General features: G+C 32.6%; 11 protein-coding genes across 24 annotated transcripts; 8 read left to right on the top strand and 3 right to left on the bottom strand.

Annotated features, from left to right (window-relative positions):
- The first annotated feature begins 2748 nt into the window (after positions 1-2748).
- On the top strand, positions 2749-5328 carry LOC108323116 (uncharacterized). Its single transcript, XM_017555463.2, has 6 exons — positions 2749-3008; positions 3154-3228; positions 3319-3407; positions 3647-3731; positions 3844-3925; positions 4858-5328. Exons 1-6 carry the CDS (start codon positions 2838-2840, stop codon positions 4947-4949), a joined length of 594 nt encoding a protein of 197 aa, XP_017410952.1. The 5' UTR covers positions 2749-2837; the 3' UTR covers positions 4950-5328.
- A 1494-nt stretch (positions 5329-6822) lies between these two features.
- Positions 6823-9910, top strand: LOC108323115 (uncharacterized). Of its 2 annotated transcripts, XM_017555461.2 has the most exons (9): positions 6824-7154; positions 7292-7351; positions 7474-7521; positions 7783-7915; positions 8022-8098; positions 8967-9065; positions 9151-9221; positions 9307-9397; positions 9492-9910. In XM_017555461.2, the coding sequence occupies exons 1-9, from the start codon at positions 6930-6932 to the stop codon at positions 9600-9602; spliced, it is 915 nt and encodes a 304-aa protein (XP_017410950.1). In that variant the 5' UTR covers positions 6824-6929; the 3' UTR covers positions 9603-9910. The 2 variants fall into 2 exon arrangements, with proteins under 2 accessions (XP_017410951.1, XP_017410950.1); XM_017555462.2 differs by lacking the exon at positions 7474-7521 and having other exon boundaries at positions 6823-7154.
- A 10498-nt stretch (positions 9911-20408) lies between these two features.
- Positions 20409-22079, top strand: LOC108323113 (ammonium transporter 1 member 2). Its single transcript, XM_017555460.2, has one exon. The coding sequence runs from the start codon at positions 20487-20489 to the stop codon at positions 21999-22001; it is 1515 nt and encodes a 504-aa protein (XP_017410949.1). The 5' UTR covers positions 20409-20486; the 3' UTR covers positions 22002-22079.
- Positions 22080-24815: 2736 nt separating this feature from the next.
- On the bottom strand, positions 24816-28348 carry LOC108323085 (uncharacterized). Its single transcript, XM_017555429.2, has 8 exons — positions 28129-28348; positions 27418-28019; positions 27131-27217; positions 26753-27001; positions 26213-26383; positions 25793-25846; positions 25404-25550; positions 24816-25319 (listed from the first exon to the last, which is right to left on the bottom strand). Exons 2-8 carry the CDS (start codon positions 27640-27642, stop codon positions 24942-24944), a joined length of 1311 nt encoding a protein of 436 aa, XP_017410918.1. The 5' UTR covers positions 27643-28019; positions 28129-28348; the 3' UTR covers positions 24816-24941.
- Positions 28349-42731: 14383 nt separating this feature from the next.
- Positions 42732-44892, top strand: LOC108323097 (GDSL esterase/lipase At5g33370). Of its 2 annotated transcripts, none has more exons than XM_052874999.1 (5): positions 42732-43017; positions 43202-43329; positions 43479-43670; positions 44017-44269; positions 44336-44892. In XM_052874999.1, the coding sequence occupies exons 1-5, from the start codon at positions 42771-42773 to the stop codon at positions 44566-44568; spliced, it is 1053 nt and encodes a 350-aa protein (XP_052730959.1). In that variant the 5' UTR covers positions 42732-42770; the 3' UTR covers positions 44569-44892. The 2 variants fall into 2 exon arrangements, with proteins under 2 accessions (XP_052730959.1, XP_017410932.2); XM_017555443.2 differs by having other exon boundaries at positions 43428-43670.
- A 4068-nt stretch (positions 44893-48960) lies between these two features.
- On the top strand, positions 48961-50648 carry LOC108323096 (GDSL esterase/lipase At5g33370-like). The gene is made up of 5 exons (XM_017555442.2): positions 48961-49216; positions 49303-49430; positions 49525-49767; positions 49914-50166; positions 50294-50648. The coding sequence occupies exons 1-5, from the start codon at positions 48961-48963 to the stop codon at positions 50527-50529; spliced, it is 1116 nt and encodes a 371-aa protein (XP_017410931.1). The 3' UTR covers positions 50530-50648.
- Positions 50649-53499: 2851 nt separating this feature from the next.
- LOC108323117 (uncharacterized) lies at positions 53500-63413 on the top strand. Of its 5 annotated transcripts, none has more exons than XM_052874361.1 (16): positions 53500-54002; positions 54069-54240; positions 54750-54967; positions 56070-56130; positions 56423-56495; positions 56620-56697; positions 57509-57666; positions 58463-58631; positions 59297-59762; positions 59859-60257; positions 60546-60749; positions 61884-62017; positions 62293-62626; positions 62706-62842; positions 63052-63119; positions 63223-63413. In XM_052874361.1, exons 1-13 carry the CDS (start codon positions 53661-53663, stop codon positions 62477-62479), a joined length of 2661 nt encoding a protein of 886 aa, XP_052730321.1. In that variant the 5' UTR covers positions 53500-53660; the 3' UTR covers positions 62480-62626; positions 62706-62842; positions 63052-63119; positions 63223-63413. The 5 variants fall into 5 exon arrangements, with proteins under 5 accessions (XP_052730321.1, XP_052730322.1, XP_052730320.1 ...); XM_052874362.1 differs by having other exon boundaries at positions 62688-62842; XM_052874360.1 differs by having other exon boundaries at positions 62293-62842.
- A 9825-nt stretch (positions 63414-73238) lies between these two features.
- Positions 73239-82138, top strand: LOC108323110 (probable UDP-N-acetylglucosamine--peptide N-acetylglucosaminyltransferase SEC). 2 transcript variants are annotated; one of them, XM_052874204.1, is made up of 28 exons: positions 73239-73629; positions 74096-74241; positions 74373-74471; positions 74582-74632; positions 74969-75085; positions 75218-75274; positions 76023-76142; positions 76459-76521; positions 76637-76715; positions 77272-77381; positions 77467-77520; positions 77614-77681; positions 77769-77871; positions 78044-78246; positions 78566-78662; positions 79219-79290; positions 79379-79455; positions 79550-79666; positions 79757-79841; positions 79931-80098; positions 80235-80345; positions 80435-80521; positions 80632-80759; positions 80891-80973; positions 81060-81165; positions 81247-81393; positions 81572-81692; positions 81780-82138. In XM_052874204.1, exons 1-28 carry the CDS (start codon positions 73461-73463, stop codon positions 81891-81893), a joined length of 2952 nt encoding a protein of 983 aa, XP_052730164.1. In that variant the 5' UTR covers positions 73239-73460; the 3' UTR covers positions 81894-82138. The 2 variants fall into 2 exon arrangements, with proteins under 2 accessions (XP_052730164.1, XP_017410946.1); XM_017555457.2 differs by having other exon boundaries at positions 73239-73647.
- A 1283-nt stretch (positions 82139-83421) lies between these two features.
- Positions 83422-84838, bottom strand: LOC108323092 (germin-like protein subfamily 1 member 13). 2 transcript variants are annotated; one of them, XM_017555436.2, is made up of 2 exons: positions 84341-84838; positions 83422-84199 (listed from the first exon to the last, which is right to left on the bottom strand). In XM_017555436.2, exons 1-2 carry the CDS (start codon positions 84468-84470, stop codon positions 83649-83651), a joined length of 681 nt encoding a protein of 226 aa, XP_017410925.1. In that variant the 5' UTR covers positions 84471-84838; the 3' UTR covers positions 83422-83648. The 2 variants fall into 2 exon arrangements, with proteins under 2 accessions (XP_017410925.1, XP_017410927.1); XM_017555438.2 differs by having other exon boundaries at positions 84353-84836.
- Positions 84839-86811: 1973 nt separating this feature from the next.
- Positions 86812-91107, top strand: LOC108323129 (U11/U12 small nuclear ribonucleoprotein 48 kDa protein). 6 transcript variants are annotated; one of them, XR_008247873.1, is made up of 6 exons: positions 86812-87975; positions 88150-88264; positions 88841-88948; positions 89257-89951; positions 90052-90085; positions 90815-91107. XR_008247873.1 is itself a non-coding variant. In XM_017555491.1 (4 exons), the coding sequence occupies exons 1-4, from the start codon at positions 86867-86869 to the stop codon at positions 89899-89901; spliced, it is 1977 nt and encodes a 658-aa protein (XP_017410980.1). In that variant the 5' UTR covers positions 86812-86866; the 3' UTR covers positions 89902-91107. The 6 variants fall into 6 exon arrangements, 1 of the variants encoding a protein (XP_017410980.1); XR_008247872.1 differs by having other exon boundaries at positions 90724-91107; XR_001831649.1 differs by lacking the exon at positions 90052-90085.
- A 5779-nt stretch (positions 91108-96886) lies between these two features.
- Positions 96887-98735, bottom strand: LOC108323101 (uncharacterized). The gene is made up of 4 exons (XM_017555445.2): positions 98446-98735; positions 98184-98363; positions 97851-98048; positions 96887-97743 (listed from the first exon to the last, which is right to left on the bottom strand). The coding sequence occupies exons 1-4, from the start codon at positions 98449-98451 to the stop codon at positions 97681-97683; spliced, it is 447 nt and encodes a 148-aa protein (XP_017410934.1). The 5' UTR covers positions 98452-98735; the 3' UTR covers positions 96887-97680.
- Between the last annotated feature and the right edge of the window lie 13628 nt (positions 98736-112363).

Genomic DNA, 112363 nt, shown 5'->3' with positions numbered 1-112363 from the left:
TCCTACCTTACACCTCAGAAGAGAACATGTATTATGTTTTAAATGAGGTTAAGGTTGAATTTAAGTTTGGGGAAAGAAAAGATCATATAAAAAAAATAATGATAAAAAGGATGCTCAAATTGAAAAGGAAGGTTGAGTTGTGAAAGAAAATGGTATGTGATGAATGATATATTTTGGGATTTGAGTAATGGATTGGGAATTGAAGTTGTTATCTTCTTAATAAGTGTCTTTGAATCCAAGAAAAACCATGATTCTTTTTCTAGCCAAGACAAGCCTTAACCCGTAAAGACCTTTGGACTTAACCAATAGTGTGTGTAGTGTGTGAATCAATTGAAATGCAAAAGCTGACGAAGTTCTATGACAATTCTATTGTCATGTGAGTAATGATAAATGTTGGTTTGGTTGTTCATATTCTATGCACAGGTGATTTTGTGAGTAATGCACCATGTCATATTTGTTTGAAATCTTTGGCAGTGCATGTGATTTTTTCTGATGTGCAAAGTCATTTTATCAAAATGTCAAATGTTTGTTGTGTTATTCATTTTCTTCTGTGATTTCATGAGGGCATGAAATAGTTCAAGTTTGGGGAAATTGATAAGTATGAAAAAGAGTTGTTTTTACTCTTATAAATGAGCTCAATCTTGTAATTATTCATGTTGTTCCTCAGTAAAAAGTTGTAATAGGAAGTAGATTGTTATGTAAAATATTGTACAGGAAAGGGTGTATTATTTGGACTTTATCAGCCAATTTTCGCTCAGTGCAAGCCAAAATTCGCAGAGCCAGCAGGAAGAAATTCGCATAGCGCACCATCACTTATGCGCTAAGCGAATAGCACCAGTAGTTTGAAAATTTGCAGAGCGCACACATGCTTGTGCATTGAGCGAATTAATTAATTGGCTTAAAAAGACGTGACAGAAAGGTAGAAACGATCTTCTAACACGAAAAACATGAAAAAGCTCTGCAAGACTTCAGGAGACACTCAGAAGACCTTTCAAGACATCAGGGCTTCATTTTCTGCAAGGAATTGCTGAAAAGAGTATGTTTGAGATGTCTAGGATAGGTTAAATGTTTTGTTCATTAGAATTGGATGTATGACGATACATTAATGTAAATTTCCTGTGTAATATATGTTTTTGTTCTTGTTCTTTTCTTGACTTGCTTTTGATTATACGAAAGTATAATTCTCTTTAAAAGTTCTTTTATACTGGGAAGTATTTTTAGAGCCAGAAACGTAAGAAAAGAAACTAAAAGTATCTACGCTAGGAATAGCTTCTGTGCTTTTGGTCATTCTCAACCTCTGAATTAAATGCAAAATTATCTGCTGAATTAATTAAGGAATTAATAATTTAATAGATAATTTTAGAACTTGTTTTAAGGAATTAAACCAAGATACTCTTATGTGAATTCTTGAACAGAGATTGTATGTTGTTGAGGATTTTACTGTAATGTTAGTCAAAGATCAATTCCAGTGATCTTTTATCGTATTTTTCAATCTTAAATTTTTTACGTTGTTAATTTCATGCTAATTTCCAAATTGAAATCACAAATGTTATCATCACTAATTGATCTTGATAAATAATTTTAATTGAGTAACGTGACTCAAATTCCCTTGGGAGAACGATACTCTTAACTTAATTAATTTGCTCAGCACACAAGCATGTGTGCACTCTGCGAATTTTCAAATTGTTGCTTCTTTAACTGGTGCTATTCGCTTAGCGCATATATGATGGTGCGTTATGCAAATTTCTTCCTGTTGGCTCTGCGAATTTTGGCTTGCACTGAGCGAGAATTGGCTTACAGAGTCCAAATAATACATCCTTTCCTGTACAATATTTTACATAACAATCTACTTCCTATTACAACTTTTCACTAAAGAACAACATGAATAATTACAAGATTGAGCTCATTTATAAATATAAAAACAACTATTTTTCACACTTATTAGTCAGTGTTTTACATCAAAACTACTTCGATCATCATCCCTTACTCCTTCTTCTTTTTCATTTAGTTGGGGTTTTCAAACCATTATCTTTTTGTTTTCAAAAGATATGGATGTCTGATCTGGATTGTCATTCCCTCATTAGTGGCTACTGAAATGTCTCTACTTTTAATTGTCCTATGTTAATTTTTGCAAAAGAAATTGCAACATTTTTAAAGTTATTTTGAAAGAATGGAATTTTATTTTTGAAACATACATAGGCGAGTGGTAGATAATTAAAGTCTCATCTATAATATTCAACAACAAATTTTGAATGTTTTTCCATTTGATTTGAATGCTTTTACAATTTATAAGGCTAAGATATAAGATGATTGAAATTCTGTTATAGATCGTCAAGCCATTCATTAAAAACAAAAAACTAAAATAAATGAGTTAAAATAAAGGATAATAATATAATGTTAATAAATTAACTAATTTAGTTTTGATATTTAACATTTTATTTGAACGTATTTATTTAGATTTTCTTATAATAAATATAATTTATTTATGTTTCGTGTAATTTTTATCATTAGATTTATTTTATCCTAATATTATATATTATTTTATTTTTAATAAATTTTTATATAATATGAATTTTGAGGGTCAAATGTTAAAACTTATGATAATACCAAACATAACCTTATTTGAATATAATTTTTTTAGTCAAAAAATAATTATTATATATTTAAAAAAAATCATTTTTACAAACAATATGATTGGAGTTCACGTGTTATCAAGTAAATAAGAAGCACCCCGCCCAAATTGAAAACAATGTTTATTTTTGTTAGAGGGCCGGTTCAAGAAGCGGTGAATTTGTAGCGGCTAGGCCCAAAACTAAGTGGAAGGGTTGGGAGCCGCGATGGAAGAAGAGAAAGAAGCACCGATGGTAACACCGGGAGAAGTGTTGGGAAGAAGCAGCGATGTCAAAGCTGGGAGAGGAGCATACGCAGCGCCTCACAACAACACCGTTTACGCCTCCCTAACCGGCTTCCACCGTACCATTCCTCCGCCGCCGGACTCTCCTGACAAGGTAGGGTTTCGTTTTCCATTGCTCATTCCACGTGATAATCAATCCACCAACAACACATATCTTCTGTTTTTGTTAGTTTAATTTGACGTTGAGCTTAAATTATAGTGTCGTACTGTTTCTGATTGTGATTATTTGTAACATGCAGAGGCCGACTGTTGAAGTAACTGGTCACAAGGCGCATGGACCTGTTCCACAACCTGGATCTGTTGTCATTGTGCGGGTATACATATCTATGGCTAAGGCTATGTATCGTCTAATATACTTTTCATCACGCTCTCTGTTTTCAACTGCGTCTCTTTTGCTTTGATAGGTCACCAAAGTAATGGCGCGGTCCGCTTCTGCTGATATTATGTGTGTTGGATCTAAGTGTGTTCGAGAAAAATTTACCGGCATTATCAGGTATGCTATTCTTACACCATCAAGTTATCTTTTATAGCTTTAGAGACAGTGACTTTAGCACTTTCAGAAAAAAAGGAAGAAAAGGATTAGAGGAATTGTAGTCATCGATTGTAGATATCGTATGCTTAGAGTTTCTTCGTCTTTCGGTTGAACTTACATGTATTATTATCTTTATACCATGAATTTCATTTTGTTTGACTTTGGGGATTGTGATAAGATGAGAGTTGTGTTTAAAACAGACAGCAAGATGTTAGAGCTACTGAAATTGATAAAGTAGACATGCACCTGTCTTTTCATCCCGGTGATATTGTTAAAGCTCTTGTGGTATTATTACTTTCTTTTAAGAGTTTTGATAAGTTCATTTCAATTTTTCCTTAATGTTTTTAAATTTGTTTGTTGCTACTTCAATAGCACCTTAATAACATGTTTTTGTTAGCTTTCTCTTGGAGATGCACGGGCCTACTTTCTGTCTACTGCAAAGAATGAACTTGGTGTTGTTTCTGCTGAAAGCATTGCTGGTGAGATTTGGTTCATATTTAGGACTTTTGTGACTGCTTGCTTATTTAGTTTGTTGTGCATTACTTAAGCCCGGTTTATTGTGTCGCACATATCTGTTGTTTGCCTTTATATGTCTATTTAGGGACTTTAGTTTTTCTTCTGTAAGTTTTTCCTTAGAAAGGGGGTGCAATAATAACATTGAAACTGCATTTGGGTTTGACGGAAGCTCGTCTAGGTCTGATACTTTCTACTTTTACAATTTCTGGCTCATTGACTACTGTGGAATATTATCTATTATCTATTATCTATGAGGATAGGTCAAGTATTGCTGAAGTCCAAGGGAATATATTCATATTTAAATTTTATTAGAATAATATGATTCTTTGAATATTCCCTACAATTACATCAATTTGTCAGTTAGTGTCAACCAGTTAAATACAGCAAAAATTATCATTTAAGTATGTGGGAGTAGTTTAATGATGTGGGTAGACTTGAACCTATTATGGCTGACTTGTGATGATTTTAGCTGGAATCTAAATTATCTATGAATAAATGGACACTACTCGAGATGATATTAAAAATAAAATGTTAGATTCTACTTCAACTTTATTTTGGTGAACACAGCTTGAAGTTTAGCTTTTAATTCATTTTTGTATAAATTGTTTTATCATTTTTTACGTGCCTATTTCTGGTTCATCTTATTTTTAGCAAGCACAGGAGTAAAATCTAATAATTACATTGTAAGTTGTGCACATGCATTGGTTGGACATCATCTATCAGGTAGGGATTAAATCAATGCCTGCCAAATTGAAATAGATTATTTCGTTTAAGCCTATGATTTAATGTGACTGTGCATTGTGGAATGTTGTTTTACATATCAATTTGTCTTTTCCCAGAGAATACTTGGTTGAATCACTTGTGCCTCGATTTGTTGTACATTTTTTCTGTTTAGGTGCAACCATGGTTCCAGTAAGTTGGACTGAGATGCAGTGCCCTGTAACTGGACAAATTGAGCAAAGAAAGGTTGCAAAGGCTGCAAGCTGACTAGAACACTTCATCAAGCAGGAATTTGTTCTCTGTTTTGTAGAAATGTACTAACATGCATTGGTGTTAGGGTGAAAAATTATATATACGTGAACAGTTTTATTTTTAGACATACAGGAATGCAAGCTTGTAGTTTACTTTGCAAGTTGGTCTACTTCTAAAATAGCGAAAACGCGAGATTTTCATTCACTCGTGTTGTGAGCTGGACTTTGTTTCATTGTAAGACATACTTTAATTTTCAAACTGGGAGGGAACTGGAGTCACATTAGATTAGTTAGACTAGTACTTAAATTACAGTTTTTTAGTTAAATGTTGTTGTGTTGCATATGGGCTTCTTTAAGTGTCAAGAAATCGGGCCTTGTTTGTTGGATTGCTGCTACTTCTTGTACATTGTCCTCTTTTTTCCCTATCTTTTGCAAGTAATGTATGATCTAGTCTTCCACCGTAAACCATTTCCCTTCTCCCTATCCCATGTCTGTAGGTCTATCAGGACATTGTTTGAAAGAATAATAGGATCATATTTTTCTAGCATGTTTTGAGACCAAGTGTCTAAAGTAAAATACCTAGTGAAAGATGAAAAGACATTTATCTAAGCTTGTTCGCGCACACAGGGATCGATTGGTTTTGGCACTCCCATTATATACCGTTATCATTTGACATATACATAAATTCCTCTGGATAATTTTCTGGGTAAGTGTATGGATAAATTCATTTTATTATAATTATCCTACACTCCTACTTTTTCTCACTCACTTTCTCCTAGACACTCACATCCATCACTCACCAGCACACATCCTCTCCTCACAATGCACCCGCAACCAACCTTCAAGTAAGTCGTCCAACGAAAATCGAAAAAGGTACACATTTCTTTACTACATTTATAAATTTGTAACGTGCATCGGATTTTGACGGTAATCAACGTTTTCCTTTATTTTGTGAAGTAAAAGGTTGAAAATAATAGATGTCAAAAACCTTTTTTTTATTAGTGATTATAAATAAAGTATTTGTTGATTTCTTAAATTGAATTTTGATATGTAATTAATATTTTTACGAATTAGATTTTTAAATCCAATACATGTAAAATATAATAAAAATAAATATTAAATTTTAAATGAAGAATAAAAATTGTAACAAAAAAAGCTGAATAAAATGTGTACCTGAACGAAGACAAAGTTCCAAACGATACGAGAGATGAAGGAGAATGAAGGAAGCCAAAGAAAAAGCTAAACTCGTTTGAAGAAGAAAGTTGAAGAAGAGAACTTTCACTTGGGAATGCAACATCTTAGTAATACGTAAACAGTAATTAATATTTACCTAATTCATTTAATATATATATATATATATATATATATATATATATATATATATATATATATATATATATATATATATATATTTATTTATTTATTGAAAAACATATTTGTCATTAAAATAAAATTTGGAGGTGTAAAAAGAAAATTGCATGAAGAAAGACCTTAGTTTATCTGTGCAAGCCACTGTCCACTTTCTTCGACCTCCAAGCACACTCACTATTATGTCTATCCTTATGCCACTTTTTTTTCTTTTTCTTTTCGTTTAGGTCTCATTATACTCAAAAAAAGTTGCACTTGCACACAGGTAAAACGAAAAAGATTTAACTTATTATAAAACGTCCCAGTTTCCTTTTAAAAAAATTAAGCTCATTTGTCTACTGCTCAATCCTGTTTGTCGTAAGATATGTCATAATTCTACATTTGTTTTCATTACTTACTTTTATCAAATATTATGAAAATATGAACAGTAGAAAACTAATTAAAAAAAAGAAAATTAATTAAGTACATTAGCATTATTTTTTAAAGAATTTAATTAAATTTAACTGGTGTCTCGTATGAAAAAAGGAAGAACAGATAAGTCTCATGCTAATTTAAAATTTTGTGCCGGAAATTCAGTGGCTGCCACTGAATTGCATTGCTTCAATCCAATCCAACCTGGGAAGAAAAAATGGCTTCAGCTGCGCTTCAATTCTGGTATTGGACAGCTCCTATATCCCACCGTTACCCCAATCAGTTGGCTTCCCTAACCTCCTCACTCAAATTCGCCACTCCTATTTCTGCCACCAATTCCATTTATCTTCCGAAACCTCTTTCTGTGCGTTTTGCTCTGACTGAATCCGACTCGCCCAAATCGATTGAACCTGACCCTCAATCTCTTTTACAAGAAATTGCTGTAAGTCATTCATACTCCATCTTTCTAGTTTAACGTTCTCTTCTGGGTAAGTTAAAAATTTCAACTTCACAACTTCTAAATACTCCTTTCTCAATGTAAATTCGTGATTCAAGATTTCTTGCGTGCTTTCGTTGCAGGGCAGTTTAGATCTTCCTCCTGATTACTTTGCACAGTTTCCCCGCGACCTTCGATTAGACGTAAGTGCCATGAAATCCTTTGCTTTGCCCGTTTCAGCATTATCATGCAATCGTTTCCATTATCAATCGATAGTCATATAAATATGCTCCTTTGCTATGTTTGTGTTTTAAATTTTGTTAAGCTAAACGACGCCGCGTTCGACCTTTCAAACGGGCCTGTTTTAGATGAGGTTGGTACTTTTACTGGCTATAATTCGCAACCCCATTCAGATTCCAATTAAGTTTGAGTGTTACAATGTACAATGCTAATGTTTGACCTTGTCATTGAGCTTTTTATCCATCACTGTCAATACACTCGTGGACGTTATCTTGAAGCACTACATTTGATGCTCTAACACATTAATTACCTCCAAAAGATGTCCGCGTGTGTCTGGTGTATTTCTCGTTATAATGGTTATTTTTGTTTAATGGGAATAAATATAATTCCTCAGTGTGGCCAAGAGTTGGGAGAGACTTTGCTAAACCTCTCTCGAGCTTGGGAACTTGCTGACACATCAATGTCTCACTCTTTAGTGAAAAAGATTCCTTTGATTGAGGCCAAGTTGACAGGTTCTGCCAAATCGGGTAAACCCATGAGAAAGTAATCAATGAGGTTCTGCCAAACACCCCTTTCCCTCAAAACTAGTTAGGATTTACGCTTGAAGATGTGTTTGTTCTTTTTGTTGATTAGCACTTGGAAAGCGTTTAATATCTGCTGGAAGAAGGTTTCAATCAATGGGACAGTATGGCCAAGGTGAACCACAAAAGGTATTGTACTCTACTCCATCTGTGCCAGTGGATCTCTAATCAGAAAATGAATTTCTTCGGGAAATAACTAGCTGGTATCCATTTAGAATGAATGGTTGTGCTCTTTTCGTGTTTGTTGGCTATATTTGGGGCCATTTACCCTCTATATGATATGATTTTAATTTATTTTTGAAGTTATATTCTCCCACTAAAAACATATATAGTAGGCTTAACTATATTTTTATCCCTAAAACTCAATCTTGGTTTTTGTTCCTATCTCAATTTGATTTTGTTAGGTCCCTATACTTATGAAATACATGGATATAATCCTTTTTGCCTAGTGAAGTTAATTGCTTTCTAACGTAACAAATGACAAATCACGTTGGATGTAGTTCGCAAGTTCCCCAAGTTCCCCGTTAATGTCTTAAAAGGTCAATGTGATTCGGTGTTTGTCATGCCAAAAAACAGTTAACATAGTTGGGCGATCATTTCTTAAGTATCAGGACACAAATTACTTCACTTTGATCACTTCTTAGGGGTTGTGTGTATTTCGTAGCTTAAAGTGTGATTACTTAGGGAGCATTTGACATAGCTGATTTCGGACTTTCCTTATAAAAGGTCACGACAAGTAATGTTTTAGAAAAACTCTTAGTAACTTTAATTGAAACTAATTGAAGAAGCTTATACATTTAAGAAGAGAAGACCAAAAGTGCTTGGCTAAACATGACCAAATTTCAGGACATCAGTGGAACACATCGGCTAGGAATCTAGTTTGGTGATTTATTTTCACAAAACCGGTTAAACAACGAAATAAATAGAATCTATGTCAACATAATTAAAGTAGTTATTTTTATCTCAGTAATACTAATATATTGCAATGTTCTCGTAGATTGCAAAAGCAATGATTGCAGCTGGTAGAGCTCTATCTGCTAGTTCAACGTCAGCAGTGACTGTTGAAGAAACGAAAGAGGAGACGAGGGTGCTGAAAGTCTGTAATTATTCTGTCTATGGCACGTTTTATGCAATAAGAAACTATGACTTTGAAAAATTAGTAACCTGATTGCCAACTGCAGTTTGGAGAGTTGCAGGTTGAAATAACACCAGACAAGGCCAATATCGGGGCTGTAATTGGATTTGTTTTTGGGTAAGTTTCGAAGTTCAACTAGACTTTTATAAGACAAAGGATGGAGAGGGGGAAAACTTAGTTGTTGTTTATATTTGGAATGTAGGATTCTTTCGTGGGAAATTGCTCAGGGAATTCAAAACATTCCGGACAGTTCTTTGGAGTATGCAAACGACAATGCTTTGCTGCTTGCTAAGGTGCTTTGAAATAACATCTCACTCGCATCACTTAAACTTGTTTCTGTTAACTACTGACATCTGATTATCAAAATCTCTAAATGTTCGGCTGCAGTCTTTAAAGGGAGCATTGCTTGCTCTTTTCTACTTCTCAACGTTCTTGTCTGCATTTACCTCCGGGGGGCTTGTTCTACTTGGGTTTCAGCTTAAATCAAAGAAAGGTTGAGCTTTAGGTGCGCCTTCCCTCAGGTGTGCTTGTAAGTGGTGTATATGCACGGTCTAAGTTTATGAGTAAAGGTAATATATAATCAAAGTAAAGTACCAAACTCATCACATGGTTGGAAAACAATGTACATAGTAGCAATACTTTTGTTCAACTTGGCGCTAAGCATTCAGATTAGGCTGTTATTCCTTCCTGCCAATTTTCTAACATCACTTCCAAATAAGTTCATACAAGGCATCATTGCCATAACATGAGGTTTATTACTCGGTAAGAAAACAGAGTACCATTTATTACTTTGTCAATTTTTTTTATTTCCTGACTAAAATACTTGTGTTTAGGAGGTTTATGAATTAGTCAGCGTCGACCTTGTAACAAAAAACCATTTTATCTCTAGCCAGAGTATGTTCTTTTGGGAGATTCAAAGTCAGTAACCTTGACTTTGTGAGTGAACCATTCTGCATTCGGTTTGAAAGTCCCATCTACAATTTCAATTGCTCAAAGCAAACTATCTATATTAATCACTTTGATTCGTTACCAACCAACACCCATTGTTTCAATTATTAAGTATACTGGTGTACTGCAATAATCATGCTGACATATATATGAACATGGAACAATAATTGGTTTATGCGGACAGAACTGCTTTGTCGTGTATAGTGGAAATTGTAATGTACTAATGTCTATAATAATGGAAGTTATCGATGTTTAAGAAATACTAATGAATAAATAAATAAAAGTGGAACAGTTAATGCTTGGAGTCATTATGTGGCATTATATGTGGGAACACAATGTTTAGATCCTGTAGAAAAATTGTAGGAAATCATAGATGATAAATTAGATTATTTGAAACAATGTTATCCATTTCCACCCTCCATTTATCTCGCTAGGAATGGAGAATTACTTTGGTTAGGGTCACATTAGAGATATAACAAAATCGTAATATATAAATAAAGTATAATTTTTTTGTGAAATTAAATTATAACTTCAATGACATAATATTAAAATCAAATTAAAAGATCTATCCTGAATAAACTTCATGAGACTATTATATCATTCCTATTGGACTTTTTTTAGATGTCCATATAAACTTATTAGATCACATCAAACTAATACTCAAAGATGGTATGAAATCGATTGGTCCTGAACAAATCCAATTAGTAATTTAATTAAGCTAAACAAATTAGTAATTAGATTTAATAAAATTAGACCGTAATTAGTCTAATCCTAACAAGAAATTTATAGAAAAATCTATAAATAAAAGTTTAAGGTATAATAGTCGTTTTTAATCACTTAATAACTTTAATATCAGAGTATCTTCTGCTATCATTTGAACTATGTTAGACAAAAATGATACAGGACAACTATTCAAAAATTGACTGCACTGCACCAGCCTATACCAAAACAAGAAGTAAAGTGTTATAGATTTTATCTCAATTAATGATATAACAAAATCATTATATATATTATTTATGAAGTTAAATTAAACATAATGTCACTTTAAACCATCATTCATCACGAATTTGGATCCACTTACTAACACTATCCGTCATTCCCTGTAAGCATTAGGTAAGCTGTTTGGACCTTAGTGCATTCTATAAGTATTAGGTGAAGGCTTTTAAGGTGTTACTTCTTAACAATTGAATAATTGTTGATTAACAAACAATATCGTGACTTGCTCGACTTTCACTCTTCCATCAATGAACATTAACTCACGCTCTTTGACATGGCCAAATTGATTTATTTAAAAACTTAAGTAGTTGGCTTCAAAATTAAAATATATTATTATTCGTAGTTGTCAGTCACAAATTGATCTTGGACAAGCTTCTAATTTAAAGATTAGTGTTTAAAATACTCAAAGATTCCTGTTATAGTAATAATTTGGATTTGTATATTGCCTTAATTCCACACTCTCATTTGCGTATGTGATTTCTTTTTTAGTTGGAAGGGGTAGACCTTCAAAAAGGTATAAAATAACACACACTGCACATCAAAATATAAATTCAACCAATCACTCATGCTCGTATTTTCTTGGGCTAATAATCACAATCAATCTACCTAATACAAATTTCCCGTGACGTTTTTTTCTTTTATCTTTTGGGACAATATGTGATTTTTTTTAATTATTAATCTTACAATTTATTATGATAACGTTATTTTAACAGAAATATACCGCCATTCAAGAAAAAAAAAAGATTTTCTTTTCTTACTCCACGTATTTATTTAGTTTATGATAATGAGATTGTTGTTGATCCTACGAGTTTTCACGAACTATATCATTCTCGCATGTATGAGTTGTAATGTATTTAATCATTATAGTAACTGTCACGTTAATTATAAATTGATTCAAGTGGAATCCTAATAAATAAATCTATCACTGCTTTCAATCATTTCTTAGTGCTCTTTACTATAACAGTTTTATTTTTTATTTTCTTAATATCCTTAAAATTTTGATATTTTTTATTTTCTTAATATCCTTAAAAGAAGTATTTTCTTAATATCTCTTATATAAGTTTACTCCAATTTTCCTCTTTAAATAACTCATGATATTAAAATCTTGTTTATATCGATTATCAATTCAAATAAATGTGATATAAATAAGTGAAAAAATTTAAAATTTGAGAATTTCTTATATCTTAAATCTTTTATTTTAAAAAAGAAAACTGTTTCGACTGAGTCGGTGAGGACCTTGTCGAAGACGGGCGGGCGGACGGCGAAGATGCATGGACCGGGCGGACATTGCTGAATCTCACGAACCGAAGCAAGCTGAGCTGGCAGATGGTACAAACATGGATGGACGCTGCTCCATACTCCAAGCCGGGCGGACGCCCTTCCACTCCAGGCGCTGCTCCATACTCCAAGCCAGGGGACCGGGTACCTGCTAAAGGCACTCCGACGCTCAAGTCAGTAATATGACAGAGCAGATGCATGGATGCATCGTAAGGAAAAGTTGGTCTCGAACTCATACCTGAGACCTTTATTTATACTGATTGTAATGGGCTTTTACCTTTAGTGGGCCTGATAACGGCCCTTTTACCTTTAATGGGTCTGATAACGGCCCAACCACGGTCAGTTGGAGAGATGGTCGGCCAGGGACGTTAACCTATATGGGCGGCCATCTGGCTTTGCTGACCGGTCACAGTGGGCGCTCGGTCCTTTTTTGCGAACCTGGGCGGACGTTCGAATCTGGCCGACCTTGGAGGGTCGCTTGGTTTATTGAGCGACCGGGCACCGATAACTTCGACGCTCGTTCATGGTGCTCGACAATGGACGTTCGGTCTTCATTGTGACTAGGGAAAGGGGGGCGACCTTGGACGAACGCTCAGTCTTGTTCGTGACCTGGGGGGCGACCTTGGACGAACGCTCAGTCTTTGATTTTGACCTGGGCGAGCGGCCTTGGACGAACGCGCGGTCTTTGATTGTGACTTGGGCGAACGGCCTTGGACGGACGCTCTGGGATGTCTTTCCATACGACGCCCGGTCCTGCTGGTACAAAAACTCATTATTATTTTTAGGGATTAAGCTGTGGATCATAATTTCTATATGATTTAGCTTATGAATCATTTAGTGGGAATATTTCAATTTTCTCTCTCCTAAAAAAACCTAATAACTCTTTCATTTACACACAATTACTCCTATTTTAAAATAAATGAGGTCATATTAAGTAATGAAACATGAAAGTTACAAAATGATATTCTTCACAAACAACAAAAACACGAATCAAACAATTTAAAAGAGATAAATTATTGTCGACAAGAAGGAAATTAATAAAAAAAATGATCTTGTATATTAACTTAATTTCTTAGAATAGTGTGTCACGACAGTTTTCCTTCGTCTGTATTGAATGCAATGGCCAATTGCTTCACTGAGAAGGCAACTTGTATCAGAGCATTCACCCTACAATAAATTTAATAATCACCAAAGGTTGCAATTCTCTTTCCTACCAAGGTTGTAACATGGAGGCTCGGTACATAATTGTGTATAATGCTATATATATATATATATATATATATATATATATATATATATATATATATATATATATATATATATATATATATATATATATATATATATATATATATATATATTCATAGATCCCTAGTCACTAGATCTGAATCATGGGCTCTGATACCGAATGTTGTGTGGGTTTAATATACACACATATCCATAGATAGATCTTCACACTAGTAAGATATTGTCAACTTTGAGCTAAGCCCTCACGGATTTGCTTTTGATACCACTTCAAAAGGCCTCTTACTAAGGGATGTATCTTATGTGTATATAAACTCATGTTTATATCTTGTTTTATCTGATAAACGACTTTGTTTGTAGCCAACACACACACACACATATATATATATATATATATATATATATATATATATATATATATATATATATATATATGTCTCTACTAAATTGGGATGAAGATGATTCTTGCGTAACACTCCTGAACTAGTCGAATATTTGTTCCTCTCTCTGTTCTGATAACCTATCAGTATGGGGGTGTCCTGCAGTCAGAATTTTTTTTGGAGGTCTAAAATAATGCAAAAGCGCAAAATATTACATCGAAATTAAATATCTATTTATAGAGTTTACAAGAATCTGACCGATTAATTTATCTCTTAATGATCATTAATATCTATCTTAACCAGTCATCAACAGTCATCAACAGTCGTTATTACACTTTAACTCTGTCTAACTATTATCATGACCGAACAACTATGAAGTCATTTTATTTAACTCGACTGAACCTTATTCATTGTGACGCCTTACCGAACGGGTCTCTATATATATATATACTTTACAGATAAAAAAAAACAACTAATTCACATATATTTGTCACAGTCAAGTGTGACGCACAACAAAAGCATTATTTTAAAGATTTCTAAATATAATGCTACATTTTTTTAATAACGGACAGTTGGTCATTACTTAAAATAACTGAATAAGTTAACTGTCAACCTTTTTTTAAGTTAGAAGTTTAAATAGTTAAGTGGTTATCATGGACTAAGCATTAAAGTATAATATGAATGACATGACAAAACAAAATATGCTATAATCGACGGTGATAATTGAGTAGAAAGTAAATTATTCAACATAAGAAATAAATAATGGAAATTAAAGAAAAAATTAATGAAATAAAGTCATTTTTCTATATACCAATATATTTAAAAGTAATTTAATATAAATTTAATTTTCTAAATATAAATTATAATTGAGATCAACTTTAAATTAAAATAATAAATAAATTAAAAGGCCTTTATAGTGGCCGTTAAAAATGTTTTTCTCAGTATATAATGGATTGAATTGTTGTACAAACTTATTTTTTATATAAATTAAAATAAAGTTATTTCACTATGTTGTTATATAAATAAGTTACCCTTACATACTATTTGTGTAGTGACATTGACATAGGATGAGAGTACTTTATACATAAATATATGTAAATACATATTCTAGAACAATAATAAAAAATATTAGAGAGATTATTTGTGTCGTCTTGTGTGTATATATATATATATATTTGGTACGAACTTTTGTTTTAAATCACTATACGAACATTTGTTAGATATGCAATAAAATTGATAGTATTTTGGGCTGTTATATATAAAAGTTATATTTTTAAAATTTATTATGCTTTTATATATAATTTTTTTCATTTATTATATTTTAAAACAATAGTAAGGTGACACCAATTTTATAAAAGAAATATTAAATTAATATAAATAATTTAAGTGTGTGAAAGTGTTATTCTGTATATTTTATATTCTCGACGTACACGTTGAGAAAGGAAATACGGTGGGTATTGTACTTGTTTTCAATACTATACGATATCTTACCTAATGGAAAGTGAGGTTTTAGTATAAATTTTAGGGTCATGATCATTGTACACTCTTTCTTTTTTCAACATCCACTTCATAATTACATAACGTATTATCTTATAATAATGTTTCCTTTATATATATATATATATATATATATATATATATATATATATATATATATATATATATATATATATATATATATATATATATATATTATGTTAATATAATATTTTCTTATCAAATGTATTGTAGGATAGTTGTTTTTGAAAAATGGGGTGTGAATAATTTTTTTCTAAATATTATGACTTTGTATAAAGACTTTGAAGAATAGATATGAGATACAATCATATAGGACTGATTTTAATTTAATAGTCCTTTTTATATGAAAGTGAAGGGAGCGAAGTTTGAATCATATAACCATGAAATTTGGAGTTATGTGATTATTAACCAAGTTTCGTTACTTTTTTTTAAATAACTAGCATAATTTATATATATATATATATATATATATATATATATATATATATATATATATATTAATTATAACTCTAATACCATGGATTCATATAAAAATGCGTACACCATCAAGATGAAACTTTTTGTTTATGTATTTTTTTATATGAATATTTTTTAACATGGTATCAGAGCTATGATTAAAGCCTATCTTAATGATATTTGTTGTTTGTAGAACATATTGTTCTACCCGTTATCAGACCATCATTAATGTCCAGTTTCACACTCGAGATTATATCTATATCTTGACGTTAGAAGGTGGGTTGAAAGTCACACATCAACTAAAAATAAAATTAATTTATAATATATAAGTGGATGTAAATCTCATCATACAAGTTGATTATATGAGATTGAGTTAGACTTAAAATCACATCAGAAATAACTTAAACCGTACACATATAATTGTTTCCTTTATAAAGATATATTTATATCATTCTTTTACGAAGAGTTACGCATGTTTCTCATTTTTAAACTATTGTATTTTATCACTAAATTAAATTATGAAATATTTAATTTCTGTATTTTGTGAAAGGTAATATAAAATCATATCACAATTAATAACATATAAAACTTATATTTTATTTTACTGTAAAATTTTGTTTCTCACATACTAATAATATGTCACGTTACTTATTAGAAGAATATTTTACATTAATTTTTGCAGAACACAAACACTAAATATTTTATAATTTAATTTAAAAATAAAATATAATTTTTTAAATTAATTTAGAAACAAAAGAATATTTAACCATTTTATAAAACATCACTTTAAATTGATTTATGTTAATTAAAAAGTGAAAATCATGTCACATAACAGCGGCAAGCTTGATAAAAAATATTTGGAGAATAAAAATTAAAAAATTACATTACTATTTCAAAAAAAATCGGATATCTATAATTTAAAAAAAAAGAAGAAAAAGTGGAGTTGTCGTGTCTTATTCTTTGACAAATTTAGTGCACCCGTTCCGCTGAACTTAACAGTGATAAATAGTTGATTTAGGTTCATCCATCATTGTCAGTCAGTTATATATATATATATATATATATATATATATATATATATATATATATATATATATATATATTAATTTGTAAACAGCTATCATTAATTCCCAATCTAGAAATTTTTCTCAATAGAAAATATCTCGAAGATTTCAGGAAAAGAGAAATATAAAATTCTTTAGTTTGATATTACAAAGTCAAATCAATCTAACTCACTGGACTCTTCATTTTAGATTTAATTAAAAATAAATTAACTTAATCAGATTCACTCTTTATGAACCAGAAATTGTATAACTCATATTAACTGATTATGATTCAGTAGAATAAATGAGTTTATTCATTTGTTTTTTTAAAATTTATTTTATATATTAATTGCAATCCAATCCATATAGATTAAGATGACCAATCTATTTAGCATAATATAATTATAATATTTACATATTTCATTAAACATTATTATTATAAATATTTAAAATATCAATTTATATAATTAAACAGATAAATAAATTAAAATATTGAACAATATTATAGAGTTTTTAAATTAAATTATTAACATATATAATTAAAAAAAAACTATAATAAAAAATAAGAATTATTAAACAATGATAAAGGTGATTGTTAGTGTCCAGTTCAACTTACTTTTAACTTAACTTAAATATGTTTAACCTACAAATTAAATGATTAATTAGTTTGATAAAATTTAAAAAAAAAATTAAACATAATCTGTTTTGAATTCATAATGAGCTAGGTTGACTAAATTTGAGCCTATTATATTTAAGTTTATGTAATAAGGAAATAAAAAAAAAGTTATGGAATAATTGTCTCCACAATTTATAATGTGCATCCATATAAAGGCACACAGGGTTAATATTCGAGTTGTAAAGTCCATGCACCTATGAATGTGGGTTTGGCTATGAAAATCCCAAATTTAGGGCATGGAATGAGAAATAAAAAGTAAAGCAAAAAGTAAGTGAAGATGAAGAAATTTGAGAAAAAGAGTGGCTAGAAATTACGGCACAAAGATTACACTGCTGTCTCAATTCTGTGCAGTAACATTATTGAGAGAATATCGACAGATAAGGACGGGTGTGTCCTCATCTACTGCTTCATTTTAGTTTTAGAATCACAGTATAAATATCTTTCACCCATCACAAATAATATTTATTTTATAATTGTTACTGAAAATTAAGATTTTTTATACATATTTAATTTAATTTTATTATTTGTTTCTATTGGTAGGGTCAAGTACTAATTATTCCAAATAATCAAGTTTTCCACTTCCTTTTCTCTTATTTTACTATTTTTATTTTAGCCCGTGTGTTAAAAGAATTTGGTTCTTAAAAAATTATTCTGATGATCATTATAAAAGATATTTTGATGTTTAAATTAGAGAGCGTATTCAATTATTAAATGCAGTAATAAATCTTTTATATAAACTATAATGAGTTTTTATTTATTATTGACCTAATTATGTTTCAATCACTCTTTAATTACAAAATAAGAATCATTTGCATAATATGTAAGTATGATTAATCATGATATTTATATGTTCGATCGGTCATTCCATTGACTAGTCAACCTTTTCAGGGATTTGTCCTAGAGGTGTCATAGGTTTTTTTTACTGTCTCAATAAATTGAGCTAGTCTTGCGAAGCTGTAGTTAACTCGACATATTGTTGGATCGGTCAAGCACCTACTATACACAAATTTCTTAAGTTTGAGCATTGGGAGACTCACTGCAACGAGATTAACAACCGAAAGTGACTTGGTAATATTGCTCTAGGTTGATGTTTTACCTAGTAAGCTTTGAAAAAGTGATAGTTGAAGCTTGAAGAGTTGTGATGCCTTGTTTTAAGTATTATCAATTCTGACATCTGATATAAAATGTCATATCTCCTTAATCATTGGATGGGTTTTGATCTAACAATCCAAAAGATGTGACTTCCTTTTTTATAAATAGGCTTGATGTTGTTCTGTCATTTTCACCTTTTCTTCTCACACCTGTGCTCACACCAATTGACTTCTATTATTAAGGTAATAATGTATTGAGCCAACATTTCTTCTTTAAAGGAGTTCTCTAGTTGAGATGATTGGGACTGATGATGCCTCAACGTCGTTAGTCTGATCATCTTTAGGAAATCAGGGATCAATCAAGCAGAGTGTGTCGTTAGTCAACACCAACACTATAATGTAAATAAAAAATTTGAAAATAAGAACCAAACATTGAAGGGGTCTACCTAAATAATGAGAGTCTAAAAATGTTGTGGTAAGAAAGTAAATTTTCTAAAAGTTTATCGCTAGGCAGAAAAATAGACTTTGTGAATTTTTTTAAATCATTTATATAGTATAAGTTTCGGTTCTAAAATAATTGAATTGTTTATACCTAGTCCAGACATATTAAAAAATGCAACCCAATAAAATACTTTAAGTCTCTTCATATGGAACAACTCAAACTTATATATGTTTGGATTATATTTACATATTATAGTTAAATCTCGATAATTTGGTGTGTTGCTGTTATTATATATAATTTTATTATTATTTATTATACTTTTTACTCTCAAAATAAGTATTATTCCAGGAAAAACACAAACATACTACTCAAGTTAATTATATAAATATAATTAGTTTACTCCAAAAAAAATACTTACTCTCACACTCTTTCATAACCACACTAGATTATACAAAGATTTTAATCTTCTTATTTTGCAGGTAGATCTTCTCTTATCAACATCAACGAAGCTCTTTTCAAATAAAAAGAGTAATCAAACCACATTTAGAATTTTTGAACCTATGCAAATTCACATTCAACATCCAAATAATACCAAGAACAATATATTTAAGAGATTTTTTTATTATAAGCTCTTTTAATTAAATCAAAACTTCCTATATGACCTGGACCCAATTTTGAGATCAATGACTTAATGGTATTTTTCAAACTCTCTGACCTAATCAAAGTTTATACCTTACACAATTGGATCAAACTTTAAACATTCTATCCATATTTCACTTCGAAGTCAGTATAAGATGATACAAGTTCGAATACCTCTAATAATAAAATAAAAGTTTTAGACTTGTGGTAAGTGGAATGTGATAATGAACCGAAATGTTATGTAAGATGTATGTATGATAAATTTGATAATTTAAAAATAAGGATTTTAGTACTTTTAAGATAAAATATTATCCTCCATTCAAATTAATTTGATTTTTTGTGAAGACCGGAAGCTAGAAAAAAAAGTTGCAGGGGATGGAGCGTGGGGTTGAGGAGAAGCCAACGAAGACGAAAGTCGATCTGTAGGATTTGAAGATAATATTTGAGAAGGATCTATATTCGCGAACATCATTTATAACTCATTTAATTAAAAGATTCTCTCTGCAGCTCTCAAAACCACCAAACCAACAGAAGCCGATAAAATAACCGCAAGTGGCTCTCCTCAATTCTACCATATAAAATCATTCACAACCATTCATATTTTCCTTATACTACTTCTCTTCTTCACACTTCTTACTGTCTCATTCCAACACTCTCACTTCCATCACCCATGGCTTCTCTCTCATGCTCCTCCGACCTCGCTACACTCATCAACCACACCGCCACCGCCAACTACCTCTGTAACCAATTCGATTCCATTTCCAGAAAGCTCAACGATGCCACCTACGCAGTCGATAATACCTACCTTCTTTTCTCCGCCTATTTGGTATTCGCCATGCAGCTGGGTTTCGCCATGCTCTGCGCTGGATCCGTCCGAGCAAAGAACACCATGAACATCATGCTCACCAACGTCCTCGACGCCGCCGCAGGCGGCCTCTCCTACTACCTCTTCGGCTTCGCTTTCGCTTTCGGCGCCCCTTCTAACGGCTTCATCGGCCGCCACTTCTTCGGCCTTAGAGACTACCCCACTCCCTCCACCGACTACAGCTTCTTCCTCTACCAGTGGGCCTTCGCCATCGCCGCCGCTGGAATCACCAGCGGCTCCATCGCGGAGAGAACGCAATTCGTGGCTTACCTCATTTACTCTTCTTTTCTAACCGGGTTCGTTTACCCCATCGTTTCGCATTGGTTCTGGTCGGGGGACGGTTGGGCCAGCGCCACAAGAATCGACGGGAACGTCTTGTTCGGGTCCGGGGTCATCGACTTTGCTGGCTCCGGAGTGGTTCATATGGTTGGTGGCATAGCGGGCCTGTGGGGGGCTTTAATTGAAGGCCCGAGAATCGGGCGGTTCGACAGGACGGGCCGGTCCGTTGCACTGCGCGGCCACAGCGCGTCTTTGGTTGTGTTAGGCTCGTTTCTATTATGGTTCGGGTGGTACGGGTTCAATCCCGGTTCGTTTTTTACTATAGCGAAGGGATATGGGCGCTTGGGTTATTATGGTCAATGGAGTGCCATAGGGAGGACAGCTGTCACGACGACATTGGCAGGGAGCACAGCGGCTCTGACGACGCTTTTCAGCAAGCGGTTATTGGCGGGCCACTGGAACGTGATCGACGTGTGTAACGGACTACTTGGCGGGTTCGCTGCCATCACCTCAGGCTGTGCGGTTGTGGAGCCGTGGGCCGCGATAGTGTGTGGGTTTGTGGCAGCCTGGGTTTTGATTGGGCTTAACAAGCTGGCAGCGAAAGTGGAGTACGATGACCCGTTGGAGGCGGCGCAGCTTCACGGCGGGTGTGGCGCCTGGGGGGTGTTGTTCACGGGGCTGTTCGCGAAGAGGGAGTACGTGGAAGAGATTTATGGAATTGGGAGGCCGTGCGGGGCGTTGATGGGGGGCGGCGGGAAGTTGCTGGCGGCGCAGTTGATTCAAATAGTGGTGGTGTGTGGGTGGGTTTCGGCGACGATGGGTCCTTTGTTCTACGGGCTTCATAAGTTGAATCTGTTGAGGATATCCAGGGACGATGAAACTGCAGGGATGGATTTGACGAGGCATGGAGGGTTTGCTTATGCGTACCATGACGATGAAGATGGTTCTAGCAGAGGCGTAGGATTTATGATGCGTAAAATAGAACCTGCTAGTACTTCTCCCTCTCCCCCCGTTGCACCTCTATCAATATCTTCTCTTTAGTCTCTGCACATACACCTGTACTCAACACCCATATACTCATATGTCATTCTCAATCAAATCGTTTCTCAGCTTCTCTCACCTTGGATTTACATTTTTAAATATTTGTTGGTTCTCATAACTAGTTTGTTGATAAATCAATAAGAAAATAATACATATACTTTGTTTAAATGTTGTTAAAAAATTATGTTAAAATGAATAATGATACCATGACGTAGTTTTACATTCATTTGACACATGTTACAAGGATAAAATGATCACAAAAGTGTCAATTTTTGTATTGTTTTAAGAAAGAAGAGAATAAAAAATAAGTAAGGATAATGTCAAATAATGTAAAATATTTAGGTGTGTCAAAGAATCTTTACTCGTGTTAAAATATATATTTTTTGCCTCTGGATAATATATGTAGTATTTCGACCTCCTTGCAATTTTCGTTTCTCTACAAATTATAATAATTGAAGCTCATGTTATTGTAAAAATGTGATCTTACCATAAGATTTTTTATTATTTTACTGTATAACCGGACGTCCGGTGTGACTAAAGAAAGATTGTTAGTCATGTATGTTGGAATTTTCGAATTTGGATAAGATAGGACGAAGGTCATTCCAGACAGAATTAGAGATCGAATCGGCAGTTCCAACGGCAAAATATTTCTTAAGAAAGAACAAATCAAGGTTAAGAGTAAATATTAATTCGTGTATAATGGACCGAGATTCAATGATAAAGGATCACATTTATTGTGAATTTAAGACTTTGCTCCAACCTTTGTCCTTATTAATTATTGATTTAAGCATTGAAGTACCTTTGGCTACCCTGATCGATTTGGAGCAACAAAAGAAAACTTAGACCAAGACGATATAGTTACTTGTACGTCTAAGAAATAAAAGTGTGAATATGTATTAGGTAGAATCACTCCTAAAACAATTATAATAATAGAAATATCAATAGACAATAAGTATATATGAGATATATGATACTAAACTAAATCCTTAAAGCACTAAATTATCACTGATACTAATTAGCTTATAATAAAATTTTAATTATCAATAATTGTTGATTTAAAACTCAATCTAAAAATTATAAATATAAATTTGAAGTAAAAAAATAAACTATTGTATTTAATACGATTGACCCAACAAAAATCTAAAACGCATTATAACCAAGACAAACATTCAAATGTTCAAAAGAAATGTTATAATAAGTAATTGATCTCAATCCTATAATTGAAATAACTATAATATAGTGTGTAATTAGTTTGTACAGCAAAATTTCATAGCTAATAGCTATGGAAACTTCATAAGAAATGTAGGTTATTAAAAAACTGATAAAAATAGGAATAAAAATGTTCATAAAAATACTAAGCCAAAACTATTAAGGCTAGTATGCATATTATGCTTTAATAGTACATACTAAATGCGAACATTACTGTACCTCGTTAAATTTCATGATAAATTAAAGCTTTGGACTAAACCGTTTAACAATTCTCATCATACAGTTATAGAGTCAGCACATATGAAATTTTAAGTTTGTCATTGCTGTCAATTATGGTGCAAATATATAATTCTTACCGCCTCTTAAAAGATGTTTTAATAAATTTCAGGCTTGGAAATATTTAACTGGCACATGGAAGCCTAAAATCGTGATTTTATTCTAAATTATTTATGTATATTTCGTTTGAATAATTTTTTCCGTCATGTCTTATTTTCTGTTGCTTCTCATCCATTAGCTCCATCCAACGATTGAGGGGATAAAATAGAAAAGGAGAAATATAAGTTAAAAAAAAAAACGACGCAATTATTTTCTATTTTCGAAAACTTTTACACGAAAAACAAAAGGTTAGATTTTAGTTAAAATATATACAAATATTGTCTCTTACATTATTTCAACTTGTTCAATTATTGTGTTGTGATAGAACATTCTTGAACTGTGGAGGACAACCGATAGGGTGTCTTCATCATTGGTTCCTACACTCTTGTTTTATTTTGGACTAGGAAAGACCAAAAAGGAGAAAAGAGAGGCCTGATCTATGCGTTTATTTCTCAAAAAAAAAAATCAAATATTTGGAAAGAAAGGATTGCGAAAAAAGTAGCAATATAATCAATTATATATGTAATATATTTTATTTATATATTTTCATTATATTAAAAATAAATATATAATCAATTATATAGTAAGTAGTATATTTTAAAAAATTATAAATAAAAAAAATAATAAGTATAATAATACAGAAATAATAAAAAATAAATTAAATACAGTTATAATAAAAATATTTTTTTTCTAATCTAAGAAATTTCATTTATAGTTCCTCTTACATTTTTCTTTGTTTCTCTTTTGCCTTTTCATTTCTATCATTTAATTCATGTTACCTCTAATTTTGTCTATACTTCATCCATCTATTGTTAGTAAGTCAAACATCAATTATTTTATTTAACTGTTAATGTCAAAATCTTGCAAAAACGAATTAGCAATCAACGAAAATATTAACCGACAAAGTTTTCATATATTCAAAATGACTTTTTTTAAGAGCAAGATATATTATCCTCTAAATAGTATATGAATTTTAAATCTTATTATAAATAAAATTTGAATGAAAATAATATTTTAATTAATTTTATATAATTATAATAACAATCCCGAAAGAATTATATTCGTGATAGTGTTCTGTTAAAGTAAAATAACAAACGACGAGAGTGAGTAAAATTTCAGGCATATACTTACATTCCAAACTTGCCAGTTGCCATGGTTGTTTTTTTTTTTTCCTTTCCCGGCCTTGCGGCGATTGAAAGAAAGAAAGGAGTGGAGTGGTAGAAAGAAGAATTGAAAAGACAGAGTATTAATTCTATAATTACGTACAAGTAAAGAATGTAACAGAAAGAGATAAACATATTTTTGAGAGAGATGGAGTAATTTGAAAGTGAAGTGGATGAGAATTGATATGAACTATCATGGGCACTGTGGATTGTTCCCAGGCCCACCATAGTAGAAATAAGTGCCCCATTCGTTGCTGTAGAAGCTCTTGATGTCGTAACAGTTTGAGTTTTCGGCCAAGGTTGAGATGCTCTGCACAGAACTCAGACTGTTATCCATGTCTACGATCTGAAGGTTCCTGAAGTAGCTTGCTTTTCCAAAACCATCCTCTGCAAAATGCCCAGACCCCATTTGGGTGAACGTGTGTTGCCCATTGCTGCGTGAGTTCACCACCTCTCCTCCCCACTCCACCATCGTTGCATGCTCTGCTAAGTGCGTGAATACCTCTGCCGGCCAATACCCCACCAACGTCTTATCACCAAAACTCATCCACCAATTCCCTACTTTTGGATCCTGATTCGTAACAAAACTTCAACATCTCAAAAAAAACATCCTTTTTCGACCAAACATTATAATTTTAACGTTAGATATCCTCACCTTCCAGATGAGAATAGTAATGTCGTACTGGTTGCTACCATAGGAAGAGACAGGAGATATGGCAGCTCCAATGGCTATTCTACTGTTTGTTTGAATAAACCCAGCACAGAGAAGGTTGTAACATCCGGTTGCACGATATGAATCACTCTGCATCACCAAATATTTTCATAAAAATAATACTTAATTCATATTACTTCACATAATAATGTCAGCGAAATAATATTTATATATATATTTTAGATAATTGCTATTAAATACATTAACTGTAGTTCTATAATTTAGTCATACACGCATATTTTTTGGATCAATCTTATGATGAAACTGTTGGAAGATGTGCTGAAGAATGTATATAAAATTTTGGGAATGGGGAAAAAGAAAGAAATGCTAACCGTCCAATAAGTGAACAATCTGGGTCTGCTGTCACCATAGAGCTCCGGACTGACCTGACTAGTACAATGATCAAAGCTTCAGAGATCCAATATTTCATAAAATTACAAAAATAAAATTCCAGACATTAATTGCATTAATGTAATGTGTCGTGTATCACATGCATTCTAATTGATTCACGATATGTTCGGCTGCTTGAAGGAACCAATTGAAAATCAACTTTACAAAATTATAATAATGATTATCACATCTCAGTATAGTATTTTAATAATGAGAATTCATCATTCATCCTCTTTCCTTTTATTTAATACTCACTATTTTCTAGAGATTAAAGAAAATACTTTTCATTCAACTTGTGTTATTGTGTGTTCTTGATGATGAAACAGACAAGGGGACAAGAGTGTTGGAATTGGAACAAGTACCTGCCATCCAGCTTCGATGCTATTAAGATCAGTGCCATCGAAGGATCCTGAAAGAATCCAAAGTTGTGAAAGACTAAATTCGTTAATCACTTGAATTGATGGATCCCATACGTTTATTGTTGCCTTGGCCCCGTACATTTCTTGCGACGACCCCGTATATGCGATCGCATGCTGCGTACCACAAATTTATAATCAATAAAAAAATAATAATAATTACCGATTCTAAGGTCAAAACCCTTTTTTAATTATAATACACGTTGAAATATTAGTACAATAGGTTTGAAGTACAATCAAAGCAATCTTTATAGCTTTCAATCTTCAAATTAGCTAATATTTAAAAGGATTCGATGTTCTCAGACAGCTTGCAACACCTGCTAGATCTATTTCTCAAAAGTTACACTTTTGTAGAGTAAAAAGGTTATACCATTTCGATCTTTGGGACCATGATTGATTCAAATATCATATCCGTTAATCTTTATCGTTTTTAAAAGATGCAGAAAATCATGTCAAAAAATGTATCCCTAGAGTGATATCAGGTACCTCATGGCCATTGGCGCTGAGAACATCGGGGGCATCGCTGCGGCGAGAGAGAGGAACTCGTGCACGTTTCTTCCCAAAATCATACAAAGACTTTGCTCTGAGCACGTCATGCACCGTGCTCCGTCGTACCGGAACCGTTCCCTTTGGACACCGTGTCCCATTCAAGTGCCACGTTTGCCATGCCATGCTTTCTCCTTCATCTTCCTTATTCACTTTCATCATTCCTCTTGGCATCTCCGTTGGCATTTTCTATTACATCCATCAAATAACACCACATTTTAACAGATAACAGTGCTTTTGGGGATCATCACAGGTAGATGAACATGAGTGAAGTGCAAGGAAAGCAAATATAAAGAGAGGTTTCTCGTACACGTATACCTGGATCTTGTGATTCTTTAAAAGGGGATGATCTAAAGCCAGTTGTTTTCTTTTGTGAACACAATCTATAAGATCTCCATCCGGACTCTGCAATACGAACCCACGCCATAATAAGAATACTTAAATGTTACGTAATAAAGAAGGGAAAACCAACATTTATTTGGCCATTAAAACCTCAACCACTGATAAACGTACCCTAAAATATTCTATATTCTATATATATATATATAGATAGATATAGATAGATATAAAGTATAAATATATATAAACAATATTATTATTATTACCTCTATGGTGAGCACAGGAGGCTTGTTGATCTTGTCCAAGTGCCTGGTAATCCTTTCAAGTCTAAGGGTACTGGTTTGCGTGTGTCTGGTGTAATTTAGCGTTCTGGATTCAACCATGGCCCTTTGCAGAAGCATGGCAACAAAGAGAATCCGTAGCAGAAGAAGATGGTCCTTATAAGAAGGAGGTGAACAGGAGCATCTTCCCGTTCTCCCAGTAACACCCATATCTTTTTCAGCGCCGAGAAAAAAGAAATGGGTAAAAGAAAAACGTGAAGCTAGGAAACCATTAGGAGAAAAACAAAGGGTAGAAAGAAAATCTGAGTTTCATGGTTATTTCCAAGCCTAAACAGCGAACCAAGAAAAGAAAGTTGGAAAAGGACGAGTTGAGAGGAAAGAAAGGAGAGAAGAGGCTCCCTGTATCTCTCTGTATTTAATAATATTAATGGCGAGGAAGGGAGTTGTTGAGATCAATTAAGCTGGTGCTGCTCAGAGACCCTTTTGAAGTTTCAGCATCATGATCATGATTGCCTGCTTTTGATTTATGTAGTGAATGATGAAGTAGCACACATGCAGTTTGAAGATGTGTGGTGTTGCACGAAAAACTTGGAAGCAAGGAGAGAATTTGTGAGGTGGTGGTGGAAGAAAGGAAACTTGGTTAGGTCTGAAAGTTGAAAGTTGTTTAATGAAAGCATTATAAAAACTGAGACCTACCCAACTGAAAGAATACACCTTTTTATTGCAGTTGTTCAATGTGCATCTGCCACCATACAGTTTGCCATTAATATTTGGCTTGAAGCACACCTTCCCTCCATCGTTATTGCTTGCTTTCCTTCACAGTCTCTCCATTCCTTTGCTTAACCTTTTTTTAAACTCTGACACTCAATTGGTGGAGAGAGGTGCGCTTTTAACCTTTTGGTTTTTCCACGTGGTGCAGCCCTACTTTTCAATTTCATCACCTACATTTCTGTAGGTGTATCCGAATTTATGTCAACAACACCTATTATACTTTTCAAACCTCAACACTTATCTTCATCCAACAATTTTTAACAAAATAAATATTTCTTTTCTAATATCTAGTTATTTTCAAATAAACATAAATCTTAACTGCCTCAATTACAACGCCATCAACCAGAATTAATAACCTCTAGTTTAAAACATTGATCATGTTTTGAGCCATTCAACAATTAATTTCTCCGCTAATATGGATAGTGCTCTCTGTCTAAATAAAAAGGCTTTAAAATATGATTTTTTACACCTTTTTAGTGAATTTATTTTTACTATTTCCTTGTTAAATAGGATCTCTTTGTAATCACTGTACATGTGATATAGATAAACTGGAATTGAAATTGTTTGATCCACCGATAAATTTTTATGAGAATTTTTGAGTTAACTAAAAGTTGAGTTTTTCAATGTCTGAAAAAGTATCCTTCAATAACTATATCAAATACCAAGAGCATCGTGTTACATAAAATATTTAATTTTTTTCATGGATCTAACTCCTCAATATATCGAAAAGAGTTAAAATTGTTTAAAATAGCTTTCATAAAAAAGAGTGTGAAAAAGAGGTTTTTGCACCATACATGTATGGTTTAAACCTCACAACAAGCTTTCAATTAGAACAAGACCATACGTCCCTCATCCCTCTGTTATTATACCAAAAAAATATGGTGGTATTTAGTTTGTGAGGAATGACAACCTTGCAGTTGACCCATTGCATATAAATAACACATAATCTGATTAACAAATAAACCTTTTCTCTTAAAGCAGTTATAAATGCACTAAAACGACATCAACAAGTCTTCATAGTGTAAAAAATAAATCTTCATTTTATAGGGCTTTAGAGTAAGTCATTGCCATTATGAGAGTGCATCCACAAATTAAAAACATATTTAATCTCTTTTTTTTCATATTATTATTATTATTATTATTATTATTATTATTATTATTATTATTATTATTATTATTATTATTATTATTATTATTATCATTATTATATCTTATCAAATATACATTTGGCCAACTTGCCCTTTGCCTCCTCGAAGAAAAGAAAACACAAAATATTCATTATTTCATGCAGATAACATCGGTCACTCTGTATATAACTTTCCAAACATATAAAGCTTGGTATGACAGGTTTGATTTTTTGAAACATTTAACTTTGACATATGGCTAAAATTATGGAAGCTGAATTAAATTATAAAGGGTCCCTCGGTTAGAAAATATTTACTATATAAAAAAGCAATGCTACTTTCTATACTTTAATATGATAAATGCTTTTATTAAAGACGTAATATATTATTTCTTCAATGAGAAAAAATTATGGAATTATACATGAACTGGCATGAGAATCTAGCTATACCGTCTGCAATTAGATATAGATAACTAAATAGAAAATAATGAAAAGATGTAGTCAACGTCTATTATTTATTGGAGAAGATGGTTAATTTGTCTGCAAGTTGTTTGTGGCTATTAAAATTTGACAGCTCTCTTTCAGGCTATGATACAAAATGCAGAGACACTATGAAATACATGTTTAAAATTTTTGTTTACGAAAGTTTCATTAACTTTTTTCTTATAGATATTATCATAGAAATATTTGCTAAGCAAGATGCCCTGACTATATTAGCATGAATATGTATAATAATGAAAGAATTATATATTGACGCTACAAGATAATAAATCTGAGATAAAATTATTTAACAAAAAAATTCGGTTTAAAGAATTTCTTTTATAGATTTTATGAAAAAGAATTCTGTAGAATTTTTTTCTTCTAAATTTATCTTTTAGGTTGAAAAATATTTTTTCCAGTGTCACCATTTTAAGATCGAGTAAATATTTCATCCTAATTTTGAAAGAAATTATGTATCAAGTTAATGGTCATGTATTAATAGTATATAAAGTTTAATATTACTATCTAATGATAAATATTGTTATGGTTTTAAAGATAATTATTGTAAAAAGTTAATAAACTACTTTTTGTGATTCTTTTTAAATGACTGTATAAAATCACTTAAATTTTTCTACATAATCATATCTTAAATTTTATAACGTATTTTTTATAGTTTTAGGATGAAATTTGTATTTTCACAACTTTAGGAGAAAAAAATATATAAACTCCTAAAATTCTAGGTAGTATAATAACAATATATAACACTATCAAACAAACTATATATATATATATATATATATATATATATATATATATATATATATATATATATATAATTATTGAGTCGAATTTATAAAATGAAATTTGTTTTTAATTTTACAATATTAATATTATATTAGAAGTATTCCGAATTTATCTTAATTTAAATAATTTTCACCCTCAATGTCTTCGTTATAAAAAAAAATGTGTTAAAAGAATTGTTTTGTGAAGTTAAGTTTTACTACTTAACAGTCAGTAAATACATATAAAAAAAAGTTGTTTGATAAATAAAAGACAAAATTAAAATTTATATATTAAGACATGAGTTAATTGTAGAATACTAATGTGTTTTGTAATTAAGTATCTCATCACATAACACACATGCTTACAACTCCTTTGTTGGTGTAAGGAGTTCAAGTTAAATATAAATAATGATGATATAATTTGCTACATTACAATTAAGTGAAATATATGATAGTTTATATTTAGTATCCTTAGAAAGCCCCCAACAACCACAAATGAATTTTTATTTTACAGAAATCAATGTTCATTAAAAAAAATAATTATTAAATTTATAAATATTACAATATAACATATCATGTACTATAATAAAAATTATTTTTTATAATATAGTTTTAATTATCAAAATATTAATTTCTTTATGCAATAAACACAAAAGAATCACAACAACATAAGTCACAAATAATAACTATATATTATTTTTAAATGACTTTTATAAGTTGAAATATATTAGTGATATTTTTAATACATCTAATCTAATTAATCGTTTTTATATTTAAATTATCATAACTTTTTTCTAAAATATAAATATTGCAAAATTAATTAGGGGTTAAGAAGATGAGTGATTTTATGTTAGTAATAATGTTGAATCTTTCTATCATTGTTCTGTTGCTATACAATTATGAGAATGGTTGAAGAAAGTTTTTCAAGATTTGTTGTTAAAAAATGAACTTTAAACCTAGGTCAATCTCAACAAATCAGCTTGTAAGGTGAAGTTTACACTCACTTATATATTTTAAATTAGTCTTATTTTTATTCGATGTAGAACTTCCAACATTTGTAGTTTTCTTCTTTGGATTTTGTTTTTCAATTTATTAAGTTTTCTTTGTAATCATTTACTTAATTGTCTTTATTCCAGCTATTTGGATGATTTGAAGGATGACATATCATAGTAGATTTTAGGATTCAATTGCATTTTATGCTACTTTTAAAATTAAGAATTTAATGCATATGATTGAAAATAAATCCAAAAAGTATGTGAGTATTTTTTTTGTGCTAAAATTTTTCAATACTCAAAACTAGGAAAGGGACGATGATTTCATTTATGAATGTAATATGACAAGTTCCATTTGTCAATTGACTTGAGATAAATACTGGTGCAAGTAGGGGTTTTTTTGGTTTGACTTCATGTGTGGATATTTTTAGAGGAAGTCAGAATGAATGTGTGGAGCGTTTTTCAACTTTTTTTAAGGTAGAGACTTCTATCTATGCTAACTTTATGGGGTCATTTATGCTTTGGAGCATGATTGAAGAGGACTTTTAGAGGTTTTAGTTGGTGTGTGATTCTTCTTTAGTCTGTCATAGTTTTTTGGATCTAGTTTGAAGTATTAGATAAAAATAACGTTGATATATCAAAATTCATAGTAATGTCTAATATCATCTTAAAAATTAGTAAAATCTAATTTTATTTACTATATAACTTTAAATAAACAAGTTATTTTATCATTTCGTTTTAAAAATACACAAACGTTTATGTTTAATACAATTTAAACATTTAAAAAAAACATAAACACCTTGAACCTTTTAGGTAAAAAAAATGTAAATTGATAACTAAATACGTGTTATGCTCGGGTTAAACACTAATTATCTACCAATTTCGCAACCAATGATTTTAAAGCAGGTATGTATGAAGTATTTAATTAGTAATTTATACTTTTGAATATGTATATAATATAAAATAAGGAGTGTGGCTTAAGGTTTTTTTTTTTTTTGGAAGAATTGTTGCTTAAGTTAAGAAATCATTAATAAGGAATCTTTCAACTTACCTATACCTTTAGTCATCCTCTTAACTATTTGGTACGCTCTAATGTTGACTAAATTCCCCATTAATATGTCAAGTGTCCAAATTAATGTAGTGATTATGAATATAAAGCGGGTCATGGTGATTAACATAGGAATTAATTAACGGGTAATGTATTACTCAAACGCTTTCAAAAGGCCTCTTTCTATTCGCATAAACTGTTTTCATCTCACAACACAACATAACACCAACCATCACTCATATACTTTAACGGGGAAGGGAAGCAAATCATGATACTCATTTACCAACAAATTTCTTCAATTCCTACACAATACTAAATACTTCACTCATCTTTTTCTTCTCATTCAAGTTTAAGTGAAATAAGCTTTAAGGTTTCACCAACAACGTTGTCAATAAATGCACTTCATACATGTCATTTTTTATTCTACTTTTCTAGTACATATCAATACAAAGTGAATAATAGTATATCAATATCCAACTTCTAAATTAATTTTCTGGAATTGAATTAAATTAAAAATTATCTTTTTGGTAAAGTTTATTAAACTTATTATATGACCTGTTAATAGACGTTTGAGATGTCTATTCTTTAATATACAAAAGTCACCGACTTTATGAGATTGAGATAAAATTAAAATTTAATTTTTAATACTTTCAGTCTTTTCTTCTCCTTTTTTTCATTTTCGATCTGTTTTTTATTTTTAATTTGGTTGAAAAATGATTTCAGTTTACCGAAAGCACTTGATATTAAGTTGGGCTTGGGCTTGCTGAAAGCCCAATAATTTGAGCGGACTTTTAGGTCCTCGAGGCCTGCGTTATAGGTCTAATTTGTGTTTGAAAATCCCTTAAATTGACGTTGAAGGAAAATTTTATATTTTTCAAAACACTAAACGAAAAAAAAAACGTGAGTAGTATTAATACGGTAGGAGCTGGAACAAAAACCTCCTTGTGCTTGTGATCACAATTTAAGAATAAGTCACCAATTTCATTTTCAAAGTGCTTTTTACGAATTTCTACCGTATTATTTTTTAAATTCTATGATTAGAAAATTATTTTATATTAATATTATTAAATTTTATGTAAACTTTCTAAGATAATAAATATTTTATTCACGATATTGTTATAATTCTTTTTTATAAATAATATTTATTTATATTTTTATTTTAGGACTATTTGGATTTCATTATTTTTCTGTATTTATCTTATTCAATATTTATTTTACTTTTTTATCTCAATTTCTCTTTTTCACATTCTATGATGAAATTGATAATATTGTATATGATTGAGTATCCTTAATCATACTAGTATGAGTCTAAAGACAATGTAATATAGATCACATGATCAAATAGGTTTTAAGTATATGAATCTAAACATGTATAGTCCATATGATACGTAACTACTACTATGTAATTGTTATTAGAGTATATGTAATTGTTATTAGAGTATGATGAAACACTTTTACTTTTTCCTAATTAAGATAAATAGACTACTAGACCCAAACTTAAGCCCATCCTGATAAGAGTACGCAAACATCATAAGAGTGTTTCTCCCTACACCTCATCGATCTCACCCTGCACCTCCCTATTTTTCTATTATTCCAACTGTGTCCCTGTGAGAATCACATAACTTTTCATTGTTGTTTGTATGTGTTGTTTGTATATGGTATTTGTATGTGCTGTTTGTATGTCTTGGGATGCATTTCTGGGTTGGATGCATTTCTGGGTTGAATAAGATGAAGGTCGAGGCCTTAATCGTAGTGGTTGAGAGGTGTCGGTACTGAGTTGGATGCATTTCTGGATTGGATGGGACGAAGGTCTAGATTGGATGCATTTCTGGGTTAGATGGGAGGAAGGTGGAGTCAAGACGTAATGGTTGAGAGCACGCCAGCGGAAAAACAGTTGCAGAGATTGATGCATTTGGAAGTGCGGTTGAATGTCCACCATAACCTCGGTTAGAAATGCGGTTCACATCGCACCGTAATTGGAAGCGCGGTTCGTACCATGCCACAGCTGAAACTGCGATAGCCGCACAACTCATTTGGAATTGGAATTGCGGTGAAGAAATATTTTGAATTTGGAAGTGTGGCTTTTAGTTTGGAATTTGACTCTTTAATTCTTTATTTGTTTTGATTTACTATATTTAATGTTTTTTAGTTTGATTTGTTATTTTTTTTATTAGTTTATTTAAATATTTAATATTTTACGGTTAATATTTTTAATTTATATTTTTTATATTTGATATTTATTTAAGTATTATTTTTAATGTAATTAATTTTTTTTAATTTCCAAATTTAAATTAGTTTGTTAATTTTTTAATCTATAATTATTTATTAATATTTAATTTTTCAATATGAATTATTATTTTATTATTTGTTGTATTTTTTTTAGTTTTTGATTAGTTTATTAATTTAAATTTAATTTATTGTCTTTTTGTGATTTTTAATTAAACCATTATTACATTTTTGTCATATTTTATTATATGAAGAGTATAATTATCAATTGAGAGGTGTAGAGTGAAACAGGTGAGGTGTAGAGAGCATCACTCACATCATAAACATTCCATAAATAACACTTATTACAATAAATATTATTTACGTTTTTCATTAATTATACATTTATTATCTTGTTGACATAAACTAACTTCAGCATTAGTTTTCTGTAGAGACAATCCTCTTACAAATATTTTAGAGAAGAATTAATACTCTCTGAAAATCAAAAGTTAGAATATTTTGGGAAATATTTAAAGTTTTTGTAAAATAGGTCATCAATTATATAAAAACAATAACCTTATTATCAACACTTGTTCACTTTCTTTTAAGTTCTTATAGAAAAGTTAAAAGACTTAAAAGACATAGTATATATTTCTATTTTAATAAGTAAATAATATCCCTCAAAGTAGATTATCCCTCAAAGTCACGCATGTCTTTGTCCTTTGGGTAACTTTGATGACTTTATTTGATAAAAAGTAAATAATATAAGTAATGACAAGTCATCATCCAATGGATATATGAGAGCAGCGTGATGCTCTTGACTGCTGAAGGGGAACAGGATATTGAAAATGGAATAATCGAAAATCACTAATGGATGTCAAAAACCTTCGAATTAATCATATCTTGCCAATCAGACCATAATCGAACACAAAAGAGTGTGGGTTAGATGCAGAGCGATCCCAATATCTCTCCGGGGTTGGGAATGCTTTGAAAAAGTGACAGCAACTGGTACATTGATATCTGTTGACAGAGCAACACAGGAATGGCAGGAAACTGAGTATGCAAGACTAAACATTTGAATGCGAATGAAATTTGGTTCGAATCAAACATAATTCATCTGGAGTTTAAAATCATACTTGGATTTCCGAATCACTCTCTTTATATTTGGATTTTCAAGTGAGTCTCTTTCACATCCTCTCCAGTAGAAGTATTCTCAATCAACCACAATAACGAGTAATCATTTTCAACCATCATTCATCTTTTCTCTAAAAAAACATAATATCAATAAGATATAGACCCAATCACGTAAATAATTAACATCATTCTCTGTCCAAAATCTCAAAATAATTAATTAATTGGTCTTTTACTTTTACTTGGATTTCCAACCTATCTAGGTGGGATTGGAAATGCTTTGAAAAAGTGACAGCAACTATTGGTACATTGATATCTATTGATAGAGCAACACAGGAATGGCAGGAAATTGAGTATGCAAGACTAAACATTTGAATGCCAACTGAAGATGAAGCAAGTGTGAATTTCCAGATTAAACATTTATATTTTTGTTTTTATGTGAAGGATGATTTTAAATAGTCGAGGGTGTCAGTTTTACTTAAAATTAACAACACATTTATATTTTTTTTTATATGACAAACATGTTTTAATAAGAATATTACTTAAAGTTGGATGCGTAAAAAGTATATTTTGGGAGAAGAAAAAAAAATGAGGTGCTTGTAGTTCCAGAACACCACTATGAGCGAAAGTTGGAAGAAAAAAAATCGTTGGATCTATTCATCACATATAATTCTTATTTAATGAAAGGGCACGATAATTGCATCGCAAAGCTGTTGATTATCTCAACCAGCTTTTTAGTAATGTATTTTAGATGTCAATTAAATTTATTAATTTAAATTAGTATGTGAAAAAAATATTTAATTTTAAAAGCAAATCAATCTGTAGTTCACTCTTATTAGACGAGCCCAATGAGACTTTCACAAATAATAAATAAATCAATCAGTTTTTATCAATTTTATTTTACAGAGGGACGATGTGTTTCACATTTTTCTACCATACTCAACTATTTTCTTAGCTGAGACAATACAATATTCAACGTTTTGAGTTTAAAATAAGTTATCACACATTACTCTTGTTTAGGAAAAACATATATAACTTTACCGTTCACTTTTTCTCACAACTACCAAAGTTCATTCACTATTAAGACAAATTAAAAGTAATAATAAGTAACTAAAAACAATTAATTACTATAATAGCCAATTTAAATATTAATTTATAAACTAAAAATATTAGTAACAAAATAATTTTTATTATAAATAAAAAATTATAATTAATTTTTAAATTGATAACTAAAATTATTTTAATTATAAATTAGTATTTAAATTAATCGTCAATCTTAACTACTAAATTTTTTACTACCAAAAAAATTGTTTCTAATTAAAAAATTGATTTCTAACTTAATATCTAAATATATTTTTGTCACTAAAATTAATTATTGTTTAAATATTTTTTTTTTACTGGTTATACTAATATTTTCCTTTTTTTTTACCTTTCTCTTATATATACTATGATTTATTATATCATATGATATTAAAAGTAAGAAAATGATATAGTCTTATCAAGTACTTGAAATGAAGATTTGGCATGTTTTAAATACAGTGCAAATGTTGAAATACATATATTAATTCTCTAATTGTTATGGGTTATATATTATGATTATATTAAATTAAATGTTATAATTGGGTGACATTCAACCCGTAGGACAAGTGGGCACGATTTGCGCTTCTGACTTGAACGGTAATTGGGTGAAAGTAACAAAGTATATTTGCTTTTTAAGCTACGTACTTACCACTCTACTTTTAGTTACAAAATACAAGGGTATTGTTAGTAAATTGTATTTTTTACTATGAAAATTGTTTATTTATAGGTAATTAGGGTTCATTCCTTAGTTCGAATCATCTATGGTTTCTAAGTATTATTTTTAGAGAGATATTAAAATGGTTCCAAACCATAAGTTAATTTGTAGAGAGGTATTATGTAAACTATAAATTTGACTTCATTTATAGTTTGCATAATTCAAACCAGATTAAAAGTAGATTGATAGTTAATTCATTAACAACAATCATTTTTTAGTTTTTATTTTATTTTATTATTTTTTGTAATAATTATTTATTATTTTTAATTATGTTAATTGATGATTTGATATTTTTTAAAATAATAAAATGTTGTTCCATGAATATTTAAATTATTACATTTTAGTTTTCAATTAATATATTTATAATAATATTTGGTAAAATACTTGAACACTTTGATTTTAGTATATAAAAATGAATCAAGTCAATTCACTTTAATTGTACTAATTATTTATTTGGTTATTGCTTTTAAAAAAAATATCAAGTTGAACTTCTTGTTTTTTTTTTTTAATTTGGTCCTGACTTCTTGAAAGGATTTAATTTAGTCTTTTTCGTTAATATCTACACATCATATTAAATTCACTATCACATTTCAATTTATGGTATTTTTGAATTTTTATTGAATTTTTTCATGTTTTTTATTTTAATTTTTTTGGATTTTTTTTTCACATATCACTTCAACTTTGTACCACATGGTACTGGTAGTTTGTTGTGAGAGTAGAAGTGTGATGTGGAAGAGTCTTAGTTTAGTTCCTATATTTAGGCCTTTTCTTTTTAGTTTAATTTTTTGTAAAAATGAAGCAATAATATTCCTTTTTAAATTAGAACAATTTTTTTATTTATAAATCTTATGTTGTTATTTATATTAAAATTATAGCATTTTTATTAAATATTTCTAAAAATATTTTTTAACTAACTTCAAAATCTATATACATTTATTTAATATTATGTTAGTTGGAGTTTGAATGTGATGATTAAATCTAATATGAAACGAAACATACATCGAACAACAAAAAACAATATGAAAAAAAATAAAATTAATAAGTTGAGTATTATAATTTCCTAAGATTCAAGTATTAACTCCACATGCTTTTATGTATATATATTTTAGTTTCAATTTTGTATAATTTTAAAGTTAGTTTAAAATTTTTTTCATAAGTATTTAATAAAATATTAATTTGAATACAAATATTTTTCCAAAGTTGAAAATACAAAATTTAGACTAAATTAAATAAAAAAAACCAAAATATAGAGATTAAATTGAACACTGTCACATTGATAATGTTACATGATACAATTTTGAAAAAGTAACACATAAAAAAAAAACTCCAATAAATAAAATAAAATAAAAATTAAAAGAAATACAAATTGAGACGTGACACCCACTTTATAGTATTAACAAAAGAAACAATTGAATCACTTTTAAAAATATCAAATGTAAATTGAGACAAAGAGAAATTAGGTGACTAACTTAACACTTAGAAAAAAAACAAGGACCAAGCTAGGTTACTTGGTAAATCAACACACTAATCCATTGTGATGGATCAATCTAGATTACAAAATTTCTGACTCAATAAAAAATGAATTGGTTGAGCTTATTAATTTTTAGTTCAACCTTCATACGTCGAGTTGAGTCATTTAATACACCTATTTTTTTTATAAAATCATGTTTTATCTCAATTGTCTTGTAACAAGAACACTTCCAATCAATTGGTTAATAAACAATTATTATATCAAAAATTACAAAAATCATATTTATAATAATGAGTTATTAAATAAAAAGTATTATATAAAAAATTACAAAAATAATATTCTACACTATACAAATAAATAACACAAAAATATTGAAAATAAATAAAAATGAACAAATATGTCCTATAGATACGATTTGATGCATAATCGAACAAAATTGAAAAACCAATATATAAATAAGAATATGGTAAAATAAAAAACACTTCAAAGACTTAAAAAATAATTTTCAAACAGGAAACTATTAACAGACAATGAAAAATTATTTTAACAAATATTCATCAATTGAAACAATGATTAAGTGTCAAATAGAATAAAAAAATATTTTTTTTCAAGAATAAATATGTAAAAAAAATTATGAAATTAAAAACTAATATATATATATATATTTATTTATTTATTTATCTAAGTGACCAATAAATTATAAAATACTAGTGTAGAATTGGTCTTTAACGTCACCCCGTAAGCGTCACACCACAAAATAATCAAGGTAAATTATTGATCGGTGACATTTTCGTAAATAAGTTGGACATATAGACGTATGTTAAGGGGCGTCTATAATATTATAGACGTCAGTGTCCCCCTTAACAGACGTATATATGCCTGATAGGTAGGTGAAAAGTCATTTTTTTTCGCCATATAAACGTCTGATCCCGCCAACTCGACGTCTATAAACGATTATTGACTTCGACCCCCTGTAACAGATGTCTATATGGCTGATAGGGTAGGTGAGAAGTTAACCTAGACGTCGGGCACCCTCCTAACCGCCGTCTATATGCACTGCGAATATTAATTTTTAAATCAGAAAGACGTCATATTAGTGAGGGCCCCGACGTCTATACTATTATAGACGTTGGTCCCTCCCAGCGCCCGACGTCTATAGCCTATTATACAGGAAAACGCGACGCTCACTGTTCATCGTCTTCCTCCTCGCGTTTTCTCTCTACGTCATTGCATTTTCAGGTGCGTTTTCTCTCTTTTGGTCCGTTTAAATTTACCTTTACTCCGATTAAATTACTCTATAATGAAATATTTTTCATTTGAACCGATTAAATTATAAAATTAAAAACTAATATATATATATATATATATATATTTATTTAAGTGACCAATAAATTATAATACTTTTTTTCTTTTATAAACAGATGAAATGAAAACAACAATAAATATGGAAGCGATTAGGAAAAGAGAAACATAATCAATATGTATATATCCACATTCGATTAAAAAAAATAGATATTAAACTCATACCCATATGAAGTAAATAAGAAGATTCCTCACTAAATTAAGAAAAAAATTCGACAATATTCACGTAAAAGAATTTACTTATTATCTCTAATTCATTTATAATTAAATTTTACTGTGAAATATACTAAACATTTATCCTAATTCACCATGAACTTTTTTTTTTTAAATCATGATGTATATATTTTTTAATTTATAGAATAAATTGTTTAAAATATATTAAAAATGAAACGCTTCAATAAAACAACCACGTAAGTTTTACGAAAAAATATTATTAGAAATATATATTTTACCGTAATAACGAAGGAAACGGATAACTATACATAGTATTTTCTTTTCATTTCCTGATAACATGTTGGAAACTAAATACTACGCGAACCTAGGTTAGGTACTTCGTTGGATGGTGTTTTTTTCAAAATAGAGCATTTGGCTAATTTCTATTTTGGTCCTAATGAAAATGAAACCATTTTGATATACCATATCAACACATCATTTATATTTTCTTTTCCCATATTTCACTCTATTTTCTTTCTCCCATAACTATGTTTGTGGTTTGTCTGCAATGCAAGTTAAAGATTCCATTATTAGAAGAAAATAAGTAATTTTTTTTTCATTATATATTCTCTTTAACCAACCTAACAATTAAAAATATATAATATAACATACAAAATAAGTGCACATTATAATTTTAACTTGTAAAAGAAAAAATTAAATTAATTTTTTCTTATATTTAAGTATAATATTTATTTGGCCTTTTTATTATGGTTTTTCTCCTACATTTCCCATCCAAAGGCTTCAGAAAACTATTAATGTAGGCTTTATTATACCCCCCATCGAAAATGTCCCTCCGAGTAATGAATTAGTTAATTAGAATACTGAAATGAATTAAACATGACGCACATGGGTTCAGTTTGAACTTTCGAATGATTTCGCAACAAGCTTCCAGATCTAGCTTCATACAAAAGTTGGCTGAGCATAACTTTTGGACTTTGGCATAATATGGTAGCCATTCTATCACCACACTCTGAATTCAGCAGCATTTAATCTACCCAACTGTATCAACTGTCAGTCATTTATTTGTTTGTTTTTCCATATAGAGACTCCTCCCTTTATAACTTCTATAAAATGATACACTTTTTTATTTTATTTTGTTTTTCTAATTTTACTTTTTAAATTTAAATAATTATTTATTATAATTTTTTTATTTTATAATTTTGATAACTACTTATTCAAATTTAAATAATTTCTTATAATAAAAAAATTATTTATGTAACGTTGAAAAGTCAAATTATAATATACAACACCGACTAAAAGTTTATTTCTAACTTGGTATGAAAGTTATGATTAGAATTTTTCTTAACAAGATTTACATTTACGTGTATATTTTGTTCCATTCGTTCATACAAAATGTGGTGATTCGATCCATTCATGCAAATGTGGTGATTGAAGTGTCACACACCCAAAATTATTGAAGTCGCAACTTGAGTCCAATTCATCACCAACCAAATTCTGTGACTGGAGACGGAGTCCGTAATAAAGAGATGTTCTTGGATTTATTGTTGTTCCTGTCATCTAATATGTAACTTTTTGCAGATAAAAATAAAAAATAAGAATGTAACATAGATATGGCATCGACAAGTGAGGGTAAAAGTAAAAATATTTTAGGTTTCTTGTGGTTTTAATGAGGCATCATTTTTTTACCACGGTTAAGTAATGAGTAGTTGTGGGGGTTGGCGGGCCAATATTTCTGTTCATTTGATACGAAGTGGGACGTGTTTTGGAATCTGAGAAAAAAGTCACACATTTGCTTAAACAAACAACCCTAGCAATTAATTGAGGTACTTTATCTTCTTCATTCGGCGGTAGCTTTTTAACTTTGTAGAGGTGGTAGAAAAACTCATTTATGATTTTCAATGTGCTCTTCATCACTTCACACATCGTTACATCCATCACACCTTATATATATTACCCTTTTCCCAGTCCTCCAGTGTCAGCGACAATTAATATTCACTCATAACCATGTCCATGGCTACTTGTTCAGAGTCCAGCTTTTGTATAATAGTTACAACCTTGCTTTTGTCTATAAGTTTCGCTTCTGCTCAGCAAAGGGCTTTCTTCGTTTTTGGTGATTCACTCGTAGACAGTGGCAACAATGACTTCTTGGCTACCACTGCACGAGCAGATGCTCCCCCCTATGGCATTGACTTTCCAACACACAGACCCACCGGTCGCTTCTCTAATGGCCTAAACATCCCTGACATAATAAGTATGAGTTCTTGTAACATGGTTAATCATACTATAAAAATGAATGGATAGTTATCACATTTAATGATCAAGACTATTCGTTACTAATTTTAATTTATCTAGTAGTTTTTGACCTAATCTCCCATTTGCATGCATGCATGACTGAAAGCTGAGGTTGGGTTCATGTGAGAAATGGTTAATTGCAGGTGAGCAGCTTGGCTTAGAGCCTACACTTCCATATTTGAGCCCTCTACTTATAGGAGAGAAACTCCTAGTTGGTGCCAATTTTGCATCTGCGGGGATTGGAATTCTCAATGATACCGGATTTCAGTTTGTGAGTTCAATTACTTTGTGTTAACTTTACTTATTTATATAACTAAAAGGTATGATAGTAATATATATATATAGTGTGCTGTGTAATTATTCTGGCAGCTTCACATCATTCACATCTACAAACAACTGAAGCTATTCCAACATTACCAGCAAAGGTTAAGTGCGCATATTGGTGCAGAGGAAGCTTGGAGGCATGTAAACCAAGCACTTGTTCTCATCACTCTTGGAGGCAACGATTTTGTGAACAATTATTACCTGGTCCCATATTCAGCAAGATCTCGCCAGTTTTCTCTCCCGGACTACGTCATCTATATCATATCTGAGTATCGTCTAATTCTGAAGGTATCTATATATTTCCAAGTAAATTCTATATATCGTTCAACCATACATGCCCTTTGTTCAATTCATTTGCTGAGAAATTTAACAGCAGAGATATGTACTTCAAAGGCTAATGCTGAACCTATAAAATTAAAACTCGGTTGCCTCAAGTTAGCAAATGAGTGTGACTATGCAGGAGACAAACATTTTGGTTGGTGAGTTGTACTAAAAGTGGTGTTTAACAGCATTCCAGAAAGACTTATTATATATCAGGTTAAATGCAACAAAAATCACCGTGCAGTAGATTTCCAACACAAGCTTTTACTTGTCAAATTTTTGTTCATCCTATGCATTTACATAAAAAGTGCAGAGGCTGTATGATCTGGGAGCTAGGAGGGTTCTTGTCACGGGTACGGGACCAATGGGGTGTGTGCCAGCAGAGTTGGCCTTGAGAAGTGGAAATGGTGAATGCGACGTGGAGCTCCAGAGAGCAGCATCGTTATTTAATCCACAACTTGTTGAAATGGTGAAAGGACTCAACCGAGAGATTGGTGCTCACGTCTTCATTGCTGTAAATGCATATGAAATGAACATGGATTTCGTTAACAACCCTCGAGCTTATGGTACGTTCACTATTACTGCTATAACTTCTCACAAGAGGCTTCTTACGTTTTGTTTGCTTTCCACAGGGTTTGTCACATCAAAGATAGCTTGCTGTGGTCAAGGTCCGTTCAATGGGATGGGACTCTGCTCACCCATTTCTAACTTGTGTCCAAATCGCGATCTTTACGCGTTTTGGGATCCATTTCACCCATCGGAGAAAGCTAACCGAATCATTGTCCAACAGATGATGACTGGGTCGGTTCAGTACATGCACCCCATGAATCTTAGCACCATCATGGCCATAGATTCCAGGGTTTGATTGATACGATTCATGGCTTCATTAAGTGGTCACCACAGGATATATGTGAATGTGAAGCCATATTCTACGTTCTCCTAAGTTCTGTTTTATCTGATGAAGATGATCTCCTTGCTATAGTGTCATTTGTGGTTCAAAGTTTGCTGTTTGCCCTAAACTAAAATGTTGTATTCCTTTTGATTGTGAAGATTTTTGTGTGTAGTGGAGAATGCTGATTGTGATTATGCCTCTCAACTTTGTGTGCTTAATTCCTAAAAATGTAGTACAAATGAGAGTAAAAGTCTCGTGTGTCTTTAATGGTAGATAATGCACGTGATGAACATTTAATGTCCTTGTCATATTGAAGTTTCGGAAAGGCAATTTTACCCTTATTATTTACAGAACTCACTTATTTGTTTCATGTATTTAATTATTCAATATTGACACGTGAATGATTTTTTCCTTAAATTTTTCCCATAGTTTTTAAAAGGAAATTAAATTACTAGTTATCTATTTTTAAAATTTTAACATAATATTGTGTTTTCTTTGTATAGTATCAATTGTGAAAATAATGACGTTTTTTTTCTTTTAGATAAATACATTATTTTATGGCCTTCTTCGTAAACTTAGTTATATATTTTGTTGTACACAAAGTATTTGGAGAGCTATTTATTTGTTTAAGAATTTTCTATTTTACAATTTATTATTATTATTATTTTAAAAACTATGAATGTTTGAAGACAATAGCATACTTTTACATAAAAAAGAATTTCATCCGTGCGACACTACATCTCACTACCTTTTCTTCCCTTTTTTTTTAAAAAAAAAATACAAAAGTTAACATTTGTCAAGATTATTTTATCTTTATAAAATCTTGTCAAATGTGTTGTAAACCCTGTCTAACAAATATGTTTGGTACAGTAAATATGTTAAGTTATATGGTTCAAGAAAGTGTATTCATTTTTACTAACTTAAAGTAATTAAGGAATATTCTAGGTGACCAAATTTGAATAGTTTGATTACATTGTAATATTTCTTAATATCATATATTTACAAAATATTTAATAAATTAGGCAATGTGTTACATTATTGCTATTAATTCGTTGATTATTATATATATGGTAAGTTATTATATTTGTCAATATTACTTGATATTATCAGTTTTATTATTGCATGAGTTACCAAGCCTATAAATCCTATAAGTACATGTGATATTTCACTAAGAAATTCATATTCACTCGTACTCATTCTCCCTTACAAGAAGATTCAAACTATCTTACTAACCTGAACGTCGAAGAGTTTTTTACAGGTGGATCTCCCCCTACATTCCAACCCCTAAGAATACACATCATGATTCCTCAATCCACTCCTGGGGCGTAATTAACCTTTGCCCTCAACACAATGAGCTCCTCATCTTTCTCCTTGAGCCTATTCTCACTTTCGTTCAAGTTGGCTAAGAACTCGACCTTCTTTCTTTTGACCTCCACGAGCCATCCACAGACTCCTTTTGACCATATAGCTTTTGCAATAGCGCATAATGGTCATGCACTGAGTCATCATGACCTCGGCACCATGCAACCTTCTAGAACGACCTTCTCCAACAACTCTAAGTCATAAGGAGTATGAAGAGAATCATTTTTCACAAACTCCATGTGCATCTTTAAATGCCCTAATGAGGGGACATCATACATGATGGTCAAGGTGTCCTTCACTTAGAAAGGTCACCTCGAACCTCGATAAGACAACCTAGGAAGACCCCCAAGGCTCAGGTTGGGAGGTAGGGGAACACCGCTAGAGAAGGTGTCGCCCAGAAGAAGCTTGGTCACCTGCACAAGAGCCCCACTGAGGTCGACACCACCAAGTATCTCCCCCGTAGGCTCCTCAGAGACCTCGCTTACAATCAGGTCCACCACCTCGAGAGGTATATTCTTCTTAACATGCTCTTCACAAGTAGGAGATGTATCAGAGGTCACCACAACCTTTTGTTTCTTAGTATTTGGAGAAGCTACTATGGGAGCAGGCCTGATAGGCTTAGCCTTCTGCTTCTTTAAATGGGCAAGATGTCATGTCTTGTAGTCAAAGTTTTTCGACCACATGATATTTGCAGGGAAAAAAAATTAGAATTCCTACTTCAAAGGAAATAGTACTAAAATCGGTAATTATCATATATACGATAAGTCATTATATATATTGATGTTACTTGATATTCTCTTGATATTACCAGTTTTATCGCATGAGTCATAGGATTTAGAAACCCTATAAATATACATGATAGTTCACTAAGAAATACACACTCACTCATACTCACTCTCCCTTACTAAAAAGATTCAAACTTTTTTACTGACTTGAGTGTTAGAGAATTTTTTGCAGGTGGATCTCCTCCTATGTTCCAATTCCCAATAGTACACATCAAGATTCCTCAATTCACTCAAATCTTATTACTTGTACAAAAATCTACACTCAAAATTAAGATAAGAAGATATGTCAAATAATTATTTTTTTTCATGTTTGAATGGGCAATCAACTAACTTATAAAATATAAAAAAGAAAATAGTAAAGTTCAATAAGTTGACCTAATTGAGTACGTCTCTCTATCCACACATCAACTTATCTACCCGTTTTTTCCTATGTGTATGTGTGTTTTTGGGATTTATTTTCCTTATTTAATCACAAATGTTTGAAAATTAAGTGTTTTTTTTCTTAAACTTTTTGGAACATTAATAAGTGACGAAGCAATTTCGTTTCTTACTTCAAAAAAAGTAGAACGAATTTGAAGTTAATATTCAATAACATAAAATGATCGAAATATTTTATCACGCCAAATGTGAGGGAAAAAAATGGAACTTCTATGCTTACATCCGTTTCAATGAACAAAGACACAAATGATATTGTTTTTAGTTATTCACGTATAAGGTAATGTTTAAGAATATAGTACCTTCTAAAATTACACAATAAGTTTTGACAATGAAATCACTTTAAAAGTCCATGCCTACGTTCTCGTAGGTAAGAAAATACAAGAAAACATGTTTTTACTTTTGAATAGTGCCATAATAAGTTTTTAGAAATATAGTTTCTTTCAAAAAATATTTCATCTTTGGCAATGTTTCAAAAGATGTAGTAAGAAATTCCTTTTAAAATTTACAAACATAAGGTTTTTATGTAATGTTGAAACCACTCTAAACACTATCAATAGTTAGAGAGAGAAGAATTGCAAAGTATTTATATTAGTTTTTCCTACCCTCAAATTATGTTCAATTGTTGGTCCCGATACTTTTCACCAGCAAAAACAGTGTTATATATATATATATATATATATATATATATATATATATATATATATATATATATATATATATATATATATATTCTTTAACCTGTGTGTTTTATGTTTAAATGTGTGTATTTGTTTTCCTAGTTTTTCTAAATAATTAACCAAATATTCTTTGAACATACAGTTTTTTTTTTTCAAGCAAGAAAGTGCTAAGATAAGACACATTGTCTCTACAGTCTTGGTAAGATAATTTTAAGACAAGGATACGAAGTCTTTTTGTCTAGGCACAGTATGAACTACGCCACACAAGTTAATCCAGATTTTGCTCTAAACAATCGTTTGATCTTATTTCTTTTCGTACTTTCAAACAATATTGAAAATATCATAGTAAAACCATTGTGTTTTATAGTCTTCTTGCTTTACAGAATGCAAATATTAAAACACTTTTCCAACATGTTATTATAAGTTAAAACATTTGTAATTCTTCTCTATTTTGCAATCATATCGTGTTAACAAATGGAACTGCCATACCACCTAATTTCCTTCTTATATCATATGTCTAAATTGCAATATATATTATATCATATATTGCAATATTATACTCTCATGTACTAAAATATTTAATATTTCAAAGGACAATAAATCTTAAAATGAGAAAAAATAACGATTTCAAATTCAGAAAATTAGGATAATTTAATAAAAATATACATGATCAAACATTAATCTTATCAGTCATGCATTGAAAAAGTCTTAACGGCTATGGTTAACCGTTACAAGTCAAAAAACTTTAATGCGATTGATTTCTCTTTCACTATTCTCCTGATACAATTTCCATAAGAAGGGCCTATTTTAGTTTGAAGCTATAATTTGCGGCGGTTGAAAAAGGTAAAGAAATAAAGAACATGTATCTAATACCGAAAACTTTGGAGATATCATATATGCAGGTACAAATATTTACACTCATTTAAAATAACCTAACATCATCTACTTCTTACTGAGACTCTGTCCACTAAGCTATGTGAGACAACTAATGAGAGTAGCTAGGTACTAAATATATATATATATATATATGTGTGTGTGTGTGTGTAACAGAGTAGCCTAGCCATCAATCATAGTTAACCCTGTTTCATCTCCAATTCCAGATCATGGCTAGCTTTCCCATTTTCGGGTCTTACGTTGTTTGGAGTCTAGTGACGGCACTAGCATTCACCAGTTTCAATTTGAAGGGGGCAGAGGCAGCACGAGCCTTCTTTGTGTTTGGAGATTCACTTGTTGATAACGGCAACAACAACTACCTAGTCACCACAGCTAGAGCAGATGCTCCACCTTATGGCATTGATTATCCAACTCACACACCCACTGGACGTTTCTCCAATGGCCTCAACATACCTGATTTTATCAGTTCGCTTCATAAACTCTCTAATTTTCATTTCACCACTGTTAAACTTCATCTGTACAGCAAGTTGACCTGTGATTAAATTCTGCAGGTGAAGCACTTGGGTCCGAGCCCACCTTGCCATATTTAAGCCCTGAGCTTGACGGGGAAAAATTGCTGGTTGGTGCCAACTTTGCTTCTGCCGGCATTGGAGTCCTCGTTGACACTGGAATCCAATTTGTATGTGTATATATATATATATAGCAAAACATGGATCACTAGTTTACATATTCGTGCGATTGATTATGTATGATATATGTTGTTGTCATTGCAGGTAAACATTATCAGAATGCCAAGACAACTAGAATACTTCCAACAATACCAACAAAGGGTGAGTGCCCTTATAGGAGAGGAGGAAACAAGGAAATTAGTGAATGGAGCACTAGTTCTTATCACCTGTGGAGGTAACGATTTTGTGAATAACTACTTCTTGGTGCCTAACCCTGCTAGATCCCGCCAATTCGCTATACCAGATTATGTCACCTATGTCATCTCTGAGTACAAGAAGATTCTACAGGTAATAATAAAACCATGATAATCTGCTAATTACTGAATACAGTATTGTTATCTGCACATTCACACATGCACAATGATATTAAGCATTAAAACAAGGCTTAACTAATTAGTATTACATTTGGAATGGAATGCATGGACTTGGATCAGAGGCTGTATGATCTTGGAGCACGTAGGGTTTTGGTGACAGGAACCGGACCGCTGGGTTGTGTTCCGGCGGAATTAGCCATGCGAGGCAGAAATGGCGAATGCTCAGAGGAGCTACAGAGTGCGTCTTCCTTGTACAATCCACAACTTGTTGAGATGATCACGCAACTCAATGACGAACTTGGTTCAGATGTCTTCGTTGCAGCAAACACACATCTCATGCACGATGATTTCGTCACTAATCCTCAAGCATACGGTAATCTATGCGTACATAGAACATCACCAGTTCGTTATATCCGAACATCACTTTCAATGATCAGAATATAAAACTTTCAACTAATACTTCAATTTCTAACAGTTATGGGATGAATTTGTGGATACAGGATTTGTTACCTCAAAAGTTGCGTGTTGCGGTCAAGGACCCTTTAATGGTGTTGGATTGTGCACGGTGGCGTCGAACTTATGTCCAGATCGTGACACACTTGCATTTTGGGACCCATTCCATCCATCGGAAAAGGCTAACAGGTTGATCGTTCAGCAGATTATGACAGGAGCCTCCAACTACATGAAACCTTTCAATCTCTCAACCATTTTGGCCTTGGACTCCAACAAATACTAATCACTAATCAATCATACATCTCCACTACAGAATAAATGATATTTTTTGTGTGACTTTTTGAGGAATGTGATTGTATTTAAGGGAGGGTCAATTCATATTATTTCTATCTTCAATCTTATACAGGGAAAAATATATTTGCTTTTGCTTAAATTCATGTGTAGACCCTCATTATCTGAAAGTGTAGACATATATTTGAATGCCACTCTTCTTTTATCTATAAAGTTTTACTTACCAAGAAAAGGTTCATCTTCATGGGCTACTTTTATGTTTTTTAACTATTCATTCGTATTCTTGTCGCTGTTGGAATAATCATTTAAATTTTGGTTATTCGCAAATAAAGTAAATAAAAATAATAATTTCTAACTATATTTCTTAAACAATAATCCTCATGCTTTATTAAGTTTTATGCCCAAAGTTTTTGGGAATATTTTTGTTGAAGGAATTTTTTAATTATTATTTTAAACTACAAGTATCAATATAATTATGGCTAACATCATTACAATACTACTTAATCATGTTTATATAGAAATAATTGAAGATTACAAAAATATCCATATATATTAATCATGCTTATATTTATTTACGTTTTTTTAATTTTATTTAAATTTTATTTTAAAATTTATAAATTATTTATTTTTAAATATTTGTAGATCTTCGTGAATAGTCACAAGTTTATTAAAACTCACTAATTTTTTTTAAATGAGAATACGATTAATAATAGGTCAGCTTTTTTTTTTGTTGTCCAGTCAAATAGTAGGTAGATGTGTCCGACCTTGTCATCCGTGTAGATAATACTCTTCACAAAGTTTCCTATGTCAAAACTAGTAGAAATAGATCACGTTAATGTTAATTAAAGTTGTTTATGATTTAAGTTTAGATGGCGAATTCTACTAATACATCATTCATCACAATTTTCATAACAATATAAAATTGTGGTAAATTTTTGTGTTATTTATTGAATTGATTACTTACAAATATATTACAAGCTATTTGAATTTAAATACCGTATGTGAAAATAAAAGATATTTATTTTTAACTTTATTAAATATTTTTTTATTTTTTTTCTTTTTTATTAAAAATATTCTTTACTTTACATCACTTTAATAATAATTTAATTTAATTTAAAATTCAAATATTATTTAATATAGTTTTATATTTTAATAATGATAACAATATGATTTATATTATAATAATAGTTATATTAAAAAAATAAAATAATAATAATAATAAATTTGATTTAATATATCCAAATATATTAAATTATATTAAAAAATTAAAATAAATGAAATAATTATTAAATTTTAAATAAAAACCAAAATTTCAAAAACCTTGTTTATGGATATCAAAATCCGTAAAATATGTTACCAGCTTTTTATTTAAAATTTAATAAATATTTAATTTAATTTAAAATTATAATATTATTTTTTATTTTTTATTTTTTATATTTTAATAATTATTAAAATATGATTTATATTTTTATAATAGTTTTATTAAAAATAATTAAAATAATAATAACTGAAATAAAAGTAATAATAATGAATATAAAAGTAATATTTAAAATGAAATTTAATTTATTTAAATATATTAAATTATATTAAAATATTAAATTAAATTATATAAAATAATTATTAAAATTTAAACAAAAATAAAATTTTAAAACTTTTGTTAATTGATATAGAAATCCGTTAACTTAGGCTACGGATATGGATATATGATAAATAAATGTTTTTATTTAAATTTTTATTATTACTTAATTTAATTTAATATTTTAATATAATTTAATTTATTTAAATGTATTAAATATTTTATTTAATATAATTTTATTTCATATCTGATAAATAATTGTTTTAAAAATTTTATTTTTTATTTAAATTTTAATAATTATTTAATTTAATTTAATTTTTTAATGTAATTTAATATATTTAAATAAATTAAATATTTTATTTAATATAATTTTATTTTTATTGTTATTCTTTTTATTTTAATTATTTTATTTTTATATTTTTAATATAACTATTATTATAATATAAAACATATTTTAATAATTATTAAAATATAATATTATATTAAATGATATTTAAATTTTAAATTAAATTAAATTATTATTAAGGTGGTATAGAGTTGTTTTAAAAAGAAAGAAGAGAAAATGAATAGGTATTAAATAAAGTTAAAAATAAAATTTTTAGAAAAGTTAGAGGTGTGAAATGAGATGTTAAAAAATTAAAAATGAAATTTTTGAAAGTAAAAAGTAAGAGGTTGGAGGAGTAGGATGAAACATCCGAATATGTGGGAGCCCATGTTCAAGTGCAAGGCCCAATAAGAATGAGCGTAGGACATTGCGTCCTGCACCTCTGTGTTTTCTCTCTGTACTTCCATAATTTTTAAAATTCCAGTTGTACTCTTGTCGAAAGAGGGATGGCGGAGCGACGACACCAGGATGCGTGATGGTGGCAGGGGCAACGAAGTGGCGGATGCATGGTTGATGTAGGAGGATCGAAGGTAGATGGTGGTGGCAGATGGCAGGTGGCGAAGGAAATGGACGACGTTGAATGGAGAAAGAGACGGTGTTGAATGGAGGAAAGAGATGGGGGGAAATGGACAACATGGATAGGTTGAATGGAGGAAAATGGCCATAATCCATTTATGCCACAAGCATTGGTTTCAAAAGAATTTACATTCTGGACTGTAAGATGTGAAATACATTTCTGAATTTAAAAATATGTTTCGGACGGTGTAATTTATAATATATTTTTTTAATGTACATTTTGAATTATGTAATCAGAAATATAAATTTTAAATTATACAATTTAAAATATATTTAAAAAATATATATTTTAGATCATAGAATATACTAATTTTTTAAATATAAAATATCTTCAGTGCTTCTGTGAGGTGCAGGAAGGAAACATGGTGGTGGGAAAAGAAAAACGGAATAGAGAAGAATAAGGGTCAGATTCGATAGTAGATTTCGTCAACTTCATTTGTTTCGGTTTTGTTTTGTGTCCGTGCGTCACTTTTTCAATTCGCGGTCTGCCTTATCATCAGTGCACCACACACCACGCTATTGCTTCAGTGGCTCGACACTGCCACCAAACCAAAACCCGTTACTGTCAAATTCTTTATATGCATTCATGTCCTCACTCATCTTACCTTACAGCTACACTCACCGTTACTCCAGTTTCCCGTTCAAATTGAACCACTTCTCTCCCCGAACCGTGACGGTTCGCGCGGTGGTTTCAGTTCCGGAAAAGCGGGGCAGGAAGAAGAAGCAGCCGAAGGATGACCAGAGCACGGTCGAGAACGGGCTCCGGTTCAGTTTCATGGAGGAGCTCATGGACCGGGCCCGGAACCGCGACTCAAACGGCGTGTCGGAAGTCATATACGACATGATCGCCGCGGGCCTCAGCCCTGGCCCTCGGTCATTTCATGGATTGGTAGTGTCGCACGCCCTCAACGGCCACGAAGAAGCCGCGGTATGATAATTTCTCTACGACGACGCCGAGAGCCGTTTCAATTCAACTGATTATTGTTTTGCGCAGATGGAATCGTTGAGAAGAGAGTTGGCTGCAGGGCTTCGACCGGTTCACGAGACATTCATGGCATTGGTAAGGTTATTTGGGTCTAAAGGTCGCGCCATTAGAGGTCTCGAAATACTTGGAGATATGCAAGACCTAAATTATGATATTCGCCAAGCTTGGATTGTTCTTATTGGTATATTCATTTTGACTAATTGAATAAACTTCTCTGCTCTTAAAACGTATAGGAGAAAGAGGTGCGAGGATAAAGTGAATTGTGCTTTATTAGTAAACTAAAATCAACTTATGCACTTGAACTTTTGTAGAAGCTAGTTTCTATAAAAGCTAAGTGTCGAAGTTTATTTTAGCTTGAGGGCCTGTATGGACGAGTTTCTTCATAAAAACTTTTAAAAGAGAAATTTAAGAAGAAAAATTGATATTAGTCATTCCATAAGCTAATATGTAGAAGTTCTCTCAAAAAAACTTCTCTAAATTTTCATTTTTAACTTGTGCAATAGCTAATTTTAGCTTATAATTTCGTTTTTATTCGTATTTTCTTTCTCAAGTCTTCGTAGAGAAGCTCGTCCAAACAGAACTAAAAGAATACCATAATTCTGTTTATCTTCTTCTCATGTTGTTGATTACTTATTGTTAATTTGTTTTGGCCTCTCCTTTTTGGTGTGCTTTAATTCTGGTGTTGTATAGATGAGCTTGTTCGGAGCAAGCATTTGGAAGGTGCCAACGAAGTGTTCTTCAAGGGTGCCGATATTGGCCTCAAGGCTACTGATGAGGTTTATGATCTACTGATCCAAGAAGACTGCAAAGCTGGGGACCATTCTAATGCGCTAGACATTGCCTATGAGATGGAGGCAGCAGGAAGGATGGCAACCACATTTCATTTCAATTGCCTCCTCAGTGTGCAGGTTACCTTCCTCAGTCTAGTTTTATCTCAGAATGTTTTGTGCAGTTATAGTCTAGGGGTCAGTTTCATGTTGCCAAAAAAATAGGGGTGGAAACATTTATTGTGACTTTTGGATTGTCTTTGGTTTTCATTACTAGATTATATGTTTTCAGTTAGCATAACTTTAGATCCTCCTACTTCCCTTGTATGTTAAGAGTACTAAATACATTTAATATTTTTCTAAGACTGTTAAACTCGTTTACTTTTTCTATCTAGTACTTTCTTTTTGAGATAGGAGGAGAATTTGTAGGTGGATAGCATCAGTCTTTTGGTTATAATTGTGATATTACACTGTGTCCTGCTTCCAAGAATTTGCTAGGGAAATAGTGAAAGCAAGATCAATTTGATCTTTAGGAATATTAGTGGCTGGTTTTGTACTCCTTAAAAATATGGGTGATTTAGGGGTCCGTATTTTCCTTTTTTAAAAAGATCTTACTTCTATAGCTCGTTCCTTAAATTTTATCTATGCATGAAACTGATTATTGGTGTAAATTAAGGGACTCCCATCCCGTGGCATTGATACATACATAATTAGCTTAATTGCAGTTTTGATCCTCCAAGTATTGCAATTGTGCCATTTTAGTTCTTCAGATTCCAACTATGTTGATCAATGGAGCTATTTTAGTCTCTCCGGAGTTTAATTGTATCAATTGAGTCTCTCGGATTTCAGGACTGACATTGCATATTTTTTATACATGGCAGATTGACACTATTAGAACTTAAACAGCTACAATTGCACAATTACAATACATCAGGACAAAAAAATGTAACTAAACCTATATTATTATATGAATAAATTACCTACTGAAAATAGCTATAAAATCCTTGCCACGTGTTTTTCCATTCTCTTTGAGTAGAAAATATGTAAAGGTAACTGATATGAAATATGACACAATGACACTGAAGTTCTAGATGTTTTAGACAAACAATGCCAATTTTTAATTTTTTATTTTTTTGTAAATTTTCAAATAACAATTGGCTTTGATAAAGCAAAATGTGAGCCTGTTTGATCTTCTGATGTTTTCACTATGTTTTATTAATATTATTTCTTTCAAAATTATAAGGCTACCTGCGGAATACCTGAAATAGCTTTTGCAACGTTTGAGAACATGGAATATGGAGAAGGTGTGCACTCCACGTTTTCTTTCCCTCCCTCTTCTTTTTCTGATGCTTATAGTTGTTTACTTATAAATATTTCATTTACCATTTCAAGGGAAGTTTGTTTCTATTTCTTATACTGTAACTTGTTTCACAATTAATTTTCATTTCTCATGTATTTTATTCTTTTCCGTTCTTTTTTTGTTTCTTTGTTTGTGCTGTTCAAGTTGAGATGGTCTTTTCTTCTAATTTGTTAAAATCCGTTTCTTCATTATTAATTCTATGTACTGTGAATTATTTTTAATTTGTGGCATATCAGATTATATGAAGCCCGATACAGATACATATAATTGGGTTATTCAAGCGTATACTAGAGCTGAATCTTATGACAGGTTAGATGATTTAAATGGCTGTGAAATCTCACATTAGAATTCTTAAATTTAATATTTCATGCATTAAGTTATAGTTGTTCTTATGTGATGGATCATATTAAACTTGTTTCTGTGTGGCTTATAGAGTACAAGATGTTGCTGAGTTACTCGGCATGATGGTTGAAGCTCACAAGCGTATACAGCCAAATGTGAAGACCCATGCGTACGACACATTATTATTTTTCTTTTACAAACCTGACCATTTTACATGTTCAATGTTATATTATTTGAATTCGTTAGTATAAAATTTAGACTTTTATTTTTTTAAAATGGTACTGTTATATATAATAAACAGAAGTTGCAGCAAATTCTGTGACAAAGCAATAGATTTCAAAGAAAATATAAACATGAACCTATAGCATAACAATCTTATGGGCTAGATAAAAGTCCCCTTGGAAACATGGGCATTACTCTCTAATTAAATTCACCAAGGAAGCACAACAAACAACAACTGCACACTACTAATCTAATACTAAATCACAGAACCTAACAAACCAGGAGTATAATTCAGAAGCCTCGGAGTCCTGTTTTAATATGTAGATTTTATTGATACTGCTTACTAGACAGTTTACTTTGCACCAGCAGCTAATAGCATGTATGGATACATGTTATCCTCCATTGATTCATGTTCCAACGCTCATTTTTACCATGAAACAAAAAACTGTAGCTGTAATATGAACATTGGTTTGGGATCATTTCAACGGAAATACAAACATGTTATAAATAGCCTCCACTCAACTAAATGTTAACTCTTTTATTACTTATATGCTATTCTTTAATTTCAAGTTTTCCTTCTATTTCTGAAAGATACTTTGATTATCAGGTAAACTGAGTAATGACCTGTAATTTTTGGGGATCTTATAGCTATGTACTCATTCAGCTGTGTTTGTTTAAATATAATGTAGTGTTTGATTTTGTCATATAGGACTGTGGAATGTTCTCTTGATCTGTTTTGTCCCATATTGTCTCTTCAGCCTGTTAGTGGAGTGTTTTACGAAGTACTGTGTGGTACGAGAAGCTATTAGGCATTTTCGTGCCCTTAAAAACTTTGAAGGGGGTACAAAAGTTCTACATGATGAAGGGAATCATGGAGATCCACTTTCTTTGTACCTTCGAGCATTATGTCGAGAAGGTATAATTCTACTGGCTATGTATTTGTTGTTTTCTCATTCTAAGAGATGTTGTCTCGATTAATAAATAATCTACAATTTTATTCAATTAACCTTAAGGGTTCGCATTTGTTGTGTCACAAGTTTGAACTTTCCCTTATCTCCTTCTGCAAAGTAAGGTAAGTTTTCCATAAGTAGAGAGATATTAGGAACGTACTCTTTAACACACTTTTTTTAATATACTTACTCTCATGGGTTGAATATTATAGGAAATCACAAACAGTGTGGAACTTTAATGATTCCCTCTCTTGATTTTTGTATTTTCCAATAAAGTTTTGCTATTAAGAGTGAGTGTCCGAGAGAGTGTATTAGAGAGTGTGCTCCTATCACTTCTCCCATTAATATTTTTTTAACTCGAGTTTTTCCATTGTTGGATTAGGGCACCAAGTCCTTAACCTAAAGTAGTTGTGCCCAAAAGAGTATCATCTCATCTGTTGTATGAAATGGATGGAGATAATGAGGCATTTATTTTAAAGTTGTGCCTAAATTTCAGCTCAAAGAAGAATTTTCAGGGGGAGTATCCGATGGGAATCCATCTGCCTTGCCATTATATGTAGAATATCTGGTTCCAGAGCACATACTTATTTCCTAAAAAGTTAATTTTTTTTTTATATTTTGTTACCCTTGTTGAGACATTGTAACTAAAGATAGTCATCAGGGATTTGCTCCTTTGTGGTGTTCAATGTATATTTATAAAATTTTATGACCAAAATTATTGAGAATGCTTCGCTTCAACCTAGTTGTCATTTTAAAATTCAGGAAGAATTGTTGAAATGCTTGAAGCTTTAGAAGTTATGGCCAAAGATAACCAGCCAATCCCTTCACGAGCAATGATCTTGAGCAGAAAATACCGGACATTAGTAAGCTCGTGGATTGAACCATTACAAGAAGAGGCTGAACTTGGATATGAGATTGATTATATTGCTAGGTATTGTTTCCTTTTCAACAACAGTTGCTATTATTATTATTATTATTATTATTGCTATTATTATTATTATTATTGCTAGTATTATTATTATTATTATTATTGCTATTATTATTATTATTATTATTATTATTATTGTTATTATTATTATTATTATTATTATTATTATTATTATTTTGATCTAAGTTATTTATTTTATACATGTTTTCATAAATGATTCTTATCTGTTCTCAGCAAGTGAGCTGAAACCCAAATTGAAACTATTATTATGATTTCACTTTTCTTTTATTTATTTAGTTTATTTCGATTGGGTTTTCATTCTAATTGTTTTTCTGCTGTCCAATAATATTGTGCATACCAAATGTATGATATTTTACCTCTTGATAGTAAATTGTTTTTTCTAAGGCTCGTGTTTGTGTCCAGCTTATTTTTCCTAACAGAGGTAACTTTAATATTCTAAAACTACCAGTTGGCGAAATAGGAAAATCAAAATCTAAGTAGTGGTCCTAAGAATCTCTTTTAAGTTTTCTACAAAAAGCTTCTAACATTTTCCTTTTGCTTTTCTTTATTTTTTTAATGCAGGCGTTCTCTTTCACTGATATAGTAAATCTCAGTTAATGGGCTCAATTAAGTAATGCTTATCAATGTGTTTATTGTTAATTGGACAGATATATTGAGGAGGGTGGCCTAACTGGCGAGCGCAAGCGGTGGGTACCTCGAAGAGGTAAAACACCTCTAGATCCTGATGCTCAAGGATTTATATATTCAAACCCAATGGAGACCTCCTTCAAACAAAGATGCCTGGAGGACTTGAGGGATTACAATAAAAAGCTCCTGAAGACCTTGCAGATTGAAGGACTTGCAGTTTTAGGGGATGGTGTATCTGAATATGATTATATTAGAGTGAAGGAAAGACTAAAGAAACTCATAAAGGGGCCTGAACAGAATTCTTTAAAGCCTAAGGCTGCTAGTAAAATGCTTGTGTCTGAATTGAAGGAAGAACTAGAAGCACAAGACTTGCCTACTGATGGAACTAGAAATATTCTTTACCAACGGGTACAGAAAGCAAGGAGAATAAATCGATCTCGTGGTAGGCCCCTTTGGATTCCTCCAGTGGAAGAGGAGGAAGAAGAGGTTGCTTCTTTTTTGTTTTGTTTAAGTATCTTTTTCTTTTATCTCCATCTGACCTGTAATATATAATGCTAAACTTAAATATGATTCATGTTCTAGGTGGATGAAGAGCTGGATGCATTGATTTCACGTATACAGCTACAGGAAGGAAATACAGAGTTCTGGAGACGTCGCTTTTTAGGTGAAGGCTTAACTGTTGATCAAGAAATGACAGTGGATGCAGGTAAATCAGACGTCTCTGAAGTAGCAGATGACATTGATGCAATAGAAGATGCTGCTAAAGATGTTGAAGATGATGAAGTCGACGAGGAGGAGGAGGAAGCAGAACAAGTAGAAGAGGAAGTAGAACCAGCAGAGAACCAAGACGTAGACAGGATAAAAGTCAAGGAAGTTGAAGCTAAGAAGCCTCTTCAAATGATTGGAGTCCAGTTGTTTAAAGATTCTGATCAACCTGTCACTAGATCTAAAAAGTTTAGAAAATCCAGATTGCAGGCAGCGGTACGATAATAATTCTTTGGTATTCTTTTCCTTTGTAAGTTTGGATGGAGAGAGTTGGGTTCTTCTACTTGTTTAGACAGTAGGGCAGGTTTTGTGTACAGAAGATCCCAAAATGTTAGGATGTAAAAACCAACATGATAAAACTGATATTGCAGCCTGAGGTTTTGGGTGAGAATGATTCATGAGAAGCTGAGAGCCATTTATGGACCATCCATTCTCTGTTAACATTACATTCTTTCAATCTCTGTTACAGTTTTGACATTCTGAATCTAACTTGTTTGCTGGCAGGATGATGATGATGATGATTGGTTTCCACTGGACGTATTTGAGGCATTTAAGGAAATGAGGAAGCGAAAAATTTTTGATGTGTCAGACATGTACACATTAGCAGATGCTTGGGGATGGACATGGGAGAGAGAACTGAAGAACAAACCTCCTCGTAGATGGTCACAGGAATGGGAAGTTGAGTTGGCAATCAAAGTTATGCAGAAGGTAAATAACTAAAGCTTGACTTTTTAACTACAAACTTGCTTCTTGTTGAAATGGTTTTAACTGGTTAAATTCTCAGTTTCTTGCAGACATGGAATATGATTACTGCTTCTTCAAATGTACAAAATAAAAACTGTACTCTATAACACTGCACATAAAAGTAAATTAAGATCCAAAATGATGTAGGATGATGACATTAAATTTTGTATCTTGATTTTGGCTGTCTTAATTTTCTTGTGTTCATGATTGACGTGTTTGAGGGATATTGTTACCCGATTTTATCATCTTCTCTTCTTTCTACTTGCGAAGGTCATTCACCTTAAGGTTCAACGGTTTGGGAATTTGGGTGAAGTTGCTTAATCTGTAAATTGTTTTAGTTCCAATTTCTGAGTTTATACATTTAATTACGTGAGGGCTAAAATCGTATAACTAAGGGAATTTCAATGAAATATTTGTGAGAAAGACTCATTGCAGCAACCCTAACATTTATGCAATTAATACTAGCATATTTAGGATATCCCTTTACATTTGTTATTTCTTAAATGTAAGGGATACTCTTGAGATTTATGTTTTCAGGTTATCAGTTCTAAAAATAGTTTACTGGAACATGCTGGCTGGCAGCATTTTGGTGACACGTGTTATTTTTTACTTGGTTCAACTTTCATGGTGATGCATGGATCAGTTACGCTAGTTTGCGAATGCTGTTGATTTAGTTCCTTCAATGGGATATTAAACATTCTTGGTGTGTCGAAAACAATTTTATTATTACTCTGAATGGTGATATTTATATTTGTTTCGTATAGAAGAATTAAAAAAAGAACATTGGTGCCTAGTTGTCTACCTTTCTGCTTGTTGATTCCTGTCCAGGTATTGTGTAATAATTCATTCAATTTTAAAATTTGGCATATATATTAGTTAGAACGTAGTAGAGATATATTCATTATCTCTGTAAATAACGCTGAGATTTCCACTACTTGTTTGAAGTTAGAATTTCCCACTGGATTTAGGAGTTAACACTGAATAATTTTTATTAGTAACTGGCAAAACTACTTTAGTCTTTTGGATATATTTAACCTATCAACATTCTTTGGTATATGCTTGTCTTTGCTGAATGAGATTTTGACCTATATTGTACAGGTCATAGAATTGGGAGGGACACCAACTATCGGGGATTGTGCCATAATCTTGCGTGCAGCTATAAGGGCGCCTCTACCCTCAGCTTTCTTAACAATTTTGCAAACAACTCATGGACTTGGTTATAAGTTTGGGAGGTAATTTATTTTCTTTGTAAAACAAGACCCGTGTTCTTCTGTGGGTTACCCAACCCAGCCAATAAAAATCTAGATATTTTATATGCTCGACCAGGAGGAAAAGAAAGTTAACCCGATATTTCTGAGGAAATAATGAATAACTGTGGGGTTGGATTAGATATTGCAGAATTTTATTCACTATGATAACTGCAAAATGAAGGCAACCTTTGGTTTTCTGCCATCCCATGTCTGTTGCTTTTCATCTTATTGTTTCTTCATTTTCCCCCATGTTACAGTTCTCTTTATGATGAGATAATCTCTCTCTGCATTGATCTCGGGGAACTAGATGCAGCTGTTGCTGTAGTTGCAGATTTGGAAACCACAGGGATCTTGGTCTCGGATCAGACTTTGGATAGGGTGATTTCTGCCAAGCAGAGGATTGACAATACCTCCAATGGTGTCATCACGGATGAAGGATTGTAAAACTATACCTCCATACTGTAATGGTTGTTATGCTTGGGACTGGTATAACTACCCGTTGTGGTTTGATGTATCATCATTGCACAGATGTGCAAATTTTGTGCTTAGCCTAATGTATGCATAGTATCAGGCCTTGAAGATGCTTAACTGGTAAGCATTATTAGTTCTCTCTTTAGTTTTTTATTTCACCACAATCTATTATTTTGAACAGGGTGTTTTGTAAATGAAGCAACGGCAGGCTCCCACCGTTGCAGGGACATTGTCTTTTTATTCCACTAACACGAAATGACGCTGTTGGAAATTTAACGTCACCAACAACCAATAATTCGGGATTCCGCGGGGGATAATGTGTGTTCACAAGATCAGGTTCACTTCATTGGCCGATTCCCCCTTCCATTCAGCAAAAAAACTTCATTGGCATTGGTTTATTGGTACTAGTAGATTTCATGTAAAATAGTATATAAAAATTTTAATATCATTTGTTCAAGAAATTAATGACTTGTATGGGGGCATCAATTATAGTTATTAGTTAGGCACACGAAATAACATTAAATACTTTTATTCTTTTAATCCAGAGGAAGAGATTCTAGTTGGCAATGGAAATTACACCTGCTCAGATTTGCAAATGTAACGGCCAAACGAGGTATAAATGAAATTTTGCAATCTAGTTGACATTCCACGAATAGTTATTCGAATAAGAGGATCTTGTTACTAGCAAGCTTAAGCTATTGTTTCATTGTTACTAGGAGCGAAAGATGGAGATCCGAAGGGTGGTAATAGAGAGCCAGAGTTTTGTATGGTTGAGAGGGCATCTCCTACTTTTACTGTTTTTAGTTTGGGTAAAAAGTAATTGCCCCTGGCGAAGAGCAGGGTTGCTCTGTAACGGTATTTTTTTGTATTTATAATTTTTATAAGAAAAAGAGTAATGTTTCTGGAATTCGAAACAAGCCAAAAAAAAACAGATCTTTGTAATTGTAGAAAATTACAACAAAACAGAAATATTATTAGTCCGCCAAATACCACAGCAAAGCAGAACCTGATAAGGAGAAAGAAAAGTTTTAGAGAAGGAAGAAGAGATTGTATTAGAGGGGAATCTGAGAAATTTTTCAGAAGGATGGTTTATATGAATTAATTATCATATTCATATTTAAATTTCAATTTCTAGAAATGGATGCTTCGAGTATGTTTTGAATTAATAGATGAAGAATAATCATGGCATTGTGTGAACTAAACATAGATTAATCTGAACAGAATTCAGATCCAACACAAGAACACTCAATACACACACATCCATGAATTGAATTTTGATTTTTATTTGATTATCACATAAGCAATTGGCTATGAACAGAATAATCGAATTGACTGCAAACAAGACATAAAAGAAAAAGAATCAAGAAGACTTACTTGGATGTAGAACTTTTGGACGATGGAATGAACGCGGAAGTTGGTACAACGAATGAAATGAGGTGCTGGAGTGCTGGAGTCCACGTCATTTGGATTAGGATGATTCAAGATGAGTGGAAGCAAAGAGTCGCCTCTTGAGTTTACCTCCAAGATAAGACTCACAATGAAGACATTTGGTCTTTTAAAATTCAAAACCAAATTTGTTTGTTTATAATGAAAGATGCACTTTATTTATAGGTGAAGTGTAGTTGTATTAAGACTAACTAATCTAATTTTAACTTTCTAATTATGTGTTTATAATGGAACATGTGCTCCATGTTAAAAGTGCGACTAGTTGGAGTAGCTTGCTGCCCAAGTTATCAATGACAGTTTGAAAAGGCTTGAACTCACTTATATGTTCCCGCTAGACACAGGTTCTCGGTATTGGGGGTCTATCGTTGGATGCTCACACAAAAGCGTTGGTTGTCACTTTTTTTACTTCTTTTTATTTGCAACCTCTAATAATGCTTAATGATACTCCCTTTATTCCATGTAATCTTTGGGCTGATTGGGTTCGCATCATGTTCCCCGAGTTGGAGAGAATTCGCCCATAAATTCAGAAAGACCTACAAAAAGAAAGAAAATCATTATTTCGGAATCATAACAAAATGTGTATTGTTTTTTAGTCGAAAATGAGGATGGTATTGCACATAAGTGATCATCAAAGAGAAGGTGTTGGGGTCCTCTTTGTAATGAAGGTTTTAAGAAGTGCACTAACCCATAAAGAAAGAGACGATAAAACAATGTTGTTCACACGTTTCATTGACAAAGAATTTGAATTTAAGGCTTTGTATCTTAAAGTTTGTATTTGGCATAAAGGATTGTGTTTTGTGATGCCAAATTAGTTTAACAAAGTCCTTATGCTCAAAAACTTTGCAAGAATATAAAGAAAGGTTTATAGTGCTTACCATGGTGTGCCACCCAATGAATTCATGTAAAAGTTAACATATGTAAAGGTGGAACTTCTGAAACATCTTAAAACCCTGGCCTCGACACACAACGGCCTCATGTATGGCACTTGGTGCGTGTTGGGTACCAAAGAAGATTTTATTGTGTGGGAGACAAGGTTGTCTTTGTACCAACAAACATTTATTATATGACAAGTTATTTTTCTCTTGCTTTTATTCTTTTTTGTTTCAATTCTTAGTCGATCGTATTTAATATCTTGTGGAGTCAAAGATTTGAGAGTAATCTTGTGTCCTTAGAAGTCAAATGAAATTTTACTGAAAAAATCATCATAGATAATCTTACAATCATATTGTCATGATTTTCCTAATAATAGATATGTAGCTTTCATTGACACAACATCACATTAGACTTTATCCTTATATTTTTCAATGGCAAAGGTTGCGAGGACTTACTTATTTACTACAATGTTACCTTCGTTACTTAACCATTGTAATTTATAGGACTTTGCACGAAAGATGGTAGATAATTTAAGTTTTTGCACTACTCTTGTGTTAGCCACATTAGCACTACTACTCTCATAACTTATTAATCAACAAGATTGGTTGTTGATAAGACAGGGAGTGTGAAAAATATTTTTTCGCTGTGTTATCAAATTCCTTTTGAACTTGAACCAACATTCGCCTTATCATCAACAAATCACCTTCATTTAGGGCTTCTAACTCATTATCACTGGAACTTGAAAAAGACACAGGGGACTTAGTTATAGGGGATCCCTCAAACTGATGGATAGATCACCAAGTTCATGGCAGATGGAGCAGATTTAATGACAGAAAATAATGGTAAATCTCACAAGGACAGGAATCATAATGCCATGTTTGTTAAAATTTGGCCACACCTGGTATTGCTATATTAGGTCTGATCAAAACTATGCTGGTCCTATTATGGTTCAGTCCTCTAACTCAACACTCTCTGTCAACAATACCTTTGCCGGTTCTGTATTAGCTTAGCTACTCATCCTGCATCATAATCTCACCATGGGCCCAGCCTACGAAAAATCTTATCCCACTATACCACCTATCATCTCACACCATGTGCAGTAAATCATCGGTCAAAACCAACCTCTGATGGTAATGCTCAACCTTCCATAAAAATTTAACTCCTTCAAATTTTCTGACCGGATTTTGCTTAATGGTGAACCTTGTCAAATCATGTTGGAATGTCGTCACGTGTTTCGGTGTGAAAAAGATAAGGCCGCCAAATATCACACATCTTCGTCTGTTCTTCTTGCTTCTGCTTTTTCTCTCCTTCCATTAATGCTTCCACCTCCACTAACCATTATCAACCTCATTTTGCAGCCACCACTACCAGAGCCACTCAAACTCAAACTATGCTCATTTTCTTTATTAGGTTTCTATTTATAATTAAACTCATTTAGTAAAACAATTCAAATTTAGTTTGTTTTATCTTTTATTTCGATGAAATATTCAAACTACCACCAATGTAAAATTTTAGTTTAATACCAAATATTATTTAATAATTCAATAACATTAATTCATATCAGTTTATTTTTAATTCAAGTATCAATATAATTTAAAATTTTATTTGAAACAGCACAAATTAATCTTATTTTACTTCAAAAAATAGTAAGTTTTGACAAATAATTAATTAAATAGGATATTTTACTTAGACCTGTCAAAACAGATAATTCGACCCAACTCATTATGGGTTGGCCACTTAGTGAGTCAACTCAACCCGACTCATTTATTAGCGAGTCAAAAATATTTGAACCTGACCCGACCCACCACGGGTTAGTGGGTTAAACGGGTTGACTCATTAGCTCACTTAATTAACTTTTTTTTCACCCTCTTCTTCTCAGATTCTTATAACATGTTACTTTGATCGATCAAATTGAAACAGTAATAATTGGACCAATTGATATAAAAGAAAATCAAACAAAAGAAATATATTGTTATATATATTCTAAGCTATTAAGCATAAAATTTTGCCAATTTAGTTTAATGAGACATACACAACCGTTAAACTACATATAGTCGTTAACAAAAATATATAGCACAAGATAAAACTGTCATGCTTGTAGATAGGTCTAAAAACAAGATAAAACAAATTATATATTCCTGAATTATCCATTTATTATATTGAGTCCTAAGTGGATAAATCCACAGTGTTATGTTCTCTTGAAGCATCTTCTTCTTTATCTCCATCTATAATATTATCCAATCTATAATCTTAGGGTTTTATTTCCAGAAAGAAACTTTTGAAAAGACAGCAGTGCGAAAGGCTCTATTGCTAAGTAAATGTTGTGCATTTTGAATAATTAATTTGATTTCAATAAAAAAAATTAAAAAAAATAGGTGGTGAGCCAACCCGACCCACCACGGGTTCAACCCGTGTGAGTTGGATTCTTAGTGGGTCGGGTCAAAATTGGCTCGCATAAAAAATTTTGCATTTTTTCTAATCCAACCCGATTCAAACACGTGGTAAACCGGATTGGCTCACGGGTTTCAACTCATTTTAACGGCACTAATTTTACTATATATCACATTTTATAAGTGATTTGATTAATTTGGTTAGAATACCAACAATAATTCAATTATTAGAAAATCGAATTTTAATTTGGATTTTTGATATTTTTTATTTAAAAACGAAGGGAAATTTTTTATATTAAAAAATATTACTCTGAAAAATAAATATTTTAAAAAGTAAGTATTTTAAATAAAATTGTAGAAAATATATATTTTTAAAAATAAAAGTTTAGAAAGGTAATTATAGTGAGGAATGATATTTTAGAAAAATAAATATATTGAAAATTTAGAAAGCTAATTATATAAAAGAAATAACTTTTTTAAATGTTATAATTTTAAAAATTATTACTTAGAAAATTAATTATTTTAAAAAATAATTTATTAGAAAATTTAAAATGTGAAATTTTTATTTGTTAGAAAATTAAAGATATATATAGAGAAGTGATCATTAGTTTTGAATTGATTAGAAAATATAACATTAATAGATGTTCATTTATACAAGAAATACACGAAAAGTAAATGTAAAAGTAAATTATAGGATAGAATCAATATTTTAAGCTAATTTTTTATTTTTTATTTATATAATGTTGAAAATTAGTTTTAATCATACGCATAATTATTAAAATAATTGTGTTCTTTATAAAAAAATATTTGAATAGATTATTTTTTTCTTCAGATAATTATTTGAAAAGCTTATTACATTTAAGATTACTTTAATTATTCTATTTATTATTACAAAAATAATAATTTAAATTGTGTAAAACACTTCCCACAATTTTGTTTTTTTGACTTTTTTTTCTTTATTATTTTTTCAAGAAATTCAAATTGCATCGACATTTACAATTGTTAGCTTTACTGACAATATTTCTTATATTTACATGTTTTAAAATAATTATTTATTTCATTTATTATATTTATATATAATTATTTTTTCAAATAGATGTTTTTTAAATAAAATTTGAGACCAAATGTCTTTTTGTTTTATTACTTAAGATTCTATGAAAAGTTCCACTTGCAACAATCTTTTTGTTAATAATTATTTCACTGACAATCAAATTTGTAATTTTGACTTTAAAATTATAATACTAATAAAAATAATGGTTGAATCAAATATTCTACACTAGATTAAATATAGTTTATAGATATGATGTAATTCTTTTTATTTTATTATTATAATTTGATTGCAATTTAAGTTACTTGATCTACATATATGGATAATTTGTATTATCTATAATAAATTGTTATACTTTTATTATTAACAGGTACATTATTTTTTACTGAACTTTTGGTATTATCTTATGCATTTTTAAAATAAACCAAATTTAATAAATTAATAAAAAATTTAATATGTTTTAAAACATTAAAATCTATATAATTTGGAAAGACAATAGAAACAAAATAATGAAAAAAAATTAAACTAAGTAATTTAAAGTTTGGTGAATAATTCATATTAATATTATTGTTATAAAAAGTAATAGTGGTCATAAAATTTCACAATAAAAAAAATTACGTGTAGAGTATAATGTACACAAATATTTAATTTGAATTTTTAATATAAATAGTTTTAAAGTGTGACTTAACTAGAACATTAATCATTTAATTTTAATGTAAGAACCTGAAAATTAATTAGAAAATTTAATAGAGTATTAAGTTAATGAAACCATAAATTGTTCCTTTAAAAGCTCATTTTTAGACACATTATGGTTCATTAACCCAACTTCATTCTCTCTAGAACTCGGTCTTCTTTTCTCTGCCTTCTCTCTATCACACCTTTGTCTTCTCTCTTCCATTTTCCCTCTCTAAGCCATTGGTTTTCCGTTTAGGTGACGCCAAAACGTCCGCGACGTAAAGAGCTTCAAAACTAACCGATTCATTTCGGGTTCTAAGCTGGTAAGTCCCTCCATGCAACCTCTTCTATGTCCTTGAACTAGCACATGCAATCTCAGTAGTTGCATGTGACTTGTGCCTTCATTTTCTTCAATTTTCCACTCCATTTTAGCTCTAAGAGCTGTTTTCTACCATCAATGTGGTGGTTTGTAGGGTTTAGTCGGGTCCTTGTTGTGTAAGGTACTGTTAGGGCATTCCTGTATTGTTCAACTCCAAGGTAAGGGGAGGTAGACTACTTTCTTATAATTTTTATGTTATGTGTATGGACTGATCTATGAATTATTCTGCTGTTTAGATTGCGTTTTTAAAGTTTTGAGTGCATGTAATGGTACATACTGTCATGTTCATATGTGAATCTATGTAACTGTGTTGTGATGTTTGGAATTGATTTGGATGAGTTTGAATTGTTATAATTGATCAATTGGAAGTGAGTGAAATCTTTTATAACCTTGGTTGGATAGAAAATTTGGAGCTTCTATAATTCTGAGGAAGTGAGGTAGTGACTTTGAGTACTGGAGGTTTTGGACTGTTTGGGTAGCTCAGATAGGTCAATTTTGACTTGTTAGGAATCTCAAAATGGTCTAAAACGAGTTACAAGTATTAGAATTTGATTTGGGTCCCTAAGTTGTTGATTTTTGTGTTCTAGAGTGAAAATTGAGTCTAAATCACTTTAGAGTTGTAATAGGAACGTTTATAATCATCTAGACAGGTTTAATTAGGTGTAATACAGGAATTAAGAGTGTTAGAAGTTGGGGAAAATGACTAGAAATGGTAAAGGGTGTGTGAGTCGCATAATTCTGCAAATTTTGCGTTCTGCAGATTATGCAGACTCGCTATACGAGCTATCTCGCATAGCGAGACCCTGTAGAGAGTACTCACTGTATGAGTCATTCGTTGTGCGAGTTGGTGCGTTGTGCGAATGACCAAAGGGTGCTGCTCTCTGTTTGTGGATTCGCCTGGCGAATCCTGTCGCTATGCGACTGGTGGTTGTCTGGAACCACTGTCCATTTAATTCGAAAGGCGAGTGGGGTGCATAGCGAGAGTTTTAGGGGGGGTTGGTCTCTGTCTAGGCTCTCGCATAGTGACCTGGGTGCGCTATGCGAGAGGTTGAAAGTCTAATGCATGCTGCGAGTTAATTCGCATGGCGAATTAAGGGGGTGCGCTGTGCGAGACCATCATGTCTCGCCTTGCGAATAGGGTACGCTGTGCGAATCCTTTGAGTCCAGTCTTCTCTTTTGCTTTCTTTTCGATTGAATCAATTGTGTGGAATGTATGCAATGCATAATATGATGTGGTAATGTGATTATATTGAAAGTATGCAAGTGTACGAAACATTGTTTGGTGAATAAAAGTATGTGGTTTTAAAAGTATGGTTGATGGACGTAATCCCATGGATCTCTAAGGAGGTTACATGGTGGTGCCTTATGTTATTGAACGTAATTCCATGGATCTCAAAGGGAGGTTACATGGTGGTGCCCTATATTATTGGACGTAATTCCATGATCTTCAAGGAGAAGATTCATGGTGGTGCCTTAGTGTTTAGAATGATTTGCATGGTAGCTCAGTCTTGGGGTTTATCCTGAAACTACAATGGTCAATCATTCTCAGGTAGAGAGGATTGAATCATGTCGTGAGTAGTAGCAGGAAGTCCTAGTCTTGGGTGCTTCCAATACGGCCCAAGGTGAGTGATAACGGACTAACCTCGTGAGTGTGGTAGGTTGAAACCCATTAGCAATGACTTTGCAAAGTTGTAGAGGCCACCATGGGTGCATGACCCGCCATAGCTTGGCAATCATTCTAAGTCCGGACGAGTCAAGTTTAAGTGCAACAAGTCATGTTTGTATAGTCTAATATATCTGTCTTTATTTGCATATGGTGTGTAGATGTTATAACATGATTTTTATATCTAGCTCACCCTTGCTTCTGTGTTTGTGTTTTGCTTGGGTATGCTTTTCTTTTGCAATGATCATCCACTTGGATGTGAGCAAAAGCTGATGAGGTGCCTCTGGAGCAGGCCTTGGAAGAAGATAGCCTTGAAAGAAGATAGCCTTGGAAGAAGATAACATTGCTGCTTAGTTAGTTAGGATTCTCAGTTGTCCTTATAATTTTGAATTACTCTTCAGTATTTAAGTTTTAAATTACGACTCAATTTGGAATGACGGTAAGCTTAATAACTTTATTTACAGTATATTCTAACTGTTCTCTTATATTAAAATATGAACTTACTATATTATATGCTTCTATATAATCTCGGATGTTACATTTAATATCTTGTATAAATATTTTAACTGAAGTACTTATAACCGAGAATAAGATTAATTTTATTGATATGGTATTTTGTCTCCAAATAAAGAAAATATGCAGATTATTTATCCATTGTTAATAAATAATTAGTATAATTACTGACAGTGTCATTTGGAATAGGAAATAATATATAAATACACTAATTTAATCTTATTTACAATAAATATATGTAATCATGAATATTACAATTAAGATTAAACAAGACAATGTCAAATAAAAAGCAACAAAATTATGACACATGCAATTGAGTAATGAGGTGCTTCGAGACGCTTTGGAACGCTACAATACAAGGAAAAATCACTTTTTATGGATCAAAAAGTGTCTTTTATTAAAGAAAAAGTGTGTTATTTAGATGACCCAAAGTATTTAAGTTTAAATTTTTGTTTAATTAGAATTTTTTCTTTATATCTTTAATTTATTTTGGTTTTTATATTTTCTTTACTCAATTAAATTTTAATATTTAGAAAAAATCAATTAAGTCTTTACTTTTTTATTTAAGTATTATTTTCATCTCTATTATCGTGTTTTTAATGTGGTCTTAATGTTTATTTTTCAATTAAATTTTAATTTTATTAATTTTATTTCATTAAATATTTTAATAACGTTTAAATAGTTAATGGTACGTGAATAATGTGTTTTATTTATTTATATTTATTTTTAATTCAATATCTATATTTGTTATTTTTATTTAATTTAGTTATATATATATATATATATTTTTAAATAAAACAATTTCACTTTCTTTTTAAATTAAGATTAAGTTTAATTTAAGATTTAATTTTATAAAAATGACTTAGTGTGGTATCTTAAATTGATGTTAACATTATAAACGAGTTATCTTCTAATTTTTACAATAATGTCATGCATTAAAAATTAGAAAAAAATTAAAATAAAAAATAATTTAAATTTCGACAGGTGATGCAACTAGATTTTAACATATGACATCTATAATAGGTATTAAAGTGAATTTAATAAAAATAGTGTGAAACTTTTTCTTTTACAAAAACAATAACTTAATTGACCCAAATATAAATATTAAAATGAAAACGAATTAAATAATTTTTTTAAATATAAGAACTTAATAACTAATTAATTATTTATTTATTGATAAGAAGATTCACAAAGAAAATAAAATAATGAAAACAAATGTGTTAGGTTATTAAACTTGAGGGTTCATAACATTGTTAATGTACAAATTCTATTTTCTCCCAATACAAACAAATGAGGTGGTGGGTTTGGGAGAAATTGAAGAAAAATGTAAAAAGAAAATAAATATAGAAATCAATGCATGAATCGTATATATTCCATAACATCACATTAGTTTATCATGTCAGAACATAGTAATTTCTTCATACAAAACTTAATAATAAATATTCTTTTCCAATAATAGTATTTCCATTCATACAAAATTAAAGACAAAATCTAATATCTATCTGTAATTAATATTACTTTTTATTTAAAAAAAGCAAGGTAAATGTGTGAAAATGCATCGTGGTATGTCGGAGGAAAAATATAATAGAATTATTAAATAACAGTAAATACGAGCACTTACGTGTCAAAGCATAATGAAATCTGACTTTACCGAACGGTGGTCATCATTTTATGTCTCACATCAACGGCCCAGATCAGTCCACACAGAGATCCTCATCACCTATAAAACTACTTCTCCGTCGTGTCATCATTTCCAGTTTTAATAGAAACGAAGCCCAAAAAGAGAGAAAGAAGAAGAAATACTCGAGAAAATTCTCACATAGGGTTTTGATTTTTCGAGCAATCTTCTTTCTCCGTCACCTAATCTCACGCGATCTCGCTCCGATCCCACTCGCTTACATGATCGTATTCTAGGGCGACCTCTGATTCGCCTGTCGTCGTTTTCGCCGTCCCTCCCCGCCGGAATCATGATCTCCGTGCAGGGCGACCAACACCCGCACAACCGCCACCACTACCACCACCAGCCGCAGCTTCCTGGCTCCGCCGACACTACTCGGCCGCAGTTCACCGGGGATCGCGTCGAGCCCTTCTCCGTTAAGCAGGAACCCGCGTCGCTCACCCTTTTACCGTTACGCGGTCATGATTCTAACGAAGGTTTTTTGGATTTTAATTTTTTATTTAATCTATATTCACTGAACATCCAGCTCTTTATTGATTTTGTGTTGGCGCCTTTTACCCTTTTTTGGACTATGTTTTTGAGTTTTTGTTTTTGCATTCGGGCTTCATTTTCTTTGTTGTTATTGATTTAGTTAATTCAGCTGGAATCGGATTCTTCAGGAGGTTTTACACTTGTACATTATATTTGTTCTTGCTTCATCTACATCATGATTAGGGTTTGACACGAAACTCTTCAATGGGAGTATTTTGTATTGTACTTTTCGGTGTTGTATTTCCTCTGTTGTTGGCTCTTTGTTCTTTAGTTGGTAGTTGCGAGTGCTTGGAGAAAAGTCACGATTTTTACTACTGACCGCTTCCATGCTTCCAGAGGCTTCCATGAAATAATTTTGTCTGATTATTTGGAAAAAATTTGACCTTGACGCAGTCGATGAAGATATGCACTTGTCTCTTGCACATCAAATGTACAAGAGTGGCAATTATAAGCAAGCCCTAGAACACAGCAATACTGTCTACGAGAGAAATCAGCTCCGTACTGACAACTTACTACTCCTGGGTGCAATTTATTATCAGGTTTGTTCTTCTATTATTGTTGTTGCGTTGTCTGTCATTTATTGGATGATTTATTTATAATCGTCTCGTCGGTGCTGATTTCTTTTTCCTTTTCTACTGAACTCTGAACTAATGATACTATTTGCCGGCAGTTACATGATTTTGACATGTGTGTTGCAAAAAATGAAGAAGCACTTAGGATTGAGCCGCACTTTGCTGAGTGTTACGGGAATATGGCTAATGCCTGGAAGGTAAGTAACCTAATCCATGATTTCGGTGATGGAACTCACTATACTACCTCCGTGTGCAGTTGGCAGATTTCATACATTTTTCAGAATAAACAGAGCATTATTTTGTGCAGGAGAAAGGAAACATTGACCTTGCAATTCGCTACTATTTGATTGCAATTGAGGTTTGCATGCAATTCTCTACTAAAAACTATAGTTTGTATTGTTTCTGCTTTATTTTTTATTACGACTTCGAGTGTGGTAGTTCTGTACCCATGTTTCAAAAATATAATAGCCGTCATTTTTGTTCAGCAACTAAAAATCAAATTTTTGGTGTGGCGACATATTTTGTATTAATTTAATTGAATATTTTTGGTTGGCTATCTTAATTTTATATATGTATTTTTAAATGATTTAGTAATTCCCCTTCTCATTTGAGGCCAATTTTACTTTCTTGTATGTTCTTGTGCAATCCTTGATTAGTTTGTTTATCCTGTTGCCTCTTGATTTTGTTGTTGTAGCTCCGTCCCAATTTTGCTGATGCATGGTCAAATCTAGCTAGTGCATACATGCGAAAAGGAAGACTCAATGAAGCAGCCCAGTGCTGTCGTCAAGCACTTGCTATTAATCCTTTAATGGTATTTTTTTCTTGTTTGATGATCAGTAGCTTCTCATGCTATAAGTAGAAAGCATAGAGTTTAACCTTCTACTGTTTCCTTGTGCACTTTTTTATCATGTGGTTTATGTAATTGCTTTCAATTGCACTGCAGGTTGATGCCCATAGCAACTTGGGTAATTTAATGAAAGCTCAAGGCTTGGTCCAAGAAGTAAGTCCTAACATTTGATATTGTTTAAATGGTGTTTTTGATTTTTGAGGTTTTCTACAACCAATTGGTTTATGAACTATTACTTCATATCTCATAGGAGATAAAGTCTTCTCTTAATCTTTCCGCCACACTGGAACATATTTGAAATTGGGTTTGTTGTACCACTTCCTTCCCTTTTGTAGCGAGTGCAGTTTCTCTCTAAAGAGGGATTGGGCTTCCTAGTTTTTGATGATACCCTACTTGATTACAAAGTATCAGTGATTCGCCATCTCGTTGGATTAGTCTTTGGGAGATTTGATTTTTTAAGACCTCTTCTGCCACTGTGCCAGTTACCCAGGTCTAGGTGTACCACATCTTACTGTCAGAGCTACTCTAGTTTCTTTACCCTAACATTGCTTCTTGGGTTAGATGATTATCTAATGGATTCCCTGGGGAGAGTGACAGCGTTAGTTATTCTTTGGGTCATAACCATCTTCCATTTTCTGTCCAGTCAGTTAAAAGTAGTAAAAATAGATGTGTACTGGTCTGGAAGCAATGAACACTCCTTCAATGCTTAGTATTTTGTACCCTAAATCTTTTCTTTCATTTTAGATACTGATTTAAATAATTCGTGCATGGAACTGTGTTCAAATCCACAGTTCGATACAGATGTCAAGTTGTTGTCTTCAAGCCTCGACTCAGATGATGGTTCTAGTTGTAACTTCCATCTCCAAGACTGCAAATAGTCAGAATCTAACATTTTTTGCAGGCCTACAGTTGTTATCTTGAGGCATTGCGCATTCAACCCACCTTTGCTATTGCATGGTCAAATCTTGCTGGTCTGTTCATGGAGTCTGGTGATTTCAACAGAGCCCTTCAGTATTACAAGGCATGTCTCTTTCCTACATTTTGAGTGAACTTCTTGTACTCGTGATAGAAGCTAGTGGCGCATGGCATTGTCTTATTAATTTTTGTTGAGCTTGCTTGTGATGCTTCATTTCTCATTATTAAATGGTGCTTACTGGAAGTTTTTCTATATCATACATATGTTCTATGCTTTTATCATTTTTAAATTAGTGCTTTTTGATTCGTGCTTGTGAGGTTCTGATGTATTTATATTTAGAATTGCCTCTGACGCTGCCCAGACATTTCTGTCACACTATGATTTATATGTTCTCTACATTTTTTCCCGAAAAAAATTTCAGGAAGCAGTTAAATTAAAACCTTCCTTCCCTGATGCATATCTGAACCTTGGGAATGTTTACAAGGTATGATGTTAAGCATGATTGGTTGAATTGGATTAGTACTTGTTGGAAACTTAAATTTTTTTTTTCCCTATGTCAAGCTTCAGGGATGTCTCAATTTTTCTCTCTTTTATATCAGGCTTTAGGGATGTCTCAAGAAGCTATTGCGTGTTATCAGCATGCTCTTCAGACACGACCAAACTATGGCATGGCTTATGGTAGGTTCTGTTTTTTTCTTCTCTACTGTTTGCTGCTAATTTATTTTCTTTGTACAATATCATTGGAAAGACTTTTGGTATAATGAAGATCGAAAACAACTCTCATTCAATTACCTTAAAAGTCTGGTTTTGGTCTTCTGAGTGTTAATATATGATGGCCTTGATTCAAGAGGGTTTGTTTTGGTGCTGCAACCAGTCATGTTATGTCAAATCAATCAATCCTTTAGAAACTTATAATCAGTTTTTTAACCATTGAACAACTGGAATAGTATTACTTAACTGATGGACTATCTATCTATTTCTAAAATCACTATCAATAATTTGTTGTGAAAGATCATTGATATAATGTATGGCATAATTGGTTGATATATTTTTCTGTTTATAGAAAATAACAATTCAAATGTTGTAGGACAGTGAATGGATGATTGTCCCATATGCAGATATCTATTTGCCCAATGGCATATCCAAGTTTCCTTTTTATTTTGTCAAATTATTTGGCTTTACAATTTCGGTTATAAGTACCCTACTTGCACTAATGACTTCAATTGGTGCACAGGAAATTTGGCCAGTATATATTATGAGCAAGGTCAACTGGACATGGCTATTCTACACTACAAGCAAGCCGTTGCATGTGACCCCAGATTTTTGGAAGCTTACAATAACTTGGTTGGTTTCTTCTTTTGTCATAGATAGTTTTGAAATGCTGAATGCGTATATGTATTGCATGATATTTTATTTTATTTTCTTATAGGGTAATGCTCTAAAAGATGTTGGCAGAGTGGAGGAAGCAATCCAGTGCTATAATGTATTTTTTTTCTTATCTTGTTACCTCTTGTTACATTACATATGTAATATATTTCTAAAATCCCTACTAATGTACTTTATTTGTGGGATGAAGCAATGTCTTACATTACAGCCTAACCACCCACAAGCATTGACCAATCTTGGAAATATCTACATGGAATGGTATGTGATCCTCTTGTATCATATTAATGGTAGTAATTTGTATTACATGTTAGAATGATTTTTCTTGGTTAAAATTCTGTGATGCAGGAACATGGTAGCTGCTGCCGCTTCATACTATAAAGCTACACTTAATGTAACAACTGGATTGTCTGCTCCTTATAACAACCTTGCCATAATCTATAAGCAGCAGGTAATGCATATGTGAAACATAGGTCATGCATGCATACTCGTATGAGTAATTATTAACACAGTGGGATTAGATTCATGCTTGATAAAGGGAGAACAGTAAGCTTTTTGCAAAAACATTGTTGATGACTGTACCAGTTCTGGCAGTTTTCTCATTCAACGTCATATTATTGTAGGGGAATTATTTAGATGCCATATCATGCTACAATGAAGTCCTCCGCATTGATCCCTTGGCAGCTGACGGGCTAGTAAATAGAGGCAATACATACAAGGAGATTGGCAGAGTTACTGATGCTATCCAGGATTATATACGTGCCATTGCTGTCAGGCCAACCATGGCTGAAGCCCATGCAAATTTGGCTTCTGCTTATAAAGATAGGTATACTAATTTTTTGGTTTTGCCTTCTTGGGTGGTGAAGCCCGCCATATAGTCTTCAATTGAGAAAATAAGGCAATTTGTTATCTTAGATACTCAGTCACATTAAAATTGAACCTGGAATTTGCATTCTTCGGGGATTATTTTTCTTATTCTCCTTTTACTCTACTTGGATGCATTAGTAGTCATAAGGTTCTTGTGTTGTCTAGGCTCTATATCCTTCCATTGCCCATGGAGAACCTGTCTGTGGCTTGTGTATAGTTGATCCCTAAATATTCGGTCATTGCTTTAAGCTAATCTGAATTATGTCTCCTTATTTCAGTGGACATGTAGAGGCTGCTGTAAAGAGCTACAAGCAGGCTCTGATTCTGCGTCCTGATTTCCCCGAAGCAACTTGCAATCTACTACATACACTTCAGGTTTTGTTCATTCACTATTATAATATGCATTAACTTTGGCAAGTTTCTTAGAGTACCTTTTTGATATAATCCTGTTGCATACAATTAAGTGGCTATTTCATTGACTGGCTATTTCATTGACTGGCTTCTGATAGATTATGTTGGTCCGGTCATGTGGTTGGAATGAATATAATAGGTAGTATTGTCTCCTTTATGTTACCTGATTAGACTCATTTTTTGTTTTGGATGAGCTTTTCAGTATAATTGATTTGACTCATGATTTGAATGATGCACTATATGTTGTAATGCACCAATGTTCTTTCTCATTGTTGTTTAACTTTTTATCTTTAGCATTACCTTGTGATATCACTACCCTTTCTCACATGCCAAAAAGGAACTAAGATGTTTTTCCTCCGTCTGATGGTGTGTATTTACATGCCATTGTTCTGTGGTCTGCTTTTCACAATGCTTTGCTCTTCTAGTTCATGGGCACATGTTGGTAGTAGTATTAAATTTTTTTAATGTAGTATGTAATTTCTTTTGTCATCAATCTGTATAATCTTTTGTCATATTTCAGTGTGTCTGCTGTTGGGAGGATCGTGATAAAATGTTCAAGGAAGTTGAAGGGATAATCAGGAGGCAGATTAATGTCCGTAGTAGTCAATACTCTGTTTTACTTATCTTTACAAGCATACTTGTTTGAGTATCCTTCAATTATCATTCTTTCTGTTCTTCAGATGTCCGTTCTTCCTAGTGTCCAGCCTTTCCATGCAATAGCATATCCACTTGACCCAATGCTTGCTCTGGAAATTAGGTATGAATGTTACTGTTCACCGGAGGCACAACCAATTAAAAAATATCAAGTGCTCTATTCAGTACATATAGTATGTCCTTCCCTTTCTTTGCAGCCGGAAATATGCTGCACACTGCTCTGTAATTGCATCTCGTTTTGCTCTTCCTGCATTCACCCATCCTGCTCCTATTCCAATCAAGCGGGAAGGAGGATATGAAAGACTGAGGCTTGGGTATGTCATCACTTTGTAGCTGAACTTACTGTTCGTGTACCAAAATGTTTTTTGTTTTAATTTTAACTATGGGAAACATGTGGGTTGCAGGTATGTGAGTAGTGACTTCGGTAATCACCCGTTGTCACATCTCATGGGATCTGTTTTTGGTATGCACAACAGGAAGAATGTTGAGGTATTTAATGTGGTTTTCTTTAGCCTATTTGTCTATTAAGTTTTATTCTTTATGCTCTCAATGTACTATCTATCTATCTATCTATACAGGTATTCTGCTATGCATTGAGTGCAAATGATGGTACTGAATGGAGGCAACGTATTCAGTCTGAAGCAGAGCACTTTGTGGATGTGTCTGCCATGTCATCTGATTCAATAGCAAAAATGATCAACGAGGATAAGATACATATTCTTGTCAACCTCAATGGTTATACAAAGGTAGGGACTGACAAAGTTGTAACAAATTGTTGGCTTATACTCTTTTACTACTTGGTGTTGTGACTGACCCTTTTTCCTGTGTTGGAACTGTAATTGGATCCTTGCCTTGCACGATGTTACTCTCGTTATTTTTCAGGGTGCCAGAAATGAGATATTTGCTATGCAACCTGCACCAATTCAAGTTTCATATATGGGATTTCCTGGAACAACTGGGGCTACTTATATAGATTACTTGGTCACTGATGAGGTGAGATACTAGATAAAAAAGAGAAAATGAGTTTTTATCAACTCGCTCATGTTACATGCATCCTTATTTCTTATTAATTTTCTTTGCAGTTTGTTTCTCCACTACGATATGCACACATTTATTCTGAGAAGATTGTCCATCTCCCCCATTGCTACTTTGTAAATGATTATAAACAGGTAAGTTTTTTTTACTAACATTTAATGTAGAGCTTTTGTTTAATTCAGTGTTGTATGTTTTTGTATGCATCGTATTAAGTGTCTTTGTCCTGCATGTTTTGTTTATTCAGAAAAATCAGGATGTGTTAGATCCAAACTGCCCGCACAAACGATCAGATTATGGTCTACCAGAGGACAAATTTATATTTGCATGCTTCAATCAACTTTACAAAATGGATCCTGAAATATTTAATACATGGTAATTTCAGGATGCTCTCTATTGTTTGTTGATATGAAATCTAATGCCCCTCAATTATGTCCCATTCTTGTCTCCTATTTTTCCAAAATTTGGCAGCTTATTCTTTTCATGTTTGACATTGCTTATTTTAGGTGCAATATTCTTAAACGGGTACCCAACAGTGCACTCTGGCTCCTGAGATTTCCAGCAGCTGGAGAAATGAGACTAAGAGCATGTATGTGTTCTCGAACGGGCAGGAGATCTTTTCAAATTTTTTGTTATCTTTTTTGTATGTTTTTCTAATTCATGAACCACTTTCAGATGCTGCTGCACAAGGGGTACAGCCAGATCAAATTATTTTTACAGATGTTGCAATGAAGAACGAACACATTAGACGGAGCTCTTTAGCTGACTTATTCCTTGACACGTAATTATTGGCCCTTACTTGGAGTTGTTTGCTTATGTTGTTCTATTATTCGTCTTATGAGTGTGAACTGTACACTTTTAGGCCTTTATGCAATGCGCATACGACAGGAACAGATATACTGTGGGCGGGTTTGCCGATGGTTACTCTGCCTCTTGAGAAAATGGCTACTAGAGTTGCTGGGTCACTCTGCCTTGCCACTGGACTGGGGGAGGAGATGATTGTGAGCAGGTCAGCACTTTCAAGTTTGTGTTTTTGTTCAGTGTGGTCGTGTCATACTTCCCAGGCTTTTCAAATACCACGTCTTCCTGAACTTTTCAGAAGATCAGGCAGTTCCAATATGCTTATGCCTCTTGACAATTATTTTTGCTAACTTGCTGCTTTTCAACTTTTGTGGAACCGTGTATAGCATGAAAGAGTATGAAGAAAGAGCAGTATCCTTGGCTCTGAATCGACCGAAGCTTCAAGCTCTTACTTCTAAGCTTAAAGCTGCACGCATGACGTGCCCTCTGTTTGACACAACCCGCTGGGTGAGTGGAGATTATATTCAGACTATACAATCTATATGGTCTTTTCATTGTATGTACAGTTCTCTAAGCTGATCTTGAATCTTACAGGTGAGGAATCTTGAGAGATCATATTTTAAAATGTGGAATCTGCATTGCTCTGGTCAACGCCCTCAGCATTTCAAGGTCACTGAAAATGATCTCGAATGCCCTTACGACAGATAGATATAGGAATTAGACGGGAATGTAGATAAGAAAATTTAAGAGAGTCGTATAGAAGCTACCCACATTGTGGAGACGTAGTTCACTCAAATATGTTGTGGGTTTAGTTACTCATTGAAGATGTATTACCTTGTATTAGTAAAAGGAAAATTTGTGACATACTTGGTCTGTTGAGGTATTAAGAGTCTAAAAGAGTAAAACAATGTGACTTATTTTTATTTATAGCAAAATGTTTGCCTTTGGAGGTCTGCCCTTCTCTATCTGGTGGATGAGGAATTTGGTAATTAATTTAATTTCCGAGTAATTTTAGACGTCATTAATAGAGATGTCTTGTTTGGACATGAGATTTATTTAAGTGTTGAAACATAAAAATTCTGAGATTTCTTTTTGAGGTTGACGTATTTAATATATAAAATGAGCTTATTTTATCGGATTCATGTTCGAAATCGAGATTTCATTGGAGCTTTCTAAAAGTGAAGATTACTGTAAAGCACCATATACGGATGAAACGGCCGCAAAATAATTCTCCGCTAAGCGGTTGTAGGGTTGGGCTTTCGTCCCTTTCTTCTTCGAAAGAGAGGTTTCTTTCTGCACCTCCAAGCTTTTTCTTTTCAAACTTTTCTAAATACCTAAATTATCTTTTTAATTTTTTTTCTTTTATAATTTATCTTAACCATCAACGTTTACTGTGATACTTTTCTTTTAGCTGCACTTCCTTCCTCCTTTCTATTGCTTTTGTCTTCACCCTACCCCCTGCACCACCATGATTCTTCGCTACCTTTCTTTTTTAGCTCTCTTCTTTGAAGGTACATTCATTTACATTTCTTTACTTATATTTGTTTGCAATTCTTATTTGTTTGTAAAATGTTTAGTATATTATATTTGTTTACAATTCTTCACTTATATTTGTTTGTAAATGTTTAATATACAGTAGAAGAACCTAAAAAATTAGGAATTTAGGATATAAGGTTATGATGCATTTGAATAAATAGAATTAATCGAATTACGAAATCAAGTTGAAATATTACTGCATTTAGATTGTTAATCATATTTTAAAATTATATATGACGAATTAATATGTAGAATATGTGTATTTTTATTTTTATAATGAACAGACGCCAATAAAGTTTGACAAAAAGAAATATTTATAAATGTTCTGGTTAGGATTTCCAAAAAGGTTAGCTCAATTAACAAAGGGAAAAGATTCGAATAATATTCCTCTTAGAATCTCAAATATGGAAAATCATTTCACTATCCAATGCCATATGGCCATATGTTAAATTGTTGACGTCAAGCAGAGAGACTTTAAACTATGTTAATCCCTGAAGAAAGTGATATGATTTTAGGATTTTGAGGTTGATGGATGCTTCCAGAACATTTATTATTAATTTATTAACAAGAACATGTTCTTTTACATATACAGCCACTACGAATCAAGCAAGTAAATATATACCGACTTCAAATTTAAAAGATCAATATTTTTCAGTTCAAAACCCTCATTTTTTATTTATGAATAAACTTTCATAAAGTGTTAAAAATAAAGAAGAGCAGCGTCGTTACCGTCTTTTATTGGTGTATTAAGGTTGAAATGCACACAAAACAGCTTTGTTACAGACATAATATATAGCTACATGCATTTTATTTAATACTGTTGTAACTGATTGAGAGACTTTTGCATGAAAAGCTACACATTTAGAAAATCATTTATGTAAGGTCCGAGGAAGGTAAGATAACGATAGTGGTTCATTTTCCCACACTCTAGCTATTGTTGTACCAGAATTGCCTCTGAAGGTAGTCGATAATCTTTACGTCAACTTGAAAAGCTTTGGCGAGAACATCATCGGAGATGGGAGGTTTAGATCCAAAGACAGCATTTGCAATAGTGATAACACCCGGGTTTTGGCTACTAAGAGCAGCAATGGCCACAGCATTTCCATAACCAACGTTTTGCTGGAAGTGAATCAGACCGATGGGAAAAACAAACACATCACCTTTGTTCAACACTTTGGTGAATAACCTGTTGTCGTTCTGGTTGGACGCGACAAAGCCAACGTAAAGGGTACCTTCCAAGACTACAAGAATCTCTGTTCCTCGAGGGTGAGTGTGGGGAGGGTTCAAACCCTTGGGTGCAAAATCTATGCGAGCCAACGATATGCCAAGTGTGTTCAAACCTAATATTTCATTAACAGTCACTGCTGTCACCTTTGAACCTAACGGGTTAGCAGTGTCACCGGCTCCCAACCCACGATAGAAGAAATCGTCAGCATTAGCAAGCTTTGGATCCTTGCAAAATTTTCCATTCACGAACACTGCACATTAAACAAAATCACCAAATAACAAACTTTTATACATAGACATGTGCAGATTATTCTTCACACAAAAAAGCTACAAAATTTATGTATGTATGTATATATATATATTATTGTATATTTATATATATATATATATACCGCCATATATACCACCGGTTTTGGTATCATTGATAGCCACACAGAAGTCTTGCAGAGGGCTTGGATCATAAGCAAAGGCAACGGAGGATGCCAAAGCCAATAGAACTACAAGGAACTGAACAACCTTCATTTTTGTTCGTAACTTGTAATTAGTGTGAAATGTAAGAGAGTGTTTGTGAGAGTTGATGATTTTGCAGCATGGGAAGCTAGGTATTTATAGGACGAGGCAATTTATGTGTATTTTACAGATTTCAGGATTAGATAAGTATTTGATTGGTTGAAACATTCTTAATGACTAGTTTGTCAAATATCTTTGATTAGGTCGTGAGCTAAAAAAGATAAAATATTATAGATTAATATGCTCCATGACAAGTTCAGTATGTACGTATCCACTACCTGTGCTTGAAATATTAGTTTTCTAATGGGAGCTGGTGAATCAGAGACTCAGAGTTGTTGGTTTTCAGAGGCGGCTACAATTTTCTCAGTATTTCTATCATTTTCTCAGCATTTATGTAAAAATTGAATATTGATACGATGATACAAGTTTACAAAAATTTGATATACGTATATAATTAAAATAATTATATAAAAAGTAAGCTTTTGTATTTTTAAGAAAAAATAAAAGGTAAAGAAAGATAATATCAAATAAACCTAAAAAATTTGTCAGTATCAAAATACTTTTTTTATAAAACGTGCATAAGACCTTAACTAGTGCTACACCTCATTGGTTTTATTTGTTTTTGTGCCAGAGTCTTTAATTGGTCATTCATGTTACCATTCAGATATGGTCTGGAGTAAGTGGGGGATAATGGAAATTTTTATAAGGCAAAAATTTCATTAATTTATCTGGTCACAAAGTCTCTGATCTCTATCCGTGAAGTAACTAAGTTGCTTCCTTGATTTTTGTTAATTTTCTCACACCACTCAAGGATTTCAAACGCATAAGTGTTTGAAGATGACTTACATAAGTGTTTCAAACGCATAAGATATTTGATTTTGTACAAAGAGTAATTATTACACTTTCGTTTTTCACCAAATCATTTATTATGTATTTATCTGGCTTTTTTTTTCGGACAACTTTTTAACAATAAATTACATGTTATTATTTTGTTGATCAGTTTGTAAAAAAGTTATTAAAAAGATATATTTTTTTCTACCCATATTCATATATTCACATTAAAGAATATGATATGATAGGACTTGCACCGAAAAGAAGAGTTGTTACAAAGCAGGTAATTAAGAAGTTTGATGACAATGACATTAAAACTAATTATGAATCGTAATTTTTAGAAATTTGGAATATCCCCATTGAAAGATTGTGATCGTTCTCCAACCTCCTAATTTCCTATTGAAAAATCACATAAACATAGCGTGTTTTTATTTATCTTTATCCTATTTGACAAATATACGCACTTTCAAGCAGTCGGTAGTTTGACAAACCAAATGTGTTTTTTTTTACTGTATTGGATGCCTTAATGCAAAATGGTCTAATGTATATCTTCTTTAGTATTTTATTTGTACTCAACAACTTATTAATGATAATGTAAGTTAAGTTCTCAAAACATGACGTACATAGTTATCTTTTTGAGAGATTAAGACGGAGATAATGGAGGTAATGATGGTGGCATGGATAGTGGAAATCACGATTCCAAATAACTGTTGTTTTAACGTCTGGCCAGGGAGAATTAGGATTTAAGACGATGAAAAGGTGATGAACGAACGTTGAGGTGTTTTTGGGCCACATACGTGAATGGGCCAGTGCATTTTATGTTTTGGGCCCAAAATCCTTTCTGAGGACCAGTCTCATATCAGGGAATCAGGGAGTTTCTTCCAACATCCCATATTTTTTAAAATTCCAATTATACCTCTGCTTAAATTATAGTTCGGATTGTGTCAGATTATACAGTCTGAAATTCAAAAATTAATTTTATACATTTCGAATTATAAATTTACATTTTACATTATACAATTTGTAATACAAATTTATCTTTAGAATTATACAATTCATAATACAAATTTAAAAACCAATTAATAATGTAAATTTCATTTTGACTTGTATAATCTATAATACAATTTTACAATATAAATTATATAATCAGTAATGTAAATTACATTCTAAATCATATAATATGTAATGTTAATTTAGAATATGAATTGCATAATTCACAATGCTTGTAATGTTGATGGGTACCTACCAAATGAAAACAAAACCAAAAGAGGATGTGGAAGAAGAAGATGGGGGTGGAGGTGAAAGAAGAAGATTGGGTGGAGGTGTAGATGGAGGCAGAAGTATGGAGGTGTGGGAGAGAGAGAAAATGACAAGGGCAAATATGTCATTTTGTTTTACTTATGAAACTGGAGAAATAAAACATGGAGTGCAGGAGAAATTCTGCTCATTTTGAATATATTATGGGCCAGAATTCTAAATAAAAGGCCCAGGTCCTTTAAACTGAACACTCAGTTGAATTTGAAGAAGTCCCTGGAAGGAGAGTGTGAAGGTGAAGATAGTTTTGAGGAAGAAGATCGATGAATAATCCTTCGAATAACAGCCCTAGTCTTTCTTCAACGCTATCATCTCTGAAAAACCTAATCGCTCTCTCAAATCACGTTCTCTCTGTAACACCATCTCCGGCAACCCTAAACACTAACCTAATACAATGCCCTTTCAGTCCACACCATCTGATTCCTCCACACTCGCTCTTCCACCACCACCTTCGTTGCCCTTCCTCCCCGCGCCCTCTTCCCGATCTCACTCACTCTCTCACTTACCCCCATACCCTCCACAACTCTCCCTCTGATCAACTCTCTTTCTACCTCCATTCCCTCTCCAACTTCTTCTACCGCGATTGCCCCGCCGTCGTTTCTTTCTCCCCTGCGGACGCCCTCACCACAACCACCACACTCACGCTTCCCGCCTTTTTATCTCTCGAATGCGCTGATACAGATACCCATTCCAACCTAAACCCACTGTCTCACCACGCGCAAATTCTTCCCTCTCACTACTTCTCCGTCGCGCGTGAACTCGATGCCTGGAACGATTTTCCTACCACCTTCTCCAACTCCGTTCTTCGCGCTATTTTAGGTCTCGGAATAGCCAATGAACATCACTTAACGGATTGGATAATAGCGAATTCACCTAGATACGGCGTCGTTGTTGACACTGCTATGCAGCAGCATATGTTTTTGTTATGCTGTTTGTGTCTCAAGTCGATTATCAGAGAAGCTTCCGTTTCCACGGAACGCCAAAATTCGCACGTAATTTGCCCCGTTTCGAACCAGGCTTTGACGTGGCTGGCGTATCAGGTCTCGATCCTTTACGGTGCAGCGAACGGGAAAGGTTTTGTTCTCAATTTCCTGAAGCAATGTATCACGGTTGGTGCGTCTGTTCTGTTGTTATCTCCTTTAGAAGACCGAGCTGCTTCGAAGCACGAGTCTCAGAATTTAGGTAAAGAGAGTGTGGACACTAAGGATGTCAAACCTGCTGCACCAGGTGGCGAAAAGAAAATTTCCATACTGAATAGGAAGATATTTGTGTCCCAAGTTGCAGCGGCTGTTGCGGCATTGCACGAGCGATCTTTGTTTGAACAGAAAATTAAGGGATTTTGGTTTTCTCAGAAGCCAAGTAACTATCAACTGTATGTTGTATTTCCTCTTCAAAATTTGAGCATTTTTTTCTGTCATAAATGCTTCTTTGGTGTGAAAACTATGAAGTATGAGTTGTGTCTTTTGTATTGTTATGATCATTTACAATAAAAAAATTGGGGATTTTGCGAGCTTATTCTGAATTATATGGAGCTTTATTTGTGCAGGGTCGCTGAGCATTCTTATTTGTCTGAGAAAGCAAACCAAGAGCGTGAAAAACGCCCTGATTATAGACCTATAATTGATCACGATGGCATACATAGGCCTCAATCATCTAACCGGGTACTTTTAATATTGTTGGTAGAAGAAGTTCTGTTTTGGTATTGCGTTCTTTGGTTTGCCTTAATAGACAGGTTTTACTTCTTTTTTCACATTTTAGTACTTAGGGAACTAGATTTCTTATATCTGAAGGCATTACTCCGTGGCTCTTGGTCATGGAATATCCTAGGTTCACCAGGAGAAGAAATAGACTCTGTTCAATCCACATTCTATCTATTTTTCCTACTCATGCGTTTATGAGCATGGGAACAAGTTCTTATAAATTTGTGCCCAAGTTCCTGTTATGTAGAAGACTGTTTCTTTGAGGAAACATTTTTTATCTTTTTGTTGTTTTGCATTTTCAAAACTTTATGTAGGAAATAGTGTAACAGAAAACGTCAATAGGAAATTGTCTTAATTGTTTGCCATTTAATATAAACTTCTTATTAAATCAGGAAAGAAATGAAAATAAGGTGGCATTTTTATAGTTAAACACCTGTACATACAGCCCCTAACCCATCCCAGCCATGGAAGCGGAATATTATATTGTCTTTCATTGTACCTGTTATTGAGCATGATTTCTATTGATATCAATTGTAGGAATCATCTAAAGAAAAGACCCGAGAGGAGTTGCTAGCTGAAGAAAGGGATTACAAACGTCGAAGAATGTCTTATCGTGGCAAGAAGGCAAATCAATCACCTTTACAGGTTAGAAGTACTGCACTAGTTGTTGAAGTTTTCTGCTTATATTGTTGAATCATAGTAATTTCATGTACTTGATCTTGGTTTCATTTTCCAAATGCTCCGTTTCTGTATTGTGGTCTTGTAATCATCCTATAATTATTATATTTGGTAGCTTGGTGAAACTGTTCTATCAGAGTTGTTGCATACTTGTTTTGGCTTATATGTCTTATAACACCAGTTAAGAATAAATTATATGAAGAGAGATTTTCATTTTTTTTAATTTAATTCTTTTATTTTAGCTAATCTACTTAATTTTAAATTCTTTCTGGAAGGTGATGAGGTACATGATAGAGGATTTCATGGAGCAAATCAAGCGGGCTGGGGGTTTTGAGAGCCCTGTGAAGATGGCTGAAGATAGTGGATTGTTTCCATTTAAGCCTCCTGGCGATGACATTTTTATGGAAGCCAATAATTCAAGAAGAGCTAGTTCCGACTCACCTGCAGTGAGAACAAGCAACCCACATTATTCTCAGCAACAATCACAGTCTAGCTGTTGTGATGAAAGCAATAAATTGGACGTTTCATTTTCTAGAGATTACAAACAATTCAAACATGAGCATCATCGAAGTCATTATTACCGAGATGATCAAGGGAATGCTGAACGAGGAAAAGATCATAGAGACCGGCCTTCTTCAAGCCATGAAAGACACTCAAGACATAGTCGATCACCTGAGCATAGTAGTCGTCAGAACGAATATGGTTCCTACTCAAATAGAAAGAAGCATGATCACTCATCTAGATCGAGGGATAGGTGGAAGAATGACACTCACAGGAGTCATATTTCAGATTCTTTCCCAAATAAGACATTTTCAGATCGATATGATCCTTCAGAATCTCTTGATATATGTGATGATGATATATCCTCTGATGCCAAATATATCAAGTCCGATAAATTTTATGATAACGAACATTATTAGGATTGTCTTGGTCAGAACTGTGAAGATACTACACCTCTTGTGGCCTGTGGGTAAGTTATGCTACTTATGTTTCCTCTTTAGATGTTGTATGTATGTAAATTTGAATGTGAATTGCTACTTTTGACGTACTTTTTTTGCATAAATTTGCAGTAATAACTTACCAAGCTTCGGCGATTTTGTCAATGTATCCTCCTTTGTATCCTTAATTCTGAAAGTACATTTATTTAAGCTAGCTTTACTCGGACTGGTTTATTGTTGGTGGTGGTGGCTGTTATCACTGTTGTGTTTTTATTTTTCCTCGATGGAAAAAGCATGAAAATGGAAATTATGTCATCCACATTAGAATTCATTACATAAGATTTTTTTCACTAGTTTTACTTATCTCATGGTTGTTTTTTCAGTACATTGTATTGTGTGCGGCTATGTGGCAGTGCTAGGAAAAATGAACAGTTTGGATAATGCTTTACTTAGGATATTGATTCATTTAACTACTACTAGAGAAACTATATAGTTTATATTATCTAACAGGCATCTGAAATTTTATCTTCTCTTTTTGGTGTATATTTTTATCGTTTATTTTGTGTTTAACAAAGAAGTGATTGGAATTGGATTCTGTCTGAACTTGAGCTATTTTTTGTTTTAACAACTTCCCTGTGTTCTCTCTCCATCATTTGTTCCTAACCTTAGCATAGAATATGGCAAGGTTAGTGAAGGTTTTCATTATTGAGGCTTTTATTTTTGTGAGAAAATTTGTTGAATATTTTTGCATTATTGAGATCGAAATGCCTTTGTCTCGGCTAATTTCTCATGCTTTGATTCCAGACCAGCTGAAAGCAACAGAATCTTTCACTCTCTTCCTGAATTCCCTCTGCCCTTTTTAGATACTTGCTGATTTATTCAATGGGTTTCATAGGTTTCTTCATTACTTATTAGAAGAACCCAGCTATGGTCCTGTGTCTGCGGTCAATGTTTGCATCTGTCCAGATATCTGAAGGTAATTATACCAAGAGTGAGGGTGGATGAGGGAAAGAAAATATGTCAATGGTGTTGTTTGCATCTTACTGTAAATGGTAACTATCTCTGTTCTATCTGTTTATTCAATTTATTGTTGCAAAGAGGGCTCCTCTGTCCTGAGCGGCCTTATTTATGTCAAAAGATGGATTTTATTTTCCAAATTTCAAATTTTAAGAACAACGTTGATAATTTGATTTTTTTTTGTCCATTTATTGTTTGCTTTCAAACAATTCCGAATATGTTGGTTGCTGGGTACGTGAAGAATGAATATTGGAAATGTTGCCTTCATCCCCGCTCGATTTCACGGGAAAATACGGGCTAACACATCAATTGATATTTTGGGTACGGCTAAGGCAAAAGGACAAAGGAAAATAAACTTCATCTTTTGCTGTGTCTAGTTTCACCGGTCTCTTAATAATGGATTATCAGCACATTCTAGGAGGGATTAGCGCTTGTATATTCTGCAAGTCAAGGCCTTTTCTACATTTTTGTTACAAAAATATTGAATGGAAATATAAAACCTTGATATGGGATTTTACCTATTCCAGATTTTAAAGGTCTATTTTTTATCATAGAAAAATGATCTGATTTGAAATTTAAAAGGAGTGTAGCCTAAGAAGAAATGAAGAAAAGGTCACCTTTTGAAGTTAAATACATCTAAAATGTAGAATTGTCATTTGAGTGTTTAGTTTATGACTCTGATTTCTTTTAAAATCAAGTCTTATATTTTTAGTCCACTTAACAGGAGTGTTTTTTTAGAAGCTTCAGCCTCCAAATTCTCACCTAGAATGGGTTCACGCAGGGCTAAGGTAAAATTAGTCCTTCAAACCTAAATTAGTTTACTTTTAATATATTTTCGAAATAATATAACTAAATAAAAATTTATAGAAAATTTGTTTTGTTTTACGAAAAGAGAAAATGATACCCAGTTCATGACTGGAACTCAAACATTTAGAACCTTAGACTTTCATCTGACGACGTAAATTGTAGTCACACAATAAAAGTATACATTGATCATAAAGTAAAAAAGGAAAACTAAAGCATTGCCTTGCACTATTAATATATTTATCAATTACTTGTTATATTAAGATATTTAGTTTTAATTATCTTTACATGGTAATTTAGAAAAATAAAACATAACAAAATATTTATGATAGTTTTTTATGTTAAATATAGCAAAATATAAAAGTCTCGGTCATTTACCTATTATATTAATAAATTATTTTTTAAGTTAGTTTAATTTGTCGTAGTTATCCTATTTAGGGTGTGAATAATTTTTCAAGACTTAATTGAAAATTTAAAATATAATACGCAAAAGTAGGAGAACTTTTAAGCCAAAATTTATATCGTGAAAATGCAAAACTATAATTAGACGTGATACTTGTAAACTATAATTAGACGTGATACTTGTACAGTTTAATTAAATGCGGAAAGGGAAAAGAATATGAAACAATAAATTTAGTCTTTATAAGTGAATATTTGGAAATTCTCAGACAAATATATTCCAATATAATTTAAGTATTGACGTTCCATTTTATTAATAATTGTCGTAAAAGAAATAATTTAAAAATATTGAAAATTGAATATCAAAATTGAAAATAATTTTTTTTTAAGTATAAGCATCTTCAGGTTTGTTTCCTGATGTATCTTCTACAACGTACTTTTCAAATTTTTTAGAACCAAGGATAGTTCCATTATACATCTTGAAAATTGGTGAATAATTATCAACAACATAATTGAAACTTCGACAATAATGTTAACATACTTTGAAATATGAACATAATGAGATCTATTCTATACATATTTTTAGTTGAGGATAAACAGAATCTAAGACATAACAAATATTGGATTTATAAATTGATTAAAATAATATTAATAATCTTTCGTAAAATTTAAATTTCTGAAAACACAAATGTCCCATATATAATATATATTTTTAAATAATTATATATATAGAGAGAGTTTTGCTAACCTATGTAAGCTTTTAATAAGTATACCAAGTTTTAATAAACAAAAAAATTGTCATTCATAAAAAAACACTTTAAACATAGGTGTATTTTAATCATTTTTATTTTTAATTTAAAATAAAAAATAAAAAAAATCAGAAACACCTAGTTAAATCTAACTCATCTTTCTCGCTTATCCAATTTGTTTCGTTCTCATCTCCATCCTCTGTCTTCCCCCACATACAACAACCCCCGTGACACTGTAATTTGTTACTCGTGCTATGTTCGTTTATTTGTTTGTCATTTTAATAATAAAATAATTGATTATGTTGATGTTGATTTTTTATTGGAGGCTATGTTATATGTTTTTCATTCTTATTGTTATTAAATTTCGTTTTTTAATTTTAGAAGCTCCATAGAAGTTCGATATTTTGACTATTATGTGTTCTCTCTTGTTTACTGGCTTCCTTTATGTGTTTTGCTTAATATTTGAATGACGAAATAATTGATATGCTTTGAGTTAAAATCATGTTGATTTGCAGGATGAAGAATCATTATTGATGTGAAAAATCATTACTCATGTTTATTTTATTTTATTATATATTTAGGTGTGAATTAGTAATTGACCTGATGTGTTTTTTTAGAGATAATGATTCAACATCTGAAGATGATGAAATTGAAGAGATCATGATGAACCTTTGACTGAAGGCGAAAATATCACTCTTTACATAGGCAAATTGTTTAATAGTGACACCGATATTTACCATTTCTATTGTTTATTTGCAAAGACTTGTGATTTTTCAATTAGATGGAGTCATAATTAAAAACAGAACAAGAATAACATTAAATATATATATATATATATATATATATATATATATATATATATATATATATATATATATATATATATAAGAGTTTATTAGTAACCGAGCAACTATTGTTAAAAAAAAAAGGTACCGAAATAGAAAAACAAAGGAAATGAAAAAGTTCAAAATGTAATTGTAGTGTAAAATTGTTGATAACTTAAAAGAACATTTAGTTTCGAGGAAAAATGGATGGTTATATAATTATTGTTAAAAGCTTGTTGCTCGGTAATATAATTTATAGGCTATATAGGTTTGAATGTGCAAGTGATTTAGAACGACAACGAGACTTGATGGTTGAATCTTTCATGTAAGTGAGATTATGCGAGAATAATAAAATAAATGATGAACAAAATGAAGAGTGAAGGTAATAATTGATTACTATAGATGTTTTGGTTCGAAAGAGGTTGTGATAAATTAAGTTTGATACGAGGTATAGATGAAGATTATAAAAAAGGTAAACAATGATATAGAACTGTATAACGCGTCTTCCAGTAGTAACTCAATTTTTCTTAACCTACTAATTGGAGAGAACAATTTTTTTATTAGTTTTTAACCAGTAATTATATTTACTGACAGAAGATTTTGTTAATTATCTATACTGTTAATAAAGTTTTAATAAATATATTAATATTTGCAACTCTGCGTTCATGCTATCTTTCTTTGTTATCGGTTGTTTGGGTGATTATGCTGAACATAAAAAGTGTATGATAAAGTCTTAGTCATGAAAGGAGGTCTAAACATTTAAAAGGGGTGACTGGTTAGTTGAGCAAATGAGATGAGCATGACTTTTACAATTATATTTCATATTCTCTGTTTATGTTTTTCATAATCATAAAATCTATAAATATATATATATATATATATATATATATATATATATATATATTCTATTTCAGTTACATGATCTATTTAAGTTATTTAAATTTTTTAGCTACTAAACAATAATTATTAAAAAAAAAATTACGTTAATTGTATTAAAAAAATTAATGAAATGACAAATACATAGTAAATAAATATTTTGAAATTTCAATTTAGTCACTAAAATTTTTTTCATCCCAAAATCAGTTTATCAATTAAATTTTTTTATAATCAATTCAATCACAAAAATAAAAATATACTCGCTTTTTTATTATTAAATTAAAAAAATAATCAGATTACAAACCTGAATAATACAAATCCAGATTAAAGAAACTACTATATGATTACTATGCTCAAAAGCCTTCTTTAACACTACCCTTTCTTAGTGAAACATGTTCTTGATGCGTGACAATGAAGAAAAAAAAAACCTGTGCAGTGATCAATATAACTGGGTGATCAAGTGACTACGACAACTATACTTTTGATCCATTCCTTTACCTTTTGCTTCAGCTATCTCCTTAATTTGCTAGAAATGATCAATTCCTTTAACTTTTGCTTCAGCTCTTTCCTTTAAAAATGAGAATTTGCTAGAAATGATCAATCCCTCTAACTTTTGCATCAGCTCTCTCCTTTAAAAATGAAAAATGAAAATTTGTTAAAAGGAAAGGGTGGTGAAGACAAGTGTATTCTAAACAAAGTTTAATCTTGGATTTTATATGGTTTTTATACGTTTATAATAAATCAATTATTTAGTAAAATAATCACATCATATATTATAAATTATATAGTTATATTCCATGTTATTAATTATATTTCATCTATATTATATATTCAACATATTATTTTTTATTTAATATTTAAGTCATTTAAAAAAATATTACAATTTTTTAAGTACATGAAATATTTTTAAACACTTATATTACATATATATAATTATTTAAATATATATATATATATATATATATATATATATATATATATTATATGGGACATTTGTGTTTTTAGTGAAAGATTATTTTAATTAATTTATAAATTTAATATTTTTTATGACTTAAATTCTGGTTATCCCCTCAAATAAAAATATCTATAGAATAGATATGATTATGGTTTTTCTATCACGTCTTAAATTTAATAGTGGAAGTTGTGCTGTTGATAATTATTGACCAATAAAACTAAACTTATGAATATAACAATTAATTGATAAAGATATTAATAGTGTATGTTTGAGTTCTAAGTCTTGAACTTGGTTATCATTTTCTCTTCTCCAAAAAAAAAAAAACAAATTTTCTACCATATTTATTTTAGTTGAATTATTTGAATTTGAATGTATAATCAATTCATTTTCCTATAATTTTGTAATTCTTTAAATATTTAATTTTTCAGTTTAACTGCCGAATGTAATTTTGCTAACATACTTTTTTTTTTGGGTAGATTAAGTTACTGTAAAAACAAAAGTGCGGCTAAAATAAAAATTGGAATTTTTTTTTATTATTAAAAAGAAAAACAAAGAAAGCGTTGAATCCTTATTCTATTTGTGCTTATTACTATGCCCAGCACTGCCCACCTAGTCCTAACCTTAATTCTCATGTAAGTCAGTTGGGAGTAAGATGTAATAACATAATATTTAATACATTTTTAATATTTAATGTAAAATTGTATACAATACTATATTATCATAAAACATAATATTATTTTGTGTTTAATGATTTCTTTCATAACATTTATCTAATGAAAATTAGGACTTACCATAAAAATAATTTACATTTTAGTTTTTCAAAGTTATATAAGTCATTTCTTTAAAAAGAAAAATTTATCGTTCAATTCCTCTCTAATACCAATACATAACTCATCCGAGAGTACAGCTAAATGAGGAAGGAGATGAAAGGAATCCATCAATGTTAATAACTTATTTTTGTAAACATTAATTTATGTTTCTATAATATATTATTAGTAGCTCGTAATATTTTTGTTTTGAAGCTTCAGTAATGTGAAAAGGTTAACTGATAGGGTCATCCCCAACCTCAACATGTAATATGTTAGAGTGGACCATCATAGTTATAGTTACTTCACTCAACAAGTACAATTATAACTTCTTCAACTACCCTAATTATATATTATATTAATTTTCATAAATATACATGAAATATACAATCATTTTATTTTGATATGGCTATTAATGTAATTCATTATTTATTTTATTTATCAAATAAACATAATAAATAAAAGAACGATAATGTACGTAAAATTTGAAAAACGAGGTGTTTATTTTTCTCTCTCTTGTACTTTTCGAGGTGTTGAAATCCTTTCTCTGTTTTTTTGGAAACGTAGAGATCCAAGTTTAGTATTATGGCGCTTCTAGAACGTTGAAGTACGATGATGTTATTGATGTCGGATCCATACCTAGGTTTACGTTGAAGAGCTCATGGAGGAATATAGCGCTGTTGAAGTCATCACGAGACGGAAGCATAGTTATGAAGGATCCGGTGAAGGGAGTTGGAGATGAGAAGAGAGAGGAAAACAAAACCGAAACTACATGTTCGAGGTGATTTCCTAGTGTGGCAAGAGCATTTGAAAAAACTGGTGCGAGCTAAACTACAGTAACTTGATTAATCTAAATGTATGAATATTGTGGTCCACCATAGCCCACCTAGTTCCATGGTTCATTGTGTTGTCATGGCTAAGAAAAGATGTTTGCTTGGTGAAAGTGACAATAGATGGTACGAGTAGTTAATGCATGAATGCATGATCCCAGCAAAACCAAGAGCATCATTCCAATATAAGAGACACCACACAACCGCCACCAATTGCAACGTCTGCATTCACTCTTAGTATTAATTAACGTTAGACACTCACATTCACTCACTCCACGTGCAACACGTATCAGAATCATCCTAATCTCACTTCATCCAATGAATTAGGAAACTATATATAATATTCCCCTCAAAAACATAAATTTAAAAAACCAAAATACATTCACCCCTTAATCCCATATTAAAAACCAACAAGCATCACTGTCATACACATTCTCCCTTCTCTCTCCAAAATTCTCCTTCCAATCACAGCGTTCGAGATTCATTCGCAGCAATTCTAGCTTAGCAGTTCTCGTGACACGAAAGCTGTACAAAACACTTGGAAATGAACCCCATAATTTTCTTCTACAAAACCATAGTAAATTAAGTCAAGAAAAATTTAGTATACAGAATAAGTACTACACAAACATGGCATTAACATTAATAAGAAAAAAGAGAGTTTGATGAGACACCCGTTTGTTGGAAGTGTGGAGGAGTTCGGGAGGGATCTTGTAGAGATCTTCGTCAACGGGTTTGGGAGTTCGCCGAACGGTGTCCTCTTGTTGCACCTGCATATGCTTCCTTCTTCGGTTTGGCTTCCTTGACTGTTCCTTGACTACGTACGCTTTTCCTTTACCATGCGGGCACCTCCTTCCCTTGTTCCTAGTTTCCTGTACCACAGTCACAAATTAAGTCAACTCAAACATCCTCAAAAAACGGTTTCATGGTTTGTCCATAAAGCAAAAAATGTCATGAACCGTCACAATTATGATCATGCATGAAGTTGAGGAAGTAATTAAGGAAACCTGTTTGGTATGATTTCGAAGGGGGCGAGGAGGTTTGTTGTGGAGACGAGTTTCGGCGGAGGAGGAGGTGTAACGAAGCGGACGGGGCTGTGTTGCACACTCGAAATAGCGAGTGATTGGAAAGTCATTGGTTAAATCCCAGTTCCCAAACTCCGGAATGTGTGCGTCTGTCTTCCATTCCTATCACCATGAACAGGTAATCATTAGTTAGAACCATGAGTAGTGACTAAAAAGGAAGGTGTGTGAAAGCAAAGAAGCTTACATCCATTTGTGGAGGTGTGTGAAACGAAAGGCAGAAAGAAAGTTGAGAGCAAAAAGGTTAGATAAAGTGGGGAAGGAGGGTTTCCTAATAAACCTCAGACAGTTTGGTGTCTGAAAAGCGAGAGGTGAAGGGAAGGAGTGGAATAATGGTAAAAGCCTTTTTACACGGTTGAACTATGATTATGACAGAGAATGAAGGGTGCAGTGTGAGGGTGCCAGAAGTGGTGACCATAACCATGTCTATGTAATAAAGGGCCTGCCCAGGGCACTGCCGTCACAGACCATTTTTCTTTTACCACGAATCAGTTTCAACACAGACAGACGTCACTTTATTTATATATATTAATAATAGTAAGAAGATGGTTGTTGTTGTTGTTATTCTATGGTGGTAGTTGCTTTTAGTTCTGCAAAGTGTGGTGGTTGATGTTGAGTGAAGGGGCCAATTGAATGAGAAGCAGCAAAGTACAGGTATGGGAAAGGGACCCTCCATGGCCTTCTTATTCCTTTTCCCATTCCTACCTAATGGCTAGAAAAACCAGGCATTTAGTGAAAGAGCAAGTGCTGCAGAAAAGTGGGTGTGTCACTGTGCACAAGTATGACCAATCTGAAAAAGCTTGGAATTTGAATGTTTATTGTTGCTGCCAAACTGTCACTGTTCACTCTGTCTTCTCCTCACTTATTGCACTTAAATTTGCCTTTTGCCATGTATGTGTTTATCAGTTTATCTGCCAAATAATAATAAAAGTTGGCAAACTTTTTCAATGGGACCCAAGACACCATTGATATGATTTCATTCAGGAAATGCCCGATCTCATCCTTTAACACCGCTTCGTCATGTCAATTACCTCTTCTATTGTACCTTTCAATTCTTGGAACAAAGCAAGGTTTTCGTTCTCTATTTTACTTTATGCATTAAGTGGATCTTACCATTTCTTTCATCTGATAACAGCAACTCTTGTTTCACAATTTGCAACTTTAAAAGTTATTAAACAAGAGTTTGTAAATAATATAACCAAATCTTCATATTTTATTAGAATTAATTCGCATAAGTACGCAAAAACGTATGATCCAAAGTAAATTTAAACGCCTAAACTTGCTAAAACATTTACACCTCTAATGCCTAATAAAATTACTTTACTCAAACCCCATGTTGGAAATGTTCTTATTCATTGGAAAGGTGGAAATGTGCACAATAAAGTAATGGTCCATAGTTTCGGGGCTTTTTGTTCAAATTCGTCGTATCTTTTAAAAAAGTTCAGTAAAATCTCATATTCCCTTAAATCGATTCAAAATGGTCTTCTTGACTTACGGCATTAAAAACATAAGGGTGCAATTGCTTCCATAGTCAAAAGTGAATGATATGTACAGTTTTGCAATAAGTAACACGTTTGATTATTTTAAGGTGTAAATTTTAAAAATAAAATTGAATGATGTGGAAAAAGTTTAACTTAGGGTTAAATAAAATTACAATTAGGTTAGAATCCATTCGCGATTTGGGATTCAAGAATTTGATGAAAGTGATCTTCAATTTGGGTTCATGGTTCGTTGAAGGTGCAATTGGAAGAATCCCGCCTGCGAGCAACCCATTTCAGCATTCATAATCTCTCTTTCTTCATTCATTTTTCAATTCAACCACAACAAAAGAGAGAAGGAAACATATCACACCCACCTCCATCTTCTTTGCGTAAGGCCACTACAACACCACCTTCACCCAAGACTGCACTTTTCTCGCCTCGTCTTGCACCGTTATGTTTTTAACGCCGTAAACCAAAAGGACCATTTTGAATCGTTTTTAACGAAGTATGGAGCCTTACTGAACTTTTTTAAAAGGTAAGACGACTTGAACAAAAAAACTCAAAACTAGGAACCAAATAATGTATTAAACCTAGATTAATTGATTCCTTCGTTGTTTTAAGTAAAGACTCCAAAACAGGATTAGTTCACTTAAATTTTTGTAAAATTATTTTATAAAATTGATATTATATCTTAAAAAATAGTTTATAGTTGAAAATTATATTTTTTTAAACTAATTCAAATTTATCAGTAAAAATATTTTTTGGTATAATTATAAATATTACTTTTACATCTATAATATTAATACTATTTAGGGTTAAATATGTTTTTAGTCCCTAAACTATCAAACGATTTTGGTTTTCGTCCCTCTTCGAAAGGTTTGTTCAGTTTAGTCCTCTTAGTTTTGAAACTCTTATGTTTAGTCCTTAAAAAGTAATGGTGTTAAGGTTTCTTTGATGTGACAAACGATGAGCCCACGTGTGATGCCACGTTTCTCTTTTTTTTTCTCTTTTACTCTTCAACGGAGCAGGGCCCACCGCCTCCGACAGCCATCACCACATCGGCCTTCACTGGCGTTGCCTCAAGCAGCCTCCTGTCAGTAGAAGAAATCCATCCGGTCAGACAACACCATCATCACCACCGGTATTGCTCTCCTCGGCCAAGAGCTTTCTATTTTGGCCAACGTTGTTGTCTCGGAGCTTCGTGCTCTGTTCGAAGTTAGCAATGTCGGTGTCGGTCACCTAAAACTCTCTTTTCTCCTTCTCAAACACTGCTTGAGTTATTTGAGAGTTTGTGTTACCCTATGATGGATTTTCATTTGATTTTGATTCATCACGGTCACTAGTGGATGCATCTGCTTTAATTGCAATAGGATAGATATCGTCGTCCCCCACATTCAATAACTCAGACTCCTCAAATATCGAAAAATCAATACTAGTTCCAACTGGTTGTTTAAACCTCTGGCCAAGACCTTGCTGAAAATTTACGGTCACAAGTGTAAGAACATTTTCCTTCATTGGGGTTAGGATGCAACCTTCCCCTTCTTTTGCAAAGAAAATTATCGTGATGTTGTTATGAAGGTAAAAGGAAACAAACCATTTAGATCAAACAAATAAAAGAACTAATCCTACAAATATTCACATTCCACTAGTAAAAAAGTTGCCCTTTAACTCGCCCTATAGGCTTCGGTTTAGGAAAAACCGAAGCCTATCAAAACGCGGTGGCATTTTTGTAGTTTAGGCGAACTTATACGCCTCGGTTCAAGGAGACCTGAAACATATAAGGAATATTAACTCGGTTGATAGTAAAATCGATGCCTAAAAGTCTACCTTTCCGCCTAACAAGTCTGAAATTTGAAGTATGCACAAAGCCTATGGCTTCGGTTCATTCAGAACCGGTGCAAAACCACGATTATGCCTCGGTTTAGGCGGGGACCGAGGCATATAGCAATTTCGTATTTTTCTACATGTTTCATTTCCCCCATTCCAGAAGTACGGTTTCCCTCTTCCCTCATCCCATCCTTCCTCTCCTGCAACCCTTCCCTTCTCCACTCCCCTCTCCCTCAACTCCACCATTCCCTCACCACCCTCTTCTCCCTCCGCATCCCCCAAAACGACCTCGGCTCTTAGGGTTTTGGCTCTCAGAGGTGGAGGCCGTTGCAGGACCCCGCGACGTACCCCAGGACGGTGCCCACGGCCATGAAGAAGAGAGAACTCGCGACGGTGCAGCGAGAGCCCGCGACGGTGCGATGAGAGAGCCCGCGACGGTGCGGCATGAGAGCAATGACGGTACTGCGATGGCGGCTGCGATGACGGAGCGACGAGGATGCGGCGATGGCGTGGTGGTGGTTAGGCGCTGGATCTGCGTTTTTGGTTTTTGGTTTTTTGTTCTGTTTCTCTGCAGGTGGATGGCGAAATGGATCTGCGTTTTTGGTTTTTGGTTTGGATAATGTTTCTCTGATTTTTTGTTTTTGGTTTGGATAGTGTTTCTCTAAGGCTTCTGATTGCTTGCTCTGTCAGGGAATAGAGCCTCCTCCTCCTCTCTTCCACCTTCATTCTCGTCTCCTTCGTATTGTCGGAACAATCGGTATCGTTATAGAGTCGCGCAGCGGAATAAAATACTTAGAAAGCGTGTTACGGTCACAAATCAAGTTTAATGGTTCGTTTTAGAAATTTAATTTTCTTAGAGACAAATTTCCAAACGGTTGATGTACGTACAATAAAATAAGTATAGGGAATAAGAAGAACAACACAGAATTTTTATCCTGGTTCGAATCAAAAGATTCTACGTCCAGTCGTTAATCACTATAAATAGTGATTAACCTTTTTCACTAAAAATTGTTTAACAGATTACAAGATAATGAACAATAAAAATGAATGGAACTACTCTACCAACTTGAAGAGAACCACTTCAGCAATCGACCAACGATTCACAAGCTTCTCCTTTCACAAGACCAGGCAGAGCACCTTGCTAACTTGAAGAGAGTCTGCTCCGACTATCGACACACGATACGCGAGCCTCTCCTTTCACAAGACCAAGCAAGGGAACAATGAACAAAAAGCTTTCTGAGAACGTTCCTCTGACACACAGTGTTCTAAGCTTTCTCAGTTCAAAAACAACGTTTTTCATTCTAATTTCTCCAAAACAAAATATATAGCCAAGTACACTGAATGCCAAAGGTCAGCTCCCAACTGCCATGAATAATCGATTATTGTAAGTGATAATCGATTATTCAAAGTCCGTTATAGGTTTTCAAAGATGTGATAATCGATTATATGAAGTGATAATCGATTATTCAAGTATGACTTGTGATAATCGATTATTGCTTCATCATAATCGATTATTGTAGTTAAAAATGTAAGTTTACAGGGTTTACAAGAATTTCCTACTACATTTAATTTCTACAAATTGCTTTTAACTAATTCTAATATCTTCTGCAACTAAAACTTCTTGTAACATCATCAAAACAAATTTCTTCAAGATTTACCAATACTCCTTATTGGTAACAATCTCCCCCTTTTTGATGATGATCAAAAATTCAATTTTAAAAGCAAATTTGGCTTATCTGCAAAACATACAAGCTAACAAACAACAACAAGGTTAGCAATATCTGTAATAATTTATACTTCTCCCCCTTTTTGATCAGAAGCAAAAAGATCAGATGTTAAAGGCTCCCCCTAAATATGATCTCCCCCTTAATTAATCAAAGGATGCATATAATCAAGAGATCATTTTATTTATGAAAATAAAGATTACATTGGAAGAGGACACATAACAGACTGAATTATAACATAGATGAAATGGCAAGTAAACAACAAAACAGTCTTACAGAGAACCTATATCTAAAACTCAGGACTAGGAGATCTCTCGGGAGGTTGAATGTTGAGATGATTCTCGATGTTAGATAGGCGAACATCAAGATCAAGAAATTGATCAACCATGTGCTCATCAACAGATCGTTGCCAATCATAAATCGCCTCAAAGTGAGTCTTTTGTGCAAGACTCATATCCTCCAATTGTTTAGATAACCTTGCAAAATGTTCTTCCATAGAAATTGAGGAAGAGGAGGGTATGTTGGATGGTCCAGCATCAGACGGAGCAGCGGCACTTACGGGGTCAGCCATATGAGTGTCCATGTCATCATCTTCAACTACATCAGGATGATCATCATCTTTGTGAATAAGGACCCTGCCTCTAGTAATGAATCCCATCTGACGAAAGGTAGTGTCGCCGATTTCCGAGCCAACAACTTGAGTGGCTTGGACAAGTTCTCCTTCAATATTGACCCCTTTGTACTCCAAGATTCTAGAAATAAGAAGAGCATAAGGAAGGTGATAAGAATGGGATTTCTTAGCTTTTACCATAGTGTCAGCAATGAGAGCAGGCCAATCGATGTGGATGTGATTCAGGATCCCATATAGAAGAAGTAGATCCTGTTCAGAGCATTGAGCATGATTGGTTGCTCTAGGACAGAGGATCCAGACAAGTAAGTAGTGAATCATCCTTTCTTCAACCTTGAAACCTCCAACAAGCAATTGCCTTCGATTAGTCTGTTGTTCAGGGTGACGTAGGAAGGATTGGAAGGTCAATAAGCGATCGAAATCTTGGAGTCCGAGATGAACTTTGACAGCATCATCCCAGATGGGTAGGTGGGCAACGTTGGTCCACACATCATCATCTAAAATTATAGGGACACCCTTGACTTTGGTGGAAATAATCCCATCTCGATATCGCAAGTTGAAGTAGAACACTCTGATGAGATCGGGATAAATGCAACCGTTTTGCTCCACCAGATTTGAGAGTCCTTGATCATTAAACAGCGCTGGAAATTGAAATCCATAGAAACCGAAAAAATCAAGGCGAATATACTTTACTGCCATGATGCGTCTCTCTTGCCAGGAAGAAACATAGTCCGCATGTCTTTCTTGATCTGAAATCCATCCATCAATCGTTGCCGGACGTGGTTGAGAGGAAGAGGATGCTTCAACAGCTCTGCGGCGATGTCTCCTTGAATCTGCCATGGAGAAAGGTTGAGGGAGTGATAGTTTGAGAGAGTGAGCAAAATTGGAGGGATTTGAAGCTCAAGATTTTGATTTCAGTAGTTTCTAGGTGCAAAGAGATGGCTAACAATCGATTATCGAGGCCTATTTATAAGAAAAGGGAAGAACTAGCCGTTTATGACCGTTTTGAGCCGTTATGGAGTCTCTAACGGCTTTATTTTTGAAACTGGTAGCGTGATAATCGATTATCGTAAGTGATAATCGATTATCTGCTCATTGGTCTCGTTCCAGAAATTGTGCGATAATCGATTATGTATGAAGATAATCGATTATTTGCTCATGATTTTCCAGGGATGAGTTTGAAGATTCATAATCGATTATGGTAGTGTAGAGGATGTATCCCAGGTTTGGAATAATCGATTATGACCTGATGATAAGCGATTATTAACGCTGATATTTTGAAAATTTGCAAAGAACCATAAATGTGGAGTCTAAGACATGTCTAATACCCCTAACTCTCTTCTAAGCTCATAGAATCTATCTTTAGGCAGGGCTTTAGTAAAGATATCAGCTAATTGATGTATCGTGTCAATGTATTCAATTTGGCAATCTCCCTTTTGAATGTGATCTCTCAAGAAATGATGTCTAATTTCAATGTGCTTAGTTCTTGAGTGCATTATGGGGTTCTTAGTTAGGTTGATAGCACTAGTATTATCACATTTCAAAGGAATGTGATCAAGGAAGATATCAAAATCCTCCAGTTGCTGTTTCATCCATAAGATTTGGGCACAACAATTTCCAGCAGCAATGTATTCAGCTTCAGTAGTAGATAATGCTACACAAGCTTGTTTCTTTGAATGCCAAGACACTAAAGAACAACCCAGAAAATGACAAGTGCCACTAGTACTTTTCCTATCAATTTTACAGCCACCATAGTCTGCATCAGAATAACCTATTAAACTAAGTGAAGCATCAGATGGATACCAGAGTCCAAAAGAAGTGGTTCCTTTAAGGTATTTCAAAATTCTTTTGACAGCAATTAGATGAGATTCTTTAGGATTAGCTTGGTACCTAGCACACACACATACACTTTGCATAATGTCTGGTCTACTAGCAGTTAGATACAGTAGGGATCCTATCATTCCTCTAAACATGGTTTCATTTACCCCTTCACCAGATTCATCCTTATCTAAATAGCAAGACGTTGCCATAGGTGTGTTGGCTTCTCTACAAGTATCCATACCAAACTTCTTAAGTACTTCTCTACAATATTTAGTTTGAGAGACAAAAGTCCCCCCATCTATTTGCTTTATTTGCAGCCCTAAGAAGAAGGTAAGCTCACCCATCATAGACATCTCAAATTCACCTTGCATGATTTGTGCAAATCCCTCACATAATGAATTATTTGTAGACCCAAAAATAATGTCATCTACGTATACTTGAACAATCAAGATATGTTTTCCTACTTTCTTAATAAATAGGGTGGAATCAACCTTTCCTCTAGAGAAATCATTTTCAATCAAGAAGGTGCTAAGTCTGTCATACCAAGATCTAGGTGCCTGTTTAAGACCATACAAGGCCTTTTTTAACTTATAAACATGATTAGGATATTTAAAATCCTCAAAACCAGGAGGTTGACTAACATATACCTCTTCTTTAATAAAACCATTCAAAAATGCGCTTTTCACATCCATTTGGTACAATTTAAACTTCATCAAAGAGGCATAAGCAAGTAATAATCTAATTGCTTCTAACCTGGCTACTGGAGCGTAAGTTTCATCATAGTCGATACCTTCCTCTTGACAGTAGCCCTTTGCAACTAACCTGGCTTTGTTCTTTGTGATGTTTCCATCTTCATCAAGCTTGTTTCTAAACACCCACTTTGTTCCAATGACTTGAAGATCATCTTGTCTAGGAATGAGTTGCCAAACATCATTCCTTTCAAATTGATTAAGTTCTTCTTGCATAGCAACACACCATTTATCATCTTGAAGAGCTTCCTTTATGTTCTTAGGTTCTACCTGAGACACAAAAGCTACTGTTAAGCAGAAATTATTAAGATTGTGTCTAGGAGTTACCCCTTTTAATATATCTCCGATGATGTTGTCCAGAGAAAGTCCTCTTGGTTGTTGATAGCTTTTAGGATCAACTACTTGATGTTCATTTTGAGTTTCTGGTGGATAGTTTTCATTTAGATACATCTCTTCAAGAGCTTCCCTCAAATAATCCTCATCACCTGCAATTGATTTATTTGACTCAAGAGGGTTCACCTCAAGGTCCACAATTTCATCAAAGACAACATGCATTGATTCTTCAATTGTCAAGGTTCTTCTATTAAACACCCTATATGCTTTGCTAGTTAAAGAATATCCTAAGAAGATTGCCTCATCAGATTTAGCATCAAATTTGCCTAAATTATCTTTACCATTATTCAAAACAAAACATTTACATCCAAAGATTTTCAAGTGAGATACATTTGGTTTTCTACCGTTAAACAGTTCATAGGGAGTTAGCTTAAGAATAGGCCTAATTAGCATTCTGTTCAACACGTAACAAGCAGTACTAACTGCATCAGCCCAAAAGTATTTTGGCACATTTGATTCATTTAAAAGAGTCCTAGCTAGTTCTTCTAATGACCTATTTTTCCTTTCAACAACACCATTTTGTTGGGGAGTTCTTGGAGCAGAGAAATTATGAGCAATTCCATGTTTTTCACAAAACTTTTCAAAAGATTCATTTTCAAACTCACCACCGTGATCACTTCTCAAGGTTTTGATTTTCAATTCCTTTTCATTTTGAACACGTTTTGCAAACGATTTGAATGCTTTAAAAGCTTCATTTTTAAGGGTTAAGAAGAATGTCCAAGTAAATCTAGTGTAATCATCAACAATCACAAGAGCATAGTAGTTTCCACCAAAACTTTTAATTCTAGATGGACCAAACAAGTCCATATGCAGAAGTTCTAAAGGTTTTGATGTTGAAATCATAGTTTTAGATGAGAATGAGGATTTGGTTTGCTTTCCCTTTTGACATGCAGAGCAAAGTTTATTTTTCTCAAATTTTAAATTTGGCAAACCAATCACAAGATTTTTTGAAATCAATTTATTCAAATGTTGCATATGTATATGTGCAGCTCTTTTATGCCATAGCCAAGGGTTTTCCTCTTTAGCAACTAAACATGTTATATTATGACTAGATGCATTTTCAATATCAATCAAGTAAATGTTATTATGCCTAACACCTTGCAAAGCAATTTCAGTAGAATCTTTAAGATATACGGTGCATCTATCACGTTCAAAAGTTACCTTGAGACCCTTGTCACATAATTGACTTATGCTTAGGAGGTTATGTTTGAGACCTTCAACACATAATACGTCCTTTATAGTCAATGTGTTTCCTCCTCCAATGTCTCCATTTCCAATGATTCTACCTTTGTTGTTATCTCCATAAGTCACAAAGCCTTGCTTCTTCTTCTCAAAAGAAATGAACTTTTTCTTGTCACCGGTCATGTGTCTTGAACAACCACTGTCAAGATACCACAGTGACTTTTTTGACTTAATAAGTTCCTACAAAACAAATTTGAGCAAGACTTTAGGTCCCCAATCTTATTATGGGTCCTTGGGGTTAGTTTATGCCAACATACATCATTTTACAGTTTTAACCCATGCATATTTACCATTTGGAACACCAAAGTGTTTGATGCTGCATTTGTTTGAGGTGTGACCAAGTTTCATGCAGTAAAAACAACAAGCCTTATACACTTTATTTTTCACAAAAGTCCCTTTTTCTACCCAAACTCTACGGGTTCTTATCACTTTAGATTTTTTGTGTAGATGTGTGTTTCCACTTCTTGCATTGCTTTTCTCAAAGTTTGTTTTGGCATATGATTTAGACTTAGTTGCCTTTGCAAGTAAGTGCTCAAGAATGTCAATATCAAATAGATGACTTTTACATGATAGACATTCAATAGGATGTACAATAGTATCAGATTCAGATAATTTAGTTTCCAAATTACTAACTTTGTTTCTTAAAACAACTTCGTCATCTAGAACTTTTTCATATCTCAATTTCAATTCATTATGCTCTTTCTTTAGCTTTTTATGAGCAACATCAAGTTTTTCAGATTCATTTAACAAATCAAGAAATGCCTTTTGTAAGTCAAACTCATTACTTGACTCTAAGCTAGAATCACTTACTTGGCTTCCTGCATCTTCTAGGTCTGCCATTAAGCACAAATTTGCTTCTTCATCTGAAACGCTTGAGCTTGAAGAACTAGAAGCATTCTCTTCCCAAGCTATGTAAGCTTTCTTCTTCTTTGGAAACTTTCTTTCTTTCTTTTCTTCACTTTTCTTATTTTTTGGACAGTCAGTCTTCACATGACCTCTTTCTCCACATCCATAACATTTAATGCTTGAAGAAGATCCATGATTTTCTTTCCTTTCTTCACGGTATTTGTCTTTTCCCTTGGCTTTCATAAATTTTGCAAACTTCTTAATCATAAGACTCATGTTTTCTTCATCATCATCGGAGTCATCATCTTCAATCCTTTTAGAGTTCTTTCCTTTGGAGATCTCGGACTTGAAGGCTAGTGTCTTTCTTTTGCCTTGATCTTCTTCAGCCGTCAATCTTCTCAACTCAAGCTCATGCTCACGAAGCTTTCCAAAGAGAATCGCCGTTGACATCTGAGTGAGGTTTTGAGACTCCGAGATGGCAGTCACCTTTGGTTGCCAAGACCTGTCTAATGATTTCAAAATTTTCACATTCAATTCATCAGTGTCAAAATTCTTACCTAAACCTGTTAGGTGGTTCACAATGTGAGTGAAACGCTTCTGGACATCAGAAATTGGTTCTCCAGGTTGCATTCTGAACATCTCATACTCCTGGATGAGTGTATTCTTCCTTGCACGTTTCACGTCGTCTGTACCCTCATGTGTGACTCTGAGGACCTCCCACATTTCCTGTGCTGTCTTACATACTGAAATTCTATAAAATTCATCAAGTACAACAGCAGATGAAATAATATTACGAGCCTTAATATCAAATTGGGCTCTTCTATTTTCCTCAGGAGTCCAGCTAAAGTATGGTTTTTCTACTTCTACACCATCAACAGTTCTTTTAGGAATATAGGGACCATTTAGTACAGCTTCCCAGATGCCTCTGTCAACAGACCCCATAAAAATTTCCATTCTGACTTTCCAGAATGCATAGTTATCACCAGTAAAGAGTGGTGGTCTGTTGATGGAAGCACCCTCGGCATATACTTGAGTTTGATGACCGGCCATTTTCGAAAAGATTTGAAAGAATATCAAAGCAAGCTCTGATACCAATTGTCGGAACAATCGGTATCGTTATAGAGTCGCGCAGCGGAATAAAATACTTAGAAAGCGTGTTACGGTCACAAATCAAGTTTAATGGTTCGTTTTAGAAATTTAATTTTCTTAGAGACAAATTTCCAAACGGTTGATGTACGTACAATAAAATAAGTATAGGGAATAAGAAGAACAACACAGAATTTTTATCCTGGTTCGAATCAAAAGATTCTACGTCCAGTCGTTAATCACTATAAATAGTGATTAACCTTTTTCACTAAAAATTGTTTAACAGATTACAAGATAATGAACAATAAAAATGAATGGAACTACTCTACCAACTTGAAGAGAACCACTTCAGCAATCGACCAACGATTCACAAGCTTCTCCTTTCACAAGACCAGGCAGAGCACCTTGCTAACTTGAAGAGAGTCTGCTCCGACTATCGACACACGATACGCGAGCCTCTCCTTTCACAAGACCAAGCAAGGGAACAATGAACAAAAAGCTTTCTGAGAACGTTCCTCTGACACACAGTGTTCTAAGCTTTCTCAGTTCAAAAACAACGTTTTTCATTCTAATTTCTCCAAAACAAAATATATAGCCAAGTACACTGAATGCCAAAGGTCAGCTCCCAACTGCCATGAATAATCGATTATTGTAAGTGATAATCGATTATTCAAAGTCCGTTATAGGTTTTCAAAGATGTGATAATCGATTATATGAAGTGATAATCGATTATTCAAGTATGACTTGTGATAATCGATTATTGCTTCATCATAATCGATTATTGTAGTTAAAAATGTAAGTTTACAGGGTTTACAAGAATTTCCTACTACATTTAATTTCTACAAATTGCTTTTAACTAATTCTAATATCTTCTGCAACTAAAACTTCTTGTAACATCATCAAAACAAATTTCTTCAAGATTTACCAATACTCCTTATTGGTAACACGTATGCTCTCTCCGCTTCCTATTGCCCCCTTCTTAGATTGGAGCAATCATCTGAGTTTGTCAAAAGTAATTTTGCCCCCACTTGTGTAAAATCGATTAAAAAAACTAAACGACAGTTGGTTGGAAAAGGACAGTGGAGTTGCTCTTTCTCTGGCAACGATTCGCAAGGAGGAGGAGTGACCTTGTTTGTGACTCCAGAAACATCAGTGCAATTCCATTGATGCTTCTTTGGTTTTTCATTAAATTGGATGGTGACATACGAGATGCAAATATTTGTGAAAGGGTTGTTAGAAATTCCTTGGAGTCTTGCAGACATCTTGACTTGTACCCACTGCTGTTTTTATTCTGATAGCTGATTCAGTGTTGATGGCAGTCAGATCTTCAGCTCTAACATTAGAGATTCCTCCAGACATTTCACTGCCTAAAGCAATCATCGCACTATCAGGAGATACACAAGTAAGCCTTTTAATCACTATGTGTTGAGATGACATTGCAAATTTTATCCCATACTCATCGCATCCACTTTTTATTGAAACGCAGTCATCACCAGAAACAATGTTATGGAACTTCTTCATAACATTAAAGAAGAGCAACTCCAGTGTCCTTTTCCACTTGATTGCAGAACTGAACGAGAACGAGAAACCATAAAAGAACGAGAAACCAACAACTGATCTCGGTTGAGATTAAAAAAATTAAAAAATTCTACTGCCTCGATTGTCTATGAATCGAGGCAGAATTCGAACCCTTTTGACTCGGTTCAGAACCGAGGCAAAATGCCTACCCTTTTTACCTCGTCTGTATATGTCTCGGTTGTGGAACCGGTGTCTATAAGCGAAAATAACCGAGGTCATTTCCCTTAACTGCACTAGTGTTCATAGTCTTTAACCAACACACACAATTTTAATCTTAAAGATCACTACCCAAAAAATTAGGATTTTTGATTTTGGGGGAATGTTGCTTCTGGTGGGAGAACTCCCTCTCCTTCACGGCGGTTTCACTTAGTTTAGGGAGGAATTCCTGATCTGGTTTTTGTTTTTGCTTCTCTAGTTTCCTTGCAGGTTTGTGTTGGCTCTATGCGTGAAGGGAAAGCTTTTGCGCTGCGAATGAGATGGAGGTTGCGCGAGAAGATGGATTCACAATTAGGGTACCTGAATTGGGATTCTTGGTTTCTCTGTTTAGGTTTCTGCGTTGAACTCGTCGCTGTTGATGGCAGCCTGAGGTTGCGCGTGAGAAACGGCGTTGTTCGCGATCCGAGTTCTTCTTCTGCAGGTTTCTAGAGGTCGAAGCTTGCTGGAGATGGTGCCTATGGCGCATTCGCGGCGGCTTTGCAGCAACCATGATGGTTACGCGTGTGACGGCAGC

The sequence above is a fragment of the Vigna angularis genome, chromosome 3 (genome assembly GCF_016808095.1).
Source record: "Vigna angularis cultivar LongXiaoDou No.4 chromosome 3, ASM1680809v1, whole genome shotgun sequence".
Taxonomy (NCBI): Eukaryota; Viridiplantae; Streptophyta; class Magnoliopsida; order Fabales; family Fabaceae; genus Vigna; species Vigna angularis.
The sequence above is the reverse complement of the archived record's forward strand: the minus strand, read 5'-3'. Positions and strand labels throughout refer to the sequence as shown.

What these genes read in the sequence shown, in the direction of transcription:
- LOC108323116 (XM_017555463.2), top strand. Translation starts at nt 2,838, where the DNA reads ATGGAAGAAGAGAAAGAAGCACCGATGGTAACACCGGGAGAAGTGTTG. An exon ending in CGCCGGACTCTCCTGACAAG is followed by an intron (nt 3,009 to 3,153) that starts GTAGGGTTTCGT and finishes TGTAACATGCAG; the next exon opens with AGGCCGACTGTTGAAGTAAC. An exon ending in TTCTGCTGAAAGCATTGCTG is followed by an intron (nt 3,926 to 4,857) that starts GTGAGATTTGGT and finishes TTTTCTGTTTAG; the next exon opens with GTGCAACCATGGTTCCAGTA.
- LOC108323115 (XM_017555461.2), top strand. Translation starts at nt 6,930, where the DNA reads ATGGCTTCAGCTGCGCTTCAATTCTGGTATTGGACAGCTCCTATATCC. An exon ending in CTCTTTTACAAGAAATTGCT is followed by an intron (nt 7,155 to 7,291) that starts GTAAGTCATTCA and finishes CTTTCGTTGCAG; the next exon opens with GGCAGTTTAGATCTTCCTCC. An exon ending in GTAATTGGATTTGTTTTTGG is followed by an intron (nt 9,222 to 9,306) that starts GTAAGTTTCGAA and finishes TTTGGAATGTAG; the next exon opens with GATTCTTTCGTGGGAAATTG.
- LOC108323113 (XM_017555460.2), top strand. Translation starts at nt 20,487, where the DNA reads ATGGCTTCTCTCTCATGCTCCTCCGACCTCGCTACACTCATCAACCAC.
- LOC108323085 (XM_017555429.2), bottom strand. Translation starts at nt 27,642, where the DNA reads ATGGGTGTTACTGGGAGAACGGGAAGATGCTCCTGTTCACCTCCTTCT. An exon ending in CTCCTGTGCTCACCATAGAG is followed by an intron (nt 27,218 to 27,417) that starts GTAATAATAATA and finishes TTCGTATTGCAG; the next exon opens with AGTCCGGATGGAGATCTTAT. An exon ending in GCATCGAAGCTGGATGGCAG is followed by an intron (nt 25,847 to 26,212) that starts GTACTTGTTCCA and finishes TGTACTAGTCAG; the next exon opens with GTCAGTCCGGAGCTCTATGG.
- LOC108323097 (XM_017555443.2), top strand. Translation starts at nt 42,771, where the DNA reads ATGTCCATGGCTACTTGTTCAGAGTCCAGCTTTTGTATAATAGTTACA. An exon ending in AAACATCCCTGACATAATAA is followed by an intron (nt 43,018 to 43,201) that starts GTATGAGTTCTT and finishes GGTTAATTGCAG; the next exon opens with GTGAGCAGCTTGGCTTAGAG. An exon ending in ATGATACCGGATTTCAGTTT is followed by an intron (nt 43,330 to 43,427) that starts GTGAGTTCAATT and finishes TTATTCTGGCAG; the next exon opens with CTTCACATCATTCACATCTA.
- LOC108323096 (XM_017555442.2), top strand. Translation starts at nt 48,961, where the DNA reads ATGGCTAGCTTTCCCATTTTCGGGTCTTACGTTGTTTGGAGTCTAGTG. An exon ending in AGTACAAGAAGATTCTACAG is followed by an intron (nt 49,768 to 49,913) that starts GTAATAATAAAA and finishes GACTTGGATCAG; the next exon opens with AGGCTGTATGATCTTGGAGC. An exon ending in CACTAATCCTCAAGCATACG is followed by an intron (nt 50,167 to 50,293) that starts GTAATCTATGCG and finishes TTGTGGATACAG; the next exon opens with GATTTGTTACCTCAAAAGTT.
- LOC108323117 (XM_052874361.1), top strand. Translation starts at nt 53,661, where the DNA reads ATGTCCTCACTCATCTTACCTTACAGCTACACTCACCGTTACTCCAGT. An exon ending in AGAGCTGAATCTTATGACAG is followed by an intron (nt 56,496 to 56,619) that starts GTTAGATGATTT and finishes TGTGGCTTATAG; the next exon opens with AGTACAAGATGTTGCTGAGT. An exon ending in TGGAAGAGGAGGAAGAAGAG is followed by an intron (nt 59,763 to 59,858) that starts GTTGCTTCTTTT and finishes TTCATGTTCTAG; the next exon opens with GTGGATGAAGAGCTGGATGC.
- LOC108323110 (XM_017555457.2), top strand. Translation starts at nt 73,461, where the DNA reads ATGATCTCCGTGCAGGGCGACCAACACCCGCACAACCGCCACCACTAC. An exon ending in ACTATTTGATTGCAATTGAG is followed by an intron (nt 74,633 to 74,968) that starts GTTTGCATGCAA and finishes TTGTTGTTGTAG; the next exon opens with CTCCGTCCCAATTTTGCTGA. An exon ending in TTGCTATTAATCCTTTAATG is followed by an intron (nt 75,086 to 75,217) that starts GTATTTTTTTCT and finishes ATTGCACTGCAG; the next exon opens with GTTGATGCCCATAGCAACTT.
- LOC108323092 (XM_017555436.2), bottom strand. Translation starts at nt 84,470, where the DNA reads ATGAAGGTTGTTCAGTTCCTTGTAGTTCTATTGGCTTTGGCATCCTCC. An exon ending in AACCGGTGGTATATATGGCG is followed by an intron (nt 84,200 to 84,340) that starts GTATATATATAT and finishes TTTAATGTGCAG; the next exon opens with TGTTCGTGAATGGAAAATTT.
- LOC108323129 (XM_017555491.1), top strand. Translation starts at nt 86,867, where the DNA reads ATGAATAATCCTTCGAATAACAGCCCTAGTCTTTCTTCAACGCTATCA. An exon ending in AAGCCAAGTAACTATCAACT is followed by an intron (nt 87,976 to 88,149) that starts GTATGTTGTATT and finishes TTATTTGTGCAG; the next exon opens with GGTCGCTGAGCATTCTTATT. An exon ending in GGCCTCAATCATCTAACCGG is followed by an intron (nt 88,265 to 88,840) that starts GTACTTTTAATA and finishes TATCAATTGTAG; the next exon opens with GAATCATCTAAAGAAAAGAC.
- LOC108323101 (XM_017555445.2), bottom strand. An exon ending in TTCGAAATCATACCAAACAG is followed by an intron (nt 98,049 to 98,183) that starts GTTTCCTTAATT and finishes ACTGTGGTACAG; the next exon opens with GAAACTAGGAACAAGGGAAG. An exon ending in TCCACACTTCCAACAAACGG is followed by an intron (nt 97,744 to 97,850) that starts GTGTCTCATCAA and finishes ATGGTTTTGTAG; the next exon opens with AAGAAAATTATGGGGTTCAT.